Raw genomic sequence first — 144179 nt, forward strand, 5'->3', positions numbered from 1 at the left:
TACGAAGCTTTACTTTTGGGTCTTCGAAAGTTGAAAGCAATGGGGATAAGAAGGGCGGTCCTCAAAACTGATTCTCAAGTTATTTCTGGCCATGTTGACAAAAGCTGCAAAGCAAGAGATCCGAAGCTTGAAAAATATTTGGATACAGTTCGAAGACTTGAAGCCTCCTTCGAACGGTTTTCTGTTAAGAATATTCCACGAGGAGAAAATGAACACGCTGATCTACTAGCCAAGTCAGCAGCACAGGGGCTGCCATTACCTTCGGAAGTTTTCTTTGAAACAATAAAAGCACCTTCGGTTGACCTTCTTGAAAGAGCAGTGCTCAATATATCTCCTGTTTATAGCGAAGATTGGAGAACCGAGATCATTTCTTTTCTCTAGGGCAATTTTCTTTCAGATGACGAAGCTTATCAAAAGAGAATAGCGGCGAAAGCACGTTCATATGTAATAATAGAAGGGGAGTTATACAAGCATGGAGTCTGTTCTCCATTACTCAAATGTTTATCCAGAACTGAAGGTATAGAGCTGATGAAAGAAATACATGCAGGCCTGTGTGGATCTCACATCGGATCCAGGCCTCTGTTGGGTAAAGTTTTTCGTCAAGGATTCTATTGGCCGAAGGCAGCTTCGGATGCAGCAGAATTAGTCCAAAAATGCGAAGGTTGTCAAAAATGTGCAAGAGATCAAAAACAACCTTCGTCTCTAACTCAATTAATACAGCCCACTTGGCCATTGCAAAGATGGGGCCTTGATTTGCTAGGCCCACTCCCACCAGCACAAGGGAATTTGAAATATGTTGTAGTGGCAGTGGAATATTTTTTAAATGGATTGAGGCAAAGCCTTTAGCCACAATAACTTCGGTTACTGTTCAAAAGTTTTTTCTGGCAAAATATTGTTTGTCGCTTCGGAGTGCCGAAGACCATTACCGTGGACAACGGAACGCAGTTTGATGCCGAAGCTTTCAGAGAATTTTGTGAACAAATTGGCACAAAGATCCATTTTGCATCAGTTCGGCATCCAGAGTCAAATGGACTTGTAGAAAGAGCTAATGGCATTATAATGACAGGAATAATGAAGTTAATCTTCAACCAGCCAAGGGGGAAGTGGCCGGACGAATTAATTAAAGTAGTGTGGAGCCACAACACAACAATATCAAGGTCAACAGGTTTTACACCATTCAAATTGCTGTTTGGTGACGAAGCAATAACTCCAGAAGAAGCTAAAGCGGGATCAATAAGAACAATGGCTTTGGCAGAAGACGAAGCTGACTATTCTATGGCAAAAGATGCTATAGAAGGGATCAGGCTTCAGGCTGTAGAGAATATCAACAAATATCAAGCCGAGGCAATAAAATGGCGTGACAGAAAGGTTCGGCTAAAAAATATTAAGCCAGGACACATGGTACTTCGGAGAGTCGCCAACCCAGACACAGTGGGCAAGCTACAGTTGAAATGGGAAGGGCCTTTCCTGGTAGTATCTTCGTCAAGACTCGACTCTTACAGGCTGAAGGATATGGACGGCAGCGACATTCCTAGGTCTTGGAACGTGGATGAGCTTCGGCGGTATTTTGTGTAACCTGATGTAATCTTTTTTATTCTTTCCTATGGCACCCTTTTCCTTTCCAAAGGGGGAGAAAGGTTTTTAATGGGGCCATAGCATGTAATTTCTCTTTTTTCTTATATCAGCTCTACAAGAGCAGTATCCCCCGAAGATGTAAATGTAAAAGCTAGGTATGCACCATCGAGTGCAATGAGAAAAAGAAAAAACACGGAGAAGCTCGAAAGACGTCCCTAAGGGGATGCAGAGCACGACGAAGCCACAAAAAAAAGTCGTTCCTAAGGGAGCGCAGTGTAAGTTTTTTGCTCAAAAGTCGTTTCTAAGGGAATGCAGAGCTTACAGCAAAAAGTCTACGCTGATTCCGCCGAAATAAAAGGCGAAGAAGCTCCTAAGGGAGGCTTACAGCGAAAAGTCAACGCTGATTCCGCCGAAATAAAAGGCGAAGAAGCTCCTAAGGGAGGCTTACAGCGAAAAGTCAGCGCTGATACACCAAAAAATAAGCGGTGAAGACGAAAAATAAACGACAAAGATTTGTTATTATGGATTCATATATGTCTTCGAACATTCATTTGCACGATACATTACATCATACATTTGCATTCATAAACATTCACTTAGACATACATAGGATCATCATCAGCATAACATACAAACTTGCTTCGGCTTCGAAAGAGAAGGCTTCGGAAAAAGAGAAAAAGAGGCAATTTTATGCTTTGCTGTGTACGTAAAGAAGGGAAGGTGTTTTTCGCCTATGGCTCAAAAGTATTAATTTCGTCCACACCAAAGCATTTCATACATGGACGGAAAATGAATATTATATTACAAAGTGAAATTCAATTACATCATACTTTATACAAGTTATCACAGGAGTTTTTTGAGCTATTTCTACAGACTACTCGAGCTTCGACAGCATCTCTGGAGCTTCTTCCTTCTATTTTGCAGCTTCAGCTTCGGCTTGGTCAACCTGTATGTAAGTATTATTAGCTGAATTCAAAATTCAAAGGAAAAGGTAATCATAAGGTATAGTATTGTTACCAGCTTAAGGTGATCTCGGGCTTCGTCACCAGCTTTCTCTCGCCCACCCTTCGTCCATATTACCTTTATAAATTTATTTGCAATGCTTCGGGCGAGGTTAGGAATATCATCTAAAATTGTTGGTGATAGGCTGAAATTGGGTCTGTTGATAATTTTTTCATGCTCACAGCCAGATTTTAGGAACGCAGCAGCGGTGCCCCGAGAAGCTACCAGGTCACAAAAGTCGCCGTGTCCAGCAATAACATCATCAAGGTCATCAATCTCACCTTCGATGTGTTCAAAGGCTCCTGGCAGTTCTTCAACCGAAGGAATAAATTCTTCACTGCTGGCCCCGACTGAATAAAACACCTTCTTCAGTTGTTGAACACATTGATTGCTGAATTTCAAGCATTTGTTTTGAAGGTCTATCAATGATTTTTTCAAAGCTAAACCATTCTGGATTTCAGCCTCGAGTTTTCCAGTAAGCTTCAGCTTTTCTTGTTCGGAACCGAGAAGCTTCGTATTCAGTTCTGTTATTTTAGCTTCGGCTTCCGATAGTAAACCTTCAGTTGTTTGGAGTTCGAACTCTTTTTTCTCAAAAGCAGTTGTTTGATCTTTTATTTTGTTTTCCAAGTTTTCAATTATAACCTCGTGCCTTTTGTCTTCTAAATCTTGTTGCATCCTCAAAGCTTTGCTCAATAGCATGCTCTGTACACGAATAACCTTCGTTAGAAAACATTCTTTGTGAAAATAAAAAGTTAGAGGGAGATTGTTTACCTTGAAATTGGAATAAAACAGACTACCGATGATGTGTTGTCGCCAGTAGCGGCTAATATCGACTTCGAGCTTCGGGAAACCGATACTCTTTGATAGAGTACCGATAACTTTTGCTCTAGTCTGATCCCGGATGCAGCCTAGCTTCTCATCATCAGCACCACCGAAGAGAAGTGCCCCTGGTCGGTAGCCGCAAGAAATGGCATATTCTTTCATTTCTTCTTTTTTGGCTTTTGTTAATTCTTGACCAACCAAATTTTGAAAATTGAAAATTTTGTCTTCTAGTGTTTCTTCGGCAATTTCCTTCTTCTCGGTCTCTGGGACCGAAGCCTCTTCGGTGGCTCCAGCAGCTTCTTCTGCGGCCATGTCTAGCAGAATTTTATCTATATTTAGAGCCACACTTTCCAAATTGATATCTTCGGCTCCAGTAGCTTCGGCATTTGTGGCCTCCGAAGGTGCAGCTTCGGTGGCTGTTATGCTTTCAATAACAGGCACCTTCGGAGCTGAAGCCTTTGGCGGTGTTGCTTCAATCACTTTTGTCATAGTAACAATCCTTTACCTCTTTGGCCTAGGTGCCTTTGTTTTTGTGGGCTCCTTTTCCTTATGAAAAAGCTTCGTCAGATGAAGCTCCAATGGACTTAGTTTGACAGGCAAAGTTTCAGTCATTACCTTTAGGATTTTCTCTATTTCAGCATCAGAAGATGTCGCAGAAGTCTTTTCTTCCTTATCAATTGATTTTTGCTTTGGGGACGAGTCTTTTCTTTTCTTCGAAGCAAGTAATTTTGCCTTAGATTTTTGTTTCTTCTTGTCGGGGACCATAATTAGGGGTACCCTCAAGATGCCTAATTCTCAGCTGGTAACCCCCATCAGCATAAAGCTGCAGAGGCCTGATGGGTGCGATTAAGTCAGGGATCAGTCCATACGAGCGACTCGATCACGCCTCGCCCGAGCCTAGCCTCGGGCAAGGGCAGCCGACCCCAAGGGGTTTCCGTCTCGCCCGAGGCCCCCCTTTTTAACGGTGGACACATCTCCGGCTCGCCCGAGGCCTTGCCTTCGCTAAGAAGCAACCCTGACTAAATCGCCGCACCAACCGACCAAGTTGCAGGAGCATTTAATGCGAAGGCCCTGCCAAAGGCGCCATAAGAAGCTCCGCCCGACCCAGGGCTCGGACTCGGGCTAAGCCCCGGAAGACGGCGAACTCCGCTCCGCCCAACCCAGGGCTCGGACTCGGGCTAAGCCCCGGAAGACGGCGAACTCCGCTCCGCCCGACCCAGGGCTCGGACTCGGGCTAAGCCCCGGAAGACGGCGAACTCCGCTCCGCCCGACCCAGGGCTCAGACTCGGGCTAAGCCCTGGAAGACGGCGAACTCCGCTCCGCCCAACCCAGGGCTCGGACTCGGGCTAAGCCCCGGAAGACGGCGAACTCCGCTCCGCCCAACCTAGGGCTCGGACTCGGGCTAAGCCCCGGAAGACGGCGAACTCCGCTCCGCCCGACCCAGGGCTCGGACTCGGGCTAAGCCTCGGAAGACGGCGAACTCCGCTCCGCCCGACCCAGGGCTCGGACTTGGGCTAAGCCCCAGAAGACGACGACCCCCGCTTCGCCCGACCCCAGGGCTCGGACTCCGCCCTGGCCTCTGCCGAACGACCTCCGCCTCGCCCGACCCAGGAGCTCGGGCTCGGCCTCGGCCACGGAAGACAGATTCGACCTCGGCTTCGGAGGAGCCACCACGTCGCCCGACCTAGGGCACAGGCCCGCCACGTCAACAGGAAGCGCCATCATCACCCTACCCCGAGCCGACTCGGGCCGCAGAGAACAAGACCGGTGTCCCATCTGGCCAGCTCCGCCAGATAGGCAATGATGGCGCCCCGCTAGACCTGTGACGACGGCGGCTCTCAGCTCCCTTACGGAAGCAGGGGGACGTCAGCCAGGACTCAACCGCTTCGACAGCTGTCCCTCCACCAGGCTCCGCTGCTCCTCCGACAGCCACGACATCACGCTAGCCGGGTGCCAAGATCTCTCCGGCTGCCACATTGGCATGAACTTAGGGCGCTAGCTCTCCCTCCGCTAGACACGTAGCACTCTGCTACACCCCATTGTACACCTGGATCCTCTCCTTACGCCTATAAAAGGAAGGACCAGGGCCTTCTTAGAGAAGGTTGGCCGTGCGGGGACGAGGACGGGGCAGGCGCTCTCTTGGGGCCACTCGCTTCCCTCACCCGCGTGGACGCTTGTAACCCCCTACTGCAAGCGCACCCGACCTGGGCGCGGGACGAACACGAAGGCCGCGGGATTTCCACCTCTCTCACGCCCGTCTCTGGCCGCCTCGCTTCCCCCCTTCGCGCTCGCCCACGCGCTCGACCCATCTGGGCTGGGGCACGCGGCACACTCACTCGTCGGCTCAGGGACCCCCCGGTCTCGAAACGCCGACAGTTGGCGCGCCAGGTAGGGGCCTGCTGCGTGTTGACGAACAGCTTCCCGTCAAGCTCCAGATGGGCAGTCTCCAACAACCTCTCCAACCCGGGACGGTGCTCCGTTTCGGGAGTCTCGAGTTCATGTCCCTCGACGGCAGCTACGACATGATACTCCTTCCACCGCCGCGCGACAACGACAATGGCGGTCGACAACCCGCCCGCCGGCGGCGGAATCGACGACACCTTCTCCGCGTGGTGGAAGAACGACATTCGAGCTCGCTTCGTCCTCTCCCCCGCCAACGGAGGAGGAGGCGGGGCAACCAAGGCCAGGCGGGAGGCCGCGCTTCGTCGGGCATCGACCTCGCGTTTGAGACGAAGGCGAGCGTCGTCCCCCCGCGACACGCCAATCCCGAGCAAGTGGACGATGCCAGCACGCTCGCGGAAAGCTTGCAGGACGTCGCCCTCGTACCTAGGACGACGACGCGATCAGCACCCAACGTGACTACGTCGCTCCTCGTCGACCAAAAGGTACTGACTGATTCCCATCCTACGTCATTTTGACTCGGCCTCAACCTGCCTAGCGACCACGCTTTGGCGGGCGCTCTCGTTGAGGCGAGTGCAACCCCTCTGGGGTTTCATATGCGGTCGCCTTGGGACCGATTGACGGACGTCTCGACCTACGGGCCCTCTGGGTCCGAGGAAGATGACGATCCCAGCATCTGCTGGGATTTCTCTGGATTTGGCAACCCCAGTGCCATGCGGAACTTTATGGCCGCATGTGACTACTGCCTCTCCGACTGTTCCGACGGTAGCCGCAGCCTTGACGACAAGGACTGCGGCCCAAGCCGCGAATGTCTCCACGTCGAGCTAGGGAATCCCTCCGAAGGCAACCGACTCGGCATGCCGGAGGACGGTGATCTCCCTAGGCCGGCGCCTCGCGCCGACATCCCGCGAGAGCTAGCTGTGGTCCCCGTTCCAGCGGGGGGTCACGACCCACAGCTCGAGCAAGTCCGCGGGGCGCAGGTCAGGCTCGACGAGGGAGCAGGAGCGCTTGAGCCGATCCGCCGGGACGTCGGGCAGATATGGGCGGGCCAACCCCCGACCGGAGAAATACGTCACCTGCCCCTGGGTCTCCAGCACCGCGTCGCCGATGTCGTCAGGCTCAGGCCACCACCTGCATCCAGCGGGGTCGGTCAGAACCTGGCCGCAGCGGCGATGCTCCTCCGCGCGATGCCGGAGCCATCCACCACCGAGGGTCGGCGAATCCAGGGAGAGCTTAAAAATCTCCTGGAAGACGCCGCGGTCCGACGGGCCGAGAGCACTGCCTCCCGAAGGCAAGCGTACCCCTCGGAACCTCATGTCGCGACTTCCCGATTCACGCGGGAAGCCTCGGTCTACACCGGGCGCACGCGCAACACCGAGCCTGCGGCCCCGGGCCACCTCGGCAACGAGCACCATCGTCGTGACCGTCGGGCTCACCTCGACGAACGGGTGCGCCGAGGCTACCACCCCAGGCGAGGGGGACGCTACGACAGCGGGGAGGATCGGAGTCCCTCGCCCGAACCACCCGGTCCGCAGGTCTTCAGTCGGGCCATCCGACGGGCGCCGTTCCCGACCCGGTTCTGACCCCCAACTACTATCACAAAGTACTCGGGGGAAACGAGGCCGGAATTGTGGCTCGCGGACTACCGCCTGGCCTGCCAACTGGGTGGAACAGACGACGACAACCTCATCATCCGCAACCTCCCCCTGTTCCTTTCCGACACCGCTCGTGCCTGGTTGGAGCACCTGCCTCCGGGGCAGATCTCCAACTGGGATGACCTGGTCCAAGCCTTCGCCGGTAATTTCCAGGGCACGTATGTGCGCCCTGGGAATTCCTGGGACCTCCGAAGCTGCCGACAGCAGCCGGGAGAGTCTCTTCGGGACTACATTCGGCGATTCTCGAAGCAGCGCACCGAGCTACCCAACATCACCGACTCAGATGTCATCGGCGCGTTCCTTGCCGGCACCACCTGCCGCGACCTGGTGAGCAAGTTGGGTCGCAAGACCCCCACCAGGGCGAGCGAGCTGATGGACATCGCCACCAAGTTCGCCTCCGGCCAGGAGGCGGTCGAGGCCATCTTCCGAAAAGACAAGCAGCCCCAGGGCCGCCCGACGGAAGATGCTCCCGAGGCGTCTACTCCGCGCGGCGCCAAGAAGAAAGGCAAGAAGAAGTCGCAAGCGAAACGCGACGCCGCCGACGCGGACCTTGTCGCCGCCGCCGAGTACAAGAACCCTCGGAATCCCCCCGGAGGTGCCAACCTCTTCGACAAGATGCTCAAAGAGCCATGCCCCTATCATCAGGGGCCCGTCAAGCACACTCTCGAGGAGTGCGTCATGCTTCGGCGCCACTTCCACAGGGCCGGGCCACCCGCGGAGGGTGGCAGGGCCCGCGACGACGACAAAAGGGAAGGTCACCAAGCAGGAGAATTCCCCGAGGTCCGCGACTGCTTCATGATCTATGGAGGGCATGCGGCGAACGCCTCGGCTCGGCATCGCAAGCAAGAGCGCCGGGAGGTCTGCTCGGTGAAGGTGGCGGCGCCAGTCTACCTAGACTGGTCCGACAAGCCCATCACCTTCGACCAAGCTGACCACCCCGACTACGTGCCGAGCCCGGGGAAATACCCGCTCGTCGTCGACCCCATCATCGGCGACGTCAGGCTCACCAAGGTCCTGATGGATGGGGGCAGCTGCCTCAACATCATCTACGCCGAGACCCTCAGGCTCCTGCGCATCGATCTGTCCTCCGTCCGTGCGGGTGCTGCGCCCTTCCACGGGATCGTTCCTGGGAAGCGCGTCCAGCCCCTCGGACGGCTCGACCATCCCGTCTGCTTCGGAACGCCCTCTAACTTCCGAAGGGAGGTTTTGACGTTCGAGGTGGTCGGGTTCCGAGGAACCTACCACGCGGTATTGGGGAGGCCATGTTACGCGAAGTTCATGGCCGTCCCCAACCACACCTACCTGAAGCTCAAGATGCCGGGCCCCAACGGGGTCATCACCGTCGGCCCCACGTACAAACACGCGTTCGAATGCGACGTGGAGTGCGTGGAGTATGCCGAGGCCCTCGCCGAGTCCGAGGCCCTCATTGCCGACATGGAAAACCTCTCCAAAGAGGTGCCAGGCGTGAAGCGACATGCCGGCAACTTCGAGCCAGCGGAGACGGTTAAGGCCGTCCCTCTCGACCCCAGTGGCGACGCCTTTAAGCAGATCCGAATCGGTTCCGAGCTCGACCCCAAGTAAGAAGCAGTGCTCGGCAACTTTCTTCGCGCGAACGCCAACGTTTCGCGAGGAGTCCCTCGGGCATGCCCGGCGTACCAAGGGATGCCGCCGAGCACTCGCCGGATATTCGAGCAGGAGCCCGACCAGTCAAAAGGCCTCTGCGCGGATGACACCCGGGGGCTGCGCGCGCCCCCGGGAAAGGCCGCTTGTCATCGTCGACGTTCTGGAACCCGGAACGCGCAAGCCGGCCGGCGATCAAGGCGGGGTATACGGCAACGCTTGGAACGACCGACAGCTACGTCGCTTCTACCCTTAAGACGTTTTCAAGCTGTTCGTACACCTCGCTCCCGCGCAAGTCTCAGTCATCAAGGAAGGGCCGGCCTCGCCTCGGCAGAGCCCGACCCTCCCTCGGGGGCTAAAAAGGAGGAACCCCTCTGCGTCGAGATTGGGTGTACTTCTCCGCATCAAAAATTTTTCGATCCAAAAGGGGCTTTTGCGTTCTCCCGGCTATGTCAGAAGCAGGGTCCCGAGGGGCGAACGTGGGTACATGTAAGTGGCGAGGCCGACTGAGCCGAGGAACCCCTATGCCTCCGGGTTGGGGGCACCTCACTCCTCACCTGCCACGAAAAATGACCCAACTCGGGAAGCCACCCTATTATTGACAAGCTAGGCCAGACACGCAAATTGAAAGAGAGGAGAGAACGACTTCGTGCAGGAAAAACAAAGTGTTTAGGCCTCGGCGGCCGTGGTAAGACGCACATCCAACAAAAACTTTTCCAACAAAGAGCTAGGCGCCGCCTTGGGAAGGAGTCGCGCCCTCAGTTCCATCCCCACCGTCGGTAAGGTCCATCTCAGCTTCCGACGACGGCGCAGGGGGAAGGATCTCCGCCTCGAAGGTGGTCGCCAGCGCCGCGCTCGGACCCGCGGCGACCGCGTCGAGCCGATGGATTTCCGCCAGGGCAGCTTCGTCTTCGTCAGGAAGACAATACCCCTCGCTAACCCGCTCCAGGTCCACAACGTAATGGGAAGCGAGCACGGCGAAGGCCTGTCTGACGCCGTGGTGTAGCGCCTCGCGGACTCTGCCGCGTGCATAATCACCCAAGGCTTGAAGGCAGCTTTGAGGGGAGCTTCCTGAAGGGATGTCGCCAGGGCCGAGGTTCTGATAAACGTCCGAGACGGCCTCGGACATGGCCGCGAGGTCGGCCTCCCTCTGCTCGGCAGCTCCGGCAAGCGCCTCGGCGAGCGCCTTGGCGGACTCGTCAAGGGCGGACTCGAGCTCTGCGAATAACCAGAAGAAAGACCTCAAGCACAAGCAGAAGAAACAGACAAGAACAAGAACCAGGGACGGCCAAGGCGTACCTCCGGCTCGGGCACGCTGCTCCGAAGTCGCGGCTTGGGCTGCGGCTAGGTCGGCCGCAAGGGTCTCAGCCCGGCTTTCGGCCTCGGCAGCCCGGCCCCGAGATTGGTCCCGCTCCTCGACGACCTGGACGAACTCCGACCGCTGCTGTTGCGCCTCCGCGTGCGCTGCTGCCGCCTCGGCTCTCAGGTCAGCGCAGAGCAACTGGAGGTCCGCTATCTTGGCATCCTGCTGAGAGAGGCGCGCGATAGCCCCGGCAAGCGAGGTCCTCAGGGATCGCAGCGAGCCCCAGACACCGACCTCGCGGCGGATGAACGACGACTTGGCGGCGCTCCGATCCGTCAGATCCTGGGGGAGGGAGACGGGGTGTCACGACAAACGCCTCGCTCACAGAAAGGAAAAGGTATGCCTGAAACCGTTACCTGGAGGATTTTGGGGACGTCCCTGCAGAGAACCTCCAACGACGACCGGAGCGACCCCACCGTTGCTTCAGCACGCTCGCGGAGCTCCTCCCAGGACTGGTCCTCCTGTTCATCGTCGAGAACGAAGACAGGGTCCGAGGCCTCGCGGGTCCGGAATCGGAGCAACTGGCGCCGGGCCTCGGGGCTCCGCCACACAGCGACGAGGCTGCCGCCCGGCTGGATGGATTGCGCGTCCACGCCCGCCTCTTCCGAGGCACTGGGTACCGACGCGTCAGCCATCCCGACGCTGGCAGCAACCGGTCGCTCTCCGACGGGGACGGCAGCGACTTCGGTGGCGGCAGGTGCCAGCATGGCCGGCACGACAAGCGGGCTCGGGACCACGTCGGCGCCAGCCGTCTCCTCTATCACGATGGCCGCCTCGGCAGAAGAGCCCGCCTCGGGAGCCTGCTCCCCAGAGGCAGGCGACGCCCGAACCCCCTGCGGTGAAACGCCCTGCGAAAGGATCGGCTGAACGACAAGGCCCGGGGCGGCGCTGGCCGCACAGACCGACGCCTTAAGGGCCTTCCGGGGTGCCAGGTCGGTCTGGCCATGGCTTCGCTTGCTGAATAAAAAAAAGGGGGGAAATTCACGGCCAAGATCTGTGAATAGGAAGCCAAGGCGAGGACTTTCCGAGGTACTTACCCGCTCCGGGCCATGATCCATCGCGCCTGAGGGGAGGTTTCTTGGATCCCGGCTCCCGAAACAGTCGCCGAGGTCCGCTTCGCCGGCAACTTCGGTGCCACCCTTGCTTCGGACGCTCGGGGAGCAGATGGCCCGGGCACGGTCGCGACGACTTGAGGATCACTCCCATGCGCTGCCGGTACAAGCGGCGGCCCCTGGGGAGCAGACGCCTTGACCTGGCCCTCCGGAGCCACCTCGACTCCTCCAGCCAAGGGGTCAGGTGATCCCTCGGGCCGCCCCCGTGCCTCGAGCCGGGACCCCGACGCCCCGACTCCGAGAACTGACGGTGTCGGCCCGCTCGGGGGCTGGCTCGACGGCTCCTGACCACACCCCAAGCCGGGGCTGAGGACGAGACGGGCGGCCATGTCGTCCTCCTCCTCATCATTGTCGTCATCATCGTCGTCGGGTGTCTCCGGCGACGGCTCCCTTGGGAGTCCTTCCCTCTCCTGGTGGCGACGGCGCTTCTCCAAGGCGTCCCGAGCCCGCCTCCGCTCGCGAGCCCGGGCCTTCTCCGCGTCTTTCTTCTTCTTCTTCTCCTCCGCGGCGACCCGCCGCGCTGCCCGGTCCACCGCGTCCTCCGGGACCCGTGGCAGGGAGGGCTTGTGCCACCCCACCTCCTAAGGAAGGGGGGGAGAAGCCCAATCGTAAGAGCCAGGAGCAACCCGATGTATGAAGAAGGAAGAAGCGAACACTCACCAGAGTTACACACCCCTGGTCGGGGTGCATCCGAAGCTGGGAGAAGGCGTGGGAGTCCGGCTTCCCCATCGCGGCCGACACCCACCACTGGAGGGCGTCGGAGGGAAGAGGATCAGGGGACATTCGTGACCCCTCCCAGTCAGCCTCCGGGGTCATCTCCCAAAGCGGCAGCCGCCGCTCCGCCAAGGGAAGCACCCTCCGACGGTGGATGGCGGCGACCACTCCCGCAGCGGTGAGTCCCCCCTCCCGCAACGCCTTCAGGGCCTGGAGAAGGGGTTCGAGGTTCTTCTGTCTCTCGTGTGGGGTCCCGTGACGCCAGGCGTCGGAGGCGGCGGTGACTACCCGCTGGGAGAACGGCGGGAGCAACTCACCGTGATTCCGGAGGTAGAACCACCGGCGCTGCCACCCCTTGTTCGAGGACGCGAGGACGGCAGGGATGTACTGCGACGCCCGCGACTGCCTCAACAGGAGGGTGCAGCCGCCGGCCCGCACCGCCGCACGGACCTTCCTCTCCCCCGTCGGCAAGGCAAAAAGCTTGGCGAAGAAGAGATGAGTCCACAAATCCCAATGAGGGGCGATCCCCAAATACCCTTCGCACACCGCTACGAAGATAGCGGCCTACGAAATGGAGTTGGGGGTGAGGTTATGCAACTCCACCCCATAGTGGAACAGGATGGCCCGCATAAAGCGGCCCGTCGGCACACCGAATCCCCGCTCGTGGAAGGAGATGAAGCTCACGACGTACCCCGGCGGGGGGGATGGAGCGACTCCGCCCATGGGAGGAATCCATTCTGGCCGCTGCTCGTCGGTGAGAGGGCGAAGCAAACCCTCGCCGACCAGCTCCTCCAAATCGCTCGCCGTCACCGTGGAAAAGGGCCACGGGTCGCGCGGGGAGATTATGGTCACCCGATCAGCCATCACCAAAACGGAAGGGGTGGCGGCGCAAGGGGCAGGAAGGGCGTTTTTTCCTCTTCTCGGGCTAAAGCTTCTCGGGTTGCGAAAGCCTAAAGGGAGAGACAGGAAGCGGAGCAAAGAACCGTCACCGGACCCTCTCCGGGGCATATAAAGACCAAGGCAAAGACGGTTCCAACGTTCCGCCCGGACCGGACGCGGGATTCGAAAAACGTGAAGCGAAACGGTCGTTCCTCGAACGGCTCGCGCACGCGCAGCGGCTGCCCCGCCAACTACTCGCCCCGTCGCATTAACTCCGTGGCTGGACAGGCGGCGCTTCTGGCAGGCACAGCGGGCGATGCTTCGCCTTCGCCGAAACAACCGCACCAAAAAAGGTACGCCGCGTCGTTCGGTTTCGTATCCTTTTTTCCCTTTTTTCCTCTTTCTCTATCTCTTGCAACAGGGACCGGGAAAGGGGGATACCCCGAAAGGGATCCTTCCCCGTGAAGGAACCAGGCTCCGAGCCCCCCCTACTGATCAGAGGTTCGAAGGCTGGCCCTCCGCGGGGTTCAACAGTCGCCTCAGATCGCGTGGGCCCTACACCCACTACTGGTCAGAGGTTCGAAGGTCGGCCCCCCGAAGGGCTCCACGGCCGCCTCAGGCTACTCGGGCTCCGCGCCCATTACTGATCAGGGGTTCGAAGGCTGGCCCCCGAAGGGTTCACAGTCGCCTCAGACGCCGAGCGAGGGATGACCAAGGGTACGTTCGATACATAACCAAGGCTCGGGCTGCGCTCCCGAGGTACCCTAGGACATTTCCGAGACCAGCGGGAGCGATCTTGTAACTGAATCCCATCGGAGGGAGGCATCGAGCCCTCGGACCCCGTCGCCAGGGGACCGGGTCCGGCAGATCACCCGCAGGTACTTTTGGGCGTGCCTCTGGGCCCCTAGCCGACCCCCAACGAACGGGGCACGGACGTCCACTCGGATTACCCGCTTGCAGCTCACCGGAGACACCATGTTCGATGCCCATCGAGGGTAACATGGCGCTCTCCCCCCCTCCTCCTTGCGGAAAGGCGACGTAGGGGCGTATGTAAAAAAGCCGAGTCTGTCCCTGATCGCCCTCTCGCCCTGTGCAGAGGCTCGGGGGCTGCTCTCGCAAACCCGGCTCCGGCCAAACCGTTGACAGCGTCAACATACCAGCCCGAGAACTTGGGCCCCGACCGTGCACCCGGGCTACGGCCTGCTCGCATGAGGGAACAACCAGACCAGCCGAAGCATTACGCAAGGCATTAAGACCTCGAAGGAGTGAAACCACTCCTCCGAGGCCTCGGGGGCTACACCCGGCGGGTGCGCTCGCGCGCACCCACCGGAACAAAATGCAACCGAGAAAGGCTGGTCCCCTTGCAAAAAAGTGCGACGAAAGCCTCCAAGCGAGTGCTAACACTCCCTTCGAGGCTCGGGGGCTACTGTCGGGGACGCCTAATTCTCAGCTGGTAACCCCCATCAGCATAAAGCTGCAGAGGCCTGATGGGTGCGATTAAGTCAGGGATCAGTCCATACGAGCGACTCGATCACGCCTCGCCCGAGCCTAGCCTCGGGCAAGGGCAGCCGACCCCAAGGGGTTTCCGTCTCGCCCGAGGCCCCCCTTTTTAACGGCGGACACATCTCCGGCTCGCCCGAGGCCTTTCCTTCGCTAAGAAGCAACCCTGACTAAATCGCCGCACCAACCGACCAAGTTGCAGGAGCATTTAACGCGAAGGCCCTGCCAAAGGCGCCATAAGAAGCTCCGCCCGACCCAGGGCTCGGACTCGGGCTAAGCCCCGGAAGACGGCGAACTCCGCTCCGCCCAACCCAGGGCTCGGACTCGGGCTAAGCCCCGAAAGACGGCGAACTCCGCTCCGCCCGACCCAGGGCTCAGACTCGGGCTAAGCCCCGGAAGACGGCGAACTCCGCTCCGCCCGACCCAGGGCTCGGACTCGGGCTAAGCCCCGGAAGACGGCGAACTCCGCTCCGCCCGACCCAGGGCTCGGACTCGGGCTAAGCCCCGGAAGACGGCGAACTCCGCTCCGCCCGACCCAGGGCTCGGACTTGGGCTAAGCCCCAGAAGACGACGACCCCCGCTTCGCCCGACCCCAGGGCTCGGACTCCGCCCTGGCCTCTGCCGAACGACCTCCGCCTCGCCCGACCCAGGAGCTCGGGCTCGGCCTCGGCCACGGAAGACAGATTCGACCTCGGCTTCGGAGGAGCCACCACGTCGCCCGACCTAGGGCACAGGCCCGCCACGTCAACAGGAAGCGCCATCATCACCCTACCCCGAGCCGACTCGGGCCGCAGAGAACAAGACCGGTGTCCCATCTGGCCAGCTCCGCCAGATAGGCAATGATGGCGCCCCGCTAGACCTGTGACGACGGCGGCTCTCAGCTCCCTTACGGAAGCAGGGGGACGTCAGCCAGGACTCAACCGCTTCGACAGCTGTCCCTCCACCAGGCTCCGCTGCTCCTCCGACAGCCACGACATCACGCTAGCCGGGTGCCAAGATCTCTCCGGCTGCCACATTGGCATGAACTTAGGGCGCTAGCTCTCCCTCCGCTAGACACGTAGCACTCTGCTACACCCCCATTGTACACCTGGATCCTCTCCTTACTCCTATAAAAGGAAGGACCAGGGCCTTCTTAGAGAAGGTTGGCCGCGCAGGGACGAGGACGGGGCAGGCGCTCTCTTGGGGCCGCTCGCTTCCCTCACCCGCGTGGACGCTTGTAACCCCCTACTGCAAGCGCACCCGACCTGGGCGCGGGACGAACACGAAGGCCGCGGGATTTCCACCTCTCTCACGCCCGTCTCCGGCCGCCTCGCTTCCCCCCTTCGCGCTCGCCCACGCGCTCGACCCATCTGGGCTGGGGCACGCGACACACTCACTCGTCGGCTCAGGGACCCCCTGGTCTCGAAACGTCGACACTTCTTCTTTGATTGATCTTCATCGTCTTTATTCAAAGCGCTGGCCACTCTTTTTCTTTTTTGCCCTTCGGCACCTTTATCGAGTCGCTCATAATCAGGATATTCAAATCCTATAGCATCCATCACCCTGTTTAGCCTTCGTTTCGGACGGGTGCCGAAGGCCGCTGTCATCAATTGATCTTCTTTTTTAGTGTAATTTCCAAGAATCTCGTTGCACATCACTTCAATTGTATCCAGCCATTCTTGGCAGGGTACTTTGAAATGTTTTTTGAACTTGTAGTGGCAAGGCAACCGAATAAGCTCCCCTTCTTCTTCTCCCCCTCCAGTTTCGGCATTTCCCATTCCTTCAAAGTAGCAAATACTCTGAAGGCCAAAAATTCCTGCACCAAGTCTCTAGTACCAATATGATCTGCAATTACTCAAAATTCAGCCAAAGAAATCTGGCTCGGGCTCCCCCGTATCATGTTACACGGGGGTCTTGTTTCTCCGAAGGTCAGTTCTAATGGACTCTGGACCAATTTATGTTCATCTTCGTCAACTCTGACATAAAACCATTCAGATTTCCACCCTGCTGGCCATTTGCTTCGGTAGCTAATCACTGGGAACTTTGTAGTTTTGCGGTAAGCAAAGTTGTAGCAGCCAAAATTTTCATGCAAACCATCCGCCCTAGCCTTGGTTTGGTAGTGCAGTTCGTGTACTCGGCAGAAACCTTCGAAGAATGGTTCCACCCCCTGGCTTCGGAGGGCCCAGATATAAACACTCAGCCTAACGATAGCGTTAGGCATCAACTGATGAAGGTAGATCCCATATTTCTTCAATACACCAGCAATCATCTTGTTCAGAGGAAATCTTAAACCAACTTTAAAAAGACTTTTGAAAACCACCACTTCATTGTTTCTCGGCTTCGGGATAGTTTCCTCTCCACCGAAATGAATCAATTCCTTCTTTGCTTCACTAAGATAGCCCAACTTCACCATCTTAGGAAAATCAGCTTCGGATATGGTGGACTTTCCGAAGTCCAGGTGGCTAGGTTTGCTTGGCACTGCGCTACTGTAGTCATCTTCGGAATCAGTTTCTTCAACAGCAGTCCATTCTGTTTCGGCAGCAGGGATGTCTTCGGCAGCAGGGATGTCTTCGGCTGCAGGCATGTCCTCCGGTGTTACCAACCCAGAGCGCTTCATTGCTTCCGAAATAGGAACAGTGTCAGCAGCTTCGGTCTCGTCTCCCTCACGATCGACCCGAGCAGTAGAGAGAACTCTGGCCATTTTGATTATGACTTACTTGAAGTTTTTGGTGTTGACTTTTTTGTTTTCTCCGAAGCCCTTACTCTTGTTCCAAAGCAGAAACACAAGCGAAGTTTCGTTTGAGCACGATGATTAAGCTTCGGCTATGACTAAAAATTTGGCAGCAAAACAGTGTGATAGCAATGAATGATGTGGTAACTTCACACCTACCCGTCTGTTTATATAGCGCCGCAGGTGGGAAGGTGAATCGGCAAGATCCCCAGCACCGAACAAGTAGTCACCCGCACTCACTGAATGGTGGGCCACAAAGTCCGAGAAGGTGAATCGCTGGCGCGCGCGTAATTGGTACAAGATGTGGCGCGCGCGACGATTATTTTAATCGTTTCTCGCCAACGAGCTCAGGGAAGGTGTTTTTGGATCTTCGGCGTCCTGAAGCTTAAAAGACTTTTTCACAAATCAAGCTCGTTACAAAAAACGATCTAGCACCGCGAAGGGGCTACTGTTGGGGGTATGCTTCGTAGCCGAAGATCCCAAAAAAGAACACCTTCGAAAGGTCTTCTCAGAAGCAAGCGCCGAAGCTATTATCTATAAAGCTTCGGCACAAAGACAAATCTCAAGATGAAGGGTCGAACCGACTTAAAGATGAATTGACTTAAAGACCCATGATGTTTTGTGTCATTATTGTAGTTGATTGTAAAGGACATAAATGTAATTTTGCGCAGATTGCATCCTGTGCCTATAAATAGGTGAACAGTATCCCGGCACTGTTCACGCGATCCTGTAATCACGGATACATCACGCTTGTACTTTTGCTTTCATTCAAGCCGAAGGTACACTTGTAGTTTAATGTCATTTCTATTTTTCCGTGTTAATAAAATAGAAATAATTTAATAATGATATATAAATATTCATGTTATCTTTTGTATTTCATGTGTTTTTCATTATCACTATCATATACCATAATGATGAAGGTATGTCCTTCATGACCTTCGTCCGAAGATCGTTATATCCCAAGGGAAATAATGTTTCGAAGGACAAAGGGCATTACTCATTTAACCTTCTTTTGTGTTGCTTTGTTCTTAATTCATAGTATTTGAGAACAAGTCCCCAACATCTTACAATTTACACGAAGCTAAAAAGCCTGGGAAATTCTTGTCTAAAAAGTCTTGAGTTTCCCAAGTAGCTTCATCTTCCGTGCGTTGGTTCCACTGTATCTTGTAAAACTTGAGAGTTCTCCTTCGGGTAATCCTGTCCTTTTGATCCAAGACTCGAATAGGATGTTCAGAATATGTCAAGTCGGGTTCTAAGGCAACATTCGTTACTTCAACTGTTCGATCTGGAACCCGAAGACACTTCTTTAATTGAGATACGTGGAACACATTGTGCACCGCAGACAATGTTTCGTGTAATTGGAGTCGGTAGGCCACTGGTCCATATCTTTCAAGGATAGGAAAAGGACCAATGTACCGGGGTACAAGCTTCCCTTTTACTCCGAAACGAGATACATGCTTCATTGGAGAGACTTTCAGGTAGACATAATCTTCAACTTGAAAGTACAAGGGTTTGCGTCGCTTGTCTGCATAACTCTTCTGTCGAGCTTGGGCTTCTTTCAAATTATGTATTATTCGTCGAACTTTTTCTTCTGTTTCCTTTACCATATCTGTTGGGGGCCTTCGGCTTACGAAGGTCCTCAAAAACAGGATTTTACAGTATTTCTGGAGTATAATGTGTGAACAGGTATCTTCGGACTCGAGACGGTATCACAGTAGGAGAAGCCCAAAATAATACGAAGGTTGATACAACGCCGAAGATGTGAGCGGGAAAGCTTCGGCGTGGTAGCAGAAAATGAAACCGACTTAAAGATGAAAAGGCTATTCAGACCTCGGTGAATTACTATAGAGTTATTATCAAATGTAAAGGGCATGAATGTAATTTTGTATGGGCTGTGTCCCGTGCCTATAAATAGGTGAACAGTACCCCCGTACTGTTCACGCTGGTTTTGACACTGGCTTTTGCGTCACACCTGTACTTTCATCTCCTTTCAAGCTGAAAGGTACACTTGTAATTCGATGTTATTACTGTTTCTTCATAATAATAATAAGTTGATAATAATATATAATTACCCATGTTATCCTTCATATTTTTTGTGTTTCATTCTTCATCATTGCATGATGTGATTATGAAGGTACGTCCTTCATAACCTTCGTCCAAAAATCATTATATCCTAAAGGAGATAATGCTTCGAAGGACGAAGGACTTTATCGATTAACATTTTCTGTGTTGCCTTGTTCTTAACTCATAGCATTTGAGAACAAGTCCCCAACATTGGCGCCCACCTCCGGTGAACTCACTTCCACTCTTTGAGTTTTTGAACACCTTCTGCGACCATAAACCTTCGCTATGGCGCCGAAGAAAGCTTCAGCAACTGGCACTGCAGCTCTCCAACCCCTGGACCACAATCAGGAGACTGTCTCCCTTCGGGAGGCCCGAAGCCAGAAAAGGAAGGTTGTTAGCCCGACACCGCCAGAGGATGAGATAGACCAAGAAATCAGAGACATGGAGATGCTTCATCAACAGGTGCAGAGGAAGAAGGAAAAGATGGCCAGGCTAGCTGAACTGCAAAGGCAGATAGACGAAGCCTCTGAGGAAGTTTGTCATCTTACTCAGGATGAGCAACACCGAAGGCCTCAGCACCAAGACCTTCATCAGGAGGGTTTCCTCAATGAAGATGACTGGTATGACAATTTCCATAATGGGAATTTTGTTTTTGATGATGCTTCTCCCCTGTCCGCTGAGCTGCAGGCTACACCTTGGCCTCCGTCCTACAAGCCGCCTCAGCTTCCCATATTTGATGGCCACTCAGACCCGAAGCAGTTTTTGATGAGCTACGAAGCAACAGTATCTTCGTATGGTGGCAATGCTGCAGTCATGGCCAAATCTTTAGTTATGGCTGTCAGGAGTGTTGCTCAAACCTGGTATTCCTCTCTTCGACCAGGAACGATCACTTCATGGCAAAAGCTGAAGGACTTATTGTTAACCAGCTTCCAAGGGTTTCAGACGAAGCCAGTCACTGCTCAAGCTCTATTCCAGTGCACCCAGGATCACGAAGAGTACCTTCAGGCGTACGTCCGGAGGTTCTTGCGTTTGAGGGCACAGGCACCAACAGTGCCCAACGAAATTGTCATTGAGGCCATGATCAAGGGGCTTCGGCCAGGACCTTCAGCTCAGTACTTCGCTAGGAAGCCTCCTCAAACTTTGGAGAAGCTGCTTCAGAAGATGGACGAGTACATTCGGGCCGATAATGATTTTCGCCAAAGAAGGGAGGAGGCTTTCAGGTTTTCTGAAATGACCAGGGGCTTCGGAGGGAGGTTTTATCCGAGGCACGTTAGATCAATTCATAACTCTACCCAAAATGATGATAGGGGGAGCCAACAGCAAAGGCCACAGTGCTCCTCACAGGCTTCGGGGCAACAGCAAGGCTCCTTCCGACCACCAGCTCCGAGAGGCAGAGGCGCCAGGGGCTTCGGCGGAAGATTTGGCGATCAACCAAGAAGAATTTTTTGCTTGTTCTGCGGTGAGAACAAAGGTCATACCACCAGGATGTGTCATGTTACCATCCAGAAGCAAAAGGAAATAGCCGAAGCGGCAGCACAACAGGCTCAGCCGAAGCAGGTCATGCACACTGCTTCGTATCACTCGCCTTACATCCCAGAATATGTAGGCAACCACCCTGCAGTTTCTGTTGCTTCGGCGAGCCAACCTCAAGCTTCCTGGCAACAGCCCCCGCCTCCACCACCGATGCAACAAGGTCAGCAGCCGGAAGGGAGCCAATATGCTCCGCACCAAAGGGACTTCAGAGAACAGTCCGAAGCTCGCACAGTCAACAGCACTGTGCCAGAGTCAAAGCACATCTATTGACAAATATCCTACCTTGATAGAGGTCTTTTTGATTCAGTTTTATTTTCTGTGTAATAAAGGACATTGTTTAGATTTCATGTAATAGTTTCGTTGTTTGCCACAAGGAAAATATATTTTCTCCACAGGCTTAAGTTGTTGAAGCTTAAAGATTTGCGATAACAAAGAGGACCTTCGAATTATCAAAAATTCTTCGAAGCAACAAAAAGTCGTTCTAAGGAACGCAGAGTAAGTTTGCCGAAGTCACAAAAAGACGCTCCAAAGGGAGCGCAGTGTAAGTTTTCTGCACCAAAGTCGTTCCAAAGGGAATGCAGAGCTTACAGCGAAAAGTCAACGCTGATACCGCCTAAGTAAAAGGCGAAGCGCGAAAAGTCAACGCGAATACCGCTGAAAGTAAAAGGCGAAGAAGCTCCTAAGGGAGGCTTACAGCGAAAAATAAACGCTGATTCCGCTGAAGTAAAAGGCGAAGAAGCTCCTAAGGGAGGCTTATAGTAAAAAGACAACGCTGATTCAAAAAGATTATGTGTTTTATCGCAGGAATGTGTGTGTATCTTCGGAATAAACACCATCTTACATAACATAACATCATCGCATCATTTTGCATAGCATAAGCATCATACATCATGCTGCATATGGCACAAGAAGGGGACACGATATCGATCTTCGGAAGAATGTTTCGAAAAAGGGGAAAATCATGCTAAGTCGCAAGGAGATACACTTTTGATCTTCGGAAGTGTAGCTTCGGAGAATATCTTCACGAAGCTTGGATATTATTCATCAGAACACTACGGATATTGTTGTGACAAATGAAAATTCTTCTTCACGAAGCATGAAAAGAAGGGAAGGTGTTTTTTCGTCAAAGACTCAAAAACGGTACGTATGTAAAATTTCATGCATCGTAAAGAATTAAACAATAAAAGAAGGTATATTACATTCAGGGCTACAAGATGTCACACATATTACATTTCAGAAGTTTTTACAATAGTATTTAATCTTCTCTCAGAACAACTTCTGCAGCCTCATTCAGGAGCCGATTGACAACTTCGTCCATAATAGCTTCAGCCATCTTTTTAATTTCATCGTCTCCTTTCGGGCGAGGGCCCGGAGACGCTTCAGCAGGATCTGAAGAAGGACAGGATACGGCTACATTGCTATTACAAATTGTGAACGAAGTTTAAAACCAAAAATTACAACACAATAAAAACCATTAGTTAATACCTAGTTGCCCTTCGGGCTCTGCGCTCTTCTCAGCAGCCTCAGCTACTTCTCTAGCGTCGTGAATACCCTTCTCGCTTTTCTGAATAATTTCTCGAGCCATTTCTCGACCACCATTATCCCAAACATCGGTGAAAAATTTTCCACCAACCATGCTAGCTTTGGCTGAAGGATCTCTCGCATCTTCGAAGGACAAGCCAGCTTCGGATTGCGCTAAAATCTTTACATGATCGCAGCCCTTTTTCTCCAAAATGGTGGCAATCCCCCTGGCACCCGAGAAAGCACATATGTCTCCGCGGCTATTTAAAATTTCCTCGAAAGCCTCAGCTTCGTGATTAATCCATTCGATGGGACCTTCGGGGTTGCCTCTTGTAAAGTTTTCTTCGCTCGAGAATGCGCCGACGCTGGCGAAGCTAGCCTGCAACTTCTTAACACACTCCATAGATTTGTTATAGCATCTTTTCTTGGACGAGCGAAGCTCTTCAACAGTTCCCTCTAAATGATTTGCCCATTGGTCGCTGAGTTCTCGCTTCGTTTCTTCAAGTATGCGTTCCTCTTTGGCTCTGGCCAATTGTTTCCGAAGATCTTCAATTTCACGCTTCTGAGCCTCAGCTTGACCTTTAAACGTAGCTTCGTCTTCTTTTATTCTATTTATCAATGAATGTAATATTTTATCTTTTTCGAGACCTTCGTTCCGTAGTTCAATTACTTCGGAACGAAGGTTGCTCAAGGCTATAGCGCACTCTTCGTCTTTGGCATCTTTTTGGGCCCTGAGGGCATTGCTAAGTATAAGGCCCTGCAAGGAAGAATGTGTGTGCGTCAATAGGTTTAAACAAACAAAAATTTTGGTCTCAGGTAAAAAGTGCAAAGATCTTATTTTTGGTACCTTTAAGCTATTGTATGCCAGGCTGTCGGCCAGATCGTTTTTCGACATCACCGAGAGCCCGTCTTCTAGTGTTGGGAATCCGAAGCTCCTGCTTATCTCCCGACAGACAGAAATCTCCTTGCTGTCAGGGAGACAATACAAAAAGTCTTCTTCTCCACTACCATTGAATATTAACGCCCCCTTTGGATACTTCAGTTTTTGGGCGTAAAGCTGGGCCTCTTGCTTTTCTTTTTCTGATAATTTTTTCCCCGAAGCATGTCGAACAATATAATCAAGGACTTTGGGGGATTCTTCGGGGGCAATAGCACTTATTTCTTCAACAAGAATTTGCTCTGTTATTTTTTCTTCCTCGGTTTCTAAGGATTTTACCTTCGTGGGCTCTGAGGGCCTAGCTTCAGCTTCAGTTTCTTGCTCTGGAGCCTTTGTATCAGAAATTTCAGTTTTCGCTTCGGGAATGGCAACAGTCTTCTTCGGAGGTGTGCTTGAGGATTTAATTGTTTCCAGAGCATCTAGCACATTGACCATTCTTTTTCTTTTCGGAGTCACCGCTGGCACCTTTTGATTTTTTATTGTCTCAACTTTGCTGAAGGACTTAAAACTTCTGATATTTTTGATCCCTCAGTTGGTCCTTTTATTTCTTCCATTTTTTCTGTCGATGGCGCTTCGGCCATCTCTTTGGTTTCGGATAACAAAATCTTTGGTTTTTCCAATTCTGTTTTTGTTGGTGCTTCGGCCATTTCTGCGACTTCTGGCAGCACGGTTGGCTTGATTGGCTTTTCAGCTTCGGTGGCCGAAGGAGTCTCTCCGGTGAACTCAGGCACCGAGGCTGGTTCAATATAGCGTGGCCGATGTGTGAGGACCTTTATCCTTTTTCTTTTCGGTTCTGGCTCGCTAGGAGCAGTTGCAGTTCTTCTTTCGCAGAGGTTGTGTTTTTTCTTTTCTGCCCTCGGATGGGATAACGATAGTCAGGGTAGACGAACCCGATCGCGTCAAACACCCGGTTCAGTCTTTTCTTCTTTCGGCCTCCGAAGGCTGCTGACAATGCAGTATCTTCAGCCTTCGAGTAAACCCCAAGCAGCTCATCACTTAAATTTTCAATGCTCTTTAGCCAGTCATCATCTGGCTCAACGAATTTATCTCCAAATTTGAAAGTATACTTCAGCCTAATAAGACCACCTTCGTCAGTTTCCTTTATGGTCTCTTGCGGCATTTCCCATTTTTCTGCAAGAGGCCATACTCTGCAGGCAATATGCTCTTGGACCAAATCTCTCGTTCCAATAAAAGAACAAATAACTCCGAAGGCTCTCTGGCATTCTTCGGCAGCCTCATTCATTTCAACCTTCGGCCTCCGCAGGCCGAAGCTTTGCCAAATAGGGCGCATAATTATACCTTTGATATCTTCCCGCACTGTTAGGTCATTCTTCACATAAAACCATTCTGTCATCCAGTCGCCGGGCCATCTCTTCCGAAAGGTTGGCACGGGACAGCTTGACCCAGACCGAGAAACGAAACTGTAGCAGCCAAAATTATTGTGATACTGTTCCTTACCCCAATGTTTTGTTTCGTATGATAATTCGTGTATATTGCAGAAACCTTTTGCATCAGGCTCCAGACCTTGGCTTCTCACGGCCCACACAAAGATATTCAGCCTTATGATTGCTTCGGGAGTAAGTTGGTGAAGATAGACTTCGAATATTTTCAGCACCTCTACGACAAAGTTGCTCAGGGGAAATCTAAGTCCAGCTTTCAAAAAGCTTCGGTACACCACGACTTCATTTTCTTCAGGGTTCGGACAAGTCTTTTCTCCTTCGTCGGCCCTAACAACGGACAAATCCCGGAAATACCTTCCTCTCATGTTGACAAGATGATTTTCCTTAATACTCGATTTACCGAAAACCGCATGGCTTGGTCGCCAAGGACGATCTTCGGAGTCTTCACCACCACTATCCACATCATAACTGTCGCTGTCATCGGTATCTTCAGACAAACCTTCTAAAATCTCTTTGGTGATTTTTTCTGTATTGGTCTTCGACATTGCTATAAGAAACCCCAGATTCTTCTCTTCATCGAGACTCAGCTTCATTTCGGCAGCAGCCTTCTTATCTTCAGACATCTTCGGAAGCACTAAAAAACTGTTTTCAATGCCGAAGCTTAAAAACTTAAAAGCTAAGCAAATCTTGGTGCGTGAGAGCTAAAAATTGAGTGAGCGGAAGCAGATGACAAGAGAGCGTGCCAAGTGAGCTTGCGGTATGGTCTTATTTATACGCCAAGCGCGTTGAAAATTGAAAGACCCCGTCTGTCAGTGAGTGTTGCTATTCTAGCAAAGGGAAGGTGTTTTTTCGGACCTTCGGCTTAAAACCTTCGTCCATTTCGCAATCTAAATTTATTATTTTAAACAAATTAATATTGCGAGGGGCTACTGTTGGGGGCCTTCGGCTTACGAAGGTCCTCAAAAACAGGATTTTACAGTATTTCTGGAGTATAATGTGTGAACAGGTATCTTCGGACTCGAGACGGTATCACAGTAGGAGAAGCCCAAAATAATACGAAGGTTGATACAGCGCCGAAGATGTGAGCGGGAAAGCTTCGGCGTGGTAGCAGAAAATGAAACCGACTTAAAGATGAAAAGGCTATTCAGACCTCGGTGAATTACTATAGAGTTTTTATCAAATGTAAAGGGCATGAATGTAATTTTGTATGGGCTGTGTCCCGTGCCTATAAATAGGTGAACAGTACCCCCGTACTGTTCACGCTGGTTTTGACACTGGCTTTTGCGTCACACCTGTACTTTCATCTCCTTTCAAGCTGAAAGGTACACTTGTAATTCGATGTTATTACTGTTTCTTCATAATAATAATAAGTTGATAATAATATATAATTACCCATGTTATCCTTCATATTTTTTGTGTTTCATTCTTCATCATTGCATGCTGTGATTATGAAGGTACGTCCTTCATAACCTTCGTCCAAAAATCATTATATCCTAAAGGAGATAATGCTTCGAAGGACGAAGGACTTTATCGATTAACATTTTCTGTGTTGCCTTGTTCTTAACTCATAGCATTTGAGAACAAGTCCCCAACAATATCGGGCCTAAAGAAACATCTTTCACCTGGTTCAGACCAGTTTAACGGAGTACGACACCGTCGTCCATACAAAGCTTCAAAGGGTGCCATTTTAATGCTTTCTTGATAGCTATTATTGTATGAGAACTCCGCCAATGGTAAGCAATCATCCCATTTCTATGGGAATTCCAGAACACATGCTCGCAATATATCTTCAAGTATTTGATTTACACTCTCAGTCTGCCCACTGGTTTGAGGATGGTAGGCCGAACTGTGGAGCAACTTAGTACCCAAGAATTTGTGAAGTTCTTCCCAGAATTTGGATACAAATTGAGGTCCACAATCCGACACTATTGTCTTCGGAACACCGTGCAAACTGAGAATACGAGCGATATACAGTTCCGCATATGCGATTACTGGATACTTTACTTTGACTGGGAGAAAGTGGGCGATCTTCGTAAGTCAATCAATGATAACCCAAATAGAGTCAAATCCTTTTGCTGTCCTGGGCAATCCCACAATAAAATCCATGCTTATATCCTCCCATTTCCAAGTTGGGATAGGTAACGATTGCAATGGACCAGCAATTTTCATATGTATGGCCTTGACACGTTTGCAAGTGTCGCATCTCGCCACATAGCGTGCAATTTCAATCTTCATCTTTGTCCACCAATAATGCTGCTTTAGATCATGATACATCTTAGTGCTTTTGGGATGAATAGAATAGCGACTAAGATGTGCTTCATCTAAAATTTGTTGGCGGATGTCATCATTCTTGGGCACAACTATGCGGTTGTTAAACCATACAATGTCTTGATCATCTTTTCTGAAGCAGTTGGCTTTATCGGCCTTCATTTTCTCTTGAATGTGTTTCATACCCTCATCATTTCTTTGTGCATCAATTATTCTTTGCAGAAGAACTGACTCAAGCTTCAAGTGATTGAAAGTTCCATGTTGAATCATTCCCAGGTTCAACTCCTCCATTTCTTGGCATAATGTAATGTCAGAGGTCTTCATTGTAAGACAATGGCAGAAATCCTTGCAACTTAGTGCATCTGCCACTACATTGGCCTTGCCTGGGTTATAGTGAATTTCCAATTCATAATCTTTAATCAGCTCAAGCGATCTCCTCTGCCTCATATTCAGCTCTGACTGGGTAAAAATGTACTTCAAGCTTTTATGATCTGTATAGATATGATTGATATTCCCCAGCAGATAATGACGCCATATTTTCAGGGCATGAACCATAGCAGCTAATTCTAGGTCATGAGTTGGATAATGTTCCTCATGCCGGCGCAACTGTCTTGAGGCGTATGCTACAACTCGGCCTTCTTGCATCAAGACACAACCTAAACCACTGCCTGACGCATCACAATACATATCAAATGGCTTTTCAATGTCTGGTTGAGCTAATACCGGAGCAGTGGTTAATAACACCTTTAGCTGCTCGAAGGCTTCATTGCATCTTGAAGACCAATTAAATTTGGTATCGTTCTTCAATAAACTTGTGATTGGTTTTGCAAGCTTGGAAAAATCTGGAATAAATCAGCGGTAATAACCAGGCAGTCTGTCGGAGAGGGAATTCTTCGACCGTGTGACGGAATGCACCCGCCCTAAATCCTAAAATGAGGAGGGGCCTAAGCGTTTTGCCTGCTAGATGGAATCAGGATGAACATAAGAACACACAACGGTCTAGAGTGGTTCGGGCCGCCGGAGCGTAATACCCTACTCCATTGTGTGGTGTATTGAGCTTGAGAGCTTGTATGAACTTGAGAGTTTGAGAGTCTAAGTTGGGTCTTCTTTGTAACGTCGTGTGCCCTCCCTTTTATAGCTCAAGGGGGCACATACAAGGATGCTGAGCCCCAACATGTGGGCCCAGGGACATAACGGAAGGAACATACTATGGGAGCAACTATTGCCTGTGCAATCTCCTGGCACCATAATATCCGTAGTACATACAGTATTGATATGTCGTGGCTGCTTCCTTGGTACGCGTGAGTCATGATGAGTGCAGCGCATGCGGCAGCATGGGCGTACCGCCTGCCAACGGAATAGACAGGCATGCCGCCTGCAAGATGGCCTGGTTGTCGCCCGTCAGCGGAGTGGACAGGGCTCATTAAATGCTGAGGCGGCACATCGCCTGCCAGTGGAAAGGACAGGGCTCATTAAATGCCGAGGCGGCACATCACCTGCCAGTGGAATAGACAGGCGGCGTGCCTTATCTGCAATAAATGCGCCTTATCCGCAATAAATGCAGTGGCCGCGCGGCCTAGAGGCCTTACGTCAGGCTCCGCCCACTGGCTTACGTCACGGGCAGTAGGCCACGTGGCAGCATCGGGTCTCCGCCTGAGCGGGGAGCAGAAGTGTACACTGTATGGTCCAAACATGTGTCGGCTCCGGACCCTCGCCTGGCCTCGATTAAGGCCTGAGTATTCTTTGTCGCAGAATCCCGGGACCCTGCTGTGAGTGGCTCGGACCCCACACGGAGGGGTCCGGGACCCGTCCCAGGGGTCAAGGTCGTGCCCGTGGAGGTCCTGGACCTTACCCGAAGGTCCGGTCTACATGTACAGGGGTCCGGCACTTTCCCATGGGGGTCCAGACACACTGTTGGTATCTTGGAGTATATCGTCTTCTCTGGCCACGTGGCGGCCCCGGAGCCGTCCACGTGGTGGGGATCGGTGTTGTTCACCACGCGGCTAGAGATAGCCGCGCAGGCACCGCGCCTTCATACTGTAGTAAGGGGTACCCCTGTTTCAGGGTACCGACACAGTCCAAGGAAACTTCGGACTTGATGTATAATGGTTGGTGGTTTCCATTCCAAAATATCCTTGACCTTGCTGGGATCAACCGCAATCCCCTTGGCAGATAATACGTGTCCCAAAAATTGGATTTCCTCCAGCCAGAACGCGCATTTACTGAACTTAGCATATAATTGGTGCTCCCTTGGACGCGTTAATACAATCCGCAAATGCCGAGCATGCTCCTCTTCATTCTTGGAATATATTAAAATATCATCAATGAACACCACCATGAATTTATCCAACTCGGGCATGAATACCGAGTTCATCAGATATGTGAAGTGGGTAGGAGCATTTGTTAATCCGAAAGACATAACCAGATACTCGAATAATCCATACCGCGTAGTAAATGCGGTCTTGGGTATATCTTCGGGCCGGATATGGATCTGATGGTAACCCGACCTGAGGTCAATCTTAGAAAATACTCGAGCTCCGGTTAGCTGATCAAATAAGATATCAATCCGGGGAAGAGGGTACTTATTCTTTACTGTGACCTCCTTAAGGGGTCTGTAATCCACGCACATCCAGAGTGTTTGGTCCTTCTTCTTGACAAAGATGGCTGGACAACCCCAAGGTGATGAATTTGGTCGGATGAATCCTTTTTCTAGCAGATCTTGTAATTGTGTCTTGAGCTCTGCCAACTCATTCATGCGCTGACCATCCTCGACCCACACAATGTTTCTATGATGCAATTCCGTTCGAAGCTGCTCCACCTGAGCTTCTAGATCTCCAATGGGATCGTTGTTGCTGCTGCTACTATCCTCATGCCTTGGAGCTAGTTGATGGCGAGGCACGCCAATCGGGACGGTGGACTTGCGCGCGGTTTTCCTTGTGCGCGGCGGCATATCTCCATAAGGGGGAAAATCTTATTAGTATAGTTTTTAACATGGTGCATGCATAATTACAGAATCAACCTTAGTTGATTCACAACCTTCTATACATTGCACTCAACTATTTGGTCTTAATATAAGTATTTCAGAAGGTAGTTAGATAAGAAGGAAAGAAACTTTCTTAGGTAAGTCTTTAAAAATTCTTTTTGAAAATGCCTCATAACATCTACAGAGATGGGCTTCGCTCCGATACCAGCTGTGACGGAACCTCCCATGTCATTAGGCCCACCTAAAGTTGTCCTTGTCCATCAGACCTCGGACAACCCTACAGGTGCACCTGATCACTTGACAAGTTCGGTATATGTATTCTTGACCTTGCCCAAGAGCGTTTCACCCGTCACGCAGATATTACAACACATCGGAGGAACGAGAATGCGAAAACAGTTACAATAACTTACTTTATTTTAAAGTAAGAAAGAGTAGTATTATTATAGACCAGAGCAAAATATAAGAGTGCTGGAGTAATATTATTACATAACCTGGGAGGCAAAACCCCCTCCCGATAAACAGTAAAAAGTTTTTCTTAAAGGAGGACACTTCCTCCCGCGGCTTCAGTCTTGGCTTTCTTCTTTGGGCACCACCTTGAAACAAAAGCAACAAAAATTTGCTGCTTCCTCACCTAAAACAACATGGGACAAAGCCCTGAGTACAAAGTGTACTTTCGCAAGTCTTACCCGTTAAAATAAGAGACTCTCAAGGATATGCTGGCCTTTGGGAATCAAGGTATGGCTTATCAATAATCAAAGACTCTGTTTGCAGAAATGCTTACTAATAGTGGATCCTTAAAAATCCAGTTTTACTTGTCAGGTTAAGTAAAGTTACGTGCATCTAGAGTTCTTTCTACCCTAGTTCAATCACTTGACCTATAATAGCCAATTTCTTATCAACCCTTCTTATTCACTGGAATGCTACGTGTAGGGCAGTGACCAAGTCTTCATGTCTGAGAAGTAAGAGCGATCCGAATCGATTAATACTCAGCTGAGGATCTCCAATAACACGACATATGTAGCACTTAACCTTTGCATATGTCAACTCGCCACCGGGGTTCTTAAAACCAGATCAGGTTCACGCCAACTGAGAGCATAGACACACCACCATCCAGCCTCTTGCCACGGAGGGTACACGCTACTCTCGCCATCTCTCCACTCCCATTGTGTGTTGTCTTATTCTGGTATTAGTGTGCCCGAGGCAAAGCTTACCCATGATGAGGCATGTGACCAGTTAAAGGGTCCTCGATCATCAAGCCTACATCGAGACAGTACTTAATCGACTCAGACGGAGACACTACACCGAGACTCTCTTCTCGTGCAAGTCACTTACCCGGACTCAGCTTTCTCATTTCAAACCCAAAGTTTGGTACCTGTCAGAGGTACATCTTTTCTGATGTTGAACCCATCACGGCCATGATGGATCCACCATCAAGTTTTATTTTTGAAAACATCCCACCCACTTGAAGTATCATCTTTTGTCAAAACAAAACATTTTGTTTTTCTAGAGCAAATCTAAGCATAAAAAACCCTTTTGTAAAACAGGAAAATTAAGGAGAAGTAATCAAATCCAAGGAAGGAAATGCAGCAACTGGTTTAGCACACAACTCCTATCACCTAATGCATCAAGCAAGTGAGAAAGATTTCAAAATAGCAAGGACGTGGCAAATGCACCGGGGCTTGCCTTGTGTGATAGGTGAGTCAGGCTCTGCTCCACATATGTCAAAGTAAAAGTAGTTCCCAGCCTGGGGTTCTTCAGGTGGTGGTGGTGTAGTCCTTGCTTCTTCAACTTCTATCTCTTCTTCGTTTTCTATATATATAATCATACATAATCATGAATCCTCATGTAATGCTCATGAAAATGCAAGGATAATAAAAGTATATTATCTAATATCTTGAATATAATTTTCCTTCACAGATCTCCAGGAAACTAGGGTTTTTGGAGTCTATAGTGAAGTTCATAGGGCAGGAGACTAGGGTTTTGGGTTCTAGGTACCAAACATGGTCCAAATCATGCCACACTTTACCCAAGGCTTCTAAACAATATTTAAAGCTTATCTAAAAAGTTTGATGATTTTTGGAATTATTAATTAGTTTCTAAAATTCCATAATATAAGCTTTGCTATTTTAAATACTCCATAATTCCTTACTGGAACTAAAAATCATGAAACTATTTTTATTAAATACTATAGAAAATTAGGAATCTAGCAAAATTGGTCTTGCATTTTAAGAATTTTTCTTCAATTTTCTAGGAATTCTCTAGTTCTGGCAGAAAAAGAAAAAGATAAAGGTGCTACAATATTGGGCTGAATCTAGCCCGAGCCGGCCCAGCCAAGGCAGAACGCGCCCGCGCATGCGTGCTCACGTGCCGACTTTGCAAAGAAGACATTGACCTTTAAAACAACCCGAAAGAGTCCACGCGACACTATTTGTTTCAGTCGCTGACGTTTGCAAATATTCCCTTGCGCTTTTATCTCTTCACAACCCGAGGTCCACGACGGCGAGCGGCGCCAGACCGAACTCCGGCGAACCTGTACTGGCCAAACTACGCAACGGCTAGCCCGCCCCTTTGCGGGACACTGAATTCAACCTTTTGCGAATATTTCCCCTCAATCAATTTCACTAGCGAAGCTCTAAATCATCGAGTCCACGGGGACAACGCAGACAACAAGTGAACAAGCGTGTTCCCGGTGATCTAGGGCAGTCTAGCTCAATCAAATGAGTCGAGCAGCATTAGGAGAACCTAAGGACACTAAAACGAACGATCAGAGAGTATGAACAGACCTGGAACAAGCTGGCCACGGTGAGGGCTCTTTCACGGTGGCGGAAAACAGATTTGGGGAGAAAGAGAAATTGGAGAGCTGTGGTGGCTAATCGGAGGCAGGAGCGGGTGCTCTGGTTTCGTGATTATCTAACGGAGCTAGCAGTATGCTTAATTTATAGTGTTCAAGAGTGGTGGCCTCCAATTTTGGATTGGCGCGCTGGCGGTCGGAGAGGAAGAGGGGCACTGGTGCACACGATTGGTGGCCATAACCGTGGCAACCTCACCGGCAATCACTGGATAGGTTACTATGAGTCACGGCAGCGTGGTTAAAGTGCCGAGGCATGTGGCACAAGATCACGAGGTGTCTAACTCCGGCGAGGGTAGATTCAAAGCGACTGGGGCTGAGCGGACACGGCGGCCGGACGGAACAGTGCCCATGGCTTAATAGCGGCGAAGATCTTTCTACCCCGAGTCGTTATCTGGGCCTAAGTGAGCACAAATCACCTCATCAGCGTGAATCCACGCGTGGGGTCGCCGGCAGCCGGTTCACTGAACCAACAGATCCTTTTGGTCACTATACCATCAAGAACTTCTTCAGTCGGTCTAACAGATCATGTTTGGGGCGAATTTCCTCCAGATTTTGTATGGTGACTAGATCAATGCTCTGCATCAAAGTTGTAGCCTAACAAACCAGCTTTAACTTTGTTACATTGTGCACCCACAAAAAGTCATAGGATCTTACTCAAAATCGAGCTCTAAGTTCATCCAACTTCATTGTTTCTGAAAATTCAGACCTAAGGCTGACTGACAGCACAACTTTGAGCTTGTTTTTCTCCAAACTTTGTACGAAATCAAAGCTTAGTTACTTAAGAAAAGTTGTTCTCCTATTATAGCTCTAGACTTTTGATGTGTTGACCCTAGTCAAATTCCTAAGATTTTTAGAACTACAGAGCTCCAAAGTGATCCTTGTTCAACTGTTTTCAGACTTAACCATTGGAGCACTAGGGTGGCCTTTTTGCAAATAAGCCCAAAACTCATGGTTTCTTTTGCAAATCTTCAAACATGTGAACTATATGACTTAAGGTACCCTAAGTCCATGGTTTTTGCACTTAGGTCCAAAAGTCTGCAACATTTGCATATAACCCCCTAGGGTTTCTATTTGGGGGTTTCAATGGTACTTTTTAAGGTTTTTGGCACTTCTAGGGTTTGGATGCTACCAAATCCAATTAGAGTTGATGTCTCATGACCATTTATGACAAGTTTTGAGAATTTAACTCATTGGGCCTTGTTGACACCCTAAGCTCAGTTTAGGTTTAAGTACCCTACCCTAGGGCTTTACCCATGACATGTCACATCAGTACAACTTGTTTGAACTTTTTGCCTAGTGAATGCAAAGTGTGTAAATCACATGATATGCTAATGCTCATGATGTTATGCTCAAATTTTAGTGGTAGTAACACCAGGGGTGTTACATTTCCTCTGCTACCCTTCCTCCCAATCCCTACCCTAGTGCTCGCAGCCGGCACAAGCACACCTGCAAGGCCCTCTCTCCTTGTCTCGGTGACGTACTACGTTCCCCATGGCACGACAGCACACATCGTGCCCGCTCCCGCCATGACCGCCACTTCCCATGTAACCACCACTTCCTCCAGCGTGGCAGTGCTCGACCAGCTCCACCATGGCCCTGCAAACCTCTAGCCTAGCATGGCAGCGCCCGCCCATCTCTCTTCCAGTGCTCCTGCATCTCTAGCAGGTGGCATTCGCACTAGCCTCCTTCCCATGCAACATACCCCTCCCATGCCGTTGGTTAGGCTAGACCCCCACACGCACCTCTCTTGCCATATCAAGTCTGAGGCTAGTGAACTAGGCCACCTATCCTCAATGACCGGAGAACCATGCTTCCATGTGACACTTTCACCCACGCTAGTGCACCACCCATCCTTGGCTCATTCATCCCTGTAGTCGGTGCCACTCCCGCACGTCCCCTTGCCCACCCCTCTATCATAGCCCCATCCAATGCGGGCATGAGATTCGCACCGCCCGTGCTCCCCACCGTCGTCAACACCGCACGTGCCTGCATGCCCTTGCCCCTCTCTATGCCCGTTCTTTCCTGTATTGTCGGCACCACAACCCCTCCCTTGCCATTGCCACATCGATGCCACACTACATCGTGACGCCTCTACTCGCTACTCTTGGACCCACGTCGACCCCTACCTCTATCACGGTTTTCGTGCCTCCCAACAACATGTTCTTGAACTTCATGATGGTCAGCTTCTCTGGGTGCATTCGTTGTCTTCGATATGGTCATAAACCCTATTCTCCGTGACTATGTTGAGCTCCACCCTTATGTATGCCACGACGCTACTAGGTCGCTTGTATTCTCCAGTGCCGTGATTGCCTTCATGCCGATCGAGACCTTGTCGTTTCCCCCTAGCATGCTCGCCCCTTCTAGCCCCAACTCCATCCCGGTGGCTATATAGGGGTGCCTCACTTGGCTCTCTTCTCGCACCCCTTTTCTTTGCTTCCCTCTCCTTGAACCGACTAGGTTACTGACTCTGGTGCCTCGTTCCACACCACCTCCAAGCCGTAGCTTTCCTTCCTCCATCACTATCGATAATGGGTCGACTCTTCCTATCACCTTAGTAGGTGACATGGTTCTTTCTGGTCCTTTGTACCTCAATAACATCCTTGTTTCCCCCCATCACATCATCTAGAATCACATCTCAGTCTGTCACTTCACCATTGACAATCGTTGTTCTATGGAGTTCAATCGCTGGGGGCTCACCATATGGGATCTTACGACTCGTGCTGTGGTTTATCGATATGATAGGTCCAGTCCCTTATATTCCATTCGCTTCCTCGCCCCACCATCCTCCACCAATGTTACCAGACCCTATGCTCTCACCTCCACTACCTATGCCACCACCTTGCACTATCGTCTCGGCCACCCCGGCCACGACATTCTCTTTAGACTCTCTGTCACCTCGACAATCCCTTGTCGATGCAGCAACACTACCCCGATTTGCCATGCCTGTCAGCTTGGGTGTCACACTCACTTAACCTTGTCTTCTTCTTTGTCCCACACTATTCACCCCTTCGACCCCATCCAATGTGACATTTGGACATTCCTTATTCCAAGCATCTCTACTTGTTGATACTATCTCATAATCCTGGATGACTTCTCTCACTATTTGTGGACCTTTCCCTTCGTTGTAAGTCTGACAACTTCACTAGCCTTTCACACTTCTTTGCATGGTTGTCGACTAAGTTTGATTGCACCATACAGACTGTTTAATGTGATAATGGATGGGAGTTTGATAACTCCATGTCTCACACCTTCTTTCTCTCCCATGGCAAATAACCGTGAGCATGGCTGATATACCAGTTTCTAACCCTCTGCAGAAGTTGCACACTTTACCCACGAGTCATGATCCCTTCCCAGCCTTGGTTGTACAGACTCAATCTTCACTATCGAGGTGAATGGCTAAAGATTCACTATGTAGCCTTTACAAAGATTCCCTAGAGGTCGTAGCTGCCCGTTAGTTTCTCCAATTTGATAAATGCAGTACCTCTTCCCGTAGGAGGGGTGACTAACAAAAGCAAAAATGAATGAACCTCGGCACCCAGCCTCGGCCGAGCAAGTACTATGCTCGGACCCCATTGACGGCACAACGACAAAGCTGACTACACCTTAAGTTACTCTAATTAATCAGCTAAGGACATCCCATACCACCCTCATGGTTGTACAATTTTTCTGGGTGGTCAACCAACGAACATGTCCTTACGGAGAGGTACTTAAGAAACATCTTGAGTCCCTTAAAGTATCACAAGTTCATCAACATATTTAGAATGATATCATCATATCATAAATATTATCATCATGTTCATTGATTAAAGTAAAGCAATAGCATGATACTAATCATAGTAGCCAATTCTCAAAGGATACCCAAGGACAGGAAAAACATAACACTAGTCAATCCTTAGGTTGATCATGGTATGCGGGACAATGAATTATAAAGTAAGTAGGACATCATGGGTTAGAGGACACTTGCCTTCACCAGGTTGCTGCTCAGGGAAATCTCCTGCAACAATCTCATGAACCACAGACTGGTTGTTGTCTACGCAAAGCAATCATTGATTCAACACACTTGGGGAATAACAGAAAAATAGTACACGAAACATATGCAACAAATTAAACACAGGCTCAATAGAAGGGTAAAGACACCCATGTGCATTCTAAGTTTCGGGTAGGTCAATGTGCCTAGTGGTTTACTATTCTCTAACTAGGTCTATCTTAGTCAATTACTTACTCAATTAAAGTTATTTCAGGGGTGGGACTACACACTAACTAGAGTTGGGTTTATAGAGTTAGGCACTTGAACATTCATTAGGATTCCTATCTTCATTTTATTCCTAATAAAGTTTTTATAACCTCAACTCTAACCTAGAGACCAACTATAAAATTGAGACATGGAAACATTAGATGAACATAATTTAAATAGATAGAAAATAACATAATGAACATTTTGCAAATTAAACCATCCAATTTGGAGTTCATATGACAAAGTTATGAATTTTGGAAGTTTTAGAATTAAAAAACCCTAATTTAGACACATTCTTATGAATAAATTAATGTCCAGAGATCGCTCTACTGGAAATCAGGGACTCAGGCGAAAGAAACCAGGATGGTGGGTTGATTACTGAGAAGCGAGGGGTCTCTTGAAAGGGAAATATGCCCTTGGGCTATTTCCATATTGTTTTGGTGATTAGATGCACAACACACTTGGTGAGAACTACAAATGGATATCTATATGGATCAAGTGTGAAGGTAAGTTCTAGACACTTAGTCAATTGTTTTATGTGCTAAACATGCTTGTCTAAATGCCAGGACCTCTATTAAGTCAAGTTCAAAAAGAGCAAAAGGAATTCAGCTGAAACAACTAGTAGAGCACCAGCTACAGGTGCACCGGACACTGTCCGGTGCACAGGCTGCTCAGCTACGAACTCGCTGCTCTTGGGAATCACCAAGGGTGCTACAGCTAAAATTCATCGGACTGTCCGGTGTGCACCAGACTGTTCGGTGAGCCAACAGCGCCCGCGCCAATGGTCGGTAGCGTGATCAACGGGCGACGCGTGGCCAGAGCCAACGGTCACTAGGCCACACCGGACTATCCAGTGTGCACCGGATAGTGTCTGGTGTGCCAAGGGGACTGAGGGCTCAACGGTCGGCTTCACTAGAGAAGAGAAGAAATCGAGCGAGGTTTAGCACGAAATGCCAAAAGCTTTGTTAATCTCTCCTGCATGGGCACTGTACGAGGGTATTTATAGATAGTCGAGTGGTCGCCTATCCCTGTCAAAGACATTTACACCCTCGAGTACCCGATATATCCCCAGAAAATTCCCACAAGGGGAGGTTACAGATAGTCATTAAGGTAAACCTTATTACAGACACGACCCTTATCGTTCTTGTCCTCGCGGGGCCCATCACCATGGGCCGAATTCCACATGGGCCTCTCCTGGCGGTGATGACGCGGGAGGCCCGTAGACTTCGGCAAGGCCTTTGTCTTGCGACACGAGAGCGAAGGGGACCACATAGGTCTCCGTCCGGTCGGCGCCTTCGTCTTGTTCTGACGTGTTCTGTGAATGTGGCCTTCGTCTGTGCGATGAGAAGACGAAGTCGTAGAGCGAAGGGAAGTGTGTTCGCCTTCACCCCAATATTTGCCCTCCGAGGGACAAATTCTACCAAGTCAGCTGGTGCCGAAGACTGCCGCTAGATGGTGAAGACGCTGCCCTCGCTCGAATTGGTCCCGCGGGGGTTTTTGAAATGTGACCGTTGATGGACGTGTTACTGTTGGACCGCATGTTTCTCGAGGTGTCGCGTCGTGCCTATAAGAAGCCGATCGTGGTTGGGCCTGTTTCCAGCTTTTGTTTGCGCTGTAGAAACCCTAGCTCTTGCAAACTACTCGCCTGCCCTCCTTGCTCTCCCGCTTCGGAAATCTGGCCCGCATCAAGCAGACCGCGCGCCGCCGCTGACGGTACGTAGCAATGTGTTCTTCTTCGTCTGCTGCAAGTGTGTCGTCGGCTGTCCCGTCGTCCGAGGATACTTTGAGCGATTTGGCGGTGATGGAGTTGTAGTCGGGCCATACCGTGGAGTTTGGCACTTTGAGAATTTCCTCTGTCCGCGTGCTGGAGATGCAGCGGCTCGGATACTTTGGTGACGGCATCGGGTGGGTTCCGGGTGCAGAGGAGATCCTCGAGCCTGAGGGCGAATTGGTTGTCTTTGAGGCTTTTTTATCGCCAGCCTTCGTCTCCCGGCGCATCGCTTCATGGCAGAGGTGTTGCAAAGGTTCGAAGTGCAGGTCCACCAGTTGACGCCTTACGCCGTGGTTGCACTGGCGAAGTATGTTTGGGCGGTTATTTCTTACGACAGGCAGCCGTCTATGGAGGTCTTCGCCAAGAATTATTGCCTACATTGGCAAAAAAGGAAAATAGGAAATAAGATTGCACAATTTGGATCGTGCACCTTCACGCCGAGGACTGGAAAGACTTCGGCGGAAGTCATGGAGGTAGTCCCTTGTGCTTGGAACAAGTGGGGCAACTGGTGCGATTTTTGGTTCTATGTGTCTCCTAATGAAGTCGAAGACCTGCCTGGCCTCCCTCCGGCCATTCTATGCTCACACTGTTATGTGGCGTTCCCTCGGTTCGAGGTGGTGGAGGATGACGAGGACGAAGAGGCCTTTCGGTACGCTGCCCGCTTGAGTAGTAGGCGCGATTTGGTTGAGGAATTTATCGGTTATGGAGTGTGGCCCTTGGCACACGGCTGGGTACTGGGCGTTGTGTACCCCCACCGGATGCCGACCCTGGGTGACCGGTTGGTGCAAAGTCCTGCCTTTGGTGTGGATTTGCGGGGTCGGAACCCGGCCGCATTTGTGCGCAAAGTGGAGGCCGAGGCCGCAAAGATTGTGGGTAGATATGTGCCGAGGACTGAGACCCTGCGGAGTTGGGATATCCGCGGTTCGAACGTTCTGAGTTGAATCGTCTGCTGTATGCCGGCTACCCGGGGGACGACAATGCCGATGATGCTGACCGCTGGGGAAAAAAGGTGGTGACGACAGTTAACGAAGACCCTTCGCGGGGAGCGGCGCCGGCTGCGGCTGCCAAGGAGAGGAAATTAGGTACAATGGATGAGGGCTTTCGAACGTTTTGTTGTGGATTTATTAGAGACCTGCGTTGTTCCCGGGGAGATGATGTCTTCGCCCGAGCTCCGAGAATCTTCCGCACGAATGCTGAAGGTTACCGGGGGTCGCTGGTGTGACGGAACCTCCCAAGTCATTAGGCACACCTATAGTTGTCCTTGTCCAATGGACCTCATACAACCCTGTAGGTGCCCCTGAATCACTTGACAAGTTCGGTATCTGCTTTTCTTACCTTTCCCAAGAGCGTTTCACCCGTCACGCAGACATTACAAGCATCGGAGTTACGAGAATGCGGAAGCAATTACATTAACTTACCTTTATTTAAAAGTAAGATAGAGTTCAATGTTTACACACCAGAATATAACCTATGAGTGCAGAGTAATATTATTACACACCAAGGGAGGCAAAAACCCCTCCCGATAAGTCTTTAAACAAAAGTTCTTATGGAGGAACCCTTCCTCCCGCAGCTTTACTCTTGGTTTTCTTCTTTTGTAACCACCTTGGAACAGAAACAACAAAAGTTTGTTGCTTCTTCACCTAAAAACAATAGGGAATAAAACCTTGAGTATGGAATTACTCAGCAAGACTTACCCGACTAAAGAAAAGACTCTCAAGGGTATGCTGGTTATAAGGGAGTCAAGGTAAGGTTTCTCAATGATCAAAGACTCTGTTTTGCAGAAATGCTTACTAAAAGTGGATCCTTAAAAATCCAATTTTATTGTCAGGTTAGGTAAAATTACCTGCATATAGAGTTCTTTCTACCCTAAATCAATCACTTGACCTGCACTAGCCAATTTCTTAACAATCCCTTCATCTTTACTGGAGTTCTACGTATAGGTCAGTGACCAAGTCTTCATAACCGCGAAGGTACGGCGATCTGAATCGATTATACTCAGCTGAGGATCTCCAATCACACGACATATGTAGCACTTAACCCTTGCATATGTCAACCCGCCACCGGGGTTCTTAAGACCAGATCAGGTTCACGCCAACCGAGAGCACAGATACACCACCGTCCAGCCTCTTGCCACGGAGGGTACACGCTACTCTCGCCATCTCTCCACTCCCATTGCGTGGTATCTTATTCTGGCCTTAGTCTGCCCGAGGCAAAGCTTACCCATGACGAGGCATGTGACCAGTTAAAGGGTCCTCGGTCAGCAGGCCTACATCGACACGGTCCTTAATCGACTCAGACGGAGACACTACACCGAGACTCCTTTCTCGTGCAAGTCACCCACCCGGTCTTAGCTTAATTATTTTAAACCCAAAGTTTGGTACCTGGCAGAGGTACATCTTTTTCGATGTTGAACCCATCACGACCATGATGGATCCACCATCAAGTTTTATTTTCGAAAACATCCCACCCACTTTTGCCACATCATCTTTTGTAAAAACAAAACATTTTGTTTTTCTAAAGCAAGGCTAAGCATCAAAAATCTTTTGTAAAACAGGGATTTCAAGAAAGGTAATCAAATCCATGGAAGGTAATGCAGGAATTGTTTTAGCAATCAACTCCTATCACCTAATGCATCAAGCAAGTGAAAAAGATTTTTAAAACACAAGGAGGTGGCAAATGCACCGGGGCTTGCCTTCGTTTATAGGTGAGTCAGGCTCGGATCCGCAGATGTCAAAGTAAAAACAATTTCCTGCCTGATGTTCCACAGGTGGTGGCGGTGAAGTCTTCTCTTCTTCTACTTCAACTTCTTCCTCGTTTTCTAAATATATATATATATATATATATATATATATATATATAAGAATGAATGCCATGTGATGCTCATGAAAGTGCAAGAATAGTAGAAGTTTATTTCTAAGGTCTTGAATACAACTTTCCTTCACGGTTTTCCGGAAACTAGGGTTTCCGGAGTTAGTAAAGGAATTTAAAGGGCAGGGGGTAGGGTTTTGGGTTCTAGTTATCAAACAAGGTCCAAATCCAATCAAACTATACCCAAGGCTTCTAAATGATGTTTAGAGTTCAGATAAAAAATTTTGGGGATTTTTGGAATTATTATTGATTTTATAAAAATCCAGAAACCATGTTTTAGGCTATTTTAAATGCTCCAAAATTCCTTTTTGACCTATATCATAAAACTATTTTTATTAAATACTATGGAAAATTAGGAATCTAGGAAAATTGGTTTGACATTTTTAGGATTTTTCTACAATTTTCTACAGATTTCCAAAGTTTACTGAAAAAGAAAAGGGAAAAGCTGAAACGGTGTTGGGCCGAATCTAGCCCAGGCGGCCCAAGTCAGGTGGAAAGCGCGCGCGCCCGCGCCCGCACTGGCAGCTTTGCGAAAAAGCCCTTGGCTTATTGAATAACTGGAAGCGGGGTCATGGCACTATTTGACTGAGTCGCTGACAGATTACAAGAAACCCCCTCACGTTCTATTCCCTTCCACGCTGAGGTCCCCGACGACGACGAGCGCGGCAGAGCTCCGGCGAGCGTGTAGACCGGCCGAACGGGGCAAGGTCTGGCGCTCCCGAGTGGCAGACACCAAATTGAACCTTGCCCGAGCATTTCCCCCAACCTAATTTCAAAAATGGCTAACTGGTTGACTCTGGCCACGGTGACAGTGCGGAGAATCAAAGGAACAACGCGTTCCCGACGATTGGTGGCGGTCTAGTTCAATCGGATGAGTCGACGAGCATCACGGGTATGTGAGATCACTCAAACGAGAGAGCAGAAGGTTTGAACTGACCTCAATTGCACTGGCCACGGCGAGGGTGTTCTTGCGGTGGGATGAACCGATTTGCGGAAAACTCGAAATTCGTGAGCTCTGGCGAACGATTGAGGGTGGGAGCGGGTGCTTTGTTTTTGTGATGACTGTAACACCCACTTTGTAAATTGCTAGAAATAATACCAATAGAGAGACAATTTCTCTTTATGTGAGTTTGATCTTTAAGCATCATCATATGTGAACACCATGTCCAAAAACAATTGATAAAAAGATATGCTACTAAATCATTGCATCATGCTGAATATTTTATTTGTGTGTGCATTTTTGTGACAATATTATAATAATGTAAAAAAAAGAAATATGTTAAATATCCATATGGGGATTTAAATCCTAAAGTAATCCTAGAATTAAGAAAAGAGAGAAGGAAGAGATTATACAAAATAGAGGAAAATAAATATATGAAAAAAAATACATTTTGTTCCTACTAATATTTTAATTTAGGTATTTAACTCAGTTATGAAGCTCACAAACAAGTTTTGAATTCAAAATGGAGATTTAAAAATGAAATGAAACAGAAAATAAAAAGAAAAAGAGAAGAAACTTACCTGGGCCTCGGATCCCACTTTCGGCCCAGCTCCACACCCTCACCCCCGCCGGCCCAAACCTCCCACCGCGCGCGCTCCGCCCACTCTCGCTTGCCACTGCCACATGGGCCCACGTCCCGCTTACCAGCGCCTCACTTACGTGTGGGTCCCAATTGTCAGCATTGTCTCCCACACGAGCTCGAGCCGGTAACAGAATCAACGACCACCGCGAGGACTGCGGATCCGATTCCATGATCCGCGCTCGGACTCTACCCGTTCTTGGGTATAAAATCGAACCCTGGCCGTGCCTCGCGAGTTGGGAGCGCGTCGGGGATTGCGCCTGTGGCGGCCACCAGATCGGAGAGAAGCGAGAGAGAGAGGAGAGAACGCTGGCGGCCACCGCACTTGACTTCCCATCTCCGCGGGCGGACGGTGTTTGGGGAAGGGCCGTGAGGACTCGCCATCGTGCAAGGATCGGGCAGGCACGGTTCACTGGGCACAGACGTCGACTGGTGGGGGCGAAATCGCTCGCCGGACTTCGGCTTCCGCGGCCGAGCCGCCGCGCAGCGAGGACGAACTCCCTCGGAGCCTAATCTCCCGGTATGGCGCCACTACTAGTTTCGCAATTCACTGCTCTTGGCATTGCGCTAGAAATCGGGTAGTAGATAACACTGGGGAGGCGAGATTTGGTGTACGCCGGTGATCCTCCGTCGTGCTCCTTGAGCGGCGCCGCCGTCGCTAGCTGAGGATTGGGGGAAAACACCCTGGTCGTCCGATCCTCGTTGAACGGTTCTGATTAGAACGTGACTTACCCCTTCGCCGCGTTGATCTGTGTCGTCGATCCCGTATCGTGTGCGTAGGATTAGATCAGGGTGATTTAAAATCGTGACCGTAGATCCAGGCAGCTGCGGCTCAGATCGGATATCGGTTTAAAATGATATGGATCTAATCTAGGACATAGATTTCCGATCGGACGGCTCTGGCCTGCCGATACCCCTTCGGCTTGCACGTTTTGCAAAAGAGCCCTTCCAGTATTGATAAATCAACCCGCCATCCACACCAGGGATTCTCTGAGTCTTAGGAATATTTGCACCGTAGCCCCTGCTATTCTCTGTTATTGAGGCCCAGTCCATAGGGTTATTAAATCAGAGAAATGAATTAGAAAATGAGTTTTTAAAATAAAAACAATACCTAGAATTTGTTTAATTCATAGAAAATGCATATGAACTCTAAATTGATCCACTCCAGTTCCTAAATTTTTATAATATTATTATCTAACCATTAGTTCCTCTGCTTTAACATGAAAGATGATTTAAAATTTATCTAGCACTTAATCTTGTATTAAGCACATAAAACATTAGAAAATCCATAACTTAAAATCTATAACTCCAAAATTAATAATTCCAGTTCCTGTGATCTTATTTTAATGTCTAGTTTATTACTGTAGATTCTATTTACATGTTTGGTGTAATGTTAATTTTTGCTATACTATGTATGTATTGTGTTGATGCGAGTAGACGAGCAAGCTACACAGGATTCCGGGGTTCAGCAAGTAGAGACTGCTGAGCAGGAGCTAGTTGAAGGCAAGTTGTGCCCTTGATCACTTCTTTTTACCCACTCATGTTCTAATTAATCATAATGATCTGCATAGGTTAATCTTGATGGGACCCAATAGGAAACCCTAGTTTGTCTATCTTTATATATACCTTGTTTACCACTGAACTTTCTGGGTAGTACTTGCTAGTGCTATATGTGGTTTTGGGTATGGAGATACATTATTCATGATTACACTTTTGTTATCAGTTGTTATTTACTGTTCATGATAAGATCATTATGTTAATTGGAACATGGAGAACCACCCGGGAAAACAGTGCTACCACAAGGGTATAATGGGACGCCCTTGGCTGATTAACTAGGAAAGCTAGTGGAGGGCTACCTTACCCGAAAGGGGCAAGGGCAGTAGGGGAGTGGTCAGTGTAGGGAGGTCCTTGGGTTGATTTTGCTGCGATGGCGGTCAGGCAAGAACCCTGCACTGGAGCTTCCTATAAACTGTAGCGGGTAGTCTGAAGCTAGTGGAACTTTGTAAAGGCCTCGTAGTGGTATCCTGCCTCGCTTCCTCGGTAGAGGTGTATGGAGTCTGATCAACTCCATGGCAAATGGGTAACACGACTTGTGGGTAAAGATGCGCAACCTCTGCAGAGTGTAAAACTGGTATACTAGCCGTGCTCACGGTCATGAGCGGCTCGGACACTCACATGATTAAATTATGAAACTTAAACTCAATTTGTCATATGCATTGCATCGCAGGTGAGGTTGTTACTTTTGTTCTGCTACTTAATTGGGTTGGTATTTACTTATACTTAGTAATTGCTAATAAAATTTTGACCAACATTAAAAGCAATGCTCAGCTTCAACCATCCTCTTTGGTAAGCCTTACACTTCACGTGAGCTCCCACCTTTGGCGAGTTCATGCACATTATTCCCCACAACTTGTTGAGCGATGAACGTATGTGAGCTCACTCTTGCTGTCTCACACCCCCCCACAGGTCAAGAACAGGTACCGCAGGATGAGGCGCTTGGAGGATGCTGTGGCGTGTTCGTGAGAAATCTAGGGCGTCGTCTCCCAGTCAACTTTGGGTTGCTGGATCGTTTCCTCATATGATGTAATTATTTAATTATTTTTGTACAGAACTCATGTTATATATAGTAAAGATGTGACATTCGATCATGTGCCACTATGCATCATATGTGTGAGACTTGGTCCCAGCACACCTGGTGTTTATGTTCGTGCCCGGGTCTTGGTGCCCCGAAACCCGGGTGTGACAATGACATAGTGCAGCTGACCCGGCCATCAATTTATAGAGGGCTTAAGCGGTGGTGCTCAATTTGGCCGAGCAGTGCTGGCAGCCGGAGGGCAGAAAGAGTACTAGCGCAACAAAACAGGTGGCTTTCACCGTGGCGGCTCCTCCGGTGATCACCGGACATGCATAGCACGGTTAGCCGCAACGTGGTAAAGCATTTGGACACGCGGCGGATGGCAGGGATGACTCAACGGCGGTGAGATCTCATTTGATCGACGATGAGAAAAAGGGAAAAGTGTGGCGGCTAGCCGGATTGGTGTCTAGCTCAACGACGGTGATGATTTTTCTACCCCGCGACGTTATCCATTTACCCTGGGCACGAATCGAGATGCCGGCGGCACGAATCGCGTCGGAGAGATCATCGGCGGCGAGGTTCTGAACCTTATCCTCCCGGGGCACTGTACCATGGCGAGGATCATTCAGTGCACCTGACAGCCAAAGTTTAGGGCGAATTTTCTCTCAATTTTATGTAGTAACATGATCATCACCCTTTAGCAAAGTTATAGCTCTAAGATCCAGCTACAATATTGTTATAGCAATCCTAAGCAAATTCTTGCTCGATCATGTTTGAATTCATGCCCAAAGTCACTGCAGTTGCACTGTCAGTCTGAATTTCAGACATTAAACAGCCTGACAGCCCAACTTCAGGCTCACTTATCTTTAAATTCTTCATAACAACAATGCTTACTCCCTTAAGCAAAGTTATTCTCCTTTAATAGGTCTATAATATTGATGTGGTGACCTAGGGCAAAAACCTTAGAATTTGGAAGTTACATGGCCCCAAAGATGAGTTCATTACAATGAAATTCAGACTTAATCCAAAGAGTTCAAGTGTGGCTCTTTTGCAATTAAGTCCAAATCTCAAGTTTTGGATTGCAAACCCTCATGATTGGGGACCATATGACTTAAGATACTTTAACATCATGGTTTTTGCACTTTAGTCCAAAAGTGCACTAATTTAGCACTTAGCCCCCTAGGGTTTAGGTTTAGGGTTTTCCAAGGTTCCAATTAGGATTTTTGATATCTCAGGGGTGTGAATGTAATGTAGGTCCATTCTTAAGAACATTTTATGACTATTTCACTTAAACTTTAGGGTTTTCTCTATTTGGCTCTTGTTTACCCTTAAGAACCCTATTTAAGGTTAAGTACCCTACACTAGGGTCTTATTTGCAAAATGCCATATCAATACAACTTGTTTGAAATTTTTGCCTAGTGAATGCACTATAGGTGTATCAAACATATGAAATGCTAATGCTTATGATGTTATGCTCAAGTTTTAGTGACAGTAACACCAGGGGTGTTACATCTGGCCTAGGAATGTTCCGATTCCCCGGGCGGCCGACGAGGACATGTTTACATCTCAATTAGCTCGTGAGATGAAAATTTTCCCTTACGAATGGAATGTTGCTGCTGTTGTATCGACAGTGATGGAGAAGGATCGTCAAGACGCGCCGTGGAAACATCGGGCATTTGTGAGGGTCGGGGACCCGCGCCGTGAGGTCAAAATGGCGCGGGCGAGCGCGAAGCCTGCCGCCCTCGGCTCCAGCAAGCCTCCGCCTGGTGCGCCCGATGCTAGTATGCCGCTCCCTACCATGCCCACACGGGAGCGAAGGCCTCCGTCGCCACCGCGTGCTGCTGAGACGGCGGTGGGTGGGGCCGAAGTCTCCATGGATATTTTCGTGGAGGACTACCTTGTGACCGGGTTCGCGATTTTCGACGCCCACACAGGGCGGGGACCTGTCGGTGTGTTTTTTTTTGAATGGGGTTGGGGTTTCTGACGTGACCATGGTGCAGGGTCGGAGTCTGGGCAACTGGCTGTTGTCCCAGCACCGACGACGGCTGGGTCGGTGGCCATGGCGACTAGGGCGAAGGGGTCTTCGCAAGACCTGTGGTCCAGGTTTTGCGCCAGCGACGAAATTGCTTCGGCCATCGCCGCTAGGGACATGGCTGGCTCAGTTGCGCAGTACCTGAAGCATGTGAGTAATCTGTAACACCCCAGGTGTTTATATTCTGCTGGACAGCAAGTACGGATTTAAGCACTTGATATCAGTAAATAAGATGGATACTAAGGTCTAATCATCTTCGCCTATCGTGATTTTCATATCGCATCTGTTTCATCTGCTGTGAGTTCGACATCATTTTTAGCTATCCGGGCTCTTCCGAAATTTTCATGTTGTTCGGAACATAGTTGTTACAAAAATCGGTGCGTCCGGTGATTATTTAAAATACATCGCTCGCACGAATACGAATTTGGAAGCTTTACCTACTCCTACGATTTTATCCCGGGCAAATTAGTTTGAACTCGACGACTAAAATGTTCAGGGTAAAATAATTTGAATCACGGAGTGTCTGAGAGAAATCGTGCGCGAGGTTGAAAATCAAGGAATTATAATTGAGATCCGATTATCACACAAATTGCCCGTAACCATGGAATCAGATGTTCTGACCACAGATAAATTTATCAGATTTCGAATCGAATCAAACTATGTCGCAAGTACCGTGGACCCTTTTGTTATCGCAAAAAATCTCGATCCAAAAAAATATCTACGAAATTCTTTAAAGAAATAATAAAAAAGAAAATATCTTCTAAATTCTATCCCTACTGCCGCCCCTAGCCCTGTTGATTTTTTTCTACAGCGCCGCCCTTCTTCAAAAATCCTGCCGCGGTCTTGAATTTTTTTTCCAGCACGCGCGTTTCTCTCCCTCGTCTTATCTTCTCTGCACATCGTCTTCTTCCCCTGCGGCGCACCCTAGAGCTTCTTATCGCAAGGCCATCCCGGAGCTTATCTCCTCCCCGCAGCGCTCGGCCGCTCGGCCGCCCATCTCCCTCCCCATGCCTTGGTCCTCTCTCTCCCAGTCACTCGACCTCTATTTCTCCCGCGGGAGCACGCCCAGCCGAGCGGCTCTTCCCCACGGCGCGCTCTCCCTGCTCGCCGGTTTTTCCTCTGGCGCGCCCCAGCCCCTGCTCCCACGTGCGTCCCCGGCTCCCTGCGTCGCGCGCTCTTCTTCCAGCCGCGCCCAGCCAAGGTCTATTCCATGGACGAGCGCTCTCTCCTTCTGAGCTTCACACCTCCCATGGCGCCCAGCTGCTTTCCTCTCTCTCTTGCGCTCGGCTTCTATTTCTCCTGCGCGCGATAGTCGCCCCCCATCTCGCGCTGGCCCCACTGTCTGCGCGCAGCCGCGTCCTCGAGCTCGGCTTCGAGCTCCATCTCCCTGCGCCGCTACTCTGCTGGCCGGCTGCCGCTCCCTGGTCAGCACGCTGCTTCAAGTTTGCTGAGCTCCCTGGCCATCGTGTCTTCCTTGCCGGCGCTCAGTCCTACCGCGCGATTTGTTGCTTGCTCGTCGTGGATGCGGGCCGCTGCCCAGCCGAGCTGCTCCTTCCGCTTGGTCCCTGCTGCGGCTCGCCGGCGTTTCTCCCTGCTCCTGCTCCCTGGCTCGCCTCCGCGCTCGCCGTGGCCGTCGAACTCGCCCAGCTCGATCCCAAGCGGCAGCATGCGTCCATGGTTGCGTTCGCCGAGATCTGGTGCTTAGCGTCGAAGTCACTACACTGTTGTCGCTTTGGTTTCTTTTGTCCTCGCGTGGGGTCTGGCAATCGTGTCCACATCCACGACATCGCCATCCGTGTCCCTTCCATCTTTTGGGAGGTTCTCTGAGGATCGTCGCGCCCCTCAGCTCGCGCAGCTTGATGGTGGTCCGACCACTCGCCCTCGGCTTCACCTTCATGCCGCAACGCCATCGACTCCTCGTCCAGCTTTAACTTCACCGTGACCAGTAGCTTCAAATCCGTATATCGTGTCTCTGCACTCTGCGTCATCGCCGTCGTGGTGTTTGGAGTTCGTCATGACGCGCTGATGATGATCTGCGTATAGCGGGAGATCTTCACAAGTTCACGTAGCTTCATGGTTGTTGAGTTTGTGATCCAAATTCTGAAGAAGGCGGCCAAGTTGGCGAGCGAAGCGGAGGCCCGTCGCCGGGAGGTTTGATTCATTTATGCTTTCTAAGGCTTTCAGAGGTCTCAATATGATAGTTGTGTTTATCTAAAATTTGTTAATGGATCACCTACATATTTGCTGCTATATGTTGATGATATGTTGATTGCTGCCAAGAGCATGAAGGAAATCACTGCTTTAAAGGCACAGCTTAGTAGCGAATTTGATATGAAGGATCTGGGTGCTGCAAAGAAAATTCTTGGCATAGAGATAGTCAGGGATAGGAAGTCTGGACTGCTGTACTTGAGCCAGAAGAATTATATTGAGAAGGTCCTTCGTCGTTTCAACATGCAAAATACTAAACCTGTGAGTACTCCGTTAGCTCCTCATTTTAAACTGTCTACTAAACAGTGTGCTGAAACTGATGCTGAGCTTGAATATATGTCAAAAGTTCCATACTCTAGTGCTGTTGGGTCACTCATGTATGCTATGGTTTGTTCTCGTCCTGATTTGTCTCATGCTATGAGCGTTGTTGCTAGATACATGTCTAATCCTGGTAAAGAGCATTGGAAAGCTGTTCAGTGGATTTTCAGATATCTACGTGGTTCTTCTAGTGCTTGTTTATGTTTTGGTAAATCTGGAGATGGTCTGATTGGCTATGTTGATTCAGATTATGGTGGTGATTTAGACAGGAGGAGATCTCTTTCAGGTTATGTTTTTACTATTGGAGATTGTGCTGTGAGTTGGAAAGCTCGTTTACAGGATACTGTTGCTTTGTCTACCACAGAAGCTGAGTATATGGCAATTGCAGAAGTTACTAAGGAAGCCTTATGGTTGAAAGGTATATATTCAGAACTATGTGGAATTAAGTCTTGCATTACCATCTATTGTGATAGCCAGAGTGCCATTCATCTCACCAAAGATCAGATGATTACTGAGAAATCCAAACATATTGATATTCGCTATCACTTCATTCGTGATATCATTGAAAAAGGGTTGGTAAAGGTATGCAAGATCAGTACTGATAATAATCCAGCTGATATGATGACGAAGCATGTTTCTGTTGCTAAGTTTGAGCTATGCTCAAACTTAGTTGGTATTATAAATTAGCCCTTAGTGGCTGTTGGCGCCGGCAAGATGATGATGCATTTGTTTAAGGTGGAGTTTGTTATTATGATGCTACAAGGAATTTGTCTCAAGGTGGAGTTTGTTGAGTTTGTGATCCAAATTCTGAAGAAGGCGGCCAAGTTGGCGAGCGAAGCGGAGGCCCGTCGCCGGGAGGCTTGGGCCGGAGCGCAGCGGTACGGATCGTTTTAGGGTTTCACCTCTATAAATATCTTTGTAAGCCGCAGGAGATAGCTGTCTCAATTGTAAATCTCCTGCGATCTGTAACCACCCGAAAATAGTGAGAAGTTGCCGGTCGGCGCCCGTTGTTTTTTCCCCTTCACTTCAGAGGGGTTTTCCACGTTAAATCCGTGTCTTCTCTGTGATTGATCTTATTTGTGTCGCATTCAATTTTAACAATGGTAATTAATTTTGATGGCGATCTGTGTTATTAGCACTATTTTTGTTTCCTTTGTGTGTTTTTATGTGCAATCATGGAGGGAGATTTGATGCTGAAGCCAAAGCCAGCGCGATGCTTCTCGGTTGTTCGATGAGATGGTCGAGTTGAGTATTAGTGAATTATATTCGCTACCTCTATTAGCAGAGTCATTAGATGGATTGGCTAAGTACGTTGATTTGATTATCTTGTTTGCCGTGTACCCATAGTGGCGGTGTTAGATATTGGTTAAACTGCTTCGTATATATAGTGTGTAGTTTAATTAATATCGTGAAGTATAGTTTTGTATTCGAAGCGATTAGCTGTTAAGTCCTAATATTGTTGATTGTACTAATTGTATTTATATAGTGAAGTCGATAGCCTATCTTAGTCGTCTTTTTATCCTATATGTAGTAGTCGATTAAATATCATGATTTAATATTCCTTGATGTTTGAGTTAAGTCTGGTTAAGATAGAGAGGGTGTTTGTTGTATTTATTAATATGTCGATAATATTATCATGAATGTTGAAATGCATCTCGCCTGTAAGGGTTTAATTCGCTATCGCGTAGCACTATTTAGGTTTGAAATATTTCTGTCTATATGCATTCATGTGCATAATGCATTTCATTCAGGTACGTTAATTAATCGCGTGGTGCGGAAGACGAACCAAGTCGACCCCAAGCGCGGGCTACTCTGCATGGTGATGCTGATGGACGAACCTGCCTGATTAAGTGCTAGGACAAGGATGATCGTCAAGTGGACGTCGTCTAACAACACTAACCTAGTGTTACCCAGGCAAGCCCCAGTGCATTTGCCACCTCCTTGCTATTTTAAAATCTTTCTCACGTGCTTGATGCATTAGGTTATAGGAGTTGTGTGCTAAACACTTGCTGCATTTCCTTCCTTGGAAGATTGATTACCCTTCCTTCATCACCTGTTTTATAAAAAAAATCATGCTTAGCTTTTCTCTAGAAAAACAAAATGTTTTGTTTTGACAAAAGATGATGCTTCAAGTGGGTGGGATGTTTTCAAAATAAAACTTTATGGTGGATCCATCATGGTCGTGATGGGTTCAACCTTGGAAAAGATGTACCTCTGCCAGGTACCAAACTTTAGGTTGAAAATAATAACGCTGAGACCGGACAGTTGATTTGCACGAGAAAGGAGTCTCGGTGTAGTGTCTCCGTCTGAGTCGATTAAGGACCTGAAGACTTGGTCACTGACTTACACGTAGCAATCCAGTAAACTTCTCGGACATGAAGACTTGGTCACTGACTTACACGTAGCAATCCAGTAAACTTAAAGGGTTGATAAAAGACGGCTAGTATAGGCCAAGTGCTTGAACTAGGATAGAAAGAACTTTAGATGCAGGTAACTTTACTTAACCTGACAAGTAAAAATGGATTTTTAAGGATCCACTCATAGTAAGTTTTTCTGCAAAACAGGGTATTTGATTCTTGATAAGCCATACCTTGAATCCCTCAAGCCAGCATACCCTTGAGAGTCTTTTCTTTAGTAGGGTAATTCTTGCTGAGTAATTTCGTACTCAGGGTTTTATTCCTTGTTGTTTTTCAGGTTATAGTTTTGTGCTGCTGATGATGGTGTTAAGTGCCGGTGGGCACGGCCTTCTTATAAGTCTAAGTAACCCTTCTATACTTCTTATTGAGGATGGTCACTTGAGCTAGCATATATTTCAAACTTACAAATAATTTATAACATTTCAAAGTTATTCCTTTGAACCACTTTTGTAACCACTCCGATAAATACAATGTAAACTTGTTGTAACTTGTAAAATTTGGTAATAAAATTCTGCTGCAAGATGTTGGTGTGTGATTTGTGTTACTTAATCTTGCGGTCCTGGTTGTAAGTGGTTTATCCGAGGTCCTTGGGGCACTCGGACAGATCCTGTTAAGTTATCTGGTGCACATGCATAGCCGTCTGAGGTCTTTGAGACAAGGGCAGGTGCATGTGGACCCAATAACTTGGGAGGTTCTGCCACATAATCTTTGACATCGGGAGTTTGCTTTTCTTTTATGACTTCGAATTTAACAGTCTTTTGTGCCAGGCGGCTGCCTTCGCCGAGCACATTGCGTCGGGGTCCCTGACCTCGGAGTTTGCTGTCGAAAGGCGATGACTCGAGGGGAGGATTGAGCGCCTCCAGACGCAGCACGCTGAGGCTGTGCGAGACAAATCAGTCGTGGAAAACAAGATCCGCAATTTGATGGAGAAGCTGTCGTCGGCGGAGGCTGAAAAGAAGGAGCTCTGCAGCCAGCTGGCGGCGAAAAAGGAGGATGCGGATTGGGCCCACGTGGAGGCCCAGGTTGCCTGTGCCAAAGCTAACCTCGCCCTCCAACGTGCTACCGACACGGAGTTGGGGCACCGGAGTCTGCATGGTTTTCTGGACAAGGCGGAGGCCTCCACCCACACAGGGGTCGACTGAGCACACGTGTTACTCATGGACGCGTACCGTCAGCTCAGTGCGTGTACCACCCCCTTTGATGCATCTAGCGCAGAGGTGGGCCTCCGCTTTCTCGGGTGGCTGCAGAAGGAACTAGAGCTGCTCCCTTCTATCGTGACGGGTCTCATGTCCTTTGCCTCGCTTATTACCTGTGTGGGGGCTGCGAATGCTTTGTCCCGTGAGGGATGCAGGCACTTCGAAGTCTTTGACCGGGCCAATGAGGACTTCGACCGTGGAATCTTCTAGATCGAAGACGAGGTGCTAAAGTTGTCCGCTAGGGCGCTTTATGACAGGATGTGGGGCCCTCACGGCCGCGACACTATTTAGGAGAGGTCTGACCGGGCGCTGGAGTAGGTGCATGATCATTTTTTTTAAATATGAATTTATATTTTGTGCTATTTCTGTAGATGGCGAATGATGAAGAAGTTGAGGACTTCAGCGGCCTGGAGAGCTCGGGACCCGGGCAGAAGATGCGAGGGTGGGGGTTGGAGAGCAACCGGCACCACCTGCCGGCCCTGGCGAGGACCCTACGGCGGTGGGCGTGCCGGCTGCCGAAGACCCTGCAGCGCCGGCTGCCCCTTCGCAGGTGGCAGGGTCGTGTTAGGGGTGTTGGGTTTAGGACCTTATTTTTGTGATACTCAAAGTCTGTTGCTGCGCAGGTTCCGACGTCCGAGCCTGCGCAAGCAACCCCTACTAATGATATTAATTTTGTGGCGGCTGCGAATGCAATGCCTGTTAATGACAGTATGTCTGGTTCGGAAACTGGGTCTTGGTCATCAGATGGGGGGAGTTTAGGAGCCCATTTTAGTGGACTGAAGAGTCTTTAGACGAGGATTTGGATTATTTTGCTGTGTTGGATGTGGCCGTGGCTGGAAGTGCGTGAAGCGTCTGATCCCCCGGCTGGGGCGAGGTCCATGGAGCACCACCGTCGAAGAGTGGTGTCGAAGCATAGTGTTGGCAAGATGTCACGAAGTGGTAGACGTCGTCAGATGGGGATGGAATGAACCCGTCTACGGGTAGATCGGAGTGGCCAACGAGATTTGATGTCCTCGTCGTTCGAGACGTGTATTGGGGAGGGGGATCTGCGGAATCTTTTTTAGGGTGAGGAGTTGAAGATAATGTTGTTTAATTTTTGTGAGGCGGGCCTTATCCCGTAGGCTGAGCCAATGTAGCGTGTATGCTGCCCTCACTCTTGTATCGTGGTAGTGAGCGAAGACGCTGCCCTCCCCCGGCTCGCGATTAAGAGGGAGGGCAGCAAAATGTGGTAGGTATTTATTTGTGCAATGTGGTCGGTGGCCCTCTGTTGTGTGTATGTAAACTATGACATTGTTTGTTGTGAAATGAGATGGGGACTTCGCTTGCCGTGGCAATGCGTGGGCTTTTGCTTCGATGACTTGCCGTAAAGACTTCGTATGGCACACTCGTAATGTATGTTCGGCTGCACCCTTAGGCGGCTTTGGCGCGGATTCGTCTTTTAGTAAAGACTTCGTATTTTGCACTTGTTGTGCTTGTCCGGCTGCCCCCTTAGGCGACTTTTGCGCGAATGTCTTTTAGTAAAGACTTCGTATTGCGCACTTGTTGTGCTTGTCTGGCTGCACCCTTAGGCGACTTTTGCGCAGATTTGTCTTTTAGTAAAGGCTTCGTATTGTGCACTTGTTGTGCTTGTCCGGCTGCACCCTTAGGCGTCTTTTGCGTGGATTTGTCGCACGCGAGGGTAGTGTATGCTACCTGTCGCGGTGACTTTGTATATGTCGAATGTCGAAGACCGTCGTAGCGGTCTTTTTCGACATGTATGGTAATGACATATGGAGTTCTTTGCGGGGGCTTTTCGTTGGTATATTACATGGCGCCGCCTCGTTAAAAACCTCACCCCCGGGAGGAAAAGAGTGCGGGCCTGAATAACATAGTTTGGAGAATTACAAAGGCGCTTGGGCCTTGGATCTTAAATGTAAAATTTGTGAAGACTATCGATGTTCCATGAGTGTTCTAAGTCTTTGTCGGATGATGTCGCTAGCCTGTAAGCACTGGGGGACGCCTTTGCCTTGACTATGTACGACCCTTCCCACTTCGGCTCGAGCTTGCCCCGGGACTCTGTTCGTGTGGTCCTTACAAGTACGAGGTCCCCTTCGCTGAATTCTCTTGGGACGGCTGTGTTGTCGCGCCATGCTTTGGTTTGGACCTGGTACATGTTGAGGGCCTGCAGGGCGAGAACATGGTCTTCGTCGATGAGATCTTTGGAGGTTGGTTCGTCGACTTCGGGGATGGCTAACTTGTTTGTCCGGGGGGACCCGTGCTTTAATTCTTGCAACGTCATCGCTTCAGATCCATACATCAAGTGGAAGGGTGTGAACCCGGTTGCTCGGCACACTGTCGTATTCAGGGCCCATACGACTTCAGGTAATTGGTCGGCCCATTTGCCCTTTTTGTCGTCAAGGAGCCTTTTCTTGATGGCGCTAAAGATCTTGCCATTGGCGTGTTCGACGACACTGTTGGATTGTGGGTGGTATACAGAGGCGAAGACAGGCTTGGTGCCGATGGATCTGCAGAATTCCCTGAAGTCTTTGCTATCGAACAGTTTGCCGTTGTCGATTGTGAGTTCGGACGGGTCTCCGAAGCAGCAGACGATGTTTTAGCAGAAGAATTTTTGGGCGGTCTTCGATGTTATGGTGGAGACTGCTCTGGCCTCAATCCACTTTTTGAAATATTCAATGGCAATGAAGGTGAACTTGAGGTTCCCTTGAGCTGTGGGCAGTGGTCCAACGATGTCTAGCCCCCAACGTTGAAGTGGCCATGTGTGTGCGATGAGCTTGGTGAATTGCGAAGGGTTGCCTGAGCGAGGGGAGAACTTCTGGCATGCTTCGCATGACCTGGTGACTCGGTTAGCTTTGCAAATTATCGCGGGCCAGTAAAATCCCTGATGAATCACCTTGGCTGCGAGGGCCCTTGGTCCTGAGTGTGAGCCGTAGGTTCCACTGTGGACTTCGCGGAGGATCTCTATGCCTTCGGTCTTAGTTATGCATTTCATCATAGGCTGGTTGATTCCCTTCTTGTACAACTGGCCCTCGACCAATGCGAAGTCCCTGCTCCTGTGCTTCAGTCGTTTGGCCTCATTGAAAGGGAAATGTGCCCTTGGGCCATTTCTAAGTATTTTGGTGATTTAGTGTCTAACACAAGTGCTTAAATGTAAAATGGTGGACAAAGTACAAACCAAGGATAAAGGTATGTTTCTCAGACTTAGTACATTGTTTTAGGGACTAATGTATTGTGTCTAAGTGCTGGAAACAGGAAAAATCCAATTGGAAATGTCTTGGCTCGAGCAGCCAAGAATCTGCCCAGTCTGGGAGCACCGGACTGTCCGGTGGTGCACCGGACAGTGTCCGATGCGCCAGGCTGGTTCGAGCGAAGTGGCCGCTCTCGGGAATTAACCGGCGACGTACGGTTATAATTCACCGGACTGTCCGGTGAGCCAACGGTCGGCTGGGCCAACGGTCGGCCGCGCAATCTGCGCGGGACACGTGGCCGAGCCAACAGCTAGAAGAAGGCACCGGACTGTCCGGTGTGCACCGGACATGTCCGGTGCGCCAACGGCTCTCTGGCTGCCAACGGTCGACTGCGCCAGTTATGGAAAGAAATCAGGCACCGGACATGTCCGGTGTGCACCGGACTGTCCGGTGCGCCAGTCGACAGAAGGCAAGATCAGCCTTCCTAGATTGCTCTCAACGGCTCCTAGCTGCCTTGGGGCTATAAAAGGGACCCCTAGGCGCATGGAGGAGTACACCAAGCATCTCCTAAGCATTCCTAAGCACCAAGACATCGATTCCGCGCCTTTGATTCTTTGCAATAGCGATTAGAGCTCTAGTTGAGTGGTGAACTCATCGAGTTGTGTTGTGAGCTCTCATTGCGACTTGTGTGCGTGGTGTTGCTGTGATTTCTTGTCTTGAGTGCGTTGCTAATCCCTCCCTTGCTCCGTGCTTCTTTGTGAACTTTAAGTGTAAGGGCGAGAGGCTCCAACTTTGTGGAGATTCCTGTTGGAACTTGCTCTCAGCAGCAAGGAGGCCAACAAGGGTGAACGGTGGTGACAACAGGGTTACGTGCTCGGGGGCAAATAGCTCTGTCAATCTAGCCTCTCACGGGCACTGTGCGGGGGTATTTATAGGTATCTGAGTGCCCAGCGCCTTGTGTTAAGGACGCATGTGCCCTCGGACACCTAGTTTATCCCCAGAATATTCCCATAAAGCAGGGTTACAAGCTGTACTTACAAGAATGCCTTTACAAACTAGGCCCGTAACACAAAGGCGGCCACGCGGGGCCCGTTACAATGGGCCAGATCACACGTGGGCCTCAGAGCAGGACGAGGCCGTGCTGCGGGGAGACGTCACCGCAGGCCTTCGTCTGGTGCTGAATGAAGCGAAGGGTGTCCCTGCCCGTTTTGTCTTCGTCAAACCAGCGACTGCAGCGAAAGGCGACGAGCGAAGGGTGGCGTCTTTGCCTTCGCCCCAACATTTGCCCTCCGAGGGACCAGTTCGACAAAGTCACCTGGTGCCGAAGACGTCGCTAGATGGCGGAGACGCTGCCCTCGCTCGAAGTGGTTCCGCGGGGGTTTTCGATGTGACCGTTGATGGACGGCGTACTGTTGGATTGCGGGTTTCCCGAAGCGCCGCGCCCTGTCGGATTGCGGGTTTCCCGAAGAGCCGCGCCCTGCCTATAAAAGGGGGCGGGGGTCGGTGCTTTTTGAACTTTGCCTTCCGCGCTCTGCGAAAACCCTAGCCGCCCGCCGTCTTGCTGCTCGTCTGCCCGCCATGCTCTTGATCGCCGGAGATCTGGCTCGAGTGAAGCAGACCGCCCGCCGCCGCCGACGGTACGTAGCAATGCCGTCCTCTTCTTCTTCCGCCGACACCACGCCACCGGCGGCCGCCTCGTCTGAGGAGACGTTGAGTAGCTTGATGGTGGAGGAGTTGCGCGCCGGCGACTCTGTTGATTTTGGTGTGTCACGGATGACGTCAGCCCGCGTTGAAGATATGCAGCGGTTGGGCTACTTTGGCGGCGGAGTTGCTCGTGCTCCGGGGACGGAGGAAGTCCCCGAGCCGGAGGGTGAGTTGGTCGTTTTCGAGGCGTTCTTCGCCGCCGGTCTCCGCTTGCCTGCGCACCGGTTTGTTGGCGAAGTCCTGCGTAGATTCAACGTTCAAATACATCAGCTGACACCGAATGCCATGGTGGCGCTGGCGAAGTATGTCTGGGCGACGACTTCGTACGGCGGACAGCCGTCGGTTGAAGTTTTTGCGAAGAATTATTGTTTGCATTGGCAGAAGAGGATGGTTGGGGACGGAGTTGCCCAGTTCGGGTCATGCACATTCACGCCGAAGACCGGCAAGACCACAATGCCAGTAGTGGAGTTGGTTCCGTGCGCCCGCAACAAGTGGGGCAATTGGAATGAATTTTGGTTTTACGTTGCTGAGGGTGCTGTCGAAGACCATGAGGGACTCCCCGTGTCTGAGATGTGCTCTCATTATTACTCTGCGTATCCGCCCTTTGAAGTGGCAGAAGAGGATGCAGACGAAGGGGCCCTTCGGTGCGCCGCCGGTCAGAGTAGTGGGCGTGATTTAGTTGAAGAGTTCGTGGCGTACGGGGTCTGGCCCTTGGCGCACGGCTGGGCGTTGGGCGAAGTGTGCCCTCGCCAGATGCCTTTTCGCGGAGGAAGGGTGGTGCGAAGTCCTGCCTTCGCACTGAATTTGCGAAACCGTGACCCGGCCGCCTTTGTGCGTGATGCGGAGGACTTGGCGGTGCGGCTCGTGGGACGTTACGTGCCGAGGACGGAAGGCCAGCGCAGCTTTGATATCCGCGGGTCAAATGACCGTTTGAACAGGGTCTTCGAATTGAATCAACTGCCGTACGACGGCTATCCCGGTCAAGACGAAGCGGACCGCCGTGGGAAGAAACCGGTGGTGGAGACTAGAGACGACCCTGCGCCGGCGGCCGCCCCTTCCTCGAAAAAGAGAAAATTAGGTACTGCGATGGGAGGACTTGGGGTGTCTGACAGTTTTGCTAGAGAGTTGATGAGGACGTGTGCGGCCCCGGGGGAAAGGATGTCTTCGCCCGAGCTCCGGGAGTCTTCGGCTCGGATGCTGAGGGTTACCGGGGGCTGCTGGCCTAGAAATGTTCCTATCCCCTGCGCGGCTGAGGAGGACTGTTTTACATCTCGTATGGTTCACCAGTGGAGAGTTTTTCCTTACGGGCGAAATATCGGTGCTGTTGTGTGGGCAGTGATGGACAAGGATCGCCAAGGGACGGCGCAAAAACGCCAGGCGGCGGTCAGGCTGCATGAAGCTAGGCCGAAGCGGCAGCGGGGGGCTGCGAAGGCTGTGGCCCCCGGCGGAGGCAAGCCGCCGCTGGCGGTGAAGGCGGGCGCCGCTGCACCTAGCAAGGCGCCGGAGGCGACGGCGGGCGCCGGAGGCTCCAAGTCAACGAAGGTGGTGCCGCCGGCCAGCGGAGTGGCGGAGGCTTCGAAGGCGGCCCGAGCGTTGCCGTTGTCGGGCAAAAATGTTGCCGACTTAGGCACCGATATTACTGTGGACGACTATCTTGGTGGTAAGTCGCTGGCCTATTAGTGTTATAATTTTTTTTTTAAATTTGTTGACGTGTTGCAGGGCCGGACGAGGGCCAGCTTGTTATAGCTGCGCCTGGCGCGGCGATAGCGATGGCCGCCATAGTGCCGAAGGCGAGGGGCGAGGCGCTTGGCGCCGGAGGCGAGGTGTCGGCCCTCGCGTTGGTCAGGGACGAGGCGGGCGCGGCGACCCGCCGGCTAAAGGGAGTGACGGAGGCGCTGAGTCAGGCGACGGAGGCGCTGAGTCAGGTCCGCTGAGCTATACTCTCTCCCCGCCTTTTTTTACGTCAATGGCCTTACGTGTGTTCTGCAGGTGGCTGACTTCGCCAGCCGTACTGCATCGGGGGCCCTCACGGCAGCTGTGTCGGCCGAAGTCGAGAGACTTCGGACACAACATGCTGACGCTGTCCGTGAGAAATCGGCCTCCGACAGCAAGTGCCGTAAGCTGACGGACAGGGTGGCCGCCCTGGAGAGGGAGAAGGCCGACCTCCGGCGCCAACTGGCGGCGGAGAGGAGGGAGGCAAACGAGGCCATCGCTAAAGAGCAGGCTGCGCAGGCGGAGGCCAAACTGGCGCGGGCGGAGGGCAATCTTGCCAAGGAGCTCGCCGAACATCTGCAAGAGCGGATTACCGCCCTGGAGAGCCGCGTGAAGGGGGCCGAGGCCGCGATGCGTGCGGAGGCTGAACGGACGCGCGCTCAGCTTATGGATACATATCGCGAGCTGGGCGCGCGGACCGGCGACTTCGAGGTGCCGGACCGAGAGCCCGGGCTTCGTTGTCTACAATGGGTGCAGGAGGAGTTGCAGGAACTCCCCACTGTTGTGGGGGGGTTGATGTCGTACGCCTCCCTGGTCACCTGCGAGGGGGCGATGAACGCACTCTCCCGCGAAGGGTGCCGGCACTTCGAGGTCTTCGACCAGGCAGATGAAGATTTTGAGCGAGATGTCTATAAGGTCGAAGACCCCGTTGTGAAGGAATCTGCCGGGGCCCTCTACGACCGGATGTGGGGTCTGCATGGTTGTGAGGTGGTCAGGGAGCGGGCCGAGACTGCGAGGGCTCAGGTAACGTTGTTGTTTGTTTGGCGTTTGCTGTATGCAGGTTGTGCGTGTGTTTGCTGAATTTGTGTGTCTTGTCCTAGGCGGAGCGCGGCGAGCGGGTGGACGACTTCGGGGCTCTGAACAGCGCGCTGCCAGACCCGGAGCCGACCCTTGCGGAGGCTGTGACTGGGGTCGCCCTGGAGCCAACCCCGGAGACCGCAGCGATCGCGACGGCTGCCTCCTCATCCGCTGCGGCCGGCGAAGACCTGCCCCCGAAGGTGGCCGAAGGCGCCCCTGATGCCCCCGCAGCTGCTGTGCTGAGTGCTGAAGATCCCGCGGCGGAAACAACGGCGGAGGCAGCGGCGGAGCCGACGGCGGAGGCTCCCGCAGCGTCAGGGCCTTCGCAGGTGGCGTAGTGGTTGTTTAGGGTTGGGGAATTTTTGGATGCTGTGCTGAATTTTGGTTGCTGCGCAGGTTCAAGATTTTGGGCCTGCGCACGCAACCGCTGCTACTGAGTTTTTGGCGGCTTCGACCGCGGAAAGTGGGAATGAATATGGTGGGTTTGCATCTGAGTTTTTTGATTTTACCGACTCCGGGAGCTCGGTTGAGTGGACTGAGGAGTCGTCGGAGGAGGACTTGGATTATTTTGGGGCCTTGGACGTGGCTGCGGCGGAGGCTTCGCCACACGCCGCGGACGCGCCAGACGTGCCAGGCCCTAGCACCGGGCGCCGCCGACGAAGGGCGGTTGCAAAACGTAGGGTTAGCGCGGAGGAGGGGGCTCGGCTTCGTGTGAGTAGGGCTGGTCGGCAGGAACTGTTGTCTTTGCCGGCCGCTGCGAGTACAGGGGAAGGGGAACTGCGAAGTCTTTTTGCGGGTGAGGAGCTTAGGATAATGTTATTTAATTATAGAGAGATGGGAATTATTCCTAAGGTTGAGCCGATGTAAAGTGTGGTGCCCTCGCTTGTATATGTGTAGAGGTTTGTACGATGAAGTTGTGTGCCCTCGCGTGCCTGTGCCTGCGAGGACGTTGTGTGCCTTTGTCTGGTATGGTTGGTTATGCTGTGCTGTTGTGATTATAGTCGTTCTTAGCACGGATGGTTTGATGCTATCGTTTCTGCTTTTGTTGTACTAGTTCGGCTGCGCCCTTAGGCGGCTGCTGCGCGGAGTCTTTGCGATAGACTTCGGGTTTTTTCGCACTTGTTGTGCTAGTCCGGCTGCACCCTTAGGCGACTTCTGCACGGATAGTCTTCGCGATAGACATCGGATTTTTTCGCACTTGTTGTGCTTAGTCCGGCTGCACCCTTAGGCGACTTCTGCGCGGATAGACTTCGCGATAGACATCGGATTTTTTCGCACTTGTTGTGCTTAGTCCGACTGCACCCTTAGGCGACTTCTGCGCGGATAGTCTTCGCGATAGACATCGGATTTTTTCGCACTTGTTGTGCTTAGTCCGGCTGCACCCTTAGGCGACTTCTGCGCGGATTTGTCGCACGCGAGGGTGGCTAGCGCTTAGCCTCGCGGTGACTTCGAATTGGTCGAATGCCGAAGACCGTTGTCGGGGTCTTTTTTCGACACATGTTTTTGCGGGGGATTTTTCTCACATATATTACATGGCTCCGCCTCGTTAAAAACCTCACCCCCCGGGAGGAAAAGAGTGCGGGTCGGTACAAGATTGTTTGCGGCGAATTACAAGGGCGAAATCAGCCCTAAATGGGTCAAACAAAAAATTTGCGAAGGTTGTCGATGTTCCAGGAGTGCTCCAGGTCCTCGCCATTTGGCGTTGTGAGCCTGTAAGCGCTGGGGGAAGCTTTTGACTTGACTATGAAGGGGCCCTCCCATTTGGGCTCCAACTTGCCCTTGGACTCCGTCCGAGCTGTTCGGACGAGTACGAGGTCCCCCTCGCTGAACTCCCTCGGGATGACAGCGTGGTCGCGCCATGCTTTGGTCTGGGCTTGGTATTTGTTTAGGGCCTGTAGGGCGAAGACCCGGTCTCCGTCAATGAGGTCTTTTGAAGTCGGCTCGTCCACGTCGGGGACGGCTGACGGAACTTTACGCGGGGACCCATGCTTTATTTCTTGCGGGGTCATTGCCTCCGATCCGTATAGAAGGCGGAAAGGAGTGAACCCGGTCGCCCTGCACTCAGTTGTGTTTAGCGCCCAGACTGCCTCCGGTAATAAATCGGTCCATCTGCCTTTTTTTTCATCGAGGAGCATCTTTTTGACAGCGGTGAAGATTTTCCCATTGGCACGCTCCACGACCCCGTTGGACTGCGGATGATAGACTGAAGCGAAGGCAAGCTTGGTGCCGATGGAGAAACAAAAATCCTTGAAATCTTGGTTGTCGAACTGCTTGCCGTTGTCAACTGTTAGCTCGGACGGTACTCCGAAGCGGCAAACGATGTTCTGCCAGAAGAATTTTTGGGCAGTCTTTGATGTGATTGTGGAAACAGCCCTCGCTTCAATCCATTTGGTGAAGTATTCGACGGCTACGAAGGCGAACTTAAGGTTCCCCTGAGCGGTGGGCAGGGGCCCGACAATGTCCAGGCCCCAGCGCTGGAGAGGCCATGTATGGGCAATCAGCTTTGTATATTACGAGGGGTTGCCTGACCGAGGAGAGAACTTCTGGCAGGCTTCGCAGGACCTTGTGACCCGATTTGCGGCGCAGATCATTGCGGGCCAGTAAAACCCTTGTCGGATCACCTTGGCAGCCAGGGCCCTTGGCCCTGCGTGCGAGCCGCACGTGCCACTGTGGACTTCGCGTAGGATCTGCATGCCTTCGGTTTCGGTGACGCATTTAAGCATTGGCTGACTGACCCCTTTCTTGTATAATTGGCCCTCAATCAGTGCGAAGTCCCGGCTTCGATGTCTGAGGCGCTTTGCCTCACTGACGTCAGTTGGATGATAGTACCCCTGTAGGAACAGGGTTATTGGTGCCCGCCAGTCTTCGGTCATGATTAGGTTGACTATACGGTGGCCCTCGCTATCATTAGTTATTTGGAGCCCTTCGGGGCTCCGGACGGCTGGCGTGCCGATGGTGTGAAAGAACACGTCGGAGGGCAGGGGCTCGCCCCTGGCGGCGGCCTTGGCTAATGCATCGGCCTCCTCGTTCTTGGCCCTATCCACATGCTGCAGGGTGAATCCCTTGAACTGTCTCTCGAGACTTCGGATAGCCGCGAGGTATTGCATGAGTGCGGGGTCTTTTGCTGCATAGTCTTTCTCGACCTGGCCGGCAACTATCTTGGAGTCTGTCTTGATGATACATGTGGTGACTCCGAGGGCCCTTAGCTTGCGGAGGCTGAGGATAACCGCTTCATACTCTGCTATATTGTTTGTGCATTTGTCGGATTCCAGAGCGAAGTTGAGGCGTGCTGCATATCTGTGTTTGACTCCGGTTGGTGAGGTGACGACTGCAGCGACGCCTGCCCCCACGTGGCACCATGCGCCGTCGCAATGGATGGTCCAGACCTTTTCTGTGGACGGGTCCGGCTGTGCTACTGGCCCAGTCCAGTCGACGACGAAGTCTGCCAGGACTTGCAACTTGATGGCTGTCCTGGGCTCGAAGCTGATGTGGTAGCCGGAGAGTTCGGCTGCCCACTTGGCAATCCTCACCGATGCCTCCGGGTTTCTGAATAGTTCGCCGAGCCCCCTGTCAGAGGTGACTCGGACCTTGAATGCTTCAAAGTAATGGCGCAGTTTGCGCGAGGACATAACAACTGCGTAGGCGATCTTCTCCAGCTCTGTCATGTTGCATTTGGACGGTGTCAGGACTTCGGAGACATAGTAAATAGGGCACTGTCTGACTGTGCCTTCAACAGCCTGCTCCTGCACTAGTGCCGCGCTGACCGCGTGCGGCGAAGCCGCGACATAGAGCAATAGGGGGAGCGAGGAGTCGGGGCTTGTGAGGATGGCCAGCTCCGATAAGTACTGTTTTAATGAGGCGAAGGCCGCTGCTTGCTTCGGCCCCCAAGCGAAGTCTTTCGCACCGCGAAGTGTTTTGAGGAAGGGGAGACTTCGCTCGGTGGACCTGGAGATGAATCTGTTGAGAGCGGCCAATCTGCCTGTCAGACGCTGGACGTCCCTGACGGACTGCGGAGGCGACATGTCGACGATGGCCTGGATCTTGGTTGGGTTGGCCTCGATGCCGCGGTGTGACACCAGGTAACCCAATATCTTGCCCTGGCGAACACCGAAGACGCACTTTTCCGGGTTCAGGCGGAGTCGTGCATCTCGCATGTTCGCGAATGTCTCGGCGAGGTCGGCGAGGTGGTCCTCCTTATTCTTGCTGGCGACGACGATGTCGTCCACATATGTAAATATGTTTCTACCGACCTGCCCTTCGAGTACTGTTTTGGTGAGTCTGGAGAAGGTGGACCCCGCGTTCTTGAGTCCCTCCGGCATCCTGATGAAGCAATAAGTGCCGAAGGGTGTTATAAAGCTGGTGCTAGCCTTGTCTTCCTCCTTCATGTATATCTGGTGATAGCCGGAGAAGCAGTCGAGGAGTGACATGACCTCGCATCCGGCCGCGCTATCGACTATTTTGTCGATCCACGGCAACGAGAAATTGTCCTTCGGGCAGGCCTTATTGAGACTGGTGAAGTCTATGCACATTCGCCATTTCCCGCTTTTTTTCTGCACCATTACGACATTGGAGAGCCACGTGGGGTAAGCCACTGGCTCGATGAATTTAGCTTCTAGGAGGCGGTGCACTTCCGCCTTGGCGGCCTCTGTCTTTTCGTCGGACATTTTGCGGAGCCTTTGCTTTTTTGGTCGCACCGAAGGGTCAATTCCCAAGCTGTGCTCAATTATGGATCGGCTGACTCCGACCAGGTCTAGGGCGGACCAGGCGAAGACATCTTTATTCTTGGCCAGGCAGCAGAGAAGCTTCTCTTCTTCATGTGACGTAAGGTCTTCGCTGATAGTGACTGTCTGCTTGGGCGTGGCCTGATCAAGGGGAACAGTCTTGGTTCCGTCTTGGCTCTGCAACTGTGCCTTCTCGTGCTGCTTGTCGGTTGGGCTGGCGGGCGCAGGGACCTCGCGCTGGGTCGTGAGACAGTGTACGTTCCTCTGACCAGGCACGAAGTCCCGCTCTATGTTGCGCGCCGTCTGGTGGTTGCCGTAGATCGTGATAGCGCCTAGCGGACCTGGTATCTTCATACATAGGTACAGTCCGTGGATGGCAGCTTCGAACTTATTGATGGAGCCTCGGCCCATGATGGCGTTGTACGGATATACCATGTCGACAATGTCGAAGGTTACTTGCTCACTTCGGGCATTGGGTGCTACACCGAAGGAGAGGGGAAGCTCTATTTTGCCAATGGGAAAGGTGCCTTTGCCGCCGAAGCCATACAACGGATTGTCCGAAGGCTTGAGCAGGCTGTGGCTTATACCCATGCGGTCGAAGGCGTGGAGGAAGATGATGTCCGCCTGACTGCCGTTGTCGACTAGGACTTTGTGTAGGTCCCAGCCTGCCACGCTGCAATTGATGACCATAGCGTCGATGTGGGGGGCGCTGCGCAGGTCGACGTCTCGTGCATCGAAGGTTAGCGGTATGTGGGACCACTTCGTCTGCACGACTGGGCCGGTGACCGCGACATGGTTGATGCTGCGGTAGTGGTCCCGCTTCTGCCGCTTGGTGTCGAAGTCAGTGCTGGACACCCCTGTTATCATGTGAATGACTCCGCGATATGGTTGATCGGCGAAGTCTTCCTGCTTTGGGGCATGGGGGATGTTTTGGTGTTGCTAGTGTGGTGGTGGGGGTGGAGGAGGTACGATTTGTACTTCCTGATGGTGTTGGTAAGCGTGGTGCGGTGGATGCGGGGCGGGAGCGTGGATATATGGTGGGGGGGTGGCTGGTAATTATGAGCGACAATTCTGGGATTGTCGGCTGGCTGCGCCCGCGCCATTCTGTCTCTGGTGGCCTTCGTTTCGGGGCAGTCTTTGGTTTGGTGGGCGCAGTCTTCGCCGTGGAAAAGGCAGTAGAACCGGCGCGGCGGCTGCGCGCGCCCTCGGCCCCTGCCACGAGTTCCGTTTCTGCGGCCCTGGGGGGGGATATTCCTGGCGACGAGGGGGGTCAGCAGCAGGCTGCTGGTTGGCGATGTTGTGCACTTGCTGTTGACTGTGGCCATCTCGACCGGAGTCTGGTTGCGGAGTCCTCGTCCACGTGCGGCTGGACTGCGGGGCATCTTTGGGCTTCCGCTGTGACTCAACCTTGCGCTGGTGGAGCTCTTCGGATTTGGCATATTTTTCAAAGAGCTGATATAGCTCCTGGAGGTTCTTGGGTGGATCTCTGATACAGTGGCTGTAGAGGACGCCGGCCCGAAGGCCACTGATGGCGTAGTGGATAGCGATCTGATCATCGACGGAGGGCAGCTGTGACTTGAGTGTTAACAATTTACGGTAATACTCCCGCAGAGTCTCCTTTTCCAGCTGTTTGCAAAGCGAGAGCTCGGCCAAAGCGTCGGTGTCTGGGCGGTACCCTTGGAAGTTGAGAAGGAACTTGTCCCTGAGACTTCTCCACGAATCAATGGACAGCGGAGGCAATCTGGTGAACCAGGTGAGTGCTGGGCCCTCTAGGGCGATGATGAAAGACTTCGCCATTGTGGCGTCGTCCCCTCCGGCGGATGCAACGGCGACTTGATAACTCATTATGTATTGCGCCGGATCGGTGCTACCGTTGTACTTGGGATATGCCCCTGCTCGGAAGTTAGCTGGCCAAGGCGTCACTTGGAGGTGTGGCGCCAAGGGACTTCGCTCGTCGAGGTAGTTGACCCCTTGGAATGGCGCGCCGTGCTGGAAGGCGTAGTCATGCTAGGGGAAACGCGGGTTCTCCGGCTGCGCCCGGTGTTGCAGGGGTGGGCCATGCTGCAGGCCGAGGTGGCCTTCGCGCGTGTCTTCCGGTTGCGCGCGCTGCTGGAGGGGTGGCTCTTGCTGTAGACCGAGGTGGCCTTCGCGCTGCATCAGCGCGATCTCGCGCTCGAGGTCTTGGGCCTTCTGCTCCTCGTCGCGTATCATTTGCCGCACCTTGGCTAGTGCGGACACACGCTGGCGCTTGGCTTCGAGTATCTCTTTCTGCCTCTGGAGATTGCGGTTCTTGAGGCGCAGGGCGCGCAGCTGTAACTGTTCTTCTGTTGAGACGCCGAGGACCTCGCCGTCCTCGGTGAGATCCGCGCCCTCCAGTGGGGCGAAGCCTGGGGGCGGCTGCGATTGTCCTTCGGGCCCGCAGGTGCGGAAGGTGTCGTCTTCGCAGGTGCGGGGAATGTTGTCTTCAGTGGGCTCTTGGTGGGTGGATTGGGTGAGGGCGAGGGCCTTGCCCTTTCTCGCGGCCAGCAGTGCTGCCTTCGCAGCCTCGTCAGCCTTCGGGTTAGCTCTCTTGGGTGCCATCGCGGGTGGTCTTGTCGTAGCACGAACGGTGGGCGCCAAATGTTGGAACTTGCTCTCAGCAGCAAGGAGGCCAACAAGGGTGAACGGTGGTGACAACAGGGTTACGTGCTCGGGGGCAAATAGCTCTGTCAATCTAGCCTCTCACGGGCACTGTGCGGGGGTATTTATAGGTATCTGAGTGCCCAGCGCCTTGTGTTAAGGACGCATGTGCCCTCGGACACCTAGTTTATCCCCAGAATATTCCCATAAAGCAGGGTTACAAGCTGTACTTACAAGAATGCCTTTACAAACTAGGCCCGTAACACAAAGGCGGCCACGCGGGGCCCGTTACAATGGGCCAGATCACACGTGGGCCTCAGAGCAGGACGAGGCCGTGCTGCGGGGAGACGTCACCGCAGGCCTTCGTCTGGTGCTGAATGAAGCGAAGGGTGTCCCTGCCCGTTTTGTCTTCGTCAAACCAGCGACTGCAGCGAAAGGCGACGAGCGAAGGGTGGCGTCTTTGCCTTCGCCCCAACAATTCCTCGCAAACGGGATTGAGTAAAGCAAGCAAAACACCGTGGTATTCAAGTGGGTCTTTGGACCGCTTGAGAGGGGTTGATTGCAACCCTCGTCCGTTGGGACGCCACAACGTGGAGTAGGCAAGCGTTGGTCTTGGCCAAACCACGGGATAACCACCGTGCCATCTCTGTGATTGATTCCTTGTGGTTATTGTGTTTTGTTGAGGATTCCTCTTTAGCCACTTGGCAATTATTGTGCTAACGATTAACCAAGTTTTGTGGCTTAAGTTTTCAAGTTTCACAGGATCACCTATTCACCCTCCCCTCTAGGTGCTCTCAATTGGTATCAGAGCCGTTCTCTTCAAGAAAGGGACTAACCGCCCGAAGAGATGGATCCTAAGGGGAAGGGAATCGTGATCAACGACAAGGAGGAGTCCCTTGTCAACGAGCCGAAGGATGACAAGCCTACCGACTCGGGCTCGGGCCACAAGCGCAAAGACGGGAAGAAGAAGAAGACAAGGCGCATCAAGGAGATCGTCTACTACGACAGCGACGAATCTTCCTCTTCCCAAAAGGACGACGACGACTACGAGAAAAAGAAAACGGTCAATTTGAACTTTTCTTTTGATTACTCTCGTATTCCTCAAAGTACAAATGCTCATTTATTATCTATTCCACTTGGTAAACCTCCTCATTTTGATGGAGAGGACTACGGATTTTGGAGTCACAAAATGCGTAGTCATTTGTTCTCTCTCCATCCAAGCATATGGGAGATAGTTGAGAATGGAATGCATTTTGATAGTAGTGATAGTCCCATGTTTATCAATGAGCAAATTCATAAAAATGCACAAGCTACTACTGTTCTTCTAGCTTCCTTGTGCAGGGATGAATACCACAAAGTGAGCGGCTTGGATAACGCCAAGCAAATTTGGGACACCCTCAAGATCTCTCATGAGGGGAATGATGTCACAATGCTCACCAAGATGGAGTTGGTGGAAGGCGAACTCGGGAGATTCGCTATGATATGGGGAGAAGAGCCAACTCAAACGTACAACCGGCTCAAGACCCTTGTCAACAAGATAAGAAGCTATGGAAGCACGCGATGGACGGACCACGACGTCGTCCGCCTAATGCTAAGGTCTTTTACTGTTCTTGATCCTCATCTTGTGAACAATATTCGTGAGAATCCTAGGTACACCAAGATGACGCCCGAGGAGATACTTGGAAAGTTCGTGAGCGGGCGAATGATGATCAAGGAAGCAAGATACGTGGACGACGCATTGAATGGTCCAATCAACGAGCCGCAACCCCTTGCTCTCAAGGCAACAAGAAGCAAGGAGGCGCTACCTAGCAAGGTGGCACAAATTGAGGCGGCCGGACTTAATGATGAAGAGATGGCCCTCATCATCAAAAGATTCAAGACGGCGCTAAAGGGTCGCAAGGGACAGCCAAGCAAGACCAAAGCCAAGGGGAAGCGCTCATGCTTCAAATGCGGTAAGCTTGGTCATTTTATTGCTAACTGTCCCGACAATGATAGTGATCAGGACCAAGGGAATAAGAGGGAGAAGAAGAAGAATTATAAGAAGGCAAAGGGCGAGGCACATCTTGGCAAGGAGTGGGATTCAGATTGCTCCTCGTCCGACTCCGACAATGAAGGACTCGCCGCCACTGCCTTCAACAAGTCATCTCTCTTCCCCAACGAGCGTCACACATGCCTCATGGCAAGGGAGAAGAAGGTATGTACTCGAGACTCTACTTATGCTTCTTCAAGTGAAGATGAATCTAGTGATGAGGAAATAGATTACTCTAGCTTGTTCAAGGGATTGGATAGAAATAAAATTGATAAAATCAATGAATTGATTGATGCCCTGAATGAAAAGGATAGGCTTTTAGAAAAGCAAGAGGATTTGTTGTATGATGAACATGACAAATTTGTAGAGGCACAAAAATCCTGTGCTTTAGAAGTTAAAAGAAATGAAATGCTTTCTTATGAACTATCTACGTGTCATGAAACCATTTCTACTTTACAAAGTGTTAACAATGATTTAATTGCTAAATTAGAAGTGTCAAATAAATCTAATTCTTGTGTAGAACATGTTATGATTTGCACTAGGTGTAAGGCTTTTGATATTGATGCCTGTAATGGACACCTAGTTTCAATTTCGAGATTAAATGATGAAGTAGCTAGTCTTAATGCCCAACTTAAGACTAGCAAAAGTGATTTCGATAAGCTAAAATTTGCAAGGGATGCCTACACGATTGGTAGACACCCCTCAATTAAGGATGGACTTGGCTTCAAGAGGGAAGCCAAGGACTTAACAAACCATAAGGCTCCCATCTCCGCCAAGGAGAAAGGGAAGGCCCCTATGGCAAGTAGCACTAAAAAGAACCATGCTTTTATGTATAACGATAGAAGACAGTCTAATAGGAGTTGCAATGCTTTTGATTCACATGACTCATATGCTATGTTTGCTCCTAGTTCTTCCTATATGCATGGTAGAGATATGCCTAGGAAAAATGTTCATCATGTGCCTAGAAAAAAATTTGTTCATGCTTCTAGGAAAGTTATGAATGGTCCCTCTACAATTTATCATGCTTTGAATGCTTCCTTTGCTATTTTTAGAAAGGATAGGAAGATAGTTGCTAGGAAGTTAGGGGCAAAATGCAAGAGCGATAAAACTTGCATTTGGGTCCCTAAGGAAATTGTGACTAACCTTGTAGGACCCAACAAGAGTTGGGTACCTAAGACCCAAGCCTAAATTTGCCTTGCAGGTTTATGCATCCGGGGGTTCAAGCTAGATTATCGACAGCGGATGCACAAACCATATGACGGGGGAGAAGAAGATGTTCACCTCCTACGTCAAGAATAAGGATTCCCAAGATTCAATCATATTCGGTGATGGGAACCAAGGCAAGGTGAAAGGTTTAGGCAAGATTGCAATATCAAATGAGCATTCTATCTCTAATGTGTTTTTAGTGGAGAGTCTTGGATATAATTTACTATCTGTTAGTCAATTATGTAATATGGGATATAACTGTTTATTTACAAATATAGATGTGTCTGTCTTTAGAAGAAGTGATGGTTCACTAGCTTTTAAGGGTGTACTAGACGACAAACTTTATTTAGTTGATTTTGCAAAAGAAGAGGCCGGTCTAGATGCATGCTTAATGGCTAAGACTTGCATGGGCTGGTTGTGGCATCGCCGCTTAGCTCATGTGGGGATGAAGAATCTCCACAAGCTTCTAAAGGGAGAACACGTTATAGGTCTAACCAATGTTCATTTCGAAAAAGATAGACCTTGTGCAGCTTGTCAAGCAGGTAAACAAGTGGGAGGAGCACATCACAGCAAGAATGTGATGACCACTTCAAGACCTCTGGAGCTGCTGCATATGGACCTCTTCGGACCCGTCGCCTATCTGAGCATAGGAGGAAGTAAGTATGGTCTAGTTATTGTTGATGACTTTTCCCGCTTCACTTGGGTGTTCTTTTTGCAGGATAAGTCTGAAACCCAAGGGACCCTCAAGCGCTTCCTCAGGAGAGCTCAAAATGAGTTTGAGCTCAAGGTGAAGAAGATAAGGAGCGACAACGGGTCCGAATTCAAGAATCTTCAAGTGGAGGAGTTCCTTGAGGAGGAGGGAATCAAGCACGAGTTCTCCGCTCCCTACACACCTCAGCAAAATGGTGTGGTAGAGAGGAAGAACAGGACGCTCATTGATATGGCGAGGACTATGCTTGGAGAGTTCAAAACCCCCGAGTGTTTTTGGTCGGAAGCCGTGAACACGGCTTGCCACGCCATCAACAGGGTCTATCTTCACCGCCTCCTCAAGAAGACTTCATACGAGCTGCTAACTGGTAACAAACCCAATGTATCGTACTTTCGTGTTTTTGGGAGTAAATGCTACATTCTAGTGAAGAAGGGTAGGAATTCCAAATTTGCTCCCAAAGCTGTAGAAGGGTTTTTATTAGGTTATGACTCAAATACAAAGGCGTATAGAGTCTTCAACAAATCATCGGGTTTGGTTGAAGTCTCTAGCGACGTTGTATTTGATGAGACTAATGGCTCTCCAAGAGAGCAAGTTGTTGATCTTGACGATGTAGATGAAAAAGACGTTCCAACGGCCGCAATACGCACCATGGCGATTGGAGGTGCGACCACAGGAACAAAATGAGCGAGATCAACCTTCTTCCTCAACTATGGTGCATCCCCCAACTCAAGACGATGAACAAGTTCATCAACAGGAGGCGTGTGATCAAGGGGGAGCACAAGATGATCATGTGATGGAGGAAGAAGTGCAACCGGCACCTCCAACCCAAGTTCGAGCGATGATTCAAAGGGATCATCCCGTCGACCAAATTCTGGGTGATATTAGCAAGGGAGTAACTACTCGATCTCAATTAGTTAATTTTTGTGAGCATTACTCCTTTGTCTCTTCTATTGAGCCTTTCAGGGTAGAAGAGGCCTTGCTAGATTCGGACTGGGTGTTGGCCATGCAAGAGGAGCTCAGCAACTTCAAGCGCAATGAAGTTTGGACACTGGTGCCTCGTCCCAAGCAAAATGTTGTGGGAACCAAGTGGGTGTTCCGAAACAAACAGGACGAGCACGGGGTGGTGACAAGGAACAAGGCTCGACTTGTGGCAAAAGGTTATGCCCAAGTCGCAGGTTTGGACTTTGAGGAGACGTTTGCTCCTGTGGCTAGGCTAGAATCAATTCGTATTTTGCTAGCATATGCCGCTCACCATTCTTTCAGGTTGTACCAAATGGATGTGAAGAGCGCTTTCCTCAACGGGCCAATCAGGGAGGAGGTGTACGTGGAGCAACCCCCTGGCTTCGAGGATGAACGGTACCCCGACCACGTGTGTAAGCTCTCTAAGGCGCTCTATGGACTTAAGCAAGCCCCAAGAGCATGGTATGAATGCCTTAGAGACTTTCTAATTGCTAATACTTTCAAGGTTGGGAAAGCCGATCCAACTCTTTTCACTAAGACTTGTGATGGTGATCTTTTTGTGTGCCAAATTTATGTCGATGACATAATATTTGGTTCTACTAATAAAAAGTCTTGTGAAGAATTTAGCAAAGTAATGACGCAGAAATTCGAGATGTCAATGATGGGCGAGTTGAACTACTTCCTTGGGTTCCAAGTGAAGCAACTCAAGGACGGCACCTTCATCTCCCAAACGAAGTACACGCAAGATTTGCTGAAGCGGTTTGGGATGAAGGACGCCAAGCCCGCAAAGACGCCGATGGGAACCGACGGACACACCGACCTCAACAAAGGTGGTAAGTCCGTTGATCAAAAAGCATACCGGTCCATGATAGGTTCTTTGCTTTATCTATGTGCTAGTAGACCGGATATTATGCTTAGCGTATGCATGTGTGCTAGATTTCAATCCGATCCTAAGGAGTGTCACTTAGTGGCTGTGAAGCGAATTCTTAGATATTTAGTCGCTACGCCTTGCTTCGGGATCTGGTATCCAAAGGGGTCTAACATTGACTTGATTGGGTACTCAGATTCCGACTATGCTGGATGTAAGGTCGATAGGAAGAGTACATCGGGGACGTGCCAATTCTTAGGAAGGTCCCTGGTGTCGTGGAACTCTAAGAAACAAACTTCCGTTGCCCTATCCACCGCTGAGGCCGAGTATGATGCCGCAGGACAGTGTTGCGTGCAACTACTTTGGATGAGGCAAACCCTCCGGGACTTTGGCTACAATCTGAGCAAAGTCCCACTCCTATGTGACAATGAGAGTGCTATCCGAATAGCGGAAAATCCTGTTGAGCACAGCCGCACAAAGCACATTGACATCCGGCATCACTTTTTGAGAGACCACCAGCAAAAGGGAGATATCGAAGTGTTTCATGTTAGCTCCGAGAATCAGCTAGCCGATATCTTCACTAAGCCTTTAGATGAAAAGACCTTTTGCAGGCTGCGTAATGAGCTAAATGTCTTAGATTCGCGGAACCTGGATTGATTTATAGCATACATGTGTTTATGCCTTTGATCATGTTCCTTATGCATTTTGTTGCTTAATAATGGTGCTCAAGTTGTACAAACACTCCCTGGACCTCACAAGTCCGTTGCAAAGTGATGCACATGTTTAGGGGGAGATGTGTTACAACTTGACCCTTTGAGACTAACCATGTGCTTGAGTTTGCTTGTTTTAGTCTCAAAGGAGGTTTGAAAGGGAAAAGGTGGACTTGGACCATGAAAGACTTCCACTGCACTCCGATGAGAGAGTAACTTATTCCAAGTTCATCTCATGTACTCTTATTGCCTTTGTATTCTTATTGAAGATTTTGGTGAGGCAATGGGGTTCTGGGGCCAAGATTGATCCCGTTTTGGTGCTTGATGCCAAAGGGGGAGAAAATAAAGGCCAAAGCAATAGATGGATCAGCTACCACTTGAGAAATTCTGAAAATAGTAGATTAGAGTTTTTGGTTTGTCAAAACTCTTTTTGTCTCTTATGTCAAAAGTTGGCCTCTTGTGGGGAGAAGTGTTGATTATGGGAAGAAGGGGGAGTTTTTGAAATCCTTGATCAAATTTCTTTGGAAAACCTCTCTTTATGTCTCTACAAGTGGATTTGACTTAGAGATAGGAATTTGAGTTTGATTTGCAAAAACAAACCAAGTGGTGGCATAGAGTGATCCATATATGTCAAAATTGAATCAAAACAATTTGAGTTCTTATTTGAATTGGTTTTGTATTTGTTGTACTTGCTTTATATTGTGTTGGCATAAATCACCAAAAAGGGGGAGATTGAAAGGGAAATGTGCCCTCTGGCCATTTCTAAGTATTTTGGTGATTTAGTGTCTAACACAAGTGCTTAAATGTAAAATGGTGGACAAAGTACAAACCAAGGATAAAGGTATGTTTCTCAGACTTAGTACATTGTTTTAGGGACTAATGTATTGTGTCTAAGTGCTGGAAACAGGAAAAATCCAATTGGAAATGTCTTGGCTCGAGCAGCCAAGAATCTGCCCAGTCTGGGAGCACCGGACTGTCCGGTGGTGCACCGGACTGTCCGGTGGTGCACCGGACAGTGTCCGGTGCGCCAGGCTGGTTCGAGCGAAGTGGCCGCTCTCGGGAATTAACCGGCGACGTACGGCTATAATTCACCGGACTGTCCGGTGTGCACCGGACTGTCCGGTGAGCCAACGGTCGGCCGGGCCAACGGTCGGCCGCGCAATCTGCGCGGGACACGTGGCCGAGCCAACGGCTAGAAGAAGGCACCGGACTGTCCGGTGTGCACCGGACATGTCCGGTGCGCCAACGGCTCTCTGGCTGCCAACGGTCGACTGCGCCAGTTATGGAAAGAAATCAGGCACCGGACATGTCCGGTGTGCACCGGACTGTCCGGTGCGCCAGTCGACAGAAGGCAAGATCAGCCTTCCTAGATTGCTCTCAACGGCTCCTAGCTGCCTTGGGGCTATAAAAGGGACCCCTAGGCGCATGGAGGAGTACACCAAGCATCTCCTAAGCATTCCTAAGCACCAAGACATCGATTCCGCGCCTTTGATTCTTTGCAATAGCGATTAGAGCTCTAGTTGAGTGGTGAACTCATTGAGTTGTGTTGTGAGCTCTCATTGCGACTTGTTTGCGTGGTGTTGCTATGATTTCTTGTCTTGAGTGCGTTGCTAATCCCTCCCTTGCTCCGTGCTTCTTTGTGAACTTTAAGTGTAAGGGCGAGAGGCTCCAACTTTGTGGAGATTCCTCGCAAACGGGATTGAGTAAAGCAAGCAAAACACCGTGGTATTCAAGTGGGTCTTTGGACCGCTTGAGAGGGGTTGATTGCAACTCTCGTCCGTTGGGACGCCACAACGTGGAGTAGGCAAGCGTTGGTCTTGGCCGAACCACGGGATAACCACCGTGCCATCTCTGTGATTGATTCCTTGTGGTTATTGTGTTTTGTTGAGGATTCCTCTTTAGCCACTTGGCAATTATTGTGCTAACGATTAACCAAGTTTTGTGGCTTAAGTTTTCAAGTTTCACAGGATCACCTATTCACCCCCCCTCTAGGTGCTCTCACTCATTGCGGTCGGCTAGATGGTAGTGGCCTTGCAGGTATAGTGTTATTGGGGCTCGCCAGTGTTTGGCCATGATGAGGTTGACAATTCAGTGTCCCTTGGCGTCCTGAGTTATTTGCAAACCTTTGGGGTTGTGGATGGCTGGCGTGCCGATGACATGGTAAAACACGTCGGAGGGCAGGGCCTCGCCCTTGGCCGCTGCTTTGGCCAACCCGTCGGCCTCTTCGTTCTTGTTGCGGTCAACATGCTGCAGGGTGAAACCCTTGAACTTTTTCTCAAGGCTGAGGACGGCGGTAAGATATTGCATGAGCACAGGCTTCTTTGTGGAATATTCCTTTTTGATCTGGCCGGCGACAACCTTGGAGTCTATTCTAATTATGCATGTGGTGACACCGAGGGCTCGTAATTTGCAAAGTCCCAGGATGACGGCTTCATACTCTTCTATGTTGTTAGTGCACCTGCTGGACTCTAAAGCAAAGCTGAGGTGTGCTGCATATCTGTACTTGACGCTGGAAGGTGATGTGATAATCGCCGCGGCGCCTGCCCCCACATGGCACCACGCGCTGTCGCAGTGGATGGTCCAGACTTTTTCTGAAGACTCTTGTGGACATGCAGGCCCTGTCCAGTCGACGATGAAGTCTGCCAGGACTTGTGATTTGATCGATGTTCTGGGTTTGAAGGTGATGTGGTACCCGGATAGTTCAGCTGCCCATTATCCATTCTGGCGGATGCCTCCGGGTTTCTGAACAATTCTCCCAGACCCCTATCCGAAGTGACCCGTACTCTGAATGCCTCGAAGTAGTGTCGTAGCTTGCGCAAAGCCATGACAGCTGCGTATGAAATTTTTTCAAGTTCAATCATGTTGCACTTAGAAGATGTGAGGACTTCGGAGACATAGTACACTAGGTACTACCCTCGCTGTCACGCTCTTGGACTAGTGCTGCTCTGACTGCACATGGTGAAGCCGCAATGTAGAGAAGCAGCGGTAGTGAAGGGACAAGTGTTGCTAGGTCGGACAAGTGTTGTTTCAGCGACTCGAAGGCTGCCGCTTGCTCTGGTCCCCAAGCGAAGTCTTTTGCGCAGTGCAATGTTTTGAGGAAGGGTAGACTACGCTCTGCAGATTTTGAGATGAATTTGTTCATGGCGGCCAATCTGCCTGTCAGTCACTGGACATCCCTGGTGGACTGAGGCGGTGCTGTTGGGGACTTGTTCTCAAATGCTATGAATTAAGAACAAGGCAACGCAAAATGTTAAACGTTAATGTCCTTCGTCCGTTGAAGCATTATATCCTCGAGGGTATAATGAACTTCGGACGAAGGTTAAAACGACACAATTACGAAGGTTGAACTTTTATAATTAAATTCTAAGAGAGTGCATAAAATAATGTGAGAAACAAAGCATTAAAGATAAGTAAACTATAGGTAGACAACATCATTTTTATATTATATAAACTTGATGTATATGAATATAATATTAGATACATTTTATACCTCTGCCTTGGCAAGGAATAATTCCCGAGTGATGCGATTGCAATTACAGGAATGAGTGAACAGTAAAGGAGCACTGTTCACTATTTATAGGCATAGGACACAGCCTGTGAGGAATTACAATCATGCCCCTCGTAAAAGTTTACAACAACGACTCAAACATTTATGGACTAAACGGTCATTCTATTTTTAAGTCGGTTTGCAGCTCCGAAGCTTCATGGAGAAGAACCTTCGGTCATCACATGCGGACAGCTTCAGACGAAGCTGTTTCTTCCTGCAGGACCTTCGGCGACGAAGCATGGTCCCAACAGTAGCCCCTTCGCGGTGCTAGATCGTTTTTCGTAACGAGCTTGATCCGTGAAAAAAGTCTCTTAGGCTTCAGGAAGCCGAAGGTCCGAAAAACACCTTCCCTGAGCTCGTTGCCGAGAAACGATTCAGTTTCCGAGCGCGTAACGGTCCCACCCTGCAGTTACTATTTGATCTCTGCGGTCCACCACGCAGCGGGTGTAAGCAGCAGTTCGCCTGGTGTAAAAATCCTGACGATTCACCTTCTTACCTGCAGCACTATATAAACAGACGGGTAGGTGTGAAGTTACCACAGCATTCATTGCTATTGCACTGTTTTGCTGCCAAAATTTTTAACCATAGCCGAAGCTTGACTCTCGCAATCAAAGGAAGCTTGCAGTTTAAAGCCTACTTCGTCAGGAGAAAAAACTTCGGAAGAAAAAGTTTTTAGTTCCCAAAAAATTTAGAATTAAATAGCCAGAGTGCGCTCTACCGCTAGGGTTGAGCGTGAGGGAGGTGAAGCTGAAGGATCGGAGACTGTTCCCATCTCCAAAGCGATGCAACGATCCGGACTGGTGACCTCGGAAGGAATCCGTAATGCCGAGACAGAGCAGACTGTTGCCGAAGCAGAACATGTTGCTGCCGAAGCAGAAGAAGGAAATGTTGAGGAGGCTGATCCTGATGATGATTACCATATTGCCGTGTCAAGCAAGCCCAGCCACCTGGACTTCGGAAAGTCGACTGTCTCTAAGGCTGATCTCTCCAAGATGGTGAAGTCGGGTTACTTTAGTGAGAATGAGAAGAAGCTACTTCGCTTCGAAGGGGAAGAAACTACCCCGAAGCCAGAAAAGGATGAAATAGTCATTTTTAAGAGCTTTCTAAAGGCTGGGTTAAGATTTCCCTTAAATAGGATGATCTCTGACGTGTTGCAAAGATTTGGCATCTATTTTCACCAACTGACGCCCAACGCGATTGTCAGGCTCAGCGTCTATATCTGGGCTCTCCGAAGCCAGGCGGTAGAGCCATTTGCCGACAGCTTCTGTCGAGTTCATGAGCTGCATTACCAAACAAAAGCCAGAAAAGATGGATTACATGAAAATTTTGGTTGCTATAACTTTGCTTATCGGAAAACCACGAAGTTTCCCGTGATCAGCTACCGAAGCAAATGGCCGGCAGGCTGGAAATCAGAGTGGTTTTATGTCAAAGTTGACGAAGACAAAGAGAAGCTGGTTCAGAGCCCTCTTGAACTAACCTTTGGAGAAACAAGACCCCGATGCAGAATGGAAGTAGAAGGTCCAACTTGGGCTGCACTGGGCGAATTCAAAATTATTGCAGAACATATTGGCACTAGAGATTTAGTGCAGAAATTCCTGGCCTTCAAGGTTTTTCCAACTATGAAAGAGTGGACAATGCCGAAGCTTGAAGGGGAAAAGAAGAAGGGGGAACTCGTCTGCCTGCCCTACCATTATAAATTCAAGAAATACTTTAAAGTACCCTGCCAAGAATGGCTTAATACGATTGAAATAATGAGCAATGAAATTCTTGGGAATTACTCTAAGAAAGAGGACCAACTGATGACAGCGGCCTTCGGCACCCGGCCGAAACGAAGGCTGAACAGGGTGCTTGATGCCATAGGCTTTGAATATGCTGACTACGGTCGACTGGGCGGAGATGCTGGGGGCCCTAAGCGAAAAAGGATTGCTAGCACTACTGACGAAGAAGTCACCAAGACAGCAAAAAAGAAAAAGAAAGATTCTGATAACATTAGTGCTGAAGAGTTAAATCCTGAGCCGAAGGTGGCTACGGCAAAAAAGAGAAAAAGTGCATCCCCAGAGCCGGAAACGCCGGTCCAAGAAGAAGATACTTGTGACACCCCAGGTGTCTATTTCGTGTTATATCGGGTGATTTATCCTAATCTCAGATGCACAGTAAAAATTTCTATTTCTCGATCGTGCCTATCTCTGTTTATCAGGCTTTCTCTTGGAAGTTCACCGAATTCAGAGTTATTCGATCGCGAGAAACAACCCATTTCGGAGCGTGTTAAAACTTTTATCTCTCGAAACGAATGCAAACTCGATGATCAGTCTCGATTTATAAATCTCATCTGAAGCTCATTTAATCAAACTCTCAACGGCTGTTATTTGATCTGTGTCCAAATCCAATTCCTCAAACTTTGGTCTATGTCTGACTATTTTAATCCGACTCCATACTCTGAAACGGAATGCTTAATATGTCGTCATCAAATCAATTTTATCCGACTCGGCTAAATATCTCATGGACGAACCGAACTCAAAACCCCGTATCAACAGCAATTTTAAAATATCACGATTCGCCTTCTCCGACTAAAAATCCAAAGCCGATCGAATCTCAGGACGATTTATTTTCGAATCACGCGTAGGTAATTATTTTCGAGCGAAATCAAAATTTGACTCTCGACCGAATTAATCGCTCAACCTTCCGTTCGTCCGAACTCTTTTCGCTCTGTTTCTCCGTAGCGACGGACTCCGCGAGAGCATTTTTATTCCGGAAAATAAATTAGCGCAGCCCGATAACGTGTTTTGGGCCAAGCCCATTCCAGCCCAGCCCATTAGGCCCACTAAGGGAACCCTAACCCTAGGGTTGCTTCTATAAATAGGGGTGCTCACTTGGAAATCTTTCACTCCCACCCCTCACTTTTCCCTGGCCGCCACTTTCTTCTCCCCCTGTTTTCTTCTACCTCGCGCAGGCATCCTCCCACGGCAACAGCAGCCAGCGCGGGAGCTCCTGGGTCGCCAGCAGAAGCTCCATGGCCGCCGAGTCCCTTCCATGGCGTGAGCCTCCACCACCCTGCGTGCTCTCTGCCCCTCCTTCCTCGGCGTGCTGAAGTTTCTCAGCCATGGCGCCCAGCAGGGAGCACAACCAGCGCCCCCTTCTGCTCTGCGGCCGCCAGCAGTCCCCATTGCTAGGAGCTCGCCAGCAATTCCCCCCCCCCCCCACTCGGACCTCCATTTCCTTTAGCTGCTGCTCGCCGCAGAGCTCTCTGCTGGTTTCTGCCCTGTCGCGCGCAGGGCAGCCGACGCCCCTGCCCTTCTTCTTCCATGGGCGCGAGCTCCATCTTGCCTACTATGGACGCCCAGATTTTTTGCCCTCCTCCCTGGCCTCCCTTGCGCAGGGCAGCCATGGCCGAGCTCCCCTAGCGAAGGTGCTCCCAGTAGTAGCTTCTTCCTCCCTGCGCTCAGCCTCCCCAACTCGGCGCCCTTGCTGCAGGCGAGCAACAGCTCCCTGTCCATGGCGCCCCTGCAAATCTTCCCCTTCCTCCCCCTGCTCCTCTCCTTGTTGCAGCGCCGGGAACGCAGCAACAGCCCTGCGCAGCACCCCTGCGCGAGCCCCCTTCCTCGCTGTTCGTCGTGGTGCCCGCCGGCTGTTCGTCAAAATGCGCAGCAAGCCGCGCGCTGCTGGCTCGCTGTTTCGTGAAACCCTGTGGACAGCACGCTGCCGACGCTCACCGTGGGTTGCTGTTTTTGCGCAGCCCCTTTGTCGTCGTCGTTCACCCCCGGTGAGACCACGACGATTTATGTTCGATTCCGCATCGGGTTATTTTTTCCTATGATTAATTGCATATGTGCTGTTTGGTTTTTGTTTTGTGGAGGAGAGGAACCCTGCGTTTTGCGAGAAGAAGGCCAATCATTCAACGCTCGTCGGATGTTTGGAGCGATGCACAAATCGGAATCACCGTCATTCTTGCAAACACCGTTTAGGTTTGATATGGTGAGCCGATGTGTTATTTTGTGTTAGATCGGATATATATGTGGCTGCGATAGTTATTTTGTGCGTCGTAGGGATTGGTCGCGGATGTATAAATTGTTTGCTAGAATGCTTCGTTGTAAAATAATGTGTTAGTGCGGCAAAAATTTGATAAATCCTAAAGCATGTTTGGTGACTTCCGCACTCGGCTAAAGAGTTAGTCTATAGTAATTTTTGTTATGTATTCATCGTTGGTGTAGGTTAAATTAGGTGAAAAATGTAATTTACGTGATATATAATTGGTGTTTGGAAGATGAGATAGGTTAATTTAGAAAGGTGTGTTATCAAACATGTGTGCCGAATTGCGATGTAGTAGTGATTGCGTAAGTTAAACCGAAGTGTCCCAAGTACATGTCGTGATATGGTTGTATTGAGATAATAAGTTATAAGTGTTGCGTGATATGAGACTCGATCGATGTAGTTAATATTGAATTGGCCTGTAGAGAGGTGGTGACATGCTGAAGTAGTCATCGCTTCCTCTACGGTTAAGTCGGAGTCCTGCGTGATGATGTTATTTATGGGGTGAATGTGTATTGAAATATTTTATGTTGTGCAATATGATTAGGAAGATGAAGGATAGATATGTTGTTTCGGAAATATTAGCCAATAGATTCGGACAGGCGTGATAGAGGTTGAGTCACTTATGTTATAAAATTGATGCTCGACATGTTAGGTCTCCTAAAATGTGGTGTTTTAGGTGACTTGTGTGTTATCCATTTTAAGTTGAGAAATGTTTAAGAGAAGCTAATTAATTTGCTCCCACCCATGTTTTGAGTCGCAATGACTAAAATGGGTTGAATGAACTTGAGATGTATTACAATAGCTGTGTGTCGTGCCGGTCATCCAAAAATGGCGAAAGGTGGTGTGTGATGGTAATTGGGAAATAGTCACGACATTAGCCAACTCATGTCAGGTAGGAGTTGATTGTGTTAAGTGATTGTTATATATGTCGTGTCACGAATTATGATAATAATAGGCAAGCCGACGTGTATGCTGTCTAGCGGGATGTGTCGTGGCTCTAGCTAGCCGACTCGTTAGATGACTTTAGTTAAGCTTGTAGTCACGGTAAATTGCTTGTTGTGGTCTAAATGTGTATGGTTATGGTCGCGGATGAAAAATAGTAGTGCTCATAGGATGTCTAAGTTAAAATGCAAATTATTGGGTGAAAAGCGCTTCGATGTTGATTATCGTGGAGAACGCGTGGTTAATTGAGTATGGTAAATCTAGAGCACGAAATGACTTGGATAAAATTTATGAGTCAACTTGATGGTCCTAATTTTACTAATTTAACTCTAATCAACGGTGAAGTGTTAGAATAATTCAAGTCTCTAGAACACAACTAATTCTTGAATTATATAGGAGCTGAAATTTATTGATTGCTGTTTTGGACTGCACGCGCTGTTTTAGTTGTGCTGTATGTTTGATGAACTAAATTGTATTTTCTGTAGATATGTGCTATAGAAAAGTGGTAGATAACTTTATTATCTTGCTGGTGTTAAAATTTGACAGCCATAGGTCTGACAGTTTAGGAGTTATGCTTTTTACAAATTCAGTGACTGAATCTGTCCAATTTCTGTACAGATTTCAGAAACTGCACTGTTTGATTAAGTTAATGTTTGAATCAGTCCTTGTAGATTATAAGAAAGTTGTAGATGCTTTTCTTATCTTGCTTGTGTTAAAATTTCATAACAAAAGGCCTGACGGTTTAAGAGTTATGAATTTTACAACTTGGTTGCTGTGTTCTGTCCACCGTCAGAACAGATTTTGAAAACTGCGTTGTTTGATTCAGTTAAGCACAAAATCACTTCTTGGTGATTATAAAAGGTATGTAGTGCAATTGCCAAGCTTTCCAAAAAGTCTTGGATCACTATTTTTGGTGGTCTGAAGATTAAGTTATGGATGTTTAAAGTCTGAAGACTGAATCTGTCCAGTTCTGGACAGTACAGCCTTCATAGTGTATTTCACCCCTGATACATGTTAAACCAGCCAGAGATGTTTATAAATAATTTGTAGAACATTTAATTAGCTTTCTAGAAAGTCTAAGATCACTTTATTTGGATGTCTGAATCTTCAGTTATGAATTTTTAAAGTCACAAGTCTGAATCTGTCCAAATCTGGACAGCGCTGTTGTATTAGCACGTTTTAACCTTGTTAAGTGTTGAATCATGTTGAGGTAAAAATACCAAAGTTGCAGTTCACTTTTCAAGCTTTCTAGAAAGTCCTAGTTTACTATTTTTGAGTAAATATCTTGTGAGTTATGACTGAAACAATTGACTGCTGTATTGCTGTCCAAAAATTCTGCTAGTGCGCTTTTGATTGTTTAGTTCCCCCTTGTCGCTAAAAATGTGTGGTTTGCTCTTAAGTAATGTAGACTTGCCATGACTAAGCTTAATAATGCACGTGTGTCATGTTTTGTATGTTTCTTGCTGTAGTTGATTGTGATATAGGAGTTTCATAGACATTGATGCCTAGGTCCTATTTCAACTTACGTTGTTTGGGGTGTTTTGTGTGATTGATAGAAGAACTAAGGAAAAGCCGTAGCAAGTTAAATAAATATTCATACGTGTGATGTCATGTTGTGTTGGTTAATTATAGGTAGTAATCGTCGTCCATTCCAGTGGTATTGATACGGTGAGCTCGATGAAGTGTAGATAGCTAATGCTAGCATATGGTTGTTTACGGTGTCTTAAAAATTTCGTGTCTAGCTCGCTACCATGTGTCTTGATATATCTCGTGATAACTTTTCATTATATTCATACATATGCATCTTGCATCTCATTTAGGACCGAGAGATGCCGATCGTGCAAGTGATGTGGTGTCAACCCCAAGATGCAGTTGGTGGACGACCTGAAGAATGATAGACATAACCAGTGGATGCTCGCCAAGCGAGTACCTCCCCCAGCAAACACTATCTAAGTGTTAAATTAAAGGCAAGCCGCGGTTTTATGCATAACCGTTTATTTATGCTATTTTACTACACTTATTGTTTGTAGGCTTGTACTGTGCACTTAAGTGTAGGAGTTGACTGAAACCCTAGTTGCATGAACTCAGGATTCCTGTTGAGATGAATACTAGTATGCTAGGTCGAGTAGCTGCTTTACTAATTAGGGATCTCGGTAGAAGTCGAGTGATTTTTCCAGCACTCGCGCGAGGTTAGGAAATTGTTGTACTCACTTTCATATCATAATGATGTTGGTATGTGGACAACAATCCATGGGGATTGGTTGTCTACAGGATAAAAGTTGAATAAGGATTATGGTGTGGTACCGTGAGTCAAGCGTTTGAACGTACTAAACGCATACCGAGAAATATGGTAAATCGGTAAGCCTAGTACCTGAGTGAACCTGGCAGCAGTTTGCCCTCCTCACGCGACCTGAGACGTGGTCTCCCATTCCGGTTATGGTGGGTACAAGTGCGGTCACTGCACGACGGCAGTCGGGGTCAGTGGGGCATTGTACGCCAAGGCGGTGAGCCCCTCTCTGCTGACGGGGAATCGATGGGGACGGTTGATGTGTGTGGGGACGGAGTGCCTCGCCACATCGTGTGTTTAGGTTTACCTTGCAAGGTTTAAAAACTCGATTCGAATCGTCTGCTTCTCGCAGCTAATGAGACTGCTTGATCCATGCTGCTACATTGAGTAACAAGTGGAAATGTGATGAGTTGACACAAGATGTTGATTGCTAAATATGTTTGATACCATGTATGAGTAGATAGTACACTTTTAGCCTTAAGAGAGTCACACTTAAACTTGACAAAGCTAAAACTTGATTATAAACTCAGCTAGTGCTTTTGGCAACCAAACCCCACAGCCAAACAGCTGCATGTCTAGAGGTAGAGGAGTAGACTCCTCACACCGGGTAAGTCTAGCTGAGTATTAGTATACTCAGCCTTGCTTGTGGCATAATTTTTGCAGGTACTTCTTAGGATGATTGGTTGTTGGTGTGACTTGGCCTTCATCCCTGCCGCCGGGATAGACGGTCGAGAGGGTTATTGCTTCCGTAGGAGAGGACCAGGAGGAGTAGCGTGGCCAGGCTTCGCCATGATACTCGGTTTTCTCCGATAGTTATTTCCGCTGCATTAAAATTTATGGTTATTATTTCTGAAACTCCGATAATGTAATCACTAATGATACTTATTAAATTTGTGGTATTATGTTTTATTGTATTTCTCTGTGCCTCACCTTCGTGTGAGCTAGTGGTATTCGATCCTGGATAAGTGGCTTTATCGGACTAGATCCGAGGGACTGACGGGTTATTCCTATTTAAGTGTGGTCTAGCCTCTAAGGCGGGACTTAGGCACTTAAGTTGGAATAATTCGGGCGGTTCCGCCACAGCTGGTATCAGAGCGAATACCAGTACAGAGAAGTCAATAAGTCATGATTACCAACATTTTCTAAAGTAAAACTTGCTAGAAACCAATGTTGGATAGATCGTCAGGACGATCAGGATAGACCTAGGACGTGAAGCCCCAGGAATAGATGGGTAGCTAGGTGGCTAGTTATTTAGGCCATAAAGGCCACTACTACTATTAGTATGGATGCTGTAGAAGCACCCGAAAATTAGTTAGGTCTGAGAAGACGACTAGAATGAGCATGCATCATGATTGTCGCATTATAATTGTCTCTTGTGCACTAACATGCTTCTCTCACCTTTATTCCGATAATAAAAACTTGGGATTAATGTGATGTATTGCTATGTAAGAAATGCTTTACCTTGTGTCGGATTGGTAAGTCTGGGCTAGGTCGTGATATGTGTTTCTGTTGCCTTGCTTTCTAAAAGGTACGATAGTTGTTCAGTCCATTTTGCCTCTAACAAAAAAATGTTGTCTGTCCTGCTCGTGAAAAGACCCCCTTCCCCAAATAATCTAGTGGTTCCCTAGTGAAACTCTTTAAAAAAATCAAATCACGTGCTTGTTTTGGTGTTTCTAGCCCTTGTGTGTTTTACGCTTGAAGTTACACCTGCACAGCTTATAGACCCCCACAGCTTGACCGCTGGACCAACCCAAGTCTCCTTGTGCACTTGTTGTGTCAAAAAAAATTGCTGGGTGTCTAGTTGCACAAACCCTATCAAGGCCATGTTACTTTCCATAAATCCTGGCTCCTAAAACTTCATAGCATTCCTGTTGATCATCCTAGTTGATCCTGTTTGCCGACCTCTCTTTTCACCTGGATCTAGTACTCTTTTTCCTTGTGAATTATGTTGTGACTTTATCATACAAATCTCTGGATCCTTCATCGATTCTGCCCTGTATCTAGTTATCTGTTGTAACCCGTTCTCAAATATTGAATGTTGATCTTGCCTAAATCTCTCATTCTAATCATTCTCATACTCTTTCTCCAAGGATCATGACGTCATTTTATCAACATATCTCTAATCAGTGTATCCATTTAGTTCAATGGATTTCATTGTTGTCCTTGGATCTCTTATGTCTCTAAAAGCTTATCAGTCTCGATCTCATGGTTGGTTCCTCCTCATATTAAATATCGTATCAATCTTTGGCTAATAATCCCCATGATCAAGAAATAGTTCTCAGAGTGAAGAAAATTCTCATGTGATGCTCTTTTGTCAGCAGCCTTTGCTTCAACTCCGGTCACATCCTTAATTTCTGAGCCATACTCTCATGGGCTCCATCTATCTATGCTATGTGGATTCCTCATTGGTTGCGTTTGGTAATGACATTACGACTAAACGACCGATGGTGCCGCGACGAAACCGAGAGCCTACTATGGTGCACACATGGTTGAGCTGCTCGGCACGCGCTGGAATCGTGGTTAATAGTTGTGATCCATTACGAGACTATACTGATGTGCTATCTTTTGTGTACATTCTCTCAGAGTGGTCGCTGCATTTTGTCTCAACATGCCGCGATATTCTACCCAAATCTATCTTCAGTATCTTGTCAGATCACATCTCATAAAATTGCATCTATCTCCAGCCTGGGAGTTACATGCTTCTCCACCCTTAAGAGTCTCATTCGAATCTCGTGTAGGAAACGGGTGACGCCTAAGAGGGGGGGTGAATTAGGACTTCTAAAACTTTTACTAAACTAGGCCACAATTAAATCCCTAGAGCAAAACCTATGCAAATAATCAAAACTAGAATATGCAAACTAGGTTTTGTCTAAGTGTTGCTATCTCTACCGCAAAAGGCTAAGTTTCAATCTACACTAAATAAGTATGACTACAAGATTGAAACTTAAATGCTTAATATAAATGCGGAATGTAAAGAGCTAAGTAGAGAAGCAAACTCTCGTGGATGACACCGGTATTTTTACCGAGGTATCCGGAACCACGCAAGGTCCCGACTAATCCTCGTTGGTGCCCCTACGCAAAGGAAAGCCCACGCGAGGGCCAAGCACCACGGTCGAGTAACTCTGTAGAGAGCCGCGGGCCTTCTCCACGCGCAAGTGGTGCTCCGCTTCCGGCTCCTCTCGGACGCTCCCCGCCGTCTCCACTATCGGGCTTCCGGCAGAAACGCCGCGAGCCTCGTTCCCTCCGGTACACGGTGGCGGCCGTGACACAAACGCGGTTGTCACGGTCTCGCAAGACTCTCGCCCCACTCGGTACAATTACAACGACTCACGCAAGAGCCGAGGGGTTGTGTGGTTTTACAAAACTCACTCAACTAACTAGGGTTCACCTAGAGCAAGCGCTAAAGCGGTCAAACTAACCTAAGCACTTCACAAAGCACCTACGCTAATCACCGAGTGATTCTATTAAGCACTTGGGTGTTTGAGCTCTTGGAAATGTGCACTATATGCCTTGGTATGTTGCTTGGGCTCTCACACTTGAGAATGGCCAGTTGGGGTGGTATTTATAGCCTACACCCCCAACTAGCCGTTGGATAGAAAGCAGCAGCTTTCTGTCGTCGGGTGCACCGGACAGTCCGGTGCACCACCGGACACTGCACAGTAGATGTCCGGTGCACGCCACGTCAGCCGACCGTTGGCGCCTGTAGCAGTCGACCGTTGGATCCGACCGTTGCCGTCTGCCCGTTGGCACACCGGACAGTCCGGTGCTACAGCCAGAGAGTGCCTGTCTGCGGCCTCTCTGCGCAGACTGTCCGGTGCCTCACCGGACAGTCCGGTGCACACCGGACACCAATGTCCGGTGCGCCACCAGGCGCTGGCTGACAGCCCTTATCTTGGATTTCTTCGGGCTTCTTTGTTCTTGAGTATTGGACTCCTATGCATCTTTTTATGTCTTCTTTTGAGGTGTTGCATCCTCATTGCCTTGGTCCAATTCTCTTCACATCCTGTGAACTACAAACACAAACACTAGAAAACTTATTAGTTCATGGATTGTGTTGTTCATCAAACACCAAAACTCAATTAGCCAAAAAGCACGGGGTCCATTTTCCTTACAATCTCCCCCTTTTTGGTGATTGATGACAACACAACCAAAGCAAGCAAATAATACAAGTATTTGAATGAAAATATGCAATGTACTTGCAAAGATGCATAATTATCCCCACAATGTGAAATTATGGACTTAAGCCTCCCCCTAACTCCATAATTCACTTACTTCCTATTTTTGGACCAAATAACCAAAACCACTTAAAAAACCATTTGGAGATATAAAATTTTAAATTGGTGGTGTTTGGTGTTTGATATAGTTTTCATTGCTTTGGTCACTAAACTTCTCCCCCTTTGGCATCAACCACCGAAAAGGAAGACATTAAAAGCATGTAGGAAGTAAATAAAAGCTTGCCCTCAGCAAGAATTGTATCAAATGATATCACTAGAAGGATATTAAATTAAACCATATGAATGATACCAGTTGAAACGATTACTCCCCCTAAATGAGTGTTCTCCTTAGAGAGAAGTTTCTCCCCCTTTTTAGAGATGAGGAAATACTCCCCCTGACAGAGATCCTCTACTTAGGAAAAAGCATGTGAAAAATTTGAGGTGCAAGACAAGATTTGAAAAGACTAACTTCCCTTATGCATAGGTAACAGAATATGAGTTAACTACTTATGCATTTTTGCAACATGGAAGCATATGATATGAAATATAGTCTAATCAAATATTGGAGAAGACATGTAAATGATACTGAATGTAGTCTCAAAAGATACCAATTGAAGATCAATGGCGATCTTGAGAGACATGAGAGTTCTTGGAGATTTTGCAGTGGAAGATTGTTGTCTTTCTTCGGGGACTTCATTTTCCTTACAATGAGACTATCACATGGAATAGACTTGAAAAGGTGTTAGTCTCAAAGTGTTAGATTATAGAGTAACCTCCCCCTAAAGGTGTGCATACAAGTTTTGAATACTTGTAGGAGACATGCACTTTGATTTGATATCAAGAGGGGCAAATTATCCATAATCCAAACTTTGGCACATATAAGTTAAATGATACACTTTGTAGAAATCAAAATTTTCAATTGATGCATCATTTACTATGGAGTGATATAAAAGCTGTGTGCCGTGCTTTAACTAAACATTTTAAACCATGTAGATTTGCTTAAGTATATGAATTTAAAGCAAGCAATCCTACCATGTGATTTACCTAGTATGCATGATTTTGAACAACAGTACATAACAAATGTAATACTAGGCAAGAAAGGTAAACTAGATAAAAGATAAATAGATACGCATATCTAAAAACGAAGAATACAATAAAACTAGTTACCTTAGTCATGGGTGGGAAATTTGGGTCCAAAGTTTTCACTAACCCACTTGGCAATAAACTTAATCCAATATGATGTACCCCATGATATACATCCCAACTTTGCCAAGTCTCCAAATTTCCCGAAGACCTTTGGTCCACTCACTTCCCTTTCGGGATCCAAACCTTCTTGGTGCTTTTCATGGTTGAAATTATCTCCTTTGGCACCCAGATGCGTTTGGCCCCCTTTCCTTTGTTGGCTTGCTTATTGGCCTTGATTGCTATCACCTTTCCGTTCTTTTTCTTCTTGATCAAATATGGTGTAGCATCCTTTTTGTTCACCTTTTTGACGTAGGTGTTGGAGATTTTGCTTGATGGCTTTTGCTTGAGCTTTTGCCTTTGTTTATCCCCGGTCATCGCCTTGCATTGGAAAGACTTGTGGCCTTCCATGTGGCATAGCCTACAAATCACAGTTTCTCCCTCTACAGGCTTGTTCACTCCCGCAGTGGTGTTATCCTGTGGAGGTCGGATTTGTTTGGCTTTGCCTTTCTTGTCATACAAAGCCTTGCCAAGGCGAGCCACTTCTTGCTTTAATTGTTCATTTTCCTTTGCAACCTCATCCGTACATGTCTCAACAACAATATTCTCAACAACGACTTGGTTGCAGGGGTTAGAATCATCAATTAAATCAAAGCAGGAAGTAGAAGCATCTTTCTTAATTATTTCAGGTATTTCAACTAAAGATGCTGCTGGGGTGCTACCAATGTTTTCTAGCTTAGTAGTTAGCTCATTGTTGTGTATGCTAAGAATTTCCATTTTCTCTAGCAAATTTTCAATAGCTTCTTGGGAGCTAGCTAACTTAGCCTTAAGTTTTTCATTCTTTTTAATAAGGCTATCATCGGTAGCAGTGGATGGAGCACTAGATTCTAATAGCTCAATTTTAGTTGATAGCTCACTATTTAAGTTTGCAAAAGTTTCAAATTTTTCTAGCAAACCTTTGTAATCATTTTGAGAGCTAACCAACTTATTTTTCAAAGTTTTAAGTTGAGCTTTTTGCTTAGTGCAAACATCCTGGAAAAATTCTACGACTTTCGCAAGCTCATCTAGAGAGGGCTTTCCCTCACCTTCATCATCACTACTACTTTCATCACTAGAGGATGGAATGCTTTTGTTACCTCTTGCCATAAGGCATTTGTGTGATGACCGTGATGATCGTGACGAGGATCGGTGGCTGCGCGTCCTTGGAGGTTCATCTTCACTTGAAGAATCATCCCAAGTTCTAACACTTGTTAGCACCTTGCCTTTGCTCCTCTCCTTTTTGGGTTTGGCCATATTTGGACAGTTGTCCCTGAAGTGGCCCTTCTCCCCACATGCGAAGCATCCTCTCTTCCTTTGCTTTTTCCTGTCAATGTTAAAGAGAAGATCCTCGACCTGCAGGGGTATACCCATTAGATTAATCTTGCGGATCATCCTCATTACCTTTCCGACGCGTCGGATTGTTTCTTCGTCCTCGGAGGATGATGTGCATGGTTGATTATCTTCATCATCATCACTTTCTTCTTCTTCTTCTTCTTCACTTGAGGAACTTGTAGTGGGAGCCTTCTTTTTGCCCTTCCTTTCATCACATGCAAAAGCATATGGTCTTGAGGAAGTTGGCTCCTCTCCCCGACTCATTTTTCGCGACATCTCAAACGCCGCGATTTTCCCAATCACGATGGTCGGGGTCATGTTGCTCAAGTCCTCCATGTTGTGAAGGATGGTGATGATGCTCCCATATCTTTGTTGTGGTAGCAGGGAGATAATCTTCCTCACAATGTCTGCATCACCTAGCTTATTTATGCCAATAGAGTTGAGCTCATTGATTATTAGATTCAGACGAGAATACATGTCTCTAATAAGCTCATCATCTTTCATAGCAAAGGAATTATACTTATTTAAGACTAGGCAATGTTTTTGCTCACGGACATTGGATGTGCCGTCATGGAGCTCATGCAATTTTAGCCAAATCTCATTAGCAGTTTTCAGGGTAAATACTTGATTGAAAATATCCATGCTAAGAGATTCATACAAGCAATTTTTGGCTCTAGCATTTAAATGGATTTCTTTTTCCTCACTCGTGGTGGGTTTCTCGGGATTCTTGAGGGGTTTCATCCCGTCACGAGTGACTCTCCAAACACCTAGATCAACGGCCTCTAGGTAACAAGCCATTCTAGCACTATAATATGGGAAGTTAGTGCCGTCGAAGTGTGGTGGCCTATGGGTATCCATCCCTTCCTCTAAAAAGTGTCGGCTCTTTTAGCGGTGAAGCTAAAGCGTTTCAAATGAGCCAAACCGCCTCTGATACCACTTGTAGGAAACGGGTGACGCCTAAGAGGGGGGGTGAATTAGGACTTCTAAAACTTTTACTAAACTAGGCCACAATTAAATCCCTAGAGCAAAACCTATGCAAATAATCAAAACTAGAATGTGCAAACTAGGTTTTGTCTAAGTGTTGCTATCTCTACCGCAAAAGGCTAAGTTTCAATCTACACTAAATAAGTATGACTACAAGATTGAAACTTAAATGCTTAATATAAATGCGGAATGTAAAGAGCTAAGTAGAGAAGCAAACTCTCGTGGATGACGCCGGTATTTTTACCGAGGTATCCGGAACCACGCAAGGTCCCGACTAATCCTCGTTGGTGCCCCTACGCAAAGGGAAGCCCACGCGAGGGCCAAGCACCACGGTCGAGTAACTCCGTAGAGAGCCGCGGGCCTTCTCCACGCGCAAGTGGTGCTCCGCTTCCGGCTCCTCTCGGACGCTCCCCGCCGTCTCCACTATCGGGCTTCCGACAGAAACGCCGCGGGCCTCGTTCCCTCCGGTACACGATGGCGGCCGTGACACAAACGCGGTTGTCACGGTCTCGCAAGACTCTCGCCCCACTCGGTACAATTACAACGACTCACACAAGAGCCGAGGGGTTGTGTGGTTTTACAAAACTCACTCAACTAACTAGGGTTCACCTAGAGCAAGCGCTAAAGCGGTCAAACTAACCTAAGCACTTCGCAAAGCACCTACGCTAATCACCGAGTGATTCTATTAAGCACTTGGGTGTTTGAGCTCTTGGAAATGTGCACTATATGCCTTGGTATGTTGCTTGGGCTCTCACACTTGAGAATGGCCGATTGGGGTGGTATTTATAGCCTACACCCCTAACTAGCCGTTGGACAGAAAGCAGCAGCTTTCTGTCGTCGGGTGCACCGGACAGTCCGGTGCACCACCGGACACTGCACAGTAGATGTCCGGTGCACGCCACGTCAGCCGACCGTTGGCGCCTGTAGCAGTCGACCGTTGGATCCGACCGTTGCCGTCTGCCCGTTGGCACACCGGACAGTCCGGTGCACACTGGACAGTCCGGTGCTACAGCCAGAGAGTGCCTGTCTGCGGCCTCTCTGCGCAGACTGTCCGGTGCACACCGGACACCAATGTCCGGTGCACCACCAGGCGCTGGCTGACAGCCCTTATATTGGATTTCTTCGCTGATTTCTTCGGGCTTCTTTGTTCTTGAGTATTGGACTCCTATGCATCTTTTTATGTCTTCTTTTGAGGTGTTGCATCCTCATTGCCTTGGTCCAATTCTCTTCACATCCTGTGAACTACAAACACAAACACTAGAAAACTTATTAGTTCATGGATTGTGTTGTTCATCAAACACCAAAACTCAATTAGCCAAAAGGCCCGGGGTCCATTTTCCATACATCTCGGGACGAGATTCTTTTAAGGGGGAGGGCTGTGACACCCCAGGTGTCTATTTCGTGTTATATCGGGTGATTTATCCTAATCTCGGATGCATAGTAAAAATTTCTATTTCTCGATCGTGCCTATCTCTGTTTATCAAGCTTTCTCTTGGAAGTTCACCGAATTCAGAGTTATTCGATCGCGAGAAACAACCCATTTCGGAGCGTGTTAAAACTTTTATCTCTCGAAACGAATGCAAACTCGATGATCAGTCTCGATTTATAAATCTCATCTGAAGCTCATTTAATCAAACTCTCAACGGCTGTTATTTGATCTGTGTCCGAATCCAATTCCTCGAACTTTGGTCTATGTCTGACTATTTTAATCCGACTCCATACTCTCAAACGGAATGCTTAATATGTCGTCATCAAATCAATTTTATCCGACTCGGCTAAATATCTCATGGACGAACCGAACTCAAAACCCCGTATCGACAGCAATTTTAAAATATCACGATTCGCCTTCTCCGACTAAAAATCCAAAGACGATCGAATCTCAGGACGATTTATTTTCGAATCACGCGTAGGTAATTATTTTCGAGCGAAATCAAAATTTGACTCTCGACCGAATTAATCGCTCAACCTTCCGTTCGTCCGAACTCTTTTCGCTCTGTTTCTCCGTAGCGACGGACTCCGCGAGAGCATTTTTATTCCGGAAAATAAATTAGCGCAGCCCGATAACGTGTTTTGGGCCAAGCCCATTCCAGCCCAGCCCATTAGGCCCACTAAGGGAACCCTAACCCTAGGGTTGCTTCTATAAATAGGGGTGCTCACTTGGAAATCTTTCACTCCCACCCCTCACTTTTCCCTGGCCGCCACTTTCTTCTCCCCCTGTTTTCTTCTACCTCGCGCAGGCATCCTCCCACGGCAACAGCAGCCAGCATGGGAGCTCCTGGGTCGCCAGCAGAAGCTCCATGGCCGCCGAGTCCCTTCCATGGCGTGAGCCTCCACCACCCTGCGTGCTCTCTGCCCCTCCTTCCTCGGCGTACTGAAGTTTCTCAGCCATGGCGCCCAGCAGGGAGCACAACCAGCGCCCCCTTCTGCTCTGCGGCCGCCAGCAGTCCCCATTGCTAGGAGCTCGCCAGCAATTCCCCCCCACTCGGACCTCCATTTCCTTTAGCTGCTGCTCGCCGCAGAGCTCTCTGCTGGTTTCTGCCCCGTCACGCGCAGGGCAGCCGACGCCCCTGCCCTTCTTCTTCCATGGGTGCGAGCTCCATCTTGCCTGCTATGGACGCCCAGATTTTTCGCCCTCCTCCCTGGCCTCCCTTGCGCAGGGCAGCCATGGCTGAGCTCCCCTAGCGAAGGTGCTCCCAGTGGTAGCTTCTTCCTCCCTGCGCTCAGCCTCCCCAACTCGGCGCCCTTGCTGCAGGCGAGCAGCAGCTCCCTGTCCATGGCGCCCCTGCAAATCTTCCCCTTCCTCCCCCTGCTCCTCTCCTTGTTGCAGCGCCGGGAACGCAGCAACAGCCCTGCGCAGCACCCCTGCGCGAGCCCCCTTCCTCGCTGTTCGTCGTGGTGCCCGCCGGCTGTTCGTCAAAATGCGCAGCAAGCCGCGCGCTGCCGGCTCACTGTTTCGTGAAGCCCTGTGGACAGCACGCCGCCGACGCTGACCGTGGGTTGCTGTTTTTGCGCAGCCCCTTTGTCGTCGTCGTTCACCCCCGGTGAGACCACGACGATTTATGTTCGATTCCGCATCGGGTTATTTTTTCCTATGATTAATTGCGTATGTGTTGTTTGGTTTTTGTTTTGTGGAGGAGAGGAACCCTGCGTTTTGCGAGAAGAAGGCCAATCATTCAACGCTCGTCGGATGTTTGGAGCGATGCACAAATCGGAATCACCGTCATTCTTGCAAACACCGTTTAGGTTTGATATGGTGAGCCGATGTGTTATTTTGTGTTAGATCGGATATATATGTGGCTGCGATAGTTATTTTGTGCGTCGTAGGGATTGGTCGCGGATGTATAAATTGTTTGCTAGAATGCTTCGTTGTAAAATAATGTGTTAGTGCGGCAAAAATTTGATAAATCCTAAAGCATGTTTGGTGACTTCCGCACTCGGCTAAAGAGTTAGTCTATAGTAATTTTTGTTATGTATTCATCGTTGGTGTAGGTTAAATTAGGTAAAAAATGTAATTTACGTGATATATAATTGGTGTTTGGAAGATGAGATAGGTTAATTTAGAAAGATGTGTTATCAAACATGTGTGCCGAATTGCGATGTAGTAGTGATTGCGTAAGTTAAACCGAAGTGTCCCAAGTACATGTCGTGATATGGTTGTATTGAGATAATAAGTTATAAGTGTTGCGTGATATGAGACTCGATCGATGTAGTTAATATTGAATTGGCCTGTAGAGAGGTGGTGACATGCTGAAGTAGTCATCGCTTCCTCTACGGTTAAGTCGGAGTCCTGCGTGATGATGTTATTTATGGGGTGAATGTGTATTGAAATATTTTATGTTGTGCAATATGATTAGGAAGATGAAGGATAGATATGTTGTTTCGGAAATGTTAGCCAATAGATTCGGACAGGCGTGATAGAGGTTGAGTCACTTATGTTATAAAATTGATGCTCGACATGTTAGGTCTCCTAAAATGTGGTGTTTTAGGTGACTTGTGTGTTATCCATTTTAAGTTGAGAAATGTTTAAGAGAAGCTAATTAATTTGCTCCCACCCATGTTTTGAGTCGCAATGACTAAAATGGGTTGAATGAACTTGAGATGTATTACAATAGCTGTGTGTCGTGCCGGTCATCCAAAAATGGCGAAAGGTGGTGTGTGATGGTAATTGGGAAATAGTCACGACATTAGCCAACTCATGTCAGGTAGGAGTTGATTGTGTTAAGTGATTGTTATATATGTCGTGTCACGAATTATGATAATAATAGGCAAGCCGACGTGTATGCTGTCTAGCGGGATGTGTCGTGGCTCTAGCTAGCCGACTCGTTAGATGACTTTAGTTAAGCTTGTAGTCACGGTAAATTGCTTGTTGTGGTCTAAATGTGTATGGTTATGGTCGCGGATGAAAAGTAGTAGTGCTCATAGGAGGTCTAAGTTAAAATGCAAATTATTGGGTGAAAAGCGCTTCGATGTTGATTATCGTGGAGAACGCGTGGTTAATTGAGTATGGTAAATCTAGAGCACGAAATGACTTGGATAAAATTTATGAGTCAACTTGATGGTCCTAATTTGACTAATTTAACTCTAATCAACGGTGAAGTGTTAGAATAATTCAAGTCTCTAGAACACAACTAATTCTTGAATTATATAGGAGCTGAAATTTATTGATTGCTGTTTTGGACTGCACGCGCTGTTTTAGTTGTGCTGTATGTTTGATGAACTAAATTGTGTTTTCTGTAGATATGTGCTATAGAAAAGTGGTAGATAACTTTATTATCTTGCTGGTGTTAAAATTTGACAGCCATAGGTCTGACAGTTTAGGAGTTATGCTTTTTACAAATTCAGTGACTGAATCTGTCCAATTTCTGTACAGATTTCAGAAACTACACTGTTTGATTAAGTTAATGTTTGAATCAGTCCTTGTAGATTATAAGAAAGTTGTAGATTCTTTTCTTATCTTGCTTGTGTTAAAATTTCATAACTAAAGGCCTGACGATTTAAGAATTATGAATTTTACAACTTGGTTGCTGTGTTCTGTCCACCGTCAGAACAGATTTTGAAAACTGCGTTGTTTGATTCAGTTAAGCATAGAATCACTTTTTGGTGATTATAAAAGTTATGTAGTGCAATTGCCAAGCTCTCCAAAAAGTCTTGGATCACTATTTTTGGTGGTCTGAAGATTAAGTTATGGATGTTTAAAGTCTGAAGACTGAATCTGTCCAGTTCTGGACAGTACAGCCTTCATAGTGTATTTCACCCTTGATACATGTTAAACCAGCCAGAGATGTTTATAAATAATTTGTAGAACTTTAATTAGATTTCTAGAAAGTCTAAGATCACTTTATTTGGATGTCTGAATCTTCAGTTATGAATTTTTAAAGTCACAAGTCTGAATCTGTCCAAATCTGGACAGCGCTGTTGTATTATCACGTTTTAACCTTGTTAAGTGTTGAATCATGTTGAGGTAAAAATACCAAAGTTGCAGTTCACTTTTCAAGATTTCTAGAAAGTCCTAGTTTACTATTTTTGAGTAAATATCTTGTGAGTTATGACTGAAACAATTGGCTGTTGTATTGCTGTCCAAAAATTCTGCTAGTGCGCTTTTGATTGTTTAGTTCCCCCTTGTCGCTAAAAATGTGTGGTTTGCTCTTAAGTAATGTAGACTTGCCATGACTAAGCTTAATAATGCACGTGTGTCATGTTTTGTATGTTTCTTGCTGTAGTTGATTGTGATATAGGAGTTTCATAGACATTGATGCCTAGGTCCTATTTCAACTTACGTTGTTTGGGGTGTTTTGTGTGATTGATAGAAGAACTAAGGAAAAGCCGTAGCAAGTTAAATAAATATTCATACGTGTGATGTCATGTTGTGTTGGTTAATTATAGGTAGTAATCGTCGTCCATTCCAGTGGTATTGATACGGTGAGCTCGATGAAGTGTAGATAGCTAATGCTAGCATATGGTTGTTTACGGTGTCTTAAAAATTTCGTGTCTAGCTCGCTACCATGTGTCTTGATATATCTCGTGATAACTTTTCATTATATTCATACATATGCATCTTGCATCTCATTTAGGACCGAGAGATGCCGATCGTGCAAGTGATGTGGTGTCAACCCCAAGATGCAGTTGGTGGACGACCTGAAGAATGATAGACATAACCAGTGGATGCTCGCCAAGCGAGTACCTCCCCCAGCAAACACTATCTAAGTGTTAAATTAAAGGCAAGCCCCGGTTTTATGCATAACCGTTTATTTATGCTATTTTACTACACTTATTGTTTGTAGGCTTGTACTGTGCACTTAAGTGTAGGAGTTGACTGAAACCCTAGTTGCATGAACTCAGGATTCCTGTTGAGATGAATACTAGTATGCTAGGTCGAGTAGCTGCTTTACTAATTAGGGATCTCGGTAGAAGTCGAGTGATTTTTCCAGCACTCGCGCGAGGTTAGGAAATTGTTGTACTCACTTTCATATCATAATGATGTTGGTATGTGGACAACAATCCATGGGGATTGGTTGTCTACAGGATAAAAGTTGAAAAAGGATTATGGTGTGGTACCGTGAGTCAAGCGTTTGAACGTACTAAACGCATACCGAGAAATATGGTAAATCGGTAAGCCTAGTACCTGAGTGAACCTGGCAGCAGTTTGCCCTCCTCATGCGACCTGAGACGTTGTCTCCCATTCCGGTTATGGTGGGTACAAGTGCGGTCACTGCACGACGGCAGTCGGTGTCAGTGGGGCATTGTACGCCAAGGCGGTGAGCCCCTCTCTGCTGACGGGGAATCGATGGGGACGGTTGATGTGTGTGGGGACGGAGTGCCTCGCCACATCGTGTGTTTAGGTTTACCTTGCAAGGTTTAAAAACTCGATTCAAATCGTCTGCTTCTCGCAGCTAATGAGACTGCTTGATCCATGCTGCTACATTGAGTAACAAGTGGAAATGTGATGAGTTGACACAAGATGTTGATTGCTAAATATGTTTGATACCATGTATGAGTAGATAGTACACTTTTAGCCTTAAGAGAGTCACACTTAAACTTGACAAAGCTAAAACTTGATTACAAACTCAGCTAGTGCTTTTGGCAACCAAACCCCACAGCCAAACAGCTGCATGTCTAGAGGTAGAGGAGTAGACTCCTCACACCGGGTAAGTCTAGCTGAGTATTAGTATACTCAGCCTTGCTTGTGGCATAATTTTTGCAGGTACTTCTTAGGATGATTGGTTGTTGGTGTGACTTGGCCTTCATCCCTGCCGCCGGGATAGACGGTCGAGAGGGTTATTGCTTCCGCAGGAGAGGACCAGGAGGAGTAGCGTGGCCAGGCTTCGCCATGATACTCGGTTTTCTCCGATAGTTATTTCCGCTGCATTAAAATTTATGGTTATTATTTCTGAAACTCCGATAATGTAATCACTAATGATACTTATTAAATTTGTGGTATTATGTTTTATTGTATTTCTCTGTGCCTCACCTTCGTGTGAGCTAGTGGTATTCGATCCTGGATAAGTGGCTTTATCGGACTAGATCCGAGGGACTGACGGGTTATTCCTATTTAAGTGTGGTCTAGCCTCTAAGGCGGGACTTAGGCACTTAAGTTGGAATAATTCGGGCGGTTCCGCCACAATACTCCTGCTTCTCCTTCTGCTATTGAAGTAGAAGAGATTATGAAGGTAATGACTGAACCCTTGCCTATCAGGCTAAGTCCGCTGGCATTGGAACTGACGAAGTTTTTTCAGAGGGACAAGGCAGCTTCGGCAACAAAAAGTCCTGTGAAGCCGAAAAAGCGGAGAATTATTCAAGTAACAGACGTAATCCATCAGACGCCGCCACCGGCAACGGTGTCAAAAATTGTTTTTGCTGAAACTGCCGAAGCCGAAGCTTCTGGAATGAAAACCGCTGAAGCTGAAATGGGCAGAGCTGAAGCTGAAATGGGCGGAGCCGAAGCTACCGGGGCCGAAGTCGAGGCCACCGAAGAGTCGGACCTAGAAACCACAATTGAGGCTATTGACAATATACTCCTAAAAATGGCTGAAGAGGAAGCTACCGTGGCTACAGTGAATACGGCAACTGAGAAGGGGAAAGAGCAAATTAAAGAAATTTCAGAAGAAGAAGATTTCAACTTTCAAGATTTGCTCGGACAAGAATTATCAGACGCCGAAAAAGAGGAGTTGAAAAAATATGCCATATCTTGTGGATACAAATCAGGGGCTATGCTTTTTGGTGGGGTCAACGAAGGGAAACTAAGATGCCTTCGGAACCGCACCGAGGCCAAAATTGTCAGAACCCTTTCCAAAAGCATTGGCTTGCCGAAGCTGGAAGCGGACTTGTGTCGTTACCAACGACACCACATCGCCGGAAGCTTGCTTTATGCCAACTTCAAGGTAACAAATATTTTTGTTATTTTATTACTATTATTATTAACTTTTGGGTCATGTTCTAACGAAGGTCATTTCGACAGAGTATATTATTAAGTAAGGTTCTGAAGATGCAACAAGATCTGGAGGAAGAGAAAAACAAAGCTGTCATTCAAGATTTGGCTGAAAAAGTTGAGAATCACGAAGCCAATCTGAAAAAGAAAGACTTCGCAATTCAAGATCTTGAACTCATGGTCAAAGAGCACGAAGGTACATTAGAAAAGAAGGATTTTGTTATTCAGACCATGGAAGGCTCTTTGGCTGAAGCCCAACTTGAAAATGACAAATTAAAGAATGAACTGCTCCTTCAGTCAGAAAAATTCGAGCAAGAAAGGAAATGTTTCGAAGCAAGCCTGAAGGCTGAAGTGGACAAATACTCAAATTTACAGAAATCCTTTATAGAACTTCAGGAGAAATGCTTAAGCTTCGGCGCCCGGTGTGTGCAGCGGCTGAAGGACGTGTTTCACTCTGTCGGAGCTAGTTCTTCGAAATTTACACCTTCAGCTGAAAACCTGCCAAAAACATTAGAACATATTGAAGGCGAAGTTGACGCCCTTGACGAAGTTATTGGTGGGCATGCTGACTTCTGCGCCCTGGTAGCTTCTCGGGGCACAACTGCTGCTTTTTTGAAGGCTGGCTGCACACATGGAAACACTATGAACAGACCAAACTTCAGCCTGTCAGCTTCAGATTTGTTAGATATCCCAAGCTTAGCCAGAAGCATCGGTAATAGATTCATGACCTAGATCTGGGTAAATGGCAGGCAGAAAATGGCAGGCGACGAAGCTCGAAGCCATCTTAAGCCGGTAAAAAACTTATACTTGTTACTTTTACCCTCTCCTTTGAAATTTGCACCTTTCTTACTGTGCTGCTTGATATATGCAGGATGACGAAGCTGAAGATTGACAGTGCTGAAGTTTGACAAAACTGAAGACGAAGCCTTAGCTGAAGCTTAAAATTGTTTATAATGTGCTTTCCTGCAAAAATTCTTGGAGAAACTTTTGTAATATAGATATGAAGTAACTTATGTAAATTTGTACATACCTTGTAATATATTCTGTCTTCTTTAATCGCATCCAGTCTGCTTTGCTGTGGACGAAACTTCTTTTTTGAGCCGAAGGCGAAAAACACCTTCCCTTCTTTTCGTACACAACGAAGCATAGAAAATTTTTCCTTCGAATCTTTTTCCCCTCTCTTTTTTCTGAAGCACCTATCTTTTTTGTGTAGCATGATGATGATTCTATATATGTCTAAATGAATGTTCATGAATGCAAATGACATGATGATATGCTATGTGCAAATGAATATTAGAGCACATGCTCAAAAAACCATAATCACGGTCCTTCGTTCTCTCAAGAATGATAAAAATCTTTTTGCCGTTTACTTTTCGGCTTCACCGTTTACTTTTCGGTGTATCAGCGTTGACTTTTCGCTGTAAGCCTCCCTTAGGAGCTTCTTCGCCTTTTACTTTCGGCGGAATCAGCGTTTATTTTTCGCTGTAAGCCTCCCTTAGGAGCTTCTTCGCCTTTTACTTTCGGCGGAATCAGCGTTTATTTTTCGCTGTAAGCTCTGCATTCCCTTAGGAACGACTTTTGAGCTTCTCCCTGTTTTCTTTTCTTTCTTTTTGCACTCGAGGGTGCGTTCTCAGCTTTTACATTTACATTTTTGGGGGATATCGCTCTTATAGAATTGAAATAAGGAAAAGAAAAATTACATGTTGTGGCCCCATTAAAAACCTTTCTCCCCCTTTGGAAAGGAAAAGGGTGCCACAAAAAAGAATATAAAAAATTACATCAAACTAAACATAATATCTCCGAAGCTCATCCGCATTCCACGATCTAGGAATGTCATTGCCGTCCAAGTCCTTCAACCTGTAGGAACCAGGTCTTGACGAAGATACTACCAAAAAAGGGCCTTCCCACTTCAGCTGTAATTTGCCTACTGTTTCAGGGTTAGCCACTCTTCGAAGTACCAGGTGTCCTGGTTCAATGTTCTTCAACTTGACCTTTCTATCACACCATTTTATTGTTTCAGCTTGATATTTATTGATGTTTTCCACAGCTTGGAGTCTGATCCCTTCAATAGCATCTTTTTCTACGGAGCAATCAGCTTCGTGTTCGCCCTCTGCTGAAGCTACTGTCCTTATTGATCATGTTTTAGCCTCTTCTGGGGTTATTGCTTCGTCACCAAACAATAGTTTGAAGGGTGTAAAGCCTGTTGATCTTGAGATGGTTGTGTTATGACTCCACACTACTTTGATTAACTCGTCTGGCTACTTTCCCCTCGGCTGATTGAAGATTGACTTCATTATTCCTGTCATTATGATCCCATTGGCTCTTTCAACAAGTCCATTTGATTCTGGGTGTCGGACTGATGCAAAATGGATCTTCGTGCCGATTTGATTACAAAATTCTCTGAAGGCTTCAGAATCAAACTGTGTCCCATTGTCCACAGTGATAGCCTTCGGCACTCCGAAGCGACAAACAATGTTTTGCCAGAAAAACTTTTGAATAGTAAACGAAGTTATTGTGGCTAAGGGCTTCGCCTCAATCCATTTGGAAAAATATTCCACTGCTACCACCACGTATCTTAAGTTCCCCTGTGCTGGTGGTAATGGACCTAGCAAATCCAGACCCCACCTTTGCAAAGGCCAAGTGGGTTGTATTAGCTGAGTTAAAGACGAAGGTTGTTTTTGATCTCTTGCACATTTCTGACAACCTTCGCACTTTTGGACCAAATCCGCCGCGTCCGAAGCTGCCTTTGGCCAATAAAATCCTTGGCGAAAAACCTTTCCAAGCAAAGGCCTAGATCCAATGTGAGATCCACACAGACCTGCATGTATGTCCTTCATTAATTCTATACCTTCGGATCTAGATAAGCACTTGAGCAGTGGGGAACAGACCCCGCGCTTGTATAACTCCCCTTCTATTATAACATATGGTCGAGCTCTTGCTTCTATTCTCCTGTTATAAGCTTCGTCATCTGAAAGAAAATTACCCTGAAGGAAAGAGATGATCTCAGTTCTCCAATCTTCACTATAAACAGGGGATATGTTAAGGATTGATCTTTCAAGAAGCTCGACCGAAGGTGCTTTTATTGTTTCAAAAAATACTTCCGAAGGTACAGGCAGCCCTTGGGCTGCTGACTTAGCCAATAGATCAGCGTATTCATTTTCTCCACGAGGAATATTTTTGACAGAGAAACCTTCGAAGGAAGCCTCAATCCTTCGGACTGTATCTAGATACTTTTCAAGCTTCGGGTCTCTTGCTTTGTAACTTTTGTCAATATGACCAGAAATAACTTGGGAATCAGTTTTAAGGATAGCCCTTCTGATTCCCATTGCCTTTTGAAAGTCGCCTAGAGGGGGGGTGAATAGGGCGAAACTGAAATTCTCAAAAATAAACACAACTACAAGTCGGGTTAGCGTTAGAAATATAATCAAGTCCGCGAGAGAGGGCGCAAACCAAATCGCAAGCGAATAATGAAGTGAGACACACGGATTTGTTTTACCGAGGTTCGGTTCTCTCAAACCTACTCCCCGTTGAGGAGGCCACAAAGGTCGGGTCTCTTTCAACCCTTCCCTCTCTCAAACGGTCTCTCGGACCGAGTGAGCTTTCTCTTCTCAATCACTTGGAACACAAAGTTCCCGCAAGGACCACCACACGATTGGTGTCTCTTGCCTCAATTACAAGTGAGTGTTTTGATCACAAGAAAGAAAGCCAAAGAAAAAAGAAGCGATCCAAGCGCAAGAGCTCAAATGAACACTACAAATCACTCTCTCTAGTCACTAAGGCTTTGTATGGAGTTGGGAGAGGATTTGATCTCTTTTGTTGTGCTTTGCAATGAATGCTAGCTCTTGTATAGTGGTTGGAAGCTGGAAAACTTGGATGAAGTGAATGGAGGTGGTTGGGGTGGTATTTATAGCCCCCAACCACTTCCTAGCCGTTGCTCCAATCTGCCGACCGCGGACGGTCCGCCCGCCTGGTCCGGACGGTCCGCGCCTATAGATCAACGGTTGAAAATGCAACGGTCAGTAGTAACGGCTATATCAACGGCTATATTGCATTTAATGCGTCGTCAGATGTCAGATAAAGCCTGGCGCGGACGGTCCGGTCGTGCACCCCGGACGGTCCGCGCGGACGCTAAAATTCATTTTACCGAACCCGTCACCTTCGGGTTTTTCGGTTCCTCACCTACCGGACGGTCCGCGCCTGAGGCCGGACGGTCCGCGCGAGGTCCCAGACGGTCCGCTCTTCTCCTCCGGACGGTCCATAGTGCAGACTCAGATTTTAGCATTGGTTCTGTCAGAGGGTTATCCTGGTGGTGCGGACGGTCCGCCGCAAGGGCCCGGTCGGTCCGCGCTTGGCCTGTTTTTCCAAAAAGCTTCTCCTGTCCGGAATAATCTACGGTATTCTGGACAGTCGATTTAGTATGTTTGTAGATGAACCTTTGGCACCTGTAGAACGTATATTCTAGAGCAAACTAGTTAGTTCAATAATTTGTGTTGGGCAATTCAACCACCAAAATTATATAAGAACTAGGTGTAAGCCTAATTCCCTTTCAATCTCCCCCTTTTTGGTGATTGATGCCAACACAAACCAAAGCAAATATAGAAGTGCATAATTGAACTAGTTTGCATAATGTAAGTGCAAAGGTTGCTTGGAATTGAGCCAATAAATGTTACTTACTAGATATGCATGGATTGTTTTTTTGTTTTTAACATTTTGGACCACGCTTGCACCACATGTTTTGTTTTTACAAATTCTTTTGTAAATCCTTTTCAAAGGTCTTTTGCAAAAATAGTCAAAGGTAAATGAATAAGATTTTGCGAAGCATTTTCAAGATTTGAAATTTTTCCCTTGTTTCAAATGCTTTTCCTTGATTAAACAAAACTCCCCCTAAATGAGATCCTCCTCTTAGTGTTCAAGAGGGTTTTGATATATCTTTTTTTTTTGAAAAACTACTTTCTCCCCCTTTAGAACACAATAGGATACCAAATAAAAATACTCTTTGAAAAACTAAGTTTTTGAATTTGGTGGTGGTGCGGTCCTTTTGCTTTGGGCTCATATTTTCTCCCCCTTTGGCATGAATCGCCAAAAACGGAATCATTAGAGCCCTTGAGTTACATTCTCCCTCTTTGGTCAAAACAAATGAGTGAAGATTATACCAAAGATGGAGTCCTTTTGCTTGGTGCTCATGCTTTCTCCCCCAAGAATGGAGGGTTGTTTGGAGTGACGGCGAAGGATGAGTTACGTAGTGGAAGCCTTTGTCTTCGCCGAAGACTCCAAATTCCCTTTCAATACACCTATGACTTGGTTTGAAATAGACTTGAAAACACATTAGTCATAGCATATGAAAGAGACATGATCAAAGGTATATAAATGAGCTATATGTGCAAGTCAACAAAAGAAATTCCTAGAATCAAGAATATTTAGCTCATGCCTAAGTTTATTAAAAGTTTGTTCATCAAGAGGCTTGGTAAAGATATCGGCTAATTGATCTTTAGTATTAATGTAAGAAATCTCGATATCTCCCTTTTGTTGGTGATCCCTAAGAAAATGATACCGAATGGCTATGTGTTTAGTGCGGCTATGCTTGACGGGATTATCCGCCATCTTGATTGCACTCTCATTATCACATAGCAAAGGGACTTTGGTTAATTTGTAACCGTAGTCCCGCAGGGTTTGCCTCATCCAAAGCAATTGCGCGCAACAATGACCTGCGGCAATGTACTCGGCTTCGGCGGTTGAAAGAGCGACCGAATTTTGTTTCTTTGAAGCCCAAGACACCAAGGATCTTCCCAAGAACTGACAAGTCCCCGATGTGCTCTTTCTATTAATCTTACACCCCGCCCAATCGGCATCCGAATAACCAATTAAATCAAAAGTGGATCCCCGAGGGTACCAAAGCCCAAACTTAGGAGTATAAGCCAGATATCTCAAGATTCGTTTTACGGCCGTAAGGTGGGATTCCTTAGGGTCGGATTGGAATCTTGCACACATGCAAACGGAAAGCATAATGTCCGGTCGAGAAGCACATAAATAGAGTAAAGAACCTATCATCGACCGGTATACCTTTTGATCCACGGACTTACCTCCCGTGTCGAGGTCGAGATGCCCATTGGTTCCCATGGGTGTCTTGATGGGTTTGGCATCTTTCATTCCAAACTTGGTTAGAATGTCTTGAGTGTACTTTGTTTGGATAATGAAGGTGCCTTCTTGGAGTTGCTTGACTTGAAATCCTAAGAAATATTTCAACTCCCCCATCATAGACATCTCGAACTTTTGTGTCATGATCCTACTAAATTCCTCACATGTAGATTCGTTAGTAGACCCAAATATAATATCATCAACATAAATTTGGCATACAAACAAATCATTTGCAAGAGTTTTAGTGAACAAAGTAGGATCGGCTTTTCCGACTTTGAAGCCATTAGTGATAAGGAAATCTCTAAGGCATTCATACCATGCTCTTGGGGCTTGCTTGAGCCCATAAAGCGCCTTAGAGAGCTTATAGACATGGTTAGGATACTCACTGTCTTCAAAGCCGGGAGGTTGCTCAACATAGACCTCCTCCTTGATTGGTCCATTGAGGAAGGCACTCTTCACGTCCATTTGATAAAGCTTGAAGCCATGGTAAGTAGCATAGGCTAATAATATGCGAATTGACTCAAGCCTAGCTACGGGTGCATAGGTTTCACCGAAATCCAAACCTTCGACTTGTGAATACCCCTTGGCCACGAGTCGAGCTTTGTTCCTTGTCACCACACCATGCTCATCTTGTTTGTTGCGGAAGACCCACTTGGTTGCTACAACATTTTGGTTAGGACGTGGAACCAAATGCCATACCTCGTTCCTCGTGAAGTTGTTGAGCTCCTCTTGCATCGCCATCACCCAATCCGCATCTTGGAGTGCTTCCTCTACCCTGTGTGGCTCAATAGAGGAAACAAAAGAGTAATGCTCACAAAAATGTGCAACACGAGATCGAGTGGTTACCCCCTTATAAATGTCGCCGAGGATGGTGTCGACGGGGTGATCTCGTTGGATTGCTTGGTGGACTCTTGGGTGTGGCGGCCTTGGTTCTTCATCCTCCTTGTCTTCATCATTTGCATCTCCCCCTTGATCATTGCCGTCATCTTGAGGTGGCTCATCTCTTGGATCTTCTCCTTTATCAACTTGAGCCTCGTCCTCATTTTGGGTTGGTGGAGATGCTTGCGTTGAGGAGGATGGTTGATCTTGTGCAGGTGGCTCATCTCCCCCTTGATCATTGCCGTTAGTCTCATCAAACACAACGTCACAAGAAACTTCAACAAGTCCTGAGGACTTGTTAAAGACCCTATATGCCCTTGTGTTTGAGTCATATCCTAGTAAAAAACCTTCTACAGTTTTAGGAGCAAATTTAGATTTTCTACCTCTTTTGACAAGAATAAAGCATTTGCTACCAAAAACTCTAAAATATGAAATATTTGGCTTTTTACCGGTTAGGAGTTCATAGGATGTCTTTTTGAGGATTCGATGTAGATATAACCGGTTTATGGCGTAGCAGGCGGTGTTGACCGCCTCGGCCCAAAACCGATCCGGTGTCTTGTACTCATCAAGCATGGTTCTTGCCATGTCCAATAGAGTTCGATTCTTCCTCTCCACTACACCATTTTGTTGTGGAGTGTAGGGAGAAGAGAACTCATGCTTGATGCCCTCCTCCTCAAGAAAGCCTTCAATTTGAGAGTTCTTGAACTCCGTCCCGTTGTCGCTTCTAATTTTCTTGATCCTTAAGCCGAACTCATTTTGAGCTCGTCTCAAGAATCCCTTTAAGGTCTGTTGGGTATGAGATTTTTCCTGCAAAAGAACACCCAAGTGAAGCGAGAATAATCATCCACAATAACTAGACAGTACTTACTCCCGCCGATGCTTATGTAAGCGATCGGGCCGAATAGGTCCATGTGTAGGAGCTCCAGTGGCCTGTCACTAGTCATGATGTTCTTGTGTGGATGATGAGTGCCAACTTGCTTCCCAGCTTGGCATGCGCTACAAATCCTGTCTTTCTCAAAATAAACATTGGTTAGTCCTAAAATGTGTTCTCCCTTTAGAAGCTTATGAAGATTCTTCATTCCAACATGGGCTAGTCGACGGTGCCAGAGCCAACCCAAGTTAGTCTTAGCAACCAAGCAAGTGTCGAGTTCAGCTCTATCAAAATCTACCTAGTATAGCTGACCCTCTAACACTCCCTTAAATGCTATTGAATCATCACTTCTTCTAAAGACAGTGACACCTACATCAGTAAATAGACAGTTGTAGCCCATTTGACATAATTGGGATACGGAAAGCAAATTGTAATCTAAAGAATCTACAAGAAAAACATTGGAAATAGTATGGTCAGGTGATATAGCAATTTTACCCAATCCTTTGACCAAACCTTGATTTCCATCCCCGAATGTGATAGCTCGTTGGGGATCTTGGTTTTTCTCATATGAGGAGAACATCTTCTTCTCCCCTGTCATGTGGTTTGTGCACCCGCTATCGAGTATCCAACTTGAGCCTCCGGATGCATAAACCTACAAAACAATTTTAGTTCTTGATTATAGGTACCCAAACGGTTTTGGGTCCTTTGGCATTAGAAACAAGAACTTTGGGTACCCAAACACAAGTCTTGGAGCCCTTGTGTTTGCCCCCAACAAACTTGGCAACTACTTTGCCGGATTTGCTAGTAAGCACGTAAGAAGCATCAAAAGTTTTAAATGAAATAGCATGATCATTTGATGCATTAGAAATCTTCTTTCTAGGCAACTTGGCATGGGTTGATTGCCTAGATCTTGATGTCTCACCCTTATACATAAACGCATGATTAGGGCCAGAGTGAGACTTCCTAGAATGAATTTTCCTAATCTTGCTCTCAGGATAACCGGCAGGGTATAAAATGTAACCCTCGTTATCCTGAGGCATGGGAGCCTTGCCCTTAACAAAGTTAGACAAGTTCTTAGGGGGAGCATTAAGCTTGACATTGTCTCCCCTTTGGAAGCCAATGCCATCCTTAATGCCAGGGCGTCTCCCATTATAGAGCATACTTCTAGCAAATTTAAACTTTTCATTTTCTAAGTTATGCTCAGCAATTTTAGCATCTAATAATGCTATATGATCATTTTGTTGTTTAATTAAAGCCATGTGATCATAAATAGCATTGATATCAACATCTCTACATCTAGTACAAATAGAAACATGCTCAACATTAGATGTAGAGGGTTTGCAAGACTTTAATTCAACAACCTTAGCATGCAACATATCATTCTTAGTTCTAAGGTCGGAAATAATAGCATTGCAAACATCAAAATCTTTAGCCTTAGCAATCAAATTTTCATTTTCTATTCTAAGGCTAGCAAGAGAATCATTCAATTCCTTAATCTTAGCATGCAAATCATCATTATCATTTCTAAGATCGGGAATTGAAACATTACAAACATGTGAATCAACCTTAGCATTTAAACTAGCATTTTCATTTCTAAGGTTGGCAATAGTGTCATGGCAAGTACTTAGCTCACTAGATAATTTCTCACATTTTTCTACCTCTAGAGCATAAGCATTTTTAACCTTAACATGCTTTTTATTTTCCTTGATTAGGAAGTCCTCTTGGGAGTCCAAGAGGTCATCCTTTTCATGGATGGCACTAATTAGCTCATTTAGTTTTTCCTTTTGTTCCATGTTAAGGTCGGCAAAAAGGGTATGCAAATTATTTTCCTCATCACTAGCATTATCATCACTAGAGGATTCATATTTAGTGGAGGATTTAGATTTAACCTTCTTCCTTTTGCCGTCCTTTGCCATGAGGCACTTGTGGCCGACGTTGGGGAAGAGGAGTCCCTTGGTGACGGCGATGTTGGCGGCGTCCTCGTCGTCGGAGGAGGAGTCGGTGGAGCTCTCGTCCGAGTCCCACTCCCGGCAAACATGGGCATCGCCGCCCTTCTTCTTGTAGTACCTCTTCTTTTCTCTCCTCTTTCCCTTCTTGTCGTTCCCCCTGTCACTGTCACTAGATATAGGACATTTTGCAATGAAATGACCGGGCTTACCACACTTGTAGCAAACCTTCTTGGAACGGGATTTGTAGTCCTTCCCCTTCCGTTGCTTGAGGATTTGGCGAAAGCTTTTGATGATTAAAGCCATCTCCTCATTGTCGAGCTTGGAGGCGTCAATTGGTTGTCTACTTGGTGTAGACTCCTCCTTCTTCTCCTCCGTCGCCTTAAATGCCACTGGTTGCGCTTCGGACGTGGAGGGTTCGTCAAGCTCGTTGATCTTCTTTGAGCCTTTAATCATACATTCAAAGCTCACAAAATTCCCGATTACTTCCTCGGGAGTCATTAGTGTGTATCTGGGATTACCACGAATTAATTGAACTTGAGTGGGGTTAAGGAAAATGAGAGATCTTAGAATAACCTTAACCACCTCGTGGTCATCCCACTTCTTGCTTCCGAGGTTGCGCACTTGGTTCACCAAGGTCTTAAGCCGGTTGTACATGTCTTGTGGCTCCTCCCCTTGGCGAAGACGGAAGCGACCGAGCTCCCCCTCGATCGTTTCCCGCTTGGTGATCTTGGTGAGTTCATCACCCTCGTGCGCGGTCTTGAGTAGGTCCCAAATTTCCTTTGCACACTTAAACCCTTGCACCTTGTTGTATTCCTCCTTACTTAGAGAAGCAAGGAGTATGGTTGTAGCTTGAGAGTTGAAGTGCTCGATTTGGGCTACCTCGTCCTCATCATAATCCTCATCCCCGATGGATGGTACCTGTGCTCCAAACTCAACAACATTCCATATACTTTTGTGGAGTGAGGTTAGATGAAATTTCATTAAATCACTCCACCTAGCATAATCTTCACCGTCAAAGGTTGGCGGTTTGCCTAATGGAACGGAAAGTAATGGAGTATGTCTAGATGTACGAGGATAGTGTAAGGGGATCTTACTAAACTTTTTACGCTCTTGGCGTTTAGAAGTTACGGAGGGCGCATCGGAGCTGGAGGTTGATGTTGATGAAGTGTCGGTCTCGTAGTAGACTACTTTCCTCATCCTCTTGTGCTTGTCCCCTTTCCGATGCGGCTTGTGGGAAGAAGATTTCTCCTTCTTCTCTTTGTGGTGAGAAGAAGATTTCTTCCCCTTCCCTTTGGAGGAGTTCTTCTTCTCCTTCCTCTTGGTGCGGGACTCTTCCGATGAAGTGCTCCCGTGGCTTGTAGTGGGCTTTTCGCCGGTCTCCATCTCCTTCTTGGCGTGATCTCCCGACATCACTTCGAGCGGTTAGGCTCTAATGAAGCACCGGGCTCCGATACCAATTGAAAGTCGCCTAGAGGGGGGGTGAATAGGGCGAAACTGAAATTCTCAAAAATAAACACAACTACAAGTCGGGTTAGCGTTAGAAATATAATCAAGTCCGCGAGAGAGGGCGCAAACCAAATCGCAAGCGAATAATGAAGTGAGACACGCGGATTTGTTTTACCGAGGTTCAGTTCTCTCAAACCTACTCCCCGTTGAGGAGGCCACAAAGGCCGGGTCTCTTTCAACCCTTCCCTCTCTCAAACGGTCTCTCGGACCGAGTGAGCTTTCTCTTCTCAATCACTTGGAACACAAAGTTCCCGCAAGGACCACCACACGATTGGTGTCTCTTGCCTCAATTACAAGTGAGTGTTTTGATCACAAGAAAGAAAGCCAAAGAAAAAAGAAGCGATCCAAGCGCAAGAGCTCAAATGAACACTACAAATCACTCTCTCTAGTCACTAAGGCTTTGTATGGAGTTGGGAGAGGATTTGATCTCTTTTGTTGTGCTTTGCAATGAATGCTAGCTCTTGTATAGTGGTTGGAAGCTGGAAAACTTGGATGAAGTGAATGGAGGTGGTTGGGGTGGTATTTATAGCCCCCAACCACTTCCTAGCCGTTGCTCCAATCTGCCGACCGCGGACGGTCCGCCCACCTGGTCCGGACGGTCCGCGCCTGTAGATCAACGGCTAAAAATGCAACGGTCAGCAGTAACGGCTATATCAATGGCTATATTGCATTTAATGCGTCGTCAGATGTCAGATAAAGCCTGGCGCGGACGGTCCGGTCGTGCACCCCGGACGGTCCGCGCGGACACTAAAATTCATTTTACCGAACCCGTCACCTTCGGGTTTTTCGGTTCCTCACCTACCGGACGGTCCGCGCCTGAGGCCGGACGGTCCGCGCGAGGTCCCAGACGGTCCGCTCTTCTCCTCCGGACGGTCCATAGTGCAGACTCAGATTTTTGCATTGGTTCTGTCAGAGGGTTATCCTGGTGGTGCGGACGGTCCGCCGCAAGGGCCCGGACGGTCCGCGCTTGGCCTGTTTTTCCAAAAAGCTTCTCCTGTCCGGAATAATCTACGGTATTCTGGACAGTCGATTTAGTATGTTTGTAGATGAACCTTTGGCACCTGTAGAACGTATATTCTAGAGCAAACTAGTTAGTTCAATAATTTGTGTTGGGCAATTCAACCACCAAAATTATATAAGAACTAGGTGTAAGCCTAATTCCCTTTCACCTTTAATTTCCGAAGACCCAAAAGCAGAGCTTCATACTCGGCGATGTTATTTGTGCAACTAAAATCAAGTTTTGCCGCATAACAAGTTTTAACTTTGGAAGGTGAAACCAACACAGCAGCCGCTCCCGCTCCGAAGGTTCCCCAAGACCCATCGCAAAACACTGTCCATGCTTCGGCGTCTTTATTTGTTTCTTCCCCCTGAGCCCCTGGCGTCCAGTCAGCAATGAAGTCTACTAACGCCTGGGACTGAATCGAAGATCTATGAACATATTCAATACAAAATTCATTGAGCTCTGCAGCCCATTTTCCAATCCTTCCAGTAGCTTCTCGGTTCCTCATAATATCCTTCAGAGGTTGTGAAGAAGGAACAATTATGTTGTAAGCTTGAAAATAGTGCCGAAGCTTCCTAGAAGCCATCAAGACAGCATACAGTACCTTCTCCAACTCTGTGTAATTTTTCTTTGATGAACTGAGAACCTCAGATACAAAATATATTGGGGCCTGTCTCTTAACCTGGCCTTCAAGCTTCTCTTGAACAAGTGTTGCACTTCCCGCTGAGTGCGAAGCTGCCACATATAATAACAAAGGAGCCCCTAACGTAGGTGGAGTTAATGTTGTTAGATCTATCAAATACTGTTTCAGCTCTTCAAAAGCCTTCTGCTGGATTGGTCCCCATTGAAAAACTTCGGCTGACTTCAGAACTTCAAAGAATGGTAAGTTTCTCTCTGCTGATGTGGATATGAATCTATTGAGAGATGCCAGCCTTCCTGTCAACCTTTGAGCCCCCTTTTTTGTACTTGGTGGCTCCATTCGAAGTATAGCTTCGATTTTACTTGGGTTGGCCTCAATTCCCTTTGTTGAAACTAAGCAACCAAGGAATTTCCCCTTCTTTACTCTGAAGACACATTTTTCTGGATTCAGCTTTAGACCAGCCTGTCTAAAATTAGCAAAGGTCTCCTGTAAATCAGCAATGTGGTTATCCTGCTTTGTGCTCTTTACAATGATATCATCAACATAAGTGAGTACATTCCTGCCTATCTGAGAATGGAGAACCTTTGCTGTCATTCTGCTGAAGCTTCCTCCAGCATTCTTAAGCCCTTCAGGCATCCGAAGGTAACAGTATGTCCCACTAGGGGTTATGAAACTGGTTTTTGGTTCATCTTCCTTCTTCATCCATATTTGATGATAGCCTGAATAGCAATCCAGCAAACTCATGAGCTCTGATGAAGCTACTACATCAACTAAGGAATCTATCCTTGGCAATGGAAACTCGTCCTTCGGACAGGCTTTATTAAGATCAGTAAAATCGATACACATTCTCCATTTACCATTGGCCTTCTTCACCATAACAGTGTTAGCCAACCATTCTGGATATTTTACCTCTCTAATAACTCCGGCACTGAGGAGTCTTTTCACTTCATTCCGAGCACCTTCGGCCTTGTCATCAGACATCTTCCGAAGCCTCTGCTTCCTGGGTCTGAAGGATGGGTCAACATTGAGCGAGTGCTCAATAACATCCCTGTTAACTCCGCAAAGATCATTAGCTGACCAAGCAAAGACATCTTTATTGTTGAACAAAAACCTTATCAAAGTTTTCTCCTGCTCTTCGGACAATTGAGATCCCAATAGCACCTTCTGCTATGCTATATCCTCACATAAGAGCATGGGTTTCGGCTGATCAGCCGAAGCAGCTTTTTCCCTTCTGAACTTGTATTGCTCACAAGCTTCAGTTCCATCTATATTATGGATTGCTTTTGAGTCTGTCCAATTTCCTTCGGCCCTTCTGGCAGCTTCTTGACTTCCATGAATAGCAATGGGCCCTTGGTCCGAAGGTATCTTCATGCAAAGATAAGCTGGATGCAGAATTGCTTCAAAGGCATTAAGAGTACCACGACCAATGATTGCATTGTAAGGGTATTCCATGTCAACGATATCAAACATAACTTGTTCAGTCCTTGTGTTGTTGATGAATCCGAAGGCCACTGACATTGAGATTTTACCGAGTGCTACAATCTGCCTTCCTCCGAAGCCGCAGAGGGGATGTGTGGCATCAAGAATTTTATCTTCGGGCTCTTGCATCTGTCTGAAGGCCTTAGCAAATATGAATCAGCTGCACTGCCTGTATCAACCAAAACATTGTGGACCAGAAATCCTTTGATAACACAAGAGATAACCATAGCATCATTGTGTGGGTAATCCTTGAGTTGAAGGTCCTCTTGGGAGAAGGTAATAGGAATGTGAGACCATCTTGACTTGACGAAGGGTCCTTGCACCCCGACATGTTGTACCCTTCTCTGTGCTTCCTTCTTCTATTTCTTGTTGGCTGGTTCTGAACATGACCCACCCGTTATTGGGAGTACCAGCTTCGGAACCGAAGCAGCTCCAGCTTGAATATTGAACGAAGCCATCAGCTCAGAGAAGTGGAAGTGAGTTCACCGGAGGTGGGCGCCAATGTTGGGGACTTGTTCTCAAATGCTATGAATTAAGAACAAGGCAACGCAAAATGTTAAACGTTAATGTCCTTCGTCCGCTGAAGCATTATATCCTCGAGGGTATAATGAACTTCGGACGAAGGTTAAAACGACACAATTACGAAGGTTGAACTTTTATAATTAAATTCTCAGAGAGTGCATAAAATAATGTGAGAAACAAAGCATTAAAGATAAGTAAACTATAGGTAGTGTTGGGGACTTGTTCTCAAATGCTATGAGTCAAGAACAAGGCAACATAGAAAATGTTAATCGGTAAAATCCTTCGTCCTTCGAAGCATTATTCCCCTTAGGATATAATGGTCTTCGGACGAAGGTTATGAAGGGTGTACCGTCATAAATACATTATACGATGACGAAGGATGAATCGTAAGGAATATAAAGGACAACATAAACAATTATATAATACTATCATGTATAAACAGAAATAACGTTGGATTACAAATGTACCTTCAACTTGAAGGGGATGAAAGTACAAGCGTGACGCAAAAGCGAATGCCAAATCAGCGTGAACAGTACGGGGGTACTGTTCACCTATTTATAGGCACAGCACACAGCCTATACAAAATTACATTTATGCCCTTTACATTTGATAATAATTCTATAGTAATCTATCGAGGTCTGAATAGCCTTTTCATCTTTAAGTCGGTTCCCTTTTCTGCTATCATGCCGAAGCTTTCCTGCTCACAGCTTCGGCGCTATGTCAACCTTCGTATTATTCTGATCTACTGCGATTCCGACTTTAGTCCGAAGATACCTGTTCACACATTATACTCCAGAAATACTGTTAAATCCTGTTTTTGAGGACCTTCGTATGCCGAAGGCCCCCAACAGTAGCCCCTCGCAATATTAATTTGTTTAAAATAATAAATTTAGATTGCGACATGGACGAAGGCTTTACGCCGAAGGTCCGAAAAAACACCTTCCCTTTGCTAGAATAGCAACATTCACTGACAAGCGGGGCCTTTCAATTTCCAACGCACTGGGCGTATAAATACGGTCATACCGCAAACTCATTTGGCACGCTCTCTTGCCATCTGCTCCTGCTCACTCGATTTTTAGCTTTTGTGCACTGAGATTTGCTGAGCTTTTAGTTTTGAAGCTTCGGATTTGAAAACAGTTTTTTAGTGTTTCTGAAGATGTCTGAAGATAAGAAGGCTACTGCTGAGATGAAGCTGAGTCTCGATGAAGAGAAGAACTTGGGATTTCTTATAGCGATGTCGAAGCCCAATACAGAAAAAATCACTAAGGAGATTCTGGAAGGTTTGTCTGAAGACACTGGTGACAACGACAGTTATGATGTGGACAGTGGTGGTGAAGACTCCGAAGATCGCCCTTGGCGACCAAGCCATGCGGTTTTCGGCAAATCAACTATCAAAGAAAATCATCTTGTCAACATGAGGGGAAGGTATTTCCGGGATCTGTCCATTGTGAGGGCCGACGAAGGGGAAAGGACTTGTCCACACCCTGAAGAGAATGAAGTCGTAGTGTACCGAAGCTTTTTTAAAAGCTGGACTACGATTTCCCCTGAGCGAGTTTGTCGTGGAGGTGCTGAAAATATTCGAAGTCTATCTTCACCAACTTACCCCCGAGGCGATCATAAGACTGAATATCTTCGTGTGGGCCGTGAGAAGCCAAGGTCTGAAGCCTGATGCAAAATGTTTCTGCAATATACACGAATTATCATACGAAACAAAACCTTGGGGTAAGGAACAGTATCACAATAATTTTGGCTGCTACAGTTTCGTTTCTCGGTCCGGGTCAAGCTGTCCCGTGCCAACCTTTCGGAAGAGATGGCCCGGCGACTGGATGACAGAATGGTTTTATGTGAGGAATGACCTGTCAGTACGAGAAGATATCAAAGGTATAATTATGCGCCCCATTTGGAAAAGCTTCGGCCTTCGGAGGCCGAAGGTTGAAATGAATGAAGCTGCCGAAGAATGCCAGAGAGCCTTCGGCGTTATCTGTTCTTTTATTGGAACAAGAGATTTAGTACAAGAGCATATTGCCTTCAGGGTATGGCCGCTTGCGGAGAAATGGGAAATGCCGCAAGAAACCATAAAAGAGGCCGACGAAAGTGGACTCATCAGGTTGAAGTACACTTTTAAGTTTGGAGATAAATTCGTTGAGCCAGATGATGACTGGTTAAAAAGCATTGAAAATTTAAGTGATGAACTGCTTGGGGCTTATTCGAAGGCCGAAGATACTGCACTGTCAGCAGCCTTCGGAGGCCGAAAAAAGAAGAGGCTGAATCGGGTGTTTGATGCAATCGGGTTCGTCTACCCTGACTATCGTTATCCCATTCGAGGGCAAAAAAGAAAAAACACAACCTTTGCGAAAGAAGAAGCTGCAACTGCTCCTAGCGAGCCAGAACCGAAAAGAAAGAGGATAAAGGTCCTCACACATCGGCCGCGCTATATTGAACCAGCTTCGGTGCCTGAGTTTACCGGGGAAACCTCTTCGTCCATCGAAGCTGAAAAACCAACCGTGCCAACCTTGCTGCCAGAAGTCGCAGAAACGGCCGAAGCGCCAACGAGGATAGAATTGGAAGAACCGAAGATTTTGTTACCAGAAACGAAAGAGAAGGCCGAAGCGCCGTCCACAGAAAAAATGGAAGAAGTGAAAGAAGCAACTGAGGGATCAAAAACATCAAAAGTTTTGAGTCCTGCAGCAAATATTGAATCAATAAAAAACCAAAAGGGCCCAGCAGTGACCCCAAAAAGGAAAAGAATGGTCACTGTGCTAGATGTTCTGGAGACAATTGAGTCTTCGAACACAACTCCGAAGAAAACTGCTGAAACATCCGTAACAGAAACTAAAGTCTTCAATGCCGAAGCTCCAAGGCAACAGGCTGAGACCGAAACTGGGCCTTCAAAGCCCACGAAAGAAGAAAAAATGTCAGAGCCAATTCCTGTTGAAGAAATCAGTGCTGTTGCCCCCGAAGCATCCCCTGCGGTCCCTGAATATATTGTTCGACATGCTTCGGGAAAAAAGTTGTCTGAAAAAGAAAAACAAGAAGCCCAGTTTTATGCCCAGAAACTAAAATATCAAAAGGGGGCGTTGATATTCAACGGCAGCGGAGAAGAAGACTTCTTGTACTGTCTCCCGGACAGCAAGGAGATTTCTGTCTGCCGGGATATGAGCAAGAGCTTCGGATTCCCAACTCTAGAAGACGGACTCTCGGTGCTGTCGAAAGACGAGTTGGCCGACAGCTTGGCGTACAATAGTTTAAAGGTACAAAATTTGAGACCTTCGTATTTTTGTTGAAATCAAAATTTTCTGTTTGCTTAAATGTGCTGACGCACACACATTTGTCTCTACAGGGCCTTATACTTAGCAATGCCCTCAGGGCCCAAAAAGATGCCGAGGACGAAGGATGCGCTATAGCCCTGAGCAACCTTCGTTCCGAAGTAATCGAGCTGAGGAACGAAGGTCTCGAAAAAGATAAAATATTACACTCATTGATAAATAGGATAAAAGAAGACGAAGCTACTTTCAAAAGTCAAGCTGAAGCTCAGAAACTTGAAATCGAGGATCTTCGAAGACAATTGGCCAGAGCCAAAGAGGAACGTATGCTTGAAGAAACGAGACGAGAAATAAGCGACCAATGGGCAAATCATTTAGAGGGAACTGTTGAAGAGCTTCGCTCATCCAAGAAGAGATGTTATAACAAATATATGGATTGTGTTAAGAAGTTGAAAACTAGCTTCGCCAGTGTTGGCGCATTTTCAAGTGAAGAAAACTTTACGAGAGGCAACCCCGAAGGCCCCATTGAATGGATTAGCCACGAAGCTGAGGCCTTCGAAGAAATTTTAAACAGCCGCGGAGATATATGTGCTTTTTCGGGTGCCAGGGGAATTGCCACCATTCTGGAGAAAAAGGGCTGTGAGCATGTAAAGATTTTGGCGCAATCCGAAGCCACCCTGCTCTCCAAAGATACGAAGGATCCTTCAGCCGAAGCTAGCATGGTTGGTGGAAAATTTTTCACCGATATCTGGGACAACGGTGGCCGAGAAATGGCACGAGAAATTATCCAAAGAAGCGAAAAAGGGATCCACGAAGCTAGAAAAATAGCAGAAGCTACTGAGAAAAGCGCAGGGTCCGAAGGACAGATAGGTATTAACTAATGGTTTTTATTGTGTTGTAACTTTTGATTTTAAACTTCGCTCGCAATCTGTAATAGCAATGTAGTCGTATCCTGTCCTCCCTCAGATCCTACTGAAGCGTCTTCGGGCCCTCAGCCTAAAGATGATGATGAAATTAAAAAGATGGCTGAAGATATCATGGATCAAGTTGTCGATCGACTTCTGAACGAAGCTGCAGAAGTAGTTTTGAGAGAAGATTAAGCATTATTGTAAAAACTTCTGAAATGTAATATGTGTAACATTTTGTAACCCTGAATGTAATATACCTGTTTTTACTGCTCAATTCTTTACGATGCATGAAATTTTACTTACGTACCGTTTTTGAGTCTTTGACGAAAAAACACCTTCCCTTCTTTTCATGCTTCGTGAAGAAGAATTTCTATTTGTCACAACAATATCCATAGTATTCTGATGAATAACATCCAAGCTTCGTGAAAATATTTTGCGAAGTTGCACTTCCGAAGATCAATAGTGTATTTCTTTGTAACTTGGCATGATTTTCCCCCTTTTTCGAAACATTCTTCGAAGGTTGATATTATGGCCCCCTTTTGTGCTATATGCAGCATGATGTATGATGCTTATGTTATGCGAAATGATGCGATGATGTTATGTTATGCAAAATGATGTTTATTCCGAAGATACAAGCACATCATGCGATAAATCACATAATCTTTTTGAATCAGTATTGACTTTTTGCTCTAAGCCTCCCTTAGGAGCTTCTTCGCCTTTTACTTCAGCGGAATCAGCGTTTATTTTTCGCTGTAAGCCTCCCTTAGGAGCTTCTTCGCCTTTTACTTTCAACGGTATTCGCGTTGACTTTTCGCGCTTCGCCTTTTACTTAGGCGGTATCAGCGTTGACTTTTCGCTGTATGCTCTGCATTCCTTTTGGAACGACTTTGGAGCAGAAAACTTACACTGCGCTCCCTTTGGAACGGCTTTTTGTGACTTCAGCAAACTTACTCTGCGTTCCTTAGAACGACTTTTTGTTACTTCGAAGAATTATCAACGATTTGAAGGTTCTCTTTGTTATCACAAATCTTTAAACTTCAACAACTTAGGCCTGTGAAGAAAATATATTTTCCTTGTGGCAAACAACGAAACTATTTACATGAAATCTAAACAATGTTCTTTATTACACAGAAAATAAGACTGAATAAGAAAGACTGCTATTAAGGTAGGATATTTGTCAATAGATGTGCTTTGACTCTGGCACAGTGCTGTTGACTGTACGAGCTTCGGACTGCTCTCTGAAGTCCCTTTGGTGTGGAGCATACTGGCTCCCTTCTGGCTGCTGGCCTTGTTGCAGCGGAGGTGGAGGCGGAGGCTGTTGCCAGGAAGCTTGGGGTTGACTCGCCGAAGCAACAGAAACTGCAGGGTGGTTGCCCACATATTCTGGGATGTAAGGCGAATGATACGAAGCAGTATGCATGACCTGCTTCGGCTGAGCTTGTTGTGCTGCGGCTTCGTCTATTTCCTTTTGCTTTTGGATGGTAACATGGCACATCCTGGTGGTATGGCCTTTGTTCTCACCGCAAAACAAGCAAAAGATTCTTCTTGGTTGATCTCCGAATCTTCCGCCGAAGCCCCTGGCGCCTCTGCCTCTTGGGGCTGGTGGTCGGAAGGAGCCTTGCTGTTGCCCCGAAGCCTGTGAGGAACACTGTGGTCTTTGCTGTTGGCTCCCTCGATCATCATTTTGGGTAGAGTTATGAATTGATCTAACGTGCCTCGGATAGAACCTTCCTCCGAAGCCCCTGGTCATTTCAGAAAACCTGAAAGCCTCCTCCCTTCTTTGGCGAAAATCATTATCGGCCCGAATGTACTCGTCCATCTTCTGGAGCAGCTTCTCCAAAGTTTGAGGAGGCTTCCTAGCGAAGTACTGAGCCGACGGTCCTGGCCGAAGCCCCTTGATCATGGCCTCAATGACAATTTCATTGGGCACCGTTGGTGCCTGTGCCCTCAAACGCAAGAACCTCCGGACGTACGCCTGAAGGTATTCTTCGTGATCCTGGGTGCACTGGAATAGAGCTTGAGCAGTGACCGGCTTCGTCTGAAACCCTTGAAAGCTAGTTAACAACAAGTCCTTCAGCTTCTGCCATGAAGTAATCGTTCCTGGTCGAAGGGAGGAATACCAGGTTTGAGCAACACTCCTGACAGCCATAACAAAAGATTTGGCCATGACTGCAGCATTGCCACCATACGAAGATACTGTTGCTTCGTAGCTCATCAAAAACTGCTTCGGGTCTGAGTGGCCATCGAATACGGGAAGCTGAGGCGGCTTGTAGGACGGAGGCCAAGGTGTAGCCTACAGCTCAGCGGACAGAGGAGAAGCATCATCGAAAACAAAATTCCCATGATGGAAATTATCATACCAGTCATCTTCGTTGAGGAAACCCTCCTGATGAAGGTCTTGGTGCTGAGGCCTTCGGTGCTGCTCATCCTGAGCAAGATGACGAACTTCTTCAGAGGCTTCGTCTATCTGCCTTTGCAGTTCAGCTAGCCTGGCCATCTTTTCTTTCTTCCTCTGCACCTGTTGATGAAGCATCTCCATGTCTCTGATTTCTTGATCTATCTCGTCCTCTGGTGGTGTCGGGCTGACATCCTTCCTTTTCTGGCTTCGGGCCTCCCGAAGGGAGACTGTCTCCTGATTGTGGTCCAGCGGTTGCAGAGCTGCAGTCCCAGTCGCTGAAGCTTTCTTCGGCGCCATAGCGAAGGTTTATGATCGCCGAAGGTGTTCAAAAAACTCAAAGAGTGGAAGTGAGTTCACCGGAGGTGGGCGCCAATGTTGGGGACTTGTTCTCAAATGCTATGAGTCAAGAACAAGGCAACATAGAAAATGTTAATCGGTAAAATCCTTCGTCGCCAATGTTGGGGACTTGTTCTCAAATGCTATGAGTCAAGAACAAGGCAACATAGAAAATGTTAATCGGTAAAATCCTTCGTCCTTAGAAGCATTATTCCCCTTAGGATATAATGGTCTTCGAACGAAGGTTATGAAGGGCGTACCTTCATAAATACATTATACGATGACGAAGGATGAATCGTAAGGAATATAAAGGACAACATAAACAATTATATAATACTATCATGTATAAACAGAAATAACGTTGGATTACAAATGTACCTTCAACTTGAAGGGGATGAAAGTACAAGCGTGACGCAAAAGCGAATGCCAAATCAGCGTGAACAGTACGGGGGTACTGTTCACCTATTTATAGGCACAGCACACAGCCTATACAAAATTACATTTATGCCCTTTACATTTGATAATAATTCTATAGTAATCTATCGAGGTCTGAATAGCCTTTTCATCTTTAAGTCGGTTCCCTTTTCTGCTATCATGCCGAAGCTTTCCTGCTCACAGCTTCGACGCTATGTCAACCTTCGTATTATTCTGATCTGCTGCGATTCCGACTTTAGTTCGAAGATACCTGTTCACACATTATACTCCAGAAATACTGTTAAATCCTGTTTTTGAGGACCTTCGTATGCCGAAGGCCCCCAACAGGTAGACAACATCATTTTTATATTATATAAACTTGATGTATATGAATATAATATTAGATACATTTTATACCTCTGCCTTGGCAAGGAATAATTCCCGAGTGATGCGATTGCAATTACAGGAATGCGTGAACAGTAAAGGAGCACTGTTCACTATTTATAGGCATAGGACACAGCCTGTGAGGAATTACAATCATGCCCCTCGTAAAAGTTTACAACAACGACTCAAACATTTATGGACTAAACGGTCATTCTATTTTTAAGTCGGTTTGCAGCTCCGAAGCTTCATGGAGAAGAACCTTCGGTCATCACATGCGGACAGCTTCAGACGAAGTTGTTTCTTCCTGCCGGACCTTCGGCGACGAAGCATGGTCCCAACAGGTGCCATGTTGATGATCGCTTGGATCTTAGTTGGGTTGGCCTCGATCCCTCGGTGCGATACCAGGTAACCAAGTATTTTCCCCTAGCGAACTCCGAAGACACACTTCTCAGGGTTGAGCCGGAGTCGTGCATCATGCATGTTTGCATATGTCTCTGCGAGATCAGCCATGTGGTCCTCTTTGTTTTTGCTTGCGAAGACAATGTCGTCTACGTAAGTGAAAATATTGCGGCCGACTTGGCTTTTGAGGACCTTCTTGGTGAGGCAAGAGAAGGTTGATCCGGCATTCTTGAGTCCCTCTGGCATTCGTACGAAACAGTATGTGACGAAGGGTGTAATGAAGCTTGTGCTTGCCATGTCCTCCTCTTTCATGTAAATCTGATGGTATCCGGAGAAACAATCAAGGAGTGACATGACTTCGTAGCCTGCTGCGCTATCGACTATTTTGTCGATCCGTGGCAAGGGGAAGTTATCCTTGGGACAATCCTTATTGAGGCTTGTGAAGTCAATGCACATGCGCCACTTGCCACTCTTCTTTTGCACCATGACCACATTGGCGAGCCATGTAGGATAAGCGATTGGCTCGATAAATCTGGCTTCCAACATGAGGTGCACCTCAGCCTTGGCTGCTTCAATTTTCTCATCAGACATTTTTCGCAGTCACTGCTTTTTTGGGCGCACCAAAGGGTCGATGCCCAGGCTGTGCTCGATGATGGAGCGGCTGACCTAGACTAGATCGAGGGCGGAGCAAGCGAAGACATCCTTGTTTCAGGGGAGACTGGAAATCAGTTTTTCCTCATCTCGCGAGGTCAGGTCGTTGCTTATTATAATCGTTTGTCTGGGCGTTGCTGAGTCGAGGGGTACCACCTTCGTTCTATCATTGCTTTTGGATCTGCACTTTGACTTTTTCGTGTGCGATCGGGCGACTGCTCTCGAAGCCTTCGCTATTTGCCGTCAGGCAGTGTATGTTCCGTTGTCCAGGAACGAAGTCCCTTTCAATGTTGTGCGATGTTTGCTGGTTGCCATAGACGGTTATAACGCCTTGAGGGCCTGGGATTTTCATGCAAAGATAGAGTCCGTGAATAGCTGCCTCAAACTTGTTGATGGAGTCCCGACCCATTATGGATTTGTATGGGTAGACCATGTCGACAATATCAAAAGTGACCTGCTCACTTCGTGCATTGGGTGCTACACCAAAGGATAAGGGGAGCTCTATCTTGCCGATGGGGAAGGTTCCCTTGCCGCCAAAGCCGTATAGGGGATTGTCTGCAGGTTTGAGTAGGCTGTGGCGTATTCCCATGCGATCGAAGGCATGCAAAAAAATGATGTCAGCTTGATTACCGTTCTCGACCAACACTTTGTGTAGGTCCCAGCCTACTACACTACAGTTGATTACCATGGCGTCTGTGTGAGGAGCGTTGCGCAGATCAACGTCTTTGGCGTCGAAGGTTAGCGGTACATGGGACCACTTTGTTTGCACTACTGGGCCAGTGAGAGCGACGTGGTTCACACTTCGGTAGTGGTCCCTTTTCTGCCATTTTGTGTCGAAGTCCACGCTTGATCCCCCAGTGATCATGTAGATGACTCCGCGATATGGTTGTTCGGCGAAGTCTTCCTGTTTGGGTGCTTGGTGGTGGTTGTGGTGTGGTGGATTTGGGTGATGCGGAGGTGGTGGTAAGACCTGCACCTCTTGATGGTGTTGGTAAACGTGGTTGAGTGGATGCTGGAGTTGCTCGTTGTGGTAGGGTTTCTATTGATGATATGTGTGCGCGACAACCCTCTGGTTGTCGGCTGGTTGTGCTCTGGACATTCTGTCTCTAGTGGCCTTGGTTTCCAAGCAATACCTTGTTGGGTGTGCGCAGTCTTCACCGTGAAACAAGTAGTAGAATCTGCACGGCTGTTGTGTCCGTCTGCGGCCTCTTCCTTTGGTGTCGTTGTCACGTCCTTGGGGTGGTGTTCCTGATGATGGGTGGTCTCTCCGGCTGGCTGCTGGTTGGCAATGTTGTGCACCTGATGATGATTGCGGTTGTCCCAGTCGGAGTCTGGCTGCGCTGGCCTGGTCCAGGTTCTGCTGGACTGCGGAGGGTCCTTGGGCTTCCTCTGAGACTCAATAATTGCGTTGATGGAGATCTTCGGACCTGGCGTACTTCTCAAATAATTGGTATAGCTCTTGTAGATTCTTGGGTGGGTCCCTGATGCAATGACTGTACAGGACACCATCCCGAAGACCGCTGATGGCGTAATGGATTGCGATGTGGTCGTCAACTGATAGCTGTTGCGACTTGAGCGTCAGGAATTTCCTGTAGTACTCACGAAGGGTTTTCTTATCTTGCTGCTTGCAGAGAGAGAGCTCGGCCAGGGCGTCTGTGTTAGGTCGGTACCCTTGGAAGTTGAGCAGGAATTTGTCACGAAGCCCTTCCTAGGAATCAATGGAGAGTGGCGGTAACCTCGTGTACCAAGTCAAGGCTGGGCCTTCGAGTGCGATGATGAAGGATTTGGCCATTGTGGCGTCGTCCACTCCGGATGATGCGACGGCTACCTGGTAGCTCATGATGTACTGAGCCGGGTTGGTAATGCCGTTGTATTTGGGGTAGGTGCCAGCCCTGAAGTTGGTAGGCCAGGGCGATGCTTGGAGTTGTGTAGCCAGGGGCTTCGCTCGTCGAGGTAGTTGATCCCCTGCAAAGCTGCGGTGGGTGGAATGAAGGGGCCACACTGTGGTATGAATGGGTCTCCAGCTTGGACGTACTGTTGGAGAGGCGCTGGCGGTGCAGGCAGTCCGCGCTGCAGGTTGTACTGGCCTTCGCCTTGCATGAGCGCGATCTCTTGTTCGAGCTCCCGCGCTCTCTGCTCCTCATCTTGTATCATCTAACGCACTTTGGCTTGCATGGTGACTCGTTGGTGCTTGGCTTCGAGGATTTCTTTCTGCTTCTGGAGGTGGTGGTTTTTGATGCGCAGAGCTCGTAGCTTTAGCTGGTCTTCGGCTAAAATACCGATGACTTCTCTGTCCTCTATGGTGTCTTCGCCCTTGGGTGGTGCGAAGCCTGGCGGTGGTGCTTGTGGCGCGCTTTCGGAACTGCACGTGAGTACAGTGACGTCGAGGGTAGGATGGTCTTGGCGCTATCTTTTACTGTTGACAGCGTCGTCTTCGAAGGCCTCTTGGGGGGTGGTGTCCGCGAGGGCCTTGTCTTTCTTATCCGCCAGAAGCGCTGCCTTCGTCGCGTCGTCAATGGATGGGGCAGCCTTCGAGTTAGCTCGCTTGCGGGCCATCACGGGTTGTTTTTTGTAGCACGAATGGTGGACGCCAAATGTTAGGAACATGCCTGCCTGGGCAAGTTGATCCAACGGAGGAGTGGAAAGTGTGTTTACGAGGTTTAGCATGAAATGCCAAAACCTTTGTTAATCTCTCCTACATAGGCACTGTACGGGGGTATTTATAGGTACTCGAGCGGCCGCTTGTCCCTGTCAAAGACGGTTACACCCTCAAGTACCCGGTTTATCCCTAGAATATTCCCACGAGGGGAGGTTACAGATAGTCATTAAGGTAAACCTTATTACAGACACGGCCCTTATCATGCTTGTCCTCGCGGGGCCCATCACCATGGGTCGAATTCCACATGGGCCTCTCCTAGTGGTGATGACGTGGGAGGCCCGTAGACTTTGGCAAGGCCTTTGTCTTGCAACACGAGAGCGAAGGGGACCACACAGGTCTCCATTCAGTCGGTGCCTTCGGCTTGTTCTAACGTGTTCTGTGAATGTGGCCTTCGTCTGCGCGATGAGAAGACGAAGTCGTAGAGCAAAGGGAAGTGTGTTCGCCTTCGCCCCAACACCTTACTCTTGTGGTTTTCATTGAGATCAATATTGTAAGGGTGAGAGACTCCAACTTGTGGAGATATCTCACAAAGGGAACATATACTATAAGGAAGAAAACCGTGGTATTCAAGTGGATCATTGGATCGCTTGAAAGGGGTTGAGTGCAACCCTCGTCCATTGGGACGCCACAACGTGGAAGTAGGCAAGTGTTCTACTTGGCCAAACCACGGGATAAAATCGTTGTGTCATCTGTTGTTATTCTTGTGCGATTCTCTCTACTTCTACTCACTTGATAATTGCTCTAAGTTTAATACTCACTTTGTGAAGAGCAATTAAGTGAAGAAGTCATCTCTTTCTCTATAGACATAGCACCTTGGTTTTGATTCCAATAACATTTCATAAACCAAGTTTGTGCCATTTAGTGTTGATTTTTACAGGATCACCTATTCACCCCCCACTCTAGGTGCTCTCAATTGGTATCAGAGTCGTACGATTCATTAAGGGTTTGTAATACCCAAAAATGTATACAATAAGAATATTATTGACCTCTTTACTTGTGTGTCATCTATTCATTACAACAAAAGAATAATTATAAGCAAGAGTGAGTAATAAAAACAAGGGCATCTAAAATACACCATGCATCATGCTAGAGTTTATGTGATTGTGCATTTACGAACAATGATAATACTGTGATTTGAGACCTAATTTACTACTATAAGAGTTGGAGAAGGGAAGGAGATCTACTATCCAAAATAAAACAAAATATAGGATAAATAAAATCTTGCTTTGAGGGTATGATCAAAATTACACAGCTAATATGAGTTTAATTCACAGTTAAGTTGGAAATCAAAATTTAGATGCAAGAATATAAGGAAAAGAAAACAGAAATGAGAAAAAAGGAAGAAATAGGAAAAAGGCATGTTGGGCCCAATCTCCCGGGCGACCCATGTTCTCTCCAGCCGCATAGCCCACCCGGAGGATGGCGCCGACATGCGGGCCCCTCCCGTAAGCCACGCATGTGTCTCCACGGGACCAGCACCTCAGCCACCACACGCAACTGTAGTTCTTCCACCCCTCGCAACGGACTGTGCGATGCGCTCGGCACCGCGGTGATGGCGTGATTCTGTTGCACATCCCGCCGAACAGCTCTCCTGAAGCCCCTATAACTGACTTCCGGGCTCCTACTCCCTCTTTCACCCACCACAAACCATCGCCGAGCCTTCACCTTCTTTCTCTCTCGTTGTATGCTAACCACCACAACCGAAAACCACGGAAGACGAGACTACTCGCGCCGATGCCGGTGACTCCGTCCATGTCGATGTACGGGCCTCTACGCGTGGTCGGAGGCGTGCGCCGAGATATAGGGTAACAGCTCGTGCCCTCAATTCGAGCTAAGCACTGCTAGGACTCGAGGAATTTCTCGCCAATCGACGAGGAGGACACCTCGCCATGCATCGTCACGGACTGCGCCACATCCATCGGCGTTGTAAGTAAAACTCTACTCTCTGAGTTTGCTGTCACCCCTGCATCGAGTAGGCTCAATCGTCGTTGTAATTAGGGCTTGGAGTCGTCAAGTCGTAGACCGCCGGCGGAAGCGCCGCCTCGCTCGAGCTGGAGATGGAAGAAGACGAGCCTGCGCAGTTCGATCGGGGTTGAACGAACGAGATTAGGCCAAGGATACCCCTTCACGCTTTAGTTCTGGGCTGTAGGATTGATCGGACGGCTCGGTGTATAGGAAACCCTCATTAAATCTGAATCGTCGATCCTGGACCCATCGGCCAAGGTAGCGTACCAGTTCGCAGGAGTAATAATCAATTCTGGCGCGTACATCTCTAATCGGATGACCAGAAACTGGCGATACCCCTTCATTGCGCATGTTTTGCAGAAGAACCCTTATGGTTTTAGAGATTAGAACCCGCCGTCTAGGGGTAATGTGAACTGAGTCTGGGAGGGTTTTACATGTTAGCCCCTATGCTCTCTAGAAAATGAGGCCCAATCCAGTGCTGATTTAAATTGAATAAATGAATTGAAAAATGGATTTTTAATATAAAATAAGTGCTAGAATTTGTATAATTCATATAAAATTCATATGAACTCCAAATTACCCCATTGCAGTTTCTAAAATTTTGTAATATTATTTTCTATCACTTAGAGTCTCTGTTTTGGCATGAAAACGGTAAGAAAATTAATTTCCCACTTAATCCTATTTTAAGCACATAAAACCTTTGGAAATTCATATCTTAAAATCTATAACTCCAAAAACTATGATTCTGGTTCCTAGGATTTTATTTTAATGAGTAGATTATTATTATGTATTTTGTTTACATGTTTGGTGTGATATTAATTTCTCCTTTATATTGTGCTTGTTTGTATTATGGCGAGTAGAAGAGCCTGTGACCGAGGATTCTGGTGACCAGCACATAGAAGTAGCTAAGCAGGAGCTCATTGAAGGCAAGTTGTGCCATTGACTACTTTTATACCCAATAATGTTCTTTAATGTCATTACTCATGCATAGGTTTAATTCTGATGGGACCCAATAGGTCACCCTAGTCTGTTTATTCCTTCTATCTTGTTACCCCTGAATCACTTGGGTAGTTTTGCTATTGCTTTACATGGTTTTTGGGTTAATATTTCATTATATCCATGTTCCAATTATTTTGTTATTCTATTTATGTTCATGTCAAGATCATTAATGTTAATTGGAACATGGAGCTTAACTTGAGAAACACGTGCCACCACAAGGGTGGAATGGGACACCCTTGGCTAACTAATTAGGAAAGCTAGTGGAAGACTACCATACCCGAAAGGGGCAAGGGCAGTAGCTGAGTTGCATGCAAGGAGGTTCTTAGGTTGATTTTGCTGCGATGGCGGTCAGACGGGGAATTCTTGCAGGTGCTCTTCCCATAAACTGTAGCATGTTTTTAGAAGCTAGTGGAACTTTGTAAAGGCCTCGTAGTGTTACCTTGCCTCGCTTCCTTGGTAGAGGTGTATGGGGCCCGTACAACCCCATGGCAGATGGGTAACATGACTTGTGGGTACAGGGTACAACCTCTGCAGAGTGTAAAACAGGTATACTAGCCGAGCTCACGGTCATGAGCAGCTCTGGACTCTCGCATGATTAATTTATGTAACTTAAATTCAATTTTTCATTTGCATTGCATGGGATCATTTATTAATTTTGTTCTACTAATTTTATTAAGGTTTGGTATTTACTTACATCTAGTAACTACTAATAAAATTTTGACCAACTAATTAAAAGCAGTGCTCAACTTTAACCCCTATTGTTGATTAGCCTTACACACAACATGAACTCCCACCTTTGGTGAGTTCATGCCCACTGGTTTCCCCACAACTTGTTGAGCTATGATCATGTGTGGGCTCACCCTTGCTGTCTCACACCCCCCACAGGAGAAGAATAGGTGGTTCAGGAGGAGCCACAAAGCGAGGAGTTTGATCTGATCTAGGCGGCGTTTCCCAGTTGACTTTGGCGCCAAGGTCGATCCTTAGTTCATTTTATATTTATCTTTTATTTTGTAATAAGACTTCCACTATGTAATAAATACTCTAATGTTATTGTGACATTTATCTCTATACACTCTATTATTATATATGTTGTCTTCTTGGCACATGTATGAGATGCACCCGGCTTTGTTCCTTAAAGCCCGAGTGTGACAGAAGTGGTATTAGAGGAAATGTTGACTATAGGGCGAGACCTAGATAAAAATGGACAAACCCTTACCTACTTACCTTACTCTGATTCATTCTATACTTATCTTATCTTGATCATGTCTCACCTTTTGCTATCATACTCTATTTACTCTTATCTTTTCTACTCTAAGACAAGATGGATTTCAAACCTTGGAATACTACAATTATGAACTTTTTTAAGTGATAAGAAACCTAAGACGAAGCTAAAACTATTTTCTCTATTTAAAAATGTTGGTTGATTGTTCTGATGATAAATGTCTGATTTGCTTCTTTGATTGATTGAGATATTATAAATGGACATCTTAGTATGTACCACCATAAGGTAATTGAGAGCACCTAGAGGAGGGGTGAATAGGTGATCCTGTAAAATGAAACACTAAATAGCCACAAACTTGATTATTAAGGTGTTGGTGAAATCAAGTGGCTAAGAAACACGCTCGTGAGAATAAAGCAATCACAATAAGTAACACACGAGACACGCGATTTTTATCCCGTGGTTCTGCCAAGTAACACTTGCCTACTTCCTTGTTGTGGTGTCCCAATGGACGAGGGTTGCACTCAACCCGTTTCAAGCAATCCAATGATCAACTTGAATACCACGGTCTTTTCCTTTAGAGAATTCTTCCTGTTTGCGAGGAATCTCCACAATTTGGAGTCTCTCGCCCTTACAATTGAGATCGCAAAGAAAGCACAGAGTAAGGTTGGGAAGAGCAACACAAGCAAGACTCAAGTCCGCAACACAACCACGCACACAAGAGAGAAAGTGAGCACACAAACATAGCGCGAGGAGTTTACAACTCGAATAGTGCTCAAATCTCAAGAACGATGATCCGATTGCGTGAAAGCGAAGTCTAGGAGTCTTAGGATGTTTCTTGTAAGCTTGGTGTGCTCCTCCATGCGCCTAGGGGTCCCTTTTATAGCCCCAAGGCAGCTAGGAGCCATTGGAGGCCAACTTGGAAGGCCAAACTTGCCTTCTGTCGGGTGGTGCACCGAACAGTCCGGTGCACCACCGGACAGTCACTGTAGTTGTCCAATGCGCGATCTCCTTCCATATCTGGTGCATCCAACCATTGGTCCTCAGGGTCGGTTGGCACACCGGACACTGTCTGGTGCACACTGGACAGTCCGGTGTGCCCAACCGACCGTTGCTGCGGGCCACGCGTTGCTCGCGGATTGCGCAGCTGACCGTTGGCGCTGGCGACCGCTGGCTCACCGGACAGTCCGGTGAATTATAGCTGTACGTCTCTGCGTTTTCTTGAGAGCAGCCGGTTCATCGCCGGCCAGCCTGGCGCACCGGACACTGTCCGGTGCACCATCGGACAGTCCGGTGTGCCTGGCCAGAGTTGGTGTTGACTGAACTTTGCCAACTTTTCTCCACTTTAATTCTTCTTTTCTTGGCACTGTTTCTAGCACTTAGATAACCATGCTAGTACATAAAACAATTCACTAAGTCTAGAAACATACCTTTGTCCCTGATTTGCACTTCTCACTTATTTAGCACATAAGAACTTTATCAAACGTGTTGGACATTTAATCACCAAAACATTATAGAAATGACCCAAGGGCACATTTCCCTTTCAATCTCCCCCTTTTTGGTGATTCATGCCAACACATCAAAAAGCAACCAAAGAAGTGCAACATCAATGCAAATGAAGACCAAATTCTTTTTACTTAGGATTTGGCATATTTTGATCATTCTTTGCCACCACTTGGTTTATTTTTGCAAACCAAAATCTTTTTCCTATCTCTAAGTCAAACACACTTGTTTGGGCAAATTGAGAGATATTTCAAGAGTAAAATTTATCAAGTGCAAAAAAAAAACTCCCCCTTTTTCCCATAATCAAAATTCTCCCCCACAAGAGACCAAATTTTGCAATAAGAGTATTTTGACAAAAACAAATTTCTAGCTCTTCTATCTTGAAAAGTTACAAGTGGTTGGCTGATTCATTTGCTTTGGCCTTAATTTCTCCCCCTTTGGCATTAAGCATCAAAACGGGATTATTCTTGGCCCTCTAACCCCATTGCCTCACCAAAAATGTCAATTAAGAGCAAAAAGGCAATAAGAGCATAAGTATGAACTTGGAATTAATTACACTAATATCGGAGTGCAGTGGAAGACTTTGCATCGTCCAAGTTCATCTTTCCCTTTCAATGCACCTTTTAGGCTACATCAAGTATACTCAAACAACCAGGTTAGTCTCAACGGGTCAAGTTGTAGCGCATCTCCCCATAAATATGTGCACCAATTGCAAATGGACTTGTGAGGTCCGGGGAGGTCTTGTACAACTTGAGCACCACAAATATACAACGAATAATGTAAATGCTTAAAGTAACATGATCAAAGGGCACAGAACACATGTATGCTATAGATCAATCCAAGTTACGCGAACCTAACAGCTTGGTGAAGATATCGGCTAGCTGGTTCTCGGTGCTAATATGAAAAATATTGATATCTCCCTTTTGCTGGTGATCCCTCAGGAAGTGATGCCGGATGTCTATGTGCTTAGTGCGGCTGTGTTCAACAGGATTATCTGCCAAGTGGATTGCACTCTCATTATCACATAGGAGTGGGACTTTGCTCAGATTGTAGCAAACTCCCAGAGGGTTTGCCTCATCCAAATTAGTTGCGCGCAACACTGTCCTGCGACAACATACTCGGCCTCAGCGGTGGATAGGGCAACGGATGTCTGTTTCTTGGAACTCCAGGACACCAGGGACCTTCCTAGAAATTGGCACGTCCCTGATGTACTCTTCCTATCTACCATGCACCCGACATAATCAGAGTCTGCGTATCCAATTAAGTCAAAGGTAGACCCCTTTGGATACCAGATCCCGAAGCACGGCGTAGCAACTAAATATCGAAGAATTCGCTTAACGGTCACAAGGTGACATTCCCTAGGGTCGAATTGATATCTAGCACACATGCATACACTAAGCATAATGTCCGGTCTACTAGCACATAAATAAAGTAATGACCCTATCATGGACCGGTATGCCTTTTGATCAACAGACTTACCTCCTTTCTTGAGGTCGACATGCCCATCGGTTTCCATCGGTGTCTTCGTGGGCTTCACGTCCTTCATCCCAAACCTCTTGAGAAGATCTTGAGTGTACTTCGTTTGGGAGATGAAGGTACCATCCTTGAGTTGCTTCACTTGGAATCCAAGGAAGTATGTCAACTCGCCCATCATCGACATTTCAAATTTCTGCATCATCACCCTGCTAAACTCCTCACAAGATTTTTGGTTAGTTGAACCAGCTATTATGTCATCGACATAGATTTGGCACACAAAGAGATCACCATCACATGTCTTGGTAAAAGAGTGGGATCGGCTTTCCCAACCTTGAATGCATTAGCGATTAAGAAATCTCTAAGGCATTCATACCATGCTCTTGGAGCTTGCTTAAGTCCATATAGCGCCTTAGAAAGCTTATACACGTAGTCGAGATACCTGTCATCCTCAAAGCCAGGGGGTTGTTCCACGTATACCTCCTCCTTGATTGGCCCATTGAGGAAAGCGCTCTTCACGTCCATTTGAAATAGACTGAAAGAGTGGTGAGCGGCATAGGCTAACAAAATTCGAATTGACTCTAGCCTAGCCACAGGAGCAAAAGTCTCCTCGAAATCCAAACCTGCGACTTGGGCATAACCTTTTGCCACAAGTCGAGCCTTGTTTCTTGTCACCACCTCGTGCTCGTCTTGCTTGTTGCGAAACACCCACTTGGTTTCCACAACATTTTGCTTTGGACGTGGCACCAGGCTCCAAACTTCATTTCTCTTGAAGTTGTTGAGCTCTTCCTGCATGGCCAACACCCAGTCCGGATCCTGCATGGCCTCTTCTACCCTGAAAGGCTCAATAGAAGAGACAATCGAGTAATGCTCACAAAGATTAGCTAAATGTGAGCGAGTCGTTACTCCCTTTCTGATATCACCCAGAATCTGATCGACGGGGTGATTTCTTTGGATCGTCGCTCGGACTTGAGTTGGAGGGACCCGTGGTGCTTCTTCCTCCATAACATGTTCTTCTTGTGCTCCCCCTTGATCACACTCCTCTTCTTGAGGTACCTATCCATCATCTTGAGTTGGGGGATGCACTAGCGTCGAGGAAGAAGGCTGATCTTGTTTCTGTAGATCCTGTGGTCGCACATCACCTATCGCCATTGTGCGTATTGCGGCCGTTGGAACTTCATCTTCATCTATATCATCAAGATCAACTTGCTCTCTTGGAGAGCCATCAGTCTCATCAAATACAACATCGCTAGAGACTTCAACTAATCCTGATGATTTGTTGAAGACCCTATGCGCCTTTGTATTTGATTCATACCCTAGTAAAAACCCTTCTACAGCCTTGGGAGCAAATTTAGAATGTCTACCTTTCTTCACCAGAATGTAGCATTTGCTCCCAAATACACGAAAGTAAGATACATTGGGTTTGTTACCGGTAAGGAGTTCATAGGAGGTCTTCTTGAGGAGGCGATGTAGATAGAGCCGATTTATGGCGTGGCAGGCTGTGTTCACAGCTTCCGACCAAAACCGCTCGGGCGTCTTGAACTCTCCAAGCATCGTTCTCACCATGTCGATAAGCGTCCTGTTCTTCCTCTCTACCACACCGTTTTGCTGTGGTGTGTAGGGAGCGGAGAATTCGTGCTTGATGCCTTCCTCCTCAAGAAATTCTTCAACTTGTAGATTCTTGAACTCGGACCCATAGTCTCTCCTTATCTTTTTCACTTTAAGCTCAAACTCATTTTGATCTCTCCTTAGAAAGCGCTTTAGGGTCCCTTGGGTTTCTGATTTCTCCTGCAAAAAGAATATCGAAGTGTAGCGGGAAAAATCATCAACAATTACAAGACCATACTTACTTCCCCCGATGCTAAGGTACGCAACGGGTCCAAAGAGGTCTATGTGGAGAAGCTCCAGTGGTCTTGATGTCATCATCACATTCTTGCTGTGATGAGTGCTTCCCACCTGTTTCCCTGCCTGACATGCTGCACAAGGTCTGTCTTTCTCAAAGCAGACATCAGTTAGTCCTAACACATGATCTCCCTTTAGAAGTTTATGAAGGTTCTTCATCCCAACATGTGCTAGACGGCGATGCCAAAGCTAGCCCATATTAGTCTTAGCCATTAAGCATGCATCTAGATCGACATTCTCTTTCGAAAAATCTACTAAATAGAGTTTGCCATCTAATACACCCTTAAACGCTAATGAACCATCACTCCTTCTAAAGACAGATACATCTATATTTGTGAATAAACAATTATAGCCCATGTTACATAATTGACTCATAGACAATAAGTTGTACCCGAGCGATTCGACTAAAAACACATTTGAGATAGAATGCTCGGATGTAATGGCTATCTTTCACAATCCTTTAACCTTGCCTAGGTTCCCATCTCCAAAGATAATCGCATCCTCGGAATCCTTGTTCTTGACATAGGAGGTGAACCTTTTCTTTTCCCCCGTCATGTGGTTTGTGCATCCGCTGTCGATAATCCAGCTTGAACCCCCGGATGCATAAACCTGCAAAGCAATTTACGCTTAGGTTTTAGGTACCCAACTCTTGTTGGGTCCTACAAGGTTAGTCACAATAATTTTTTGAACCCAAATACAAGTCTTGTCTCCCTTGCATTTGGATCCCAACTTCCTAGCAACCACTTTTTCATTCTTACATGAAAGTACAAACGAAGTGTTGCAAGCATGAAAAATAGTAGTTGGTTCATTGCACAATTTTCTAGGCACATGATGCACAACGTGATTTCTCCTAGGTCTACTTCTACCATGCACAAAAGTAGAGCTAGAGGCACACATAGCATGTGAATCATTATAAGCAATATGAACATAACTCTTATTGTAATGAGAACGACTAGCAATTTTCCTTCCATAAATAAAGGCATGGTTCCTTTGAGGACTACTAGCCATAGGGGCCTTCCCTTTCTCCTTGTTGAGAACAGGAGCCTTTTGGCTTATAAAGTTCTTGGTTTCCTTTTGAAAACCATGTCCATCCTTAATTGAGGGGTGTCTACCAATAGTGTAGGCATCCCTAGCAAATTTTAGTTTATCAAAATCACTTTTGCAAGTCTTAAGTTGAGCATTAAGACTTGCCACTTCATCATTTAATTTAGTAATAGAAATACGATGTTCATCATAGGCATCAACATTAAAGTCCTTACATTTATTACAAATGCTAACATGCTCTACATATGAACTCGTTTTATTTGCTTTCTCTAGCTTAGCATTTAATTCATCATTTAAACTCTTTAAACTAGAGATAGAATAATGGCAAGCAGATAACTCAGAAGATAACATTTCATTTCTCTTAGTTTCTAAAGCAAGAGATTTTTGCACACTAACAAATTTGTCATGTTCCTCATACAGAATGTCCTCTTGCTTTTCTAGCAGTCTATCTTTTTCATTTAGAGCATCAATTAATTCATTAATTTTCTCTACTTTGGCTCTATCTAACCCTTTAAATAAACTAGAGTAATCTACTTCATCATCGGAGGATTCCTCATAGAAGAAGATTACTTAGGGGAATCTTGAATACGTACCTTCTTCTCCTTAGCCATGAGGCAAGTGTGGCGTTTGTTGGGGAAGAGCGAAGACTTGTCGAAGGCCGAGGCAGCCAATCCTTCATCGTCAGAGTCAGATGAGGAGCAATCAGAATCCCACTCCTTCCCAAGATGTACCTCGCCCTTTGCCTTCTTGTAGTTTTTCTTCTTCTCCTTCTTCCCATACTTTTCTTGTCCCTAGTCATTATCATTATCGGGACACTGTGCTATGAAATGACCAGTCTTACCGCATTTGAAGCAGGAGCGCTTTCCCCTTGTTTTGTTCTTGTTGGGGTATTCCTTGTGTCCTTTGAGCGCGGTCTTGAAATGTTTGATGATGAGGGCCATCTCATCTTCATTTAGCCCGGCAGCCTCCACTTGTGCCACCTTGCTTGGTAGCGCCTCCCTGCTGCTTGTTGCTTTGAGAGCAACGGGCTGTGGCTCGTAGACAGGTAGTGGACCATTTAGTGCATCGTCCACGTATCAAGCCTCCTTCACCATCATGCGCCCGCTCACAAATTTTCCAAGGACCTCCTCGGGCGTCATCTTGGTGTACCTGGGGTTTTCACGAATAAGATTGACAAGATGGGGGTCAATAACCGTAAATGACCTGAGCATGAGTCGGACGACGTCATGATCCGTCCATCTTGTGCTTCCATAGCTTCGAATCTTGTTGACCATAGTATTGAGCCTGTTGTAGGTTTGTGTTGGCTCTTCTCCCCTGATCATGGCGAATCTCCCCAGCTCGCCTTCCACCAGTTCCATTTTGGTGATCATTGTAGCATCATTTCCCTCATGTGAGATCTTGAGGGTGTCCTAGATTTGCTTGGCATTGTCCAAGCCACTTACTTTATTATATTCGTCCCTGCAAAGAGATGCTAACAACACAGTAGTAGCTTGGGCATTTTTATGGATTTGCTCATTAATAATCACAGGATTATCCATACTATCGAAATGCATCACATTTTCCACAATTTCCCAAATGCTAGGATGGAGAGAAAATAGATGACTACGCATTTTATGGCTCCAAAATGAGTAATCCTCTCCATCAAAGTGTGGACGTTTTCCAAGAGGAATAGAAAGTAGATGTGCATTTGAATTATACGGAATACGAGAATAATCAAAAGAATAATTTTGATTGACCGTCTTTTTCTTTGACGAGGAGTCGTCGTCGTCCCTTGGTGAAGAATATGAGGCATCACTGTCATAGTAGATGATCTTCTTGATACGCCTCTTCTTATTTCCATCTCTCTTCTTGTGACTTGAGCCTGAGTCGGTAGGCTTGTAGTCTCTTGGCTCGTTGAAGAGGGACTCCTTTTCCTTGTCGTTGACCACCACCCCTTTTCTCTTAGGATCCATCTCTTCGGGCGATTAGTCCCTTAAATGAAGAGTACGGCTTCGATACCAATTGAGAGCACCTAGAGGGGGGGGGTGAATAAATGATCCTATAAAATTAAACACTAAATAGCGACAAAACTTGATTATTAAGGTGTTAGTGAAATCAAGTGGCTAAGAAACGCGCTTGTGAGAATAAAGCAATCACAATAAGTAACACACGAGACACGCGATATTTATCCTGTGGTTCGGCCAAGTAACACTTGCCTACTTCCATGTTGTGGTGTCCTAATGGACGAGGGTTGCACTCAACCCCTTTCAAGCGATCCAATGATCAACTTGAATACCACGGTCTTTTCCTCGCCCCGTTTGGATCATTGGAATTGAATTCCATTCTAATAATAGTAATTTAGGCATATATCAATTAAGCTAATTCAGTTTTATACAAAATATACTTGTATACTATTATTAGCAAGATGTCGGAGATATTTATGTGCTATATTTTTACTATAGAGGAGTAAGATGAAGAGTGTCATTTAAGTTACAGAGTAGAAACAAATTCTACTACTGTATAAAATCATTTCCCATCCCCCACCCCATGAATTCGAGATAGCCTTATATCTGAACTTTGTAAAGTGGTGGAATGTCAAATTCCAAACTAAATAAGTTACTTTATTGAGTGAATTCCAATTCCTCTAAAATGAAGGGATCCAAACGCCCCGTTAGAGAATTCTTCCCGTTTGCGAGGAATCTCCACAATTTAGAGTCTCTCGCCCTTACAATTGAGATTGCAAAGAAAGCACAGAGTAAGGTTGGGAGGAGCAACACAAGCAAGACTCAAATCCGCAACACAACCACACACACAAGAGAGAAAGTGAGCACACAAACACAGCGCGAGGAGTTTACAACTCGAATAGTGCTCAAATCTCAAGAACGATGATACGATTGCGTGAAAGCGAAGTCTAGGAGTCCTAGGATGTTTCTTGTAAGCTTGGTGTGCTCCTCCATGCGCCTAGGGGTCCCTTTTATAGCCCCAAGGCAGCTAGGAGCCGTTGGAGGCCAACTTGGAAGGCCAAACTTGCCTTCTGTCGGGTGGTGCACCGGACAGTCCGGTGCACCACCGACAGTCACTGTAGCTGTCTGGTACGTGATCTCCTTCCATATCTGGCGCATCCGACCGTTGGTCCTCGGGGTCGGTTGGCGCACCGAACAGTCCGGTGTGCCCAACCGACCGTTGCTGCGGGCCACGCGTCGCCCGCGGATTGCGCTGTCGACCGTTGGCGCTGGCGACCGCTGGCTCACCGGTCAGTCCGGTGCACCACCGAATAGTCTGGTGAATTATAGACGTACACCTTTGCGTTTTCCCGAGAGCAGCCGGTTCATCGCCGGCCAGCTTGGCGCACCGGACACTGTCCGGTGCTCCACCGAACAGTCCGGTGTGCCTGGCCAGAGTTGGTGTTGGCTGAACTTTGCCAACTTTTCCTCCACTTTAATTATTCTTTTCTTGGCACTGTTTCTAGCACTTAGATAACCATGTTAGTACATAAAACAATTCAACAAGTCTAGAAACATACCTTTGTCCCTGATTTGCACTTCTCACTTATTTAGCACATAAGAACTTAATCAAACGTGTTGGACATTTAATCACCAAAACATTATAGAAATGACCCAAGGGCACATTTCCCTTTTAGTAATGAATTAGCTATGGTAGGTAAAACATTAATTTGCTTAGCTAATAAATCCCTCAAATTAACATGATTCGTAATTACCTGCTTTGTCTACAATCTTTTCTCTCTGACCATATGTTTCTAACTCAGATGGTCAATACCAGGAAGGGTGGTGGAATTGATCTACCTCCCAATCGACACATTCAGAGGATATTTAGACAACCACAACAACAACAACCTGAGATGGATCCTCCACCACCTCCACCAGCAGAAGTTGACCCAACTGTTGCAACACAGATGAGGATAATGCAATAGATGGCTGACACTATGGCGGATATGCACACGCAGATGCGGCAGGAACACCAGGAGATACGCCAAGAGCGAGAGGATATACGCCAGGAAATGCACCAAGAGCGAGAGGAGATACGCCGGGAGAGAAGGGCGTAGCAGCAACAGCAACATTAGCAAGCACCAATGCCTCCACCACCACCACCAGTTACACCCCGGGACAAGCATCGGGAATTCATGAGCCATAAGACACCGACATTTGCTAGTTCTCCTGATCCACTGGACGATGATGATTGGCTGAAATCTGTGGAAAAGACGTTGAATATTGCACAATGCTCTGACTGGGAGAAGGTTCTATATGCTTCTGGTCGTCTGACAGGTCCTGCTGTAGATTGGTGGGATTCATACACTGCTGCCCACAATGCTGCTGATACTATCACATGGGCGGTGTTTTCTACGTAGTTCAGGAACTATCATATACCAGCTGGACTGATGAAGATTAAGAAGAAAGAATTTTTGTCATTGAAGCAAGGGAGCATGTCAGTCAGCGAGTATCGCGACAAGTTCATTCAGCTCTCCAGGTATGCTCCAGATGAAGTTGCTGAAGATGAGAGGAAGCAGGAGCACTTTGTTGAAGGACTCAATGGACCTCTGCAGTATGCTCTTGTGGCACATACATTTCCATCATTTCAGAGGCTGCTTGACAAGGCCCTGGCTATTGAACACAAGCGTGTTCAGATGGGAGATTTGAAGAGGAAGGCGATATCCCAAGGACAGGGAAGCAGCAGTGTTCGTCCTTGCTACAGTTCACCCTAGGGTACACCAGTTCGCATTGGCGGAGGCCAGCGCCCAGCTCAGCATTCACCTCGGGGGACTCCACCGACTCATCAGGCAACCCCCACTGGCACCCCGATGAAGTTTTCAGGACAGAGTGTAGGCACTACTTGCTACAAGTGTGGGAAGACTGGGCATTATGCAAATGTTTGCCCACAGAGGATTGCTACTACCCCAGTTTAGAACAAGCAGCAGACTCTAGGATTTGGCAAGGGATTTTCTATTGCAAGGGTTAATCAAGTCAGCGCTGATGCTACTCCTGATGGGGCTGACATTGCACTTGGTATGTTTTAAATTAATGCAATTCCTACAATAATATTATTTGATTCTGGTGCTATACATTCATTCATGTCTGCTTGATATGCCAACAAAAA

This window comes from Zea mays, chromosome 10, assembly GCF_902167145.1.
Source record: "Zea mays cultivar B73 chromosome 10, Zm-B73-REFERENCE-NAM-5.0, whole genome shotgun sequence".
Lineage (NCBI taxonomy): Eukaryota > Viridiplantae > Streptophyta > Magnoliopsida > Poales > Poaceae > Zea > Zea mays.